The 144,179-nt window shown below is 36.5% G+C and overlaps 3 protein-coding genes across 4 annotated transcripts; 1 reads left to right on the forward strand and 2 right to left on the reverse strand.

The window, feature by feature from the left end:
- Positions 1–14,966: 14,966 nt before the first annotated feature.
- Positions 14,967–72,393, reverse strand: LOC146723737 (acyl-CoA Delta-9 desaturase-like). 2 transcript variants are annotated; one of them, XM_085481272.1, is made up of 6 exons: positions 72,122–72,393; positions 57,687–57,972; positions 39,332–39,462; positions 39,054–39,259; positions 36,973–37,158; positions 14,967–18,465 (listed from the first exon to the last, which is right to left on the reverse strand). In XM_085481272.1, the coding sequence occupies exons 2-6, from the start codon at positions 57,952–57,954 to the stop codon at positions 18,189–18,191; spliced, it is 1,068 nt and encodes a 355-aa protein (XP_085337398.1). In that variant the 5' UTR covers positions 57,955–57,972; positions 72,122–72,393; the 3' UTR covers positions 14,967–18,188. The 2 variants fall into 2 exon arrangements, with proteins under 2 accessions (XP_085337398.1, XP_085337399.1); XM_085481273.1 differs by lacking the exon at positions 57,687–57,972 and having other exon boundaries at positions 72,122–72,392.
- Positions 72,394–108,383: 35,990 nt separating this feature from the next.
- On the forward strand, positions 108,384–109,709 carry LOC146723738 (uncharacterized protein F54H12.2-like). The gene has a single exon (XM_085481274.1). The coding sequence runs from the start codon at positions 108,384–108,386 to the stop codon at positions 109,707–109,709; it is 1,326 nt and encodes a 441-aa protein (XP_085337400.1).
- Positions 109,710–126,547: 16,838 nt separating this feature from the next.
- Positions 126,548–127,675, reverse strand: LOC114943511 (uncharacterized). Its single transcript, XM_029319145.2, has one exon. The coding sequence runs from the start codon at positions 127,673–127,675 to the stop codon at positions 126,548–126,550; it is 1,128 nt and encodes a 375-aa protein (XP_029174978.2).
- Positions 127,676–144,179: the final 16,504 nt, after the last annotated feature.

A 144,179-nucleotide genomic window follows, 5' to 3' on the forward strand; every position in this document is an offset into this window, starting at 1 on the left:
TATCTATTTATTAAAATTTTATCAGACGTCTTTTAAATAGAAAATAGTGTCTTGCGATCATGAAGAATAGGTTTTGAATAGCAAGATTTCATTTGACTTACAATTTTCTTCAGAAACACAGAAGAAAAAGGTATTTGTATATAGTTTTGTATATTCACTTCGTTGTGTGTAGAGCTTTTAAAAATACGTTGAATCTTTATTCTAATCTAATCTTCTTCTAATGTAATACTTTTCGTACTTCAAATGTTGTAGTAATTATTCTGTAAGAGCTTCGACATTATTTCTAAATGGACATTGAAAAACATCATAGTTTTTTGAGAGCAGGCCGCCATGTTATTTTTCTGAGTCATTAACAAATTGGTACTCTGGAATTACGAGCAGTTATTTTTCATTGTACGGGCTAGTATGAATTTCAAATCAAATCTCTATAAACGACTATTATATTTTGTGCACTAAGAATAACATATCGCACTTATTTTCTAGAATCAAATTGTAATCAGTTTTACTTATATGTATGTATATTCAATGTGAACTTGCACCTTGAATAAAATATCACAGTTACTTTTCATGGTAATATATTATTACTAAATTTAGATAATATACACTTACGTATGTTCACTTTGAACTGGCACCTTGAATAACATATCAGTTACTTTTCGTGATAATTTATTATTAGATCTTTAAATTTTGAAAGGTTTAAATTTTTGAGTATCTTCTTTTGAACATGGCCTGACCTTTTCATTTTTATGATTTTTTAGGATAGAGTTATCGTCTCGTCTATTGATACACTTCTTTATAATTTAGGCAGTTTTTTTTACACAAGATATTAATAAAAAAGTATTCCAAAAACTGGTAGTTATACAGAAACACAGCTTTAAATTAGTGGAAAAATTTTCTACTTTACAGTTAGAAAATAATTCGAGTTTAATTTCATTGGAATGTTGTGTCACTCTTTACTAATATACCGGTAGACTTAGTATTGAAAGGTTTATCGGAGAGATGGCAATTTATCAGTGATAATTGCAGTCTTAGTAAATCGGAGTTTTTAAATGGCATTAGTCTAATATTAAACTCTTACATTTTTTACTTTTAATGATACTATATACAAACAAACTTATGGAACTTCGATGGGGTTCCCCTCTTTCTCTCCCATAGTCGCCGATGTAGTGCTACAGAGATTTGGAATCCAAAACTCTAAATTTACTTAACTATAAACCGGTTTTTTTCCATAGATATGTAGATGACCTTATTTTTGTCAGTACTTAATAAATATATTAAACATACGTTAAATACTTTTAATTCGTTACAACCCACGTATACAATTCACAATTGAAAAAGAAAAAACCATAGTTTTGAGTTTCTTGGACATCAAGTTAATATCAAAAGATAATAAAATTATATGTGATTGGTTTAGAAAGCCTACGTTTTCTGGAAGGTATTGAATTTTCTTTCGCAACACCCTATATGTCAAAAAAGAGGCACAATTATCGGTCTGATTGATAAGGTAATTTTATTATCACATCCTTTATTTCATCAGAAAAATATAGAAATGATTATTAACATCCTAATAAATAATAATTATCCTGTAAAATTCATATTTGACACAATTAACGATAGACTAAAAACTCTAATTATACTAGAAATAATATTAAAAACAACAGTCTAAATCAGTCAAATGACTCTTCTTTGTTTTTCACTGTATCTTACTTACCGAATATTACAGAACAATTGATAGGTATTACAAAAAAAAGCTGACATTAGACTCTCTTATGTAAGCATAAATAAATTAGGGAAATTTATAAAAACACATAAAGATAAAATACCTAAAGGAGCGAATACTAATGTAGTATATAAAATTAACTGTAAAAAATTGTGATGCCTCATATGTGGGTCAGACTAGCACAAAATTGAACACTAGGATAACGGAACATACAAAACACATCAACAGAAAGTGTTCTAATAAATCAGTTGTTATTGATTATAGATTAGAGTTTTCCCATGATTTTGACTGGGGTGAAGTAAAAATTTTAGATAAAGAACCGTATTATAATAAAAGACTAATATCGGAAATGTTATATATAAAAAGACAAGCTAATGGATTGAATCTACAAAATGATACTGAATTTTTTGCCTGATATACAAGGGCATTTTAGAGAAATGGAAAAAGAGCAATATCGGTCGGTGATTCGATTCTTGTTTTTGGAAGGGAAATCGTGCAGCGAAATCAAAGATTCTTCGTTTCGACATCTTTGATTTCGCTGCGCGATTTCCCTTCCAAAAACAAGAATCGAATCACCGACCGATATTGCTCTTTTTCCATTTTCTAAAATCCGCGGACACGCCCGCTTCCACACGCGGTCAAAACAAAACTACGAGTCCGATTCGGCTGAAATTTTAACAGTAGCCGTCTACGAGAATGTACTACACGATAGTAAAACTCTCTTGCGATACTGGCACCATCGGGTGATGAGGCTAAGTACTTATCGGACTGCCCTCGTATAATAACATTATAGAGTCTCTGCCAAAATTATCAGGGTTTATAAACAAACCTTGATATAAAAAGGGTGAAACGCTAAGTTACTGTCTCACTTGAGATCTGAGAGGTTTGACGGTTAAACGTTCTGTTTTGTCTTCAGTAAAAAACTTTGTTAAAAGGACGTCGGAACTGATACGCGAATCTTTTGTAAAATAATCACCAATTTGTTTGAGTGAGTGTGCAGTGCATTTTACTTGTCAGATTATAATGAATAATCGGATATTGTTTATTTAAATCTCAATTTAATGTTTAACAACATTTCATCATGATGATTCAATCAAGATATCTCCCTTGACCAGTAAATCAGGAAGTCTATACTCATAGGTGATTGCATGGTGCGTTCGCTCGAACAAAGTATGTATCAGAAATGGTGGTTGTCATACACGATGACTTGTTTAACAACATATGTAATGAGACGAAAAACTGACTTTATATATTTATTATCTTGACTTTGTTAATTACCGTCTATAATGTTTAATATTACAATTCAATTTATAATTAAAATATTTGTATTGCGCTGAAGAAGGCTTGAAATGTCAGCCGAAACGTTCGCATAAATGTTTATTTCTTATGTATTTATTTTCTCGTTTTAAATGAATTTTATTAATATCATTTGACAATTGCATTATGTTTAATAGCTTTTATAGCTCTTCTTTGTTTACAATCATTAATTTTATCATTTTGTTAATTATTTGTATAACGTTAAATTTGAATAAATAATTTTTAAGGGGGATTATAAAATTATATTAATTAATAAATATTGTAATTATTAATAATAATTTGTATATCCTTTTTTTTAATGAAAAATTAGAGAAATGTAATTACATTAAAATATAAAAATTACGTATGTGTATACAAAAATTTCTGTTATATTTTACACAATTTGACTTTATTATATTTAATTTAATAAAATTATCAAACTTAAATATTATAAAAAGAATTAAATATATTTGCAAAAAGTCTAGAAAAATAATAATGGAAATAAATATAAAAATATAAGAATTGAGAATATAAAAATTTATAATATATACATATATAAAAAAATTGTTTTACACAAAATTATAAAATACAATTTATAATGCAAAATATATTTAACTAATAAAAGCAGGATGTATAAAATTAACAGTAGAAAGTTATTATGATTTATCAGTAGTAAAAAAAACACGTTAATTGATTGACCAAACTGACAAAAAAGTCAAAATTGTGGCCAAGACGTGTTTATTAAATACTTTTGTCAATTTGGTTGATCAATTAATGTGTGTATAAAATTAATACTGGAAAAAATTAAAAATTTATACTTTATATTTTAATTGAAAAAAATTAAATCTTTTTCTAGTACTCACACAGTCGAGTTGAAAACTTATATGTTTTCAAGTACTTTATTAGGAGTCAAAATCTTCATAACATTTAATTCGTCATCAAAGGAGAGTGTTAAAAAAGTGTCGATTTCCGCCCTCAAGTGCAAAGTGAATAGACGTTGGAAAATCATTGTTTGGATCCTCAGGTAAGAGGAAATGATCATTATTTGTCCGAGGGATGGTGGGAACATTGCTAGAATGGCTTAAATGTAGTAAAAAATAATATTTTCATATAAACGGTTATCCAGGATGTACCACGTGAAGGTATAGTGCGGCTAGCATCCCTTGGCAAAGATCAGAAGCTCTCATAATCAATATGTACAAATTCTTTTGCGATTAGAAATTCAAAATCATGCGCGCACACACACACACACACACACACGCACACGCACGCCCACGCCCACGCCCACGCCCACGCACACGCACACAGACACACACACACACACACACACACACACATGGCAGAGAGGGTTTTGAGCCTCTAAATACCGCAGAAGTGACGAACTGTGGACTCCTGATCTTTGCCAAAGGATGCTAGGCGCACTATACTTTCACATAGTGCATCCTGGATAATGCTAAAGTAGTCCGTGATCTTTACATGCACAATGTACTCACAACTCTGATTAGAATCATGATTTTCCAATTATTAACTGTTTATATGTAAATATTATTTTTTACTACATTTAAGCCATTCTAGCAATGTTCCCATCATCCCTCGGACAAATAATGATCATTTCCTCTTACCTGAGGATCCAAACAATTATTTTTCAACGTCTATTCACTTTGCACTTGAGGGCGGAAATCGACACTTTTTTAACACCCTCCTTTGTCATTATCCTCATCATATATTTTTTTTGAAAATTCTCCTTTATCTAACATCGTTAAGAACTCGTCTTTTAATTTGTTATCTGTAAAATATCATAAAATTATTAAAATTTGAGAGAATTATATCTGAAATTAACGGATTCGCGATCGATAGCACCCTCGGATACATTTAAGGCACCGTTCGGCGGTATTTGCAATAACGACATGTTATCTTGATATTCGTTAGGATCAAAAATACTGCTATTGTAGGATGTTAACGAAAATTCTCCGCGTTGCGATACGTTACTGGGAGTTTGATTTACACATACTTTAGTTTTCTTTCCTTTTTTTTGATATCGGCGTCGATTTCTCTTTTTGCAAATAAACTTTCGTCGAAAGTATCAAACGGGTTTGGTAATTACGTCAGTAGTGTTTAAGATTGCGAGTATTTATTTGTTAGCACTCGCGGCGGAACAGCAGTCTATGCAAGCGGGCTCGGTGAAGAATGTGAAAGAAAAAAAAGAAAAAAAGTATTTCAGTTATCGTCTAAATTAACTTTCTTTATTACTAACTGTGGTTTAAATCTCTAGTGTCTCGCGTATCAGCTTAAGCGCGACTGACTCGAGAATCGGCGAAGGAATCGTCGTCTTGTCCCCTGATGTGAACCAAACAATATGTTTTTCTCACACGAATATGAAAATAAGATAAGTGTGTGAGGACGTACACAAATCGAAGGAACTCCTTATTTGGGCATTTCTGATTGTACAGCGGACGAATTTGTTCTCACACCAAGAGATAACACAAATCTGAAAGGAAAGGGAAATGAACTTGAAACTGTTGACGATTCTCGAAATAGCGGTCAAGACACTTAGCGCAAAACCTACGTTCAAAATTTTGAACGATAATTACAGTATAGATTTAAAGTAGAGTAAATAAAAACAGTAGGAAGAAGTTCCGAAACACTCCACCCGTCTCGTTCTTGCTAGAACGAAATTTATCGAAGGCTGACACGCACGCTTAGGGATGCGCAGACGATTCAACTGGCAGCTTGTATAATTGCGTAACTGGTCTTTTTAGAGTGGTACGCGCGGTCTTGATCGTAACAACTCGGACTAACTTATCCTCGTCTGGGTGACACTCAATTACTGTGCCCATTTCCAATTTAGTGGGGGGCAAGTTCGCGTTGCAAAGCAAAATCAAGTCGCCGTTTTTTAAATTCGGCTGAGCACTTTGGCACTTACCACGTTGCTGCAACGTGTTTAAATAATCGGCTGACCAGACTTTCCAGAACCTCTCGTGCATTTGTTGAATGGCCTGCCATTGCGATAACCTATTGGAAGCTAGATCCAACACGCTAGACGGAACAGATTTTAATTGAGAACCGGCTAAAAAATGACCTGGCGTTAAGGCGTCAAAACTTTCTACGTCGTCAAACAAGGAGCAATAGGCCTGGAGTTTAAACAACACTCGATTTTACAAAGTAACATAGAGAACTCTTCAAAAGTAGGAGTAAAGTCTTCAAGAATTCGTTTCAGGTGAAATTTAACGCTCTTAACTCCAGCCTCCCACAGTCCGCCGAAGTGCGGGGCGGCTGGGAGGATAAAGTGCCACACAATTTCGTCTATCGCAAATCTGTTTTGTAAGTCCGGATCGCGGATAACGGCGCAGAATTGATTCTTTAAATCTTTCTCGGCTCCCTTAAAATTTGTCCCGTTATTGCTATAGATCGCAGTGGGGAGATCTCTCCGAGCAGTGAATCGATCGAACGCGGCAAGAAAACTCTGCGTTGTATAGTCATCGACTACCTCCAAATGGATCACGCGCATTGAAAGACAAACAAATAATGAGCAATACGATTTATGAGTTTTTTGTCCTCGTCCTTTAGAGGATCGCACATTGAAAGGGCCCGCATAATCAAGTCCGCAGTGTTCGAACGGTGTAATGCGCTGCTCGGGGAGATCACCCATACGTTGAAAAGAGATAGACGCACGCTGACGGGCGCAAGTAACGCAGTTTCGAATGCAGTTTTTTACAGAGTTGCGCGCGTGTAAAACCCAGTAATTTTGCCGAAGTGTGCGCAAGGACAATTGTAAATCTCCGTGGAGGACGCTCATATGTATAAATTAAATAATTAAATCCGCGATTCGACCTTTCGGCAATAAAACTGGGTGTTTTCTCATTACCGAAAGATTAGAACGGCGTAGTCTGCCGCCCACTAGCAGAAGTCCATCCTCGTTGAGTCGAGGGTTTAAATGCAAAATAGAACTTTTGCTATTGAGGGGAAGTTCATTTCTTAATAGCGCAATGTTTTTAGCGAACTTTAAGTCTTGCGCTCTTTGTAGCCAAAACCACTTTGCGTGAGCGATTTCACTGGCCGTCAACCATTTGTCTTGCGAACGTTGTGTAAGTAAACGAGCATGATTAACAAATCTGCAAATAAAGGCAGTCACGCGTAGCAATTTCGACCAAGTTGATACTTTGTTAGGAAGAGACCAAATTACATTTGAAGTATCGTCTACAGAAAAATGAGCGTACTTAAACTTACGCTGCTCTAAATCGACGTTAGATTCGACGTAAGGTTTGCTCACAGGCCATTCGGAGGGAGAGCATCGCAACCAGGGCGGTCCCTGCCATCATAGACTATGTGAAATTAAATCAGGAGCGCTCATGCCACGAGAGGCACAATCCGCGGGATTGACCGCGGTGGGAACGTGTTTCCATGTGGCGTTCGGAAGGTTGAAGTGAATTTCAGAGACTCTGTTGGCTATAAACGTATGCCAGCGCGATGGAGTCGCGCACAACCATGCTAAAACGACAGACGAGTCTGCCCAACAATGAATGTGCACGTTTTCCAACTTCATCGCCCGCTGAACGAACACCATGGACCTAGCAAGTAAGACTGCAGAGCACAACTCTAAACGCGACACGCTTAACACTTTGAGGGGCGCAACCTTAGTCTTAGCGTACAGAAGAGACACGTGTCTGAGACCCAGAAGAGATTCTATTCTGATATAAATGACGGCGGCGTAAGCGGCATTCAACGCGTCCGAAAAGCCATGCAACTCAACGATTTGAGGCTCCCCACCAGGTTATTCCATCGGGGGATTGACACCTTACGTAATTCTACCAATTGAGAGAAGAACAAACGACACCGGGCTAATAACTCACCGGTGAGAGGCGTATCCCACTCCACCTTGTTGAGCCAAAGTAATTGAATAAGAATTTTAGCCGTTATGGTTAAAGAGAACACCCATCCCATAGGATCGAAGATCCGTGCGACTAGTGAAAGAAAGGATTGTTTGGTATAGGTCTTGGGATCCTCGTGCCGGAGCTCGATCCTAAAGGCATCTTCACAGAGATGCCAGGAGATACCAAGAATTTTTAAAGGAGTAGTGTCGAACGTCTTACTTATTGGCGCGGCTCGCTCTGATTCAGGGATGTCGTCTACTAGTCGAGGATCATTATCCGCCCATTTATGCGGTTTGAAACCACTCGCCATGAGCATCTGAGTAACTTGGTTGCGAGTTTGTTTTAAAAGAACGAGATCCTCCGCACCAAACATGATGTCGTCAACGTAGATATCGTTTTCCAGTACGGTAGCCGCGAGGGGAAATCTGTCTGACTCGTCTCGCGCGAGTTGTTTAATGACGCGATTGGCTAAATAGGGGGCCGGCGAGGTCCCATAGGTGACCGTGAGAAGACGGTATAAACTTAGTGTCGAGGTTGGCTTATCTCGCCAAAAAATACGTTGATACTCGACATCAGAGGGGTGTATCCGTATTTGTCTAAACATTTTTATAATATCTGTTGAGTATACGAACTTAGAGCAACGCCATCTTAGTAAGAGAGCGGGGATCTCCGCTCGGAGTTTCGGCCCTGTCAATAAGTAATCGTTAAGGGTGGAATGATTCGAAGAGGCTCGAGGAGCATTGAATACAATGCGAATCTTAGATCCTTGATCTGACCTTTTAAAAACTGGGTGGTGCGGCAAATAAACCTTTTGACGATTATTATTGTCCCCAGGTTTCACCTTTTCCATGTGATGGAGATCTTCATATTCAAACATGAAGTCAGCGTAAGCTTTTAATAAATCTAATTGATTCTGATGTCGCTTCTCATTAAATAAAAAAAATACGCTTGGCGATATTCTCTGTCTCACCGATTGGAATGGGCACCTCTGACTTGAAAGGTAATCTCACGACGTAACGGCCATCCGATAAACGATAGTGAGTAGAGAGGAAGTGAGCCTCGCACCGTGCATCCTCCTTCGAGAAGAAGGGGTGGCGCGGAATTTCCTCTACTTCCTAAAAATCGCGGAGGGATTCGTTCAAAGCCGCATCCGCTTAAATGTGGTGCACAGAAAGATTCGAAGCCTCGACAGTTGTGTACCGTGTTTGGCCGGATAAGATCCAGCCAAAAATCGTAAATTGTGCCAAGGGATTGCCGGATGGCCCGCGAACAAGTCCATCGCGCAAAATCTCACCGTAGTAATCTGCACCGATAATTAAATCAATCGGTCTCTTAGATAAAAGGTCCGATTTGGCTAACGGTAAAGTTTTTAAATAAGCGCGATCCTGATCAAATGAGACTGACCTTGGAATATAAGCAGAAAGCTTAGGCAAAACGAGTGCATGCATTGAAAGCGCGGGGCCCTCACTGTTACAAGGTTCGACGGAAAAGGATACAATACTTTTCGCGATTCCCGCTTTGGAGCCGGCGATGCCGGAGACATTGACTGTGACCAACTTCCGCTCGGCCTTGATTGCCTGAGCGACGGATTCACTAATAAACGACGCCTGTGATCCTTGATCTAATAACACTTGTACGCAAACGGAGTGTCCCAAGAAACTTTTAAGATTAACTAATGCTGTGGGCAATAAAACAATTTTCTCGTGGCTATTAGTTGTTTGACTCGCGTAATTATTCAAAACGTCTGCCAAAGCTGCTTTGTTTTGTTCAGAATTTTGCGTAAGAATCGTGGTCGCGTTAGCGACGGTTTCCGAAGAATTTGATTTACTATAGTTTTCGGCCACGAAATTCTCTCTGTGTATAAGTGAGTAATGTTTACGTTTGCACAGCGTACACACATGCTTGCTTCTACAGTCCCGCGGAAGGTGCCCTTTCCGCAGACAATTAAAGCAGCATTTATGAGACCGCACGAATTCGAGTCTTTGTTCGATATTTAAATTGAGAAACCTTTTACATTGGTTTAAGAAATGATCTTCTTCACAAAGTAAACAATGTAGTTTGTTAGCAGCCGCTTGATGAGATTTGACATTGGGAGGTTTATTATTATTTCCGATTGCACTATCTGAGTTAATCGCCTCTAACGCGCGAATTCTCGACGTGAGAAAAGAATTTAATTTCGCATAGCTCGGCAGCTCTACGTTTTCCCCGAGAGAAAGCTCCCAATCTTGACGTGTACTTTTGTCAAGTTTCGATACCGTAATAAAAACAAATAAATCTTTCCAGCTGTTTACAGGTCTTTGCAAATTAAGTAAAGCGGTACGGATTTCGCCTGTCCGATCGCGAATATTGTTTAAATCCTGTGCTGAGTGGGCTTTAGCGTGCGGAATATCAAGAAGCATTTGTAAATGAGCGTTAACAATCGCGCGAGAATTGTCGTAGCGCTCTTTGACTAATTCTTACGCGGCGAGATAATTGGCGTTGGTAACGTTCGTTGTCGATAAAATTCGACCCGCTTCTCCAATAAGATTGGCCTTGAGATAGTGCAGCTTTTGGACATTTGAAATCTTGGGCCTATTGGCGACGAGAGATTCAAACACATCGCAAAAATTTTCCCATTTCGTGAGCTCTCCCGAAAATTTAGGCAAATCAATCCGCAGTAATTTAATCGGTATTGGTTTAGCTTCGAAGCTAACATCAGAGTTGTCGGATACGGCGGGAGCAGAGCTCGGCTGCGCTTTATCAAGCCAATTGTTTAACGTAGTTATCGTAAATTGTTGCCTCTTCAACGAGGTCGTTAACCGTAAAAAATACATCAGCGGAAAAGTACTCAAGTACCTTGCGAGTATCCTTGTCCGACCCGGCGCAGATCCTAGCATGGTTTTCTTGGAAGTTGGACCAATAACCTTTGAGGATGCTGAGACGGCTTCGGGCAACAGTGATCGTCTTCTTCGGCTTCCCCAATTTGTTGAAGTTCGGGATGATCCTCTCTATTAATTGCCGCGTCGACGACTGGGCCTTCAGGAGTTCCTCCATGTTGAGCTCCTCCGCGGTAGTGACATCCATCATTGTCTTTAGAATATGACAAATAGCGGGAAGAACTTAAGCATGTGTGATCTCCTTCCCACTTTTCTAGCCTTAATTAGAAGAAGCAACGGCGTTGAGTAGTTGCAGGAGGCAACGCGTTGGCAAGTCGATACTTCTTCTTCACCCAGTAAGTCGGCAATCGAATTCAATCAAGAGTGAGCTTTCGATTAATTAGTCGCGCTTATAGTGATTATATGACACAATGAGCAGGGCGAGAACACGGCACGAATAACTCCGTTTTACTTGCGAAGCAAGGTTTTAATGTTATCTTATAGCCGCCACGAACACAGAACATGCTGACACCATGCAGTATCGCTCACACTCTCACCGCCCGTGGATCCGGCTCAAAGGACCAATGTTTAAGATTGCGAGTATTTATTTGTTAGCACTCGCGACGCGGAACAGCAGTCTATGCAAGCGGGCTCGGTGAGGAATGTTAAAGAAAAAAAGTATTTCAGTTATTGTCTAAATTAACTTTCTTTATTACTAACTGTGGTTCAAATCTCTAGTGTCTTGCGTACCAGCTTAAGCGCGACTGACTCGAGAATTGGCGAAGGAATCGTTGTCTTGTTCCCTGGTGTGAACCAAACAATATGTTTTTCTCACACGAAGATGAAAATAAGAGTGTGTGAGGACGTACACAAATCGAAGGAACTCCTTATTTGGGCATTTCTGATTGTACAGCGGACGAATTGGTTCTCACACCAAGAGACAACACAAATCTGAAAGGAAAGGGAAATGAACTTGAAACTGTTGACGATTCTCGAAATAGCGGTCAAGACACTTAGCGCAAAACCCACGTTCAAAATCTTGAACGATAATTGCAGTATAGATTTAAAGTAGAGTAAATAAAAACAGTAGGAAGAAGTTCCGAAACAAGTAAGTAATTCTAAATCGCTCTCGCTTGAGTAATACACCTCTTATTATATTCGTATTTAACAAGATTTTCTAACGTTAATGGTAACGCATTTATCGCTTGCTTGGCTGAGTCGCTAAGTAATCACGATTTATTCTTTGTCGGTTGTTGTGGGGTGTCTTTCTCTTTCGACATTCATGTAGAATTACAATAATAGTTTGGACTTACAGTAATACGGTGGCTCGCATTTTCGCTCGTAGCGTAACTCTACTGCTGATAGGCTGGCGTTATCTCTCGTTCGTGGTTGATGCGGCGGGATGTTACTTGGCGATGCGACGTTATCTGTGAGTTGTTTTAAGTCGGCGTTGGTCTTTGGACGCTAGACGCTTCTACTCAGATTTCAGCTGCTAGGCCTTGATTCTCCTACTGCTTGTCGTCCGTGTATTTTTTCTCGCTTGTGTTGTGCCTTCTCTTTTCCGTCAGTGTCACTGACGTGTCCGTTTAACACTTTCTAATTTTTTTTTTGTGTTTTTACAGGTCTTGAGAACTTCAAATGGAGCGAAATCGATACTAATCCTGCAGCCAATTTTACCGCTGCCATTAGAAATGTTGTGCCTCAGGAGGTACAAGGGATGTTTTTTGGATTTCGGCTGCCTGAGGGGGTTGGGACCCGGCGAATCACCAGTTTGATTTAACTCTTCGAAGATTTAAAGATTTTAATTTGTTAATAAATTTTGATACAGTTTAATCTTTAGCTCTCGACTCGGTTATTTGGCAGAGTCCTTTCCGACTTCCTATGTTGCATGTTCTTGCTGTCTATACGTGTAGCTTTAGTCGAGTTCCAGTTAGCTGCTTTTCTTGTCGGAAGATCTTCTTAGCGACTCCGTTTTTTTCTTGAACTTGTTTTACGCGATTCTGATTGTATTCTTGCTCTGTTCACTTTCGAGCTTTACGTAAACTCGATTTTTCGTTATTTCGTTCGGAAGGGGTGCCTGGCGACAGGCACCTGATTGGTGAATAGTTTTTCATACACGGTTGTTTTTGAGCGCGAGGCAGCTCGAAAGACGAAGCTCTTAGCTTGCGTCTCCGCGGTTTCCGGCCCGTCGTTGTATCAGCGGTCTCAACGCAGAGACTATCTCTTTTGAATCTAGTAATTCTATATTTTAAAATATGATTATAATCTTTTGAGCTATAACAAATTTTATCACAGTGGATTATAAAGTTCAAAGAGCCGTTGTCACGTGGAGCACTCTAGAATAATTAATTTTTCTGCACTCGTAATAAATCACGACGGCTTTGCAGACAGACTTTGCAAACGGAAACTGCATTAATGAATTTATACGATGAGTTACTAATGTTGATAGATGATGAATGGCCGAGCCATACGATATCAAACTTTGCACATGCACCGCTAATACGTCTTCGCTATTCAACGACAGAAAGGCGAACGCGCCAGTGCAGCGGCTTAAACTTTTCTGGAAATATCATCCTCGCGGAAGGAGATAAGCTAATCAATGGGTCGATAATGACACGTGAGCGAATCGTGGAGTGTCACGCGTGAACCCCCAAAAACGGCCTACATAGATGGTACGCATTAATATTGGGGGCGGTGGTTAATTCGACGCATCGCAGGTGTCACTATCGATCAGGCAATTGAAACGATCTGACAGCACGACGATTTTTCCCACACAGATATTTAACAAAAGACAATTAAAAAAAGATAATGAACATATTATGCAATGTAATATTAATTAATTATTATATTTATTGATAAAGTATACTAAAAGCAAAAATTATTTGTCTTTGTATTAGACCTATTTGATAAAAACTTTGAAGAAATTGTGCATTTTCTAAACAATTTAAACTTCAAGTTTGTTGAAAAATATAACAGAATTAATCATCTGTTTGATTGAATCAAAGATTTAAATATTTGAGTAGTTTGAATTTTAAGGAAAATTCTTGAATAAGTGTTGCAAATAGGAAAAATCAAACTTTTTATTTCCCAGTTATAATACATCATCTAACTTTACACTGTACGTATATTGTCTTGAAATCAGTTTGAACTGGCTCAACTATTCAAATACATTCTCACACTTGATCGAATAATATAAGACAAAAAAATTAAAAAATAGAAATAAAAGCCAGAATCTTAAATAGAATGTATACACTCTATTGTAAATAAAAAAATATAAGTTATAAATATAATTAACATACGTTTCAATTTTTAGTTCTGGGCCATTTTTATTACAATTTACAATTATAAAAATCATGAAAAAAATTTTTAAATAATACATTATACAAATAAATCTGTATTGCAGTTAAATAAAATAAACATTTCTCTCACATTTATTCAAAATTCAGCAGTAGATTAAAAACTTTCTTAAATGAATAATTTAAAATTTAAATTCTGTCTATTTGAATTGTTTAATTATCTTCAAAGTTTAAGTATTATTCTATATATAGTATAATCAATTTGATATAATTATTATTTTTTTAATCGTAACAATTTGATTAATAATAAACATATACATTTTTTAAATCTGAAAATTAAAATAATATAAATATAAATTTATATCATTAATAGATATTTCTCAATAAGATTTTCAGGATTAAAAATATTTAGTATTTTAAATTATTTAACTATATTGCGGATTTATTTGTGTAATTTTTCTAATTTTTACGGTTTTTATTACAACTGTATTGAAGATGGCTCAAAAATAAAGATTGAAACGTACGCTAGTGATTCTCAACGTTTGGGGCGCGACTTAAGGGCCGACAGAAGGGGGGGGGGGTGGCGAGATATTCAAAGAAGAGGCACGAAAAAGTGCAGTAAAGTGACGCACTCTTGTTGTGATAATCCACGTCGAAAGTCGTAAAAAATCATCGCACGAAAATGTTCACGATTCAGTTCCATTTTTTGCCGAGACGAAACTTTCAACTAAATATAAAATAAACAAATAGCGTCCGTATGACAAAATGTTCTGAGTACGTATATCGTCAAAAATGTCAAACTTTACGATGGAACCGTCAGATGGACTTACATGACATCAGTGTTGCCAATTCCCAAAATATAAATAGTGACCCTCGATATTACCTCGAATATACATATTGGTATTGTGTCTCAAATTATAAATTATAATTTTCAATAAGGTCAATTTTCTATTTCTATGGATTTAATGTTTTAATACAAGAATTGCAAAGTGGGCGCCACAAAAATATTATTAAAAAAGAGAGTATACATAAAAAAAAAGTTGAGAAACACTGACGTACATTAATAATAATTATAATATATTTTTGATTATATACCCAGCTAGCCAAGAGTGATAAAATCACGTTTCGTTAAAGCTTTTCGGCAAAGTTTGCTTTAATTTTAATAACAATTTTCTGGCAAACATTTGCCTTGCTTCGTCTTGTCTAAATATTTCGAACAAATTAACGGCAAAACTTTTCGTTATATGATGCTGCAATTAACAGAGAAAAGTTTGTTCGTAAATTTTACTTATAGAAGAGAGCAAATGATGGTATCATGGTGAAATACAAACTATACGTCAATAATAGCAAATCTTGTGATACACGATATAAAGCAAATTTGTGACAAAAACAGAGCAAATCTTGCCATGCACGGTATAACAAACAATTTACGAAAAAAATAGAGCAAAGTTAACTCTGATACGATAAGACGCAATATTCATGCAAATAACAGAGCAAACCTTGCTGTGCATGGCGTGATAGCAAATTTGTGGCAAAAATAGAGCAAAGATTTGTTCTGGCATGATGAGACGCAAAATTTACGCAAATAACAGAGCAAACCTTGCCGTGCATGGCGTAGTCATGTGTCACATACGTTTGCGCGCTTTTAATGCGCGCTACTACGTTTGCGCAAATTTTTGTCCTGTAACCTCCAGCACTGTTCCCGCGTTCTTCTAAATTCAACCACCGTGAGTGCTACCATACGTGCCGCAAGGTTATCACAGAGGTTATAATTCTAGAAGCTTCCCACATTTTTGAGACGAGCTTCCAAGTTCTAAGTGCCGCAAGGTATCGCAGAGGATTAGAAGATTTTTCAGGCAAGTATGAAATCAGTTAAATATTCTGTTTCGCGTAAATCTTTCCACCGGTTGTCTGCGAGACAACGAAGGCGAATTACTTTGGAAATTAAAAATACTTTACATTCAAATGTTTCACAAGATCCTGTTACGCACAAACAGTTGGATAATGCTGCTTCCTTTAACGTTGCTGATTCTTTTCGGACAGACAATAAAGTTTCTTTTACGGACAATATAGTATTAGATATATTCGTACTATTGTATATATTGTATATTTCAGGTGTTGCTGTTATTATTAGTTGAGAACTCCCAAGACGAAATTAATGGTGTTCAACTTGGCTCAGCGTCCAATAACATCGTCAAGAAATAAAAATCGTTTCCGTTATTCAATAATTAGATATATCACCGTTAAGGCCTGAAAAACTCAATCAATCAGATGTCGCAGATGAACTGACAGAACATCTTTTTTTTCGCTATTAGACAATAATGCGTTACTTCACGCGTATTTAGGCGGCGGGAAAATTGATACTATTTATTGCAGAATTATAATGGCTTTAATATAATTAACATATATAGTTAATTTAAAATCTTGATACTACAGTCATTTGTCATGTTTAAATTTTTAATCTCTTTTCAAATATAATAATTATAGACAAATATATATCTACAGACAGTATATTTATATTTATATAGATAATATATTTATATTTGTCTATAATTATTATATTTGAAAAGAGATTAAAAATCTAAACATGTTACGAATAATTCTAAGGCTCAAGATTTTAAATTAACTATGTTGATTATATTAAGGTGCGTACAGACTTGCAACAGAACATCGTAACGTAACGCCGTTGCGTGACATCGACGCAATGTATGGACAGTACCTCGCACCAAACATTTAAGCGTTACGGGGTATTGTCCATGCATTTCGTCGGTGTTACGCGACGGTGTTACGTTACGATGTTCTGTTGTAAGTCTGTACGCACCTTTAAGGTCATTATATAATTCTGCAATAGATGGTGTCAATCTTCCCGCCGTCTAAATACGCGTGAAGCAAAGCACAATTGTCTAAGACCGATATTACATTCATACTACAAAATGATGGTGGTCGGACGTAACGATTGAATATTAGATAGAAACTTTAGAAATTCTCTATTCGTTAACCAATTGCTACGTTCGACAAACTCGTCGTACGATATATGTAATATCATTATAATAGCGAAAGAAAAGGTAACTTCGGTCAGTTCCTTTCGTGACGCCGATTGATCGAGTTTTTCAGGATTGAGCAGTGATATATATATACTAATTAAATAGCGGTCTATATATACATATAAAACGCTTATGTCTTTATATATATGATTATAAATTATAGATATCCGATTTTTTAAAAATAAAAATTTGAAGATAAATATATGGAAATAAATATAAAACATTTTTGATAATAGAAACTTTAAAAAAATTGCTTAAGTATTATCCCTCTATTTAGAGAGATTAATATATAGTATTAATTAAATTTGATATAATCAAATATATAAGCAAATTTGTAGCAAGAACAGAGCAAAGGTTTTAACAGTGCGGATTGTAATTAATAATAAAATAATGAGCTCATTAGAAGGACTTTAATAGCATTAATTAAATTTTATATAAATAAATAAATATAAAAATAATTAAAATTCTATATATTTTTTATTAATATTAATAATAATAATAAAATATAAAGAAAATTTAATTATTTTTATCTATTTATATAAAATTTAATATACTATTAATTAAAATCTTTTTAATGAGCTCATTAATTCATTAAATTATTATATTAATTACAATCCGCACTGTTACGACAACCTTTGCTTTGTTCTTGCTATAATTTGCTATTAAAGTCATGCACAGCAAGGTTTGCTTTGTTATTTGCGTGAATTTTGCGTCTCATTGTGTCAGAGCAAACTTTGCCCTGTTCTTGCCACAAATTTGCTATCACATCGTGCACGGCAAGGTTTGCTTTGTTATTTGCGTGAATTTTGCGTCTTATAGTGCCAGATCAAACCTTGCCCTATTCTTGCCACAAATTTGCTATCATGACGCGCACGGCAAAGCTTGCTCTGTTATTTACGTGAATTTTGCGTCACGCTGTTGTGACAAACCTTGCCAGCAAAAGCTCAGCTTAATGCGGACACACCTTGTTGCAATTTTGCTACAAAGGCCTGCTCGAGTTTGCCGCAATCTTTGTGCAAAGTTTGTATCATTTTGCTAGCTGGGATATTGTGTACATATATGGATATGCATATATATATATATATATATATATATATGTGTGTTTGTTAATAAACTTTCTTGTCTGGATGTGCCACACTTTGCCATAGAGAATGGCTTCCATCACCTTTCTTTATTACAACAGCTCTTATGAGCTCTTCAGATGGTTCTTTGAGATCGTAAGCCCAATTAATTTTCGCAAACATATCAATAAACAGCCTAGTGAGGTTAGTTTTTCCTGCTTCACCCGCTTTATAATCCCACGGAAACACGTGATGATAATTGTGCCATCCTTCACCGAACCCTATAACGCCGAGGAATACGTTATCCGTCGGATTCATGTACCTGTCATTAAAATAAATTAAATAAAATTATTTGTGCAATATAAAGAAATGCTAAAATTTATTCTCAATTAAGTTTATATACATGTATATACTGGGTGTAACTAAACGAACGAATACAAAGCACATCATCAAGTGCAGGACAACAAATTAAATCAAAAAGTCCTGAGCTATTTTTTATCTGAGCTTTATTTTTTTACAAAAAAAGTAAAGAAAGGCAAATGAAAGCCGCAAGCACTGAGAGTAAAGTACGATAATGATTATTTATTTATTTAAAAATATATAAAATCTAGACATTTCGGTCCTTCCATGGGACCATCTTCAGTATCTATAACATTAATTGAATCGTACAAAGCGGTTAATAATCCAAACATTCAAGAATTTATCAATCGATTACATAAAATAGCATACAAGTTATACATGTATTTACATAAAATAGATGAAAAGGAGCAGCGTGTCAATAACCGAAGTTGTCAACGGTAAATAATAAAATAATAAAGTTAAAACCAAATTGAGACAAGACAAAAATATATCATATTTTTTCATGTTATTAATTATCAGTAAATATATTGTATATCATCTAGTTGTTCTGTGTCACTTTGTAAATTTAAATTTAATTTTTTTCTTACAAGGGAACGGTTGGAAGTGTCCTTCACCGATTTTAATGAATCTTGAATATGTTGTAGAGCATTAAAAAATATGAGACCCGTATTTTTTTTAGCGACGTATCTCGACATTTAGGGAGTAAACCACCCCCTTGAAAAAATCGTTTTTTTTCTGAATTAATACCGTCAAAACGGTAAAAGATATTAAAAAATGTTTCAAGTAAAAGTTTTATGGTTTTTAATGCTCTTTAAAACAGTACAAAAGAATTTTTCAAAAATTTCCAATTTTTCGAAATTCCTTCTCTCCTCCATAATTTAAAAAAATTTTTAATTTTTTTTATAAAAATTCTGAAAGCTTATTTAATTTAAAATTTAACCATATATAAGAAAGTTGTATTCCGACAACGCATTTTTTAGAAATAACTAAAAATACCACTATACACGCTCCATTCGTATTTGCCAGACACTCGCTACTCGTGATAACCGTCTTTCCTTTGTAATCTCATAGAAAAAATGAAATATCGATACAAAATTTATAGATATTGTATTGAATAATTAAATTTATAACAATTTATATATTTATAAATATAAAAATTATAAAAAGTAATTTAAAAATTTATATATTAAAATCTTTTATATATTATAATATTATAGAACAATTGTGTGGCAATAAATAATTTACATATATGTAAATTGACAATAAAAAATAATATTTCAAGTAAAATAAAAGTAGAGCCAATCGAGGAAAATCAACAAGAAAAGTCTCTTTAATTCGATGTTTAAAGATGAGGTTTAACTATAAGATCAGAGAACAAATAAACAGTTTACGCAGCTGCACTATCTATAATTTTTATAATATTGACGCATTAACATTAGTATATATAAATCATAGATTAATCATAGACGACAACCCGCACGATTTACGATCCCCCGCACTTGTTAGCTAATATACGAGTACTATTTAAATGAATAAATAATCATTATCGCACTTTACTCCTAGTGCTTGCGGTTTTCATTTGCTTTTCTTTATTTCTTTTGTTACAAATTTATTCAGAGCCTGAATTAACTTTCTTAATTTATTTTTTATGCTATAAATTATTAAAATTTGCCAATCAGCGCGTGGCTACAACGGCAGCGTAGGTGCCGCCTACTAATTGTGAGTGGGGAGCGCGGAATTGAAGAGTAACGAGACAAAGTGGGGCGAAGCGAATGTAGGATGTACATATGTATGTAATAATAACTACTTTTATTAAGATTTTTAGTCTTGATGTCTGAACATGATATAAAAATGAAGTCCTGAGAGTACAATGCAATATTGAAACTAAAATAATGATCTTCACAATTTTGATAGATTCTATTAAACTTCGTAATAAAGTAGTAATTATAAACATTTTTATAATAATAAAATAAAACGTAAATAATAATATAAATATAATAATAAAATATAACATTTATAATAATAGAATAAAGAGTAAATAATAATATAAATATAATAATGAAATGAAAATAAAGAGTTAAAAATAAATATTTAATTTGTAATAAATATAAATTTATAATAAAAAGAAAAGTAATAAAAATAAATATTTTCATAATTTATTAAAAATAATTCGTATATGTTAACAAAATAATTATTTAACTAAAATTAAAGAAATTGTTCGAAATGAGTTTTTCCCACTTTGATACATTTTCTGCTCTTTATGTATGTTTTGTGTAATTTTTTATATGATGATTTTCAATTCTTTAACAGTGGAATACCAATTCTTCCATTTCGTCTGCGGTTTTGATGTTGTTATTTATATACTTTTTCTTTAATCGCTCTCCAAAGATAAAAATCACATGGGTTGAAGTCCGGAGATCGAGCAGCCCACAAAGTTATTGAACCTTTTCCCAACCATTCTTGTGGGTGGGGGGAGAGGGGGGGATTTTTATTAAGGTAATGTCGGACGATACCTTTGAATAAGATTCATTGATATTGATATTAAAAGTAATTTATTATAAAAATAAATTATACACAATACACATATATGTAATAAATACTGTTATTAAAATTTTTAGTGTTAATAAAGCACGATATATAAAAAGTAGACTATAATATTGAATCTGAAATAGCAATCTGAACTAATTTTGATGGATTCTTCTGTATGCAATAAACATTTTTATAGTAAAACATTCTTACGTGCAGAATTGGCAGGTGCGCCATCATGAATATCATAGTTTGTCTATTTAATGCTACATCTTTCAAATTATTCTTTGCCGGAATTAATAAATCTGGCAGATTATTTTGCAAGAAATTGAGATATTCTTGAGCATTTAAACGTTCTGGTAATATAAAAGGTTCAATCTAAGCTCAATTAATAAAATTAAAAAATTATTCGTCGATCAATACTGACTTGTGTACCTCCATCTCTATTATTCGGTAAAACGTCAGTTTCTTGTAGTCGTCGAAGAGCACCAACTGTTACGTTTAAATTTGGATGATGTCAATTCGGATGTAAATTAACATTATGCGTTGTCCGGATAGATATAATGTAGTGCACTTCGTTACACTATCCTCAACAGGCTAATTTAACCTGTTTAAATGGCACGCGCCCCTGCTTGTGCTGCCGCAGCGCGTGCCGCTGTGCCTTATTGTTTTCCTGTTCGTGCGATTCCTCGACAGTGTTTTTATTCTTTGTAGTCATATAAATCTATTTTAGTGTGTTTAAGTCTTAAATTTGTGCCTCATGATAAAGAAATCGGAAAAGAGGAAGAGATTTTACTCTAGAGATCGTCTCGCAGTGCTAAAAAAAAAATGGCCAAAGATTGTTGACATACTTGCGAAGAGTGAGGTTAGGAAGTATGCAGGCCTTTCTTCATCCGCGTCTGTTACCCCGTTACGAATGCATACAGGAGACTAAGGGTCTCGGATCAGAGTCACACGACTTGACTTTAGAAGTAGTCTATGATCGTTCGTCTTTGAATATAGACGATCCAACGGGTCCAAGTTTTGATGTGTATGCGATTGCAGGATCTGTATTCGAGAAATACAGGCGCCATGGTCGACACAACCACCTTTATTCCGGAATGCAATCTTACGATCGACCTTGCTTTTTTCTGTTACAGTGAATATCCTCGCAGAGGATAATAAGGGCGCCCCATCCGCCCCGTTCCGCAAGAAATTGACGCGATCGAGGACCTCTCTACGTTAGAACCAGTCTCAGAGGTCATGGAAAAACTCCTGGCAAAGGAGTTATTTGGGTCGGATATTCAAGAAAGGGAGGTCTCTTCGTGGAACAATTTAATGATAAAAAATGGCAGGATCTGGTTAGTAACGGCCTCCCCAATGACAAAAGGGAAGTATAAGTAACAAAATACACTCCATTTGATGCAACAGCCTTTCTTCGGGCGCCTCGGTTGAACCCTGAGTGCATCGCAGGTTTGAAGAGCAACACTATTGTCAAGAGAAACAAATATTTTGTTTGCAATCAAGATCAACTGGGTGCCGCTTTATGTGCTTTAGGCGAGGCGGTTTCCGCCATTTTATTGGGCAGTTATTTCTGAACCAGGAGACTTGCTTGGGCGTCGCAAAAGCGAGTAACGGCGCTAAAATTTTTGCGGATCTTTTTCATTGCCTCTCGCTATCGCAAAGGGCTAAGATCACGCCGGTTCTTAACTTAACGGCTAAGAACGTGGATGCTATCCTGGCAGATGAGTTTTTTTTTAGCATCTCATTTGGAGAAGAGATGAAAAAAGCTTCAGCTATGTTAAAGTTTTCCCGAGAAATAGTCAAGGCTGCCAACAATTTCAAAGAAAATTCAGCAGCCAATAAAACAAGCGGCTCAAGCGGATCCATCCAAATCAGGATACGACCGAGCTTCTGCTCGTACCTTCAGGCCAACATTGAGGCGGCCAGGGGCATTGAGCAACAGCCGCCGTCATACCGTTACTCACTCGAAGAGGAGATAATCAGTGACGGGGTAAGAATCACCGGCAGACTTTCTTCGTTCTTTCCTGGGTGAAGACGTATTACCTCGGATCCAATGATTCTGCAAACCATCGTCGGTTACAGGCTTTCCTTTGTACACTATTCACCCCCTTAGGAGATCAAACCGTCTCCACATCTGTCGCTCAAGGAGGAGCACATTTGTGCTCAGGAGATGGTCAGGCTTCTGAATATAGAGGCAATTGAGCGGGCAGTGGCCTGTACGGATCAATTTCTTTCTTTGTATTTTGTGATCCGGAAATTTTTGGGAGGCTCGAGATTTATTCTGAACTTGAAGCGCCTTAACTATGCCCAGGTTCCTTATTTCAAGATGAAAGATTGGAAAACAATAGTCCGTCTGCTGTCTCCAGAAGACTTTCTGGTGTCGATTGATTTGGAGGATGCTTCTTCTCGTTCCAATTTATTAGAAATATAGGAAGTATCTCCGTTTTTGGTTTCAGGATCAGATTTATCAATTTATGGCCTTGCCGTTTGACTTTGCATTAGCTGCTTATGTTTTTACTAAAATTCTCAAGCCGATTCTCTCTTCTCTTAAAGAGAGAAGTTTACTCTCGGTGGCTTATCTAGACAATTCCTGCTCATTGCACCTTCGTATCATATTTGCCAAAAAAACATCAATGCAACGGTCAATCTTCTCAACTCTTTAGGTTTTTTCATCAACAGGAACAAGAGCAATCTTGTTTCATGAACATCATGTCGTTTCTTGAGTCTTATTTTCGATTTAGAAGAATTTGTAGTATTAATTTCAGCTGAGAAGAGAATTTTTTTAGAAAGAACGATCTTTATTTTGTCGCTGCGAGAGTGTAGTATTCGTTTTTTCGCAAGTTAGATCCGCTTTCTAATAGCTGTCTGCCCAGTTGTGCAATATGGACTTTGTGCGGTTTGCGGCAACAATCGAACGTACGAATTTTGGTCGTCAGAGGACAAGCAGAATCATATTAATTATCTCCTTGATGTTCCTCACGCCTTAAGATGTTTTGCATTGGATCGGAGAGATTGTGAGATTCTCTTGAGGATCGATAATTCCACTGCCTTATCCTATATTAATCTCATGAGTTTTATTAGATTCCCTTATCTATCAGATTTGACGTGTAGGATTTGGGATTGGTGCGTGGATCGGAATATCTCATATACGCAGCCTACATTCTCTCCGCCCTGAACTTCGAGGCGGACGCAGAATCTCGGGTTGTCTCTAGGAGGAAACTGAGTGAACCCTAGAAGAGAGCTATTTTTATAGGATCGAATTCCACTTTGTGCATTTTGATATTGACCTGTTTGCTTCATCCATTAACTCGAAATGTCAGTGCTTTATATCCTGGTTCCCACTAGCGTATGCAGTTGACGTGTTCTCCTTGAATTGAGGTAATCTACGATTTTATGCCTTTCCTTCTTTTATCTTAATCCTGAGGATTCTACGTAAAATTATTACGAACAAGGCAGAAGGGGTAGTAGTTGTTTTTTGGTATTCTAACCAGCTCTGGTTTCCATTATTTAATTGTATGATTGTCGGTAGTCCAATCATCTTTAAACCAAATATTAATATGCTGTCATCTTCCTGCAAGGACTTCCATCCGGCATAGAACAAAATTTCCCTGACAGCTACGAGGCCGTCAGACCTTTTTAAGATAAACGCCACCCTTAGCCTTGAAAGCGATTATAGCCTCGCTGTCGAACCACTATTGCCTTACGCTAGACCTCTTAAATTATAGTGGATCTACTGCGGGCGGCACCACATCAACTACTCTCCTCCAGTTTCTCACGTGCTTGAGTTCTTAGCGGAATCCCTGTAGATTCTTACTTTACTCTCAATTCTTACCACCCTTACCTTCAATACCCACAATCATTACTAGTGGAGCCATGGAAATTCATTTCTCACTAAGTCAAGTTCTTTTTAACACCGATATTCCGTAAATGTTTGGTGTGAATTGCTGGGAGATCAAATCGTAAGTATTTTAAGATAATTGAAATTTAAATTGAATTAAAATTATTTTTATTCAGTTTTTTAATCCACTTTTTTCAAGGGAACTTATTTTTTAATATTTCTCTATATAGAAAAGTCCGGTTATTCAATAATAGCTTAAAATTAGATCGAAGTCGAAACTACATGCACATGTGTTCTGCGCAAAGTTTAAACTTTGATCTAACAATAAGTTTAAACTATTATTGAAAAATTGGTCCTTAATGTCTCTCTCAATTTGACATATCTGTTTTATTTATAATCAATACAATAAACATTTCCTTTAGAGAATACCAATTTATAATCGTTAATTATACTACTGTTTTGTTACTAATATTGTTCCTATTATTAAAATAACTTTATTAATTAAAACACGATATACACCTCCTTTTTCTCAGCCACAGAGCCACACGCGATGTTATTGCAAAAATTAAGCAAGAAAATTAAGGAATCTGAGACTTTGTATCCTATGGTTGGGATCTCAAGAATTCTTCTTGTTTCTCTTTTAACTTCCCCTGTAAAGAAATAGGCAAGTAAAATATTGGTCCAAAAGTTGGCTAAATCGGGAAACGAACCCGAGACCTTCCGTTTGCCGGGCGAATGCTCTTTCAACTGAGCTATTCAGACATTTACGAAACAATACTTTTCTCAATGCTTTCACCTCCCAAAGCGTCGTAATTAGACCCAGACGCGAATAAACAATAATAAGAATATTAGATCGGATCTTTTAATATAAAACACGATATACACCTCCTTCTTCTCGACCACAGTACCACACGCGATGTTATTGCGAAAATTAAGCAAGAAAATTAAGGAATCTGAGAATTCCCGATTTAGCCAACTTTTGGACCAATATTTTTCTCGCCTATTTCTTTACAGGGGAAGTTAAAAGAGGAACAAGGAGAATTCTTGAGATCCCAACCATAGGATACAGATTCTCAGATTTTTTAATTGTCTTGCTTAATTTTCGTAATAACATTGCGTGTGGCTCTGTGGCCGAGAAGAAGAAGGTGTATATCGTGTTTTATATTAAAAGAACCGATCTAATATTCTTATTATTGTTTATTAATTAAACTTAGATATTGAAGCTTTTATATTACTAGAACGTTTAATGCTCAAGAATATCTGAATTTCTTGCAAAATAATCTGCCAGATTTATTAATTCCGGCAGAGAATAATTTGGAAGATGTAGCATTAAATAGATGAGCTATGATATTTATGCATGATGGCGTACCTGCCCATTCTGCATATAAAAATTTTTTTACTATAAAAATGTTTATTGCATACAGAAGAATCCATCAAAATTATTTAAAATTGCTATTTTAGATTCAATATTATAGTCTACCCTTAAAGGTTAATTTTTATATCGTGCTTCATAAACATTAAAATTTTTAATAACAGTATTTATTACATACATGTGTATTGTGTATAATTTATTTTTATAAAGAAAGTTTTATTAAATATGTTAAAAGTAAAAACATACACTTTGCATTTAGAAGAAATTAGCATTTAAATCTAATTATCTAATGAATTACTTTTAATATCAATATCAATGAATCTTATTCAAAGGTATCGTTCGCAGTTATCTACATAAAAATTTTCCACAAAGATGGTTTGGAAATAGTATATTAGCTAACAAGTGCGGGGGATCGTAAATCGGCCGATTTATGACCCGCATAACGATATTTTGTGTGATCGGTGCGTGGAAAGAGAGCCCTTTCTAAAATCTCATCATGTGCGTAAAGGGCGACTTTTCGCGCGCCGGTTGCACAAAGATTTAATAACTCCATGACCTACTCGATCTCCGGACTTCACTTATGCGATTTTATCTTTGGGGAGCAATTAAAGAGAAAGTGTATTTAAATAACAACATCGCAGACGAAATGGAAAAATTGATATTCCATACTGTTCAAAGAAAATTATCATAAAAAAAAAGCTATGCAAGGCGTACAAAAAAAGAGCAGAAATATATGTATCGAAGTGGGAGAAACTTATTTCAAACAATTTTTTAAATTTTAGTTAAATAATTATTTTGTTAACATATAAGAATTATTTTTATTATAAAAATATTTATTTTTATTATAAATTTATTTTTTATTATAAATTTATATTTATTATAAATTAAATATTTATTTTTAAATCTTTATTTTTATTTTATTTATCTTATTATTTACTCTATTCTATAATTATATAAATATGTTTTATTTTATTATAGTTATATTGTTATTTACGTTTCATTTTATTATTATAAAAATGTTTATAGTTACTACTCTATTGCGTAGTATAATAAAATCTATCGAAATTTTGAAGATAGCTATCTTAGTTTCAATATTGTATTCTACTCTCAGGGCTTAATTTTTATATCATGTTCACACATCAAAACTAAAAATCTTAATAAAAGTAGTCATTATTACATACATATATGTACATCCTACATTTGCTTCATCCCACTTTGTCTCGCTACTTTCCGATTCCGCGCTCCCCACTCACAATTAGTAGGTGGCACCTATGCTCCCTTCCGTTGTAATCACGCGCTGATTAGCAAACTTTAACAATTTAGCGTAAAAAATAAAGCTCAGGTAAAAAATGGCTCAGGACTTTTCGATTTAGTTAGTTGTCCTGCATCTGATGGTGTGTTTCGTATTCGTTCGTTTAGTTACGCCCTGTATATATACATATGTGTGTACAGGGTGTTTCCGATACATACACAGCATTATGTAAGGGTTGCCTATCTGCTTACCAACAGGAGCATGCTTTATGCTTTATAAAAAAAGCAAGACGTCGACTTTATCACTTTATACATACAGTAAACACTTGTGGAACTGAATAATATAGATAAAATATATATTTAATAATATAGACAAACATAAGTAAAATTTAATAATCAAATTTTACTAAAATTTTACTAAAAATAATACATGAATTTTTAAATCGGCCAATAGAGCCCAAGCGCGAAAAATTAATTCTTCGGAACTGTATCTCTTGGTTTGAGATTACTAAGTTCCATATATAAATTAATCTCGAACTTACATATGGAGAAAAATAGGCGAGAAAACACTCTAAACACTCTTTACTAACATTTACTAAAAGGCAAATGAAAAATATAGGATCGAAAGGGTCTGAATAGCTTAGTTGGTTTTCGGACCTATATTTTTCTCGCCTATTTTTCTCCATATGTAAGTTCGAGATTAATTTATATATAGAACTTAGTAATCTCAAACCAAGAGATACAGTTCCGAATTAATTTTTCGCGCTTGGGCTCTATTGGCCGATTTAAAAATTTATGCATTATTATTATTATTAATATTGAGAGCCGACATATATTTCTTATTTACTAAAAATATTTTTATACTTTTTTTACTTAAAATATTTTAATTTATCTTTAATATAATTTTTATCTATAAATATAATAAGTCATATTTTAAATATTTAAATATAAGTTATAATAAATGTTCGATGTTACCACCATTTTTCTCTAAACATAGAGCAATTCTATACATTAAATTTTCTCTCACTCGTTTTAGGATAAGAGGAGTGATCTCTGCACACGCGTTACAAATTCTATTTATAAGAATTTCCTTTTCACTCCTTTTATGCTAAAATAAGTAAGAGAAAATTTCATGTGTAGAATTGTTCTATGTTTAAAGGAAAATGGTGGTAACCTTGAACATTTATTATAACTTATTATATTTAAAAATAAAATCTCGACGGCAATCGGAGCCTGTGCGGATGACATGCACAAAATTAATAAATTAAAATGAGATCTCAAGTCAAACTCATTTATTAAATTCTAAACGTTTCGACCCACTTCGGGTCTTCTTCAGTAGCTGCAAAATACAAAGAAACAAAAAAAAAATAAAAGATAATCGGTACAATTAGAAAATTATAAAACTCGTATACATACAATCCGCAAATAAATTAAATATCATTCTCCTCCCTATTCGAACCGTCCGGCCGTCGGAGTGTCTCCCTAACGGTGACCATCGTCAGGAAGGAAGCAGAGCAGTGACTCCCTTACCAACACTAATCAACATAGTATAAATTAAACATGTAAGATCCCCAAGAATTATAAATTAAAAACCGGGAAGAACACTCACCCCGACAGCAAAAACAGAGAGAAGACGATGCTACACGTGACACATCACTCTAACGACTGTGCGGTATTCTACCTCGACACAGTGGATACATATATACGCAAAAAAAAAAAAAAAAAAAAAAAAAAAAATATAAAAATAAAATATGAAAATAAAAATAAAAACAACTAATACTTATCGGCACTCATGTCAAAGGTCTAACGAAAAAATCCGGTTATGTATAATCACAAAGCTAGATTTTGGTAAATTTTTCAATTAACAGATCAAAATTCTCGTTTAATTTGTCGGTGTCGCTATGTAAATTTAAACTATTCTTCTGACGCTTTATGTGGATCATTTCGGATATCAAACGTTTACCTAAAAAAGGCTCCTCGTCCAAGACTTTTACATCCTCCCAATTAAATTCATGGTTCAATAATCTATGTTCCGATATGACTGATAATTGTGACGCGTTTCTTTTTATGTTGCTGCGATGTTCTTTCATCCTAGTTTTCAACAATCTACCCGTCTGCCCTACATACGACGCATCACAATCCATACAATCAATTTTATAAACTACATTATTATGGAGTTCCCTTGGTAACTTATCCTTGTGTACTTTGATGAATTTACGGAGACTGTTAATTGCTGTATAGGATGGAATGACATCCAAATCACGTGTAATGTCCTCGATTCTCTTTGATACATTATTAATATACGGAATATTAAAGTACGAAACTTTTTTCTGCGTTGGAATCTTGTCATTGCATATATTTGTTCTATTGTTATGCAACTTATTATTGTACCGGAAGAACAACTTTTTTAACCGCGCTTGTAATGTTTGAAATATCAATTTGAGAGGATAATTATTAGACAAAAGAACTCCAATCATAGACTCAAAATTATCTTTATGGAATTTCGGATGAGATAGCCAAAAAACTCTATCTATGAGGCTGATAATGGTGCCCTTTTTATGGCAGAGAGGATGCTGCGACTCAAAATTTAAATATCTACCTGAATACGTCGGCTTATGAAATAAATCAAACTCAATGCTCCCATTATTTATAATAATAGTGACGTCTAAAAAATTCAATCGGTTGTCAACCCCCTCCTCCATGGTGAACTGCAATCTAGGATGGAAAGAATTGAAAGTGTTTAAAACAATTTTAAGCATAGAGGAAGGGGCCGCCAACGCGATATCGTCAACATATCTAAAATAAAATGGAAATGACATTGGAATCGCAGCAATCGCTCTATTCTCCAAATCTTGCAACGTGTATCCGCAATGATCGGTAAGAGGGGGGAACCCATAGGCGTGCCAAAGGTCTGTTGATAACATACATTATTAAACATAAAATAAGTCGAATTCATAATAAAACGAATTGCCAATAAAAATTCATCCCGTGGAATAATACACTCTTTTTCAATATACCCCCATCTGTTAATTAAACTATCGATAGCCATATCCAATGGTACGTTGGTGAACAATGATGCAACATCTAATGAAACTAACTTTACATCACTATCCACACATAAACCATTTAATTTGTTCACTAATTGGAAACTATCAGAAATAGCCGAATCAGGTTTCGGAATTGCCTTATATATTATCTTATGTAAAAATTTTGCCAAGTAATAAAGGGGTGTATTCCTAGATGACACGATGACACGTAAAGGGCAATTCGGTTTATGCACCTTCGGCAGACCATACGCTCTCGGTAAAACCCCGTCCGTGCAGTTCAGGGATTTATATGTTGTTGAAGAAATGTAATTCTTCATTTTCCATCTATTTAAAATCCCGTGTAATTGATTAATTAGGTTCCTAGTCGGATCTTTTTTAACAACAGTATAAGTATCCCGGTCAGCCAGCAAATCCCCCGATGGGTTCCCACCTTGACGAAGTCACGCGGCTGATGGGGTGGGGGGGGTCCGGGGCGGAAGGATATCACCCGTTCAGGGGTGTGACCGACTGGCCTGGGCCCCCTTGGCTCGTCCGGCTGCTGGGGCGGGTGGAGGGGCTTGAGGGGGCGCGCGGGGGCCGCTCGCTCAGGAGATGGCAACCGTGTGCGCCGGACAAAGAGAAACCTCCCCAAGCTAAAGTGTGTGCAACCGTGCTGAGGGCTGCATGGCGTAAGGGGAGTTACGTCACAAACGGTGCCTCTCGGATACCGGGCGACCTTCGAGAGTATCGAGCCAAGCCCTGGGCATTCGCGGCTCTGCCCAGGTGATACCGCGCGGCCGCGGTATTTGTGGGATCAAATATGAGTACAAGCCAAAATCAAAATGAAAACTTTTCGGAAGTCCTACAGGGCGTGGCCACCTTAGGTGACGAACGACCTGGAGGAGAAAGCCCGAGCAATTCGGGGGCGGAGCCAAATAAGGCCCAACCACCAATCGCTAGGGTTCGTTATAGCGGAGCGGCAAGGCGACGCTATAAAAAACAGAAGCAGATGGAGGCGAAGGGGGAAGCTGAAAAGCCCACCTCGGAACTGACATCTGTTTCGACAGTTACTCCCAGGACGGGGGAGCGAGCTTCTTCTGGGGCGGTAAAGCGACTCAGATCGGAGCATAGCACACCCAGTCCTGCCAGTAACACTCAGTTGGGCAAAAGGCCGAAAGTCATAACTGATCAAAGGACTTTTGCCCAATTGACCTCCGGTCTTGTGAGGGTTGCCCTGGTTCCCTTGGCTTACCCTGACAAAAGACTGGAAAAAGACGAGGCATTGCTTCTGAAAGAAACGGTCAGAAGGCGTATCCTTTGCTTAGCAAGGGGTACCAAAGCGCCTACTTTCAGAGGCACCTCGGATAGGGACGGGGCAGTTGTTTTTAACTGCACGAACAGGGAAACTGAGGAGTGGCTTAGAAGCCTAACCTCAGAAATCAAGATCAATGGGATCGAATTGCGTGCACTGCGAGTCGATGAGCTCCCTAAGAGACATCGAATCGTAGTGCATGTTGAGGATCCCACAATACCTGTCAAGGAAGCGTTGGAACTACTTGACAGGCAGAACGTAGGCATCCAGTCACCGGACTGGGTGATCGCGAAGGGTAGCGAAAGCAGGGACGCCACGAGCACCCACTTCGCTGCCCTTGTTGGGGATGGGGCTTTGAGGGCGCTAAGAGCTCTCAATTTTAAACCCTACTGTGGACTTGGGCAGGCAACGATCAGGTTGCCTGCTGGAGAAAGCAGTAAGGAAGGCGCAAAGGAGAAATTACCGGACCCGTCAGCATAAATATGGCGGACCGGATTCACTTTACGCAGATTAACTTGCATCACAGCAAAAGCGCCTCGGCTGTACTAGCCAGGTGCGCAGATGTGATGCACACAAGTAAATATATATTTTTAATACAGGAACCATGGATCATCAAGGGACACATAAGAGGACTTGGCAGCTGTGGAAAACTATTCTGGGCCGGAAACACGGACCGACCGAGAGCGTGCATTATAGCGAAAAGAATAGACGCCTGTTTACTGCCACAATTTAGCGATGGTGACTTTGTTGCCATCAGACTGAAGATAAAGACGACCGGTGGAATAGCCAGGGATCTAATTATAGGGTCAGTGTACATGCCCTACGATTTGGAAAACCTGCCCCCACACGAAAACATGATGAAACTCACGACTTATGCAAGGCAGAGAGGGCTAGAAATACTCCTGGGATGCGATGCCAACTCGCACCACCTGGTGTGGGGGAGCACCGACATAAATCCCAGGGGTGAGAGCCTATTCAACTTTGTGGTAGGTATGGAGCTACACATCCTGAATAGAGGAACAGAACCTACCTTCCTGGACTCTAGAAGACAGGAAGTGATAGATATAACCATATGCTCAGGCGGAATACTGGACCTGTTGAGGGGATGGAGGGTCTCTGATGAGCCCTCAGGATCAGACCACAGGCAGGTCCGTTTCACCATGGAGCAAGTACATAGCCAAGGGTTATGGAAGAGAAATCCTAGGAAAACAAATTGGAGGGGGTACGAGGAAGACCTTAGGAGTCGACTCAAGGAAGCACCCACTAGATTCCACACCAAAGAAAATTTGGAAACAGCGACAGACTACTTGAATGATGCCATTAAATACTCATACGAGATGAACTGCCCATTAGAGTCAAAGAATCCTTCAGCCAAAGCACCATGGTGGAATAAAGAGCTAGCTAAGCTAAGGGCTGAGGAGAGAAGACTCTTTAATAGGGCTAGAAATGTAAATACACCGAGATCCTGGGAGGAGTACAGGAAATCTCAGAGAATTTACAAAAAGGCCATAGTAAAAGCTAAAAGGAAAGGATGGAGAAGTTTTTGCTCAAGTATAGAGAGTGCTCCTGAAGCATCTAGACTGAGTAGAATACTCTGCAAGGAAAACCAAACACAATGGGGCTGCCTTAAGCGTCCCAATGGAGGGTACACAGAAACTGCGGAGGAGACCCTACGGCACCTTATGGAAATTCATTTCCCAGGCTTTAGGGAGGACTCAGCAGACAACAACAACAGGCAGAGACCCATTACCGTGCACAAATCAAGGGCATGGGGACTGGCAGCTAAGGTGGTCTATCCACAAGCAGTGGAATGGGCGGTCGGTTCCTTCGAGCCTTTAAAGGCTCCAGGACCTGATGGAATATACCCGATCCTGCTGCAGAAAGGGCTGAGCATCTTGCTAGGCCCAATGACAAAAATCTACAGGGCAAGTATTGCCCTTAGACATGTCCCCCAGAAGTGGAGAGAAACCAAGGTGGTTTTCATACCTAAACCTGGCAAGAACGGTCACGTCAGGGCAAAGGACTATAGACCAATTAGCCTTATGTCCTTTGTATTGAAGACCTTAGAGAGACTGGTGGACAGATTTCTCAAGTCCAACTCTCTAATACAACAACCTCTAGCCGACTCTCAGTATGCCTACAGGGAGGGCAGGTCTACCGAAACCGCCCTACATCACCTGATAGGCAAAGTTGAGAGTCAGCTGGAGGCAAAGGGCTATGCGATCGGAATCTTCCTGGACATCGAGGGCGCTTTCGATAGCATTTCACACGAGGTGGTAGGGGAGGCACTGATCAAACATGGAGTTCAAGAACCACTGGTGGACTGGATAGGAAATATGCTAGTGGACAGACGCTTGACGGTGGAGTGCCAAGACATCTCCATCAGAGGAAAACCAACGAGAGGCTGCCCACAGGGGGGAGTTTTATCTCCTCTGTTGTGGTGTCTAGTGATAGACGACCTGCTAAAGGAGCTACAGAGGAAAGGTTTCTCGACTTTTGGCTATGCTGATGACGTGGCCATAGTGGTTAGAGGACCATTTCTCAACACACTAAGGGACCAAGCAAAGGATACCTTAAGGATTGTGCAAAACTGGTGTGAGAACAGATGTCTAACGGTTAATCCGAGCAAGACAAATATTATGGTCTTCACCAGAAAATATAAACCTGAACCCATAGAGACGTTAAAACTCTGGGGAGAGGAAATACCGTTTACAGACTCGGTGAAATACTTGGGACTGTTTCTAGATCCTAAGCTTAGCTGGGGAAAACATCTCATAGAGCAAAGGAAAAAGTTCTATGCATCCATGTGGATGTGCAGAAGGGCAATGAGCAAGTCGTGGGGCATCAGCGCTGGTGCAGCTTTGTGGCTGTACAGGGCGGTCCTGCTACCGCGGCTGCTATACGCGTCAGTCGTCTGGTGGACGAGAATAAATAAAGGGGAGGTAGAGAAACTACTTAGAAGCCTGCAAGGTAACTACCTAAGGGCTGCAGTAGGGGCCATGAGAACCACACCCACAGAGGCGCTTGAAATAGCACTCAGTGTTACGCCAATAGGCTTGGCCGTGATAAAATCAGCCAATACCACGGCATACCGTCTGAAATGTCAGGGTGAATGGAGAAACACAGGACTGGGACACACCAGGCTTGGTCTTCTCCAAAAGTACCCTATTGAGGGAATACAAGACAGAACTACAAGAAAGTATCTACTGGTAAAACACTTTAAGATATGGATACCTGATAGAAACGAGTGGCTGAAACCGGGCGGAATCATGGACACAAAGGTGGATATGTGGTTCACGGACGGATCAGGCATAAACAACTGCTTTGGAGCAGGAGTATATGGACCTGGGGAAAACCATAGGGAGAGTATTCCAATGGGAGGCGACTGCACGGCTTTATGGCAGAGATGCTCGCCATCCTCAGATGTGCCGAACTGAACCTAACCAAAGGAACAAATTGCAGGAAAATATATATCTGCACAGACAGTAGGGCGGCCCTTCTGGCGTTGACGGGTGCGACCACCGAGTCTTGCTTGGTATGGGACTGCATGCTGGCGCTGGAGGAGCTGTGTGGAACAAATAAAGTAACGTTAGTCTGGGTGCCCGGGCATCAGGGCATACCGGGTAACAAAATAGCAGACTCACTGGCTAGAGAAGGGGCTAGCAAAGCACCAGATAGTCGGGAGATGGGAGTGCCCTTTACGATGGGTAAGAACTTCATCAGGGAAAGTATAGACAAACAACATAAGGCCAGGTGGGATAATCTGAAATCCTGCCGACAGGCCAAATTCCTGATGAAAGACATAAATGGTAACAGAACCAAGGAACTGCTCACATTGAATAGGCAGAAATTGAGGATGGGGATAGGACTGCTGACAGGACATTCACCAATACTCAAAGCCCACCTATTCAATATCAGACTCGCAGACAGGAAGGAGTGTCGACTATGCGGGGAGGGAAAAGAGGACAGCATACATATTCTGTGCCAATGTCCGGCTCTGGCTAGAAAGAGATTCAGGATCTGGGGACAAAGTTTTCTTAAATCCCAAGAATTAGACAAAACAAGGGTGGTGGAACTCATAAGCCTAGTGGAGAACTCTGGGCTGAGTACACATCACTCAGTTTAAAGACAAGAGTGAGGAGACACAATGGATCTCGCTGAATCTAGGTGTCGTCGGGGGCCAAGTTATGGAACCACTCACTACCAATCTACTACTACTACTACTATATTGTCATTATATCCCAAGATAGCACTGACTTATCAATACATCAATGTGCTATTTGGTATATAATTACAATATAACTACAATGTAATATATGTTATATTAAAAATGTTACATCTATGAGTGGGAAATTACAACTAACATGGTTGTTATATGTAACGTATACATTATATATTACCTGTTATATTCCGTTTTATTATAGCAATGTAACAATTATATATTGGTGTTTGCTGGGATGTATGTATATTTACGTGCGGAATCGATGTCGAGGCATAAAACAGCCAAAATTAGTTGTCGGATAGCGCTCCTCATTTATTTATTATCAGCATTTTCGTTGTGAAGGATTTTTCAATGTGTATATTCAATAAAATGTGAACCTAACCTAACTTAAAGTTAACACAGAACAACGGCAGCATAAAGATAAATTAAAGATATAAAGATAAATTAAAAAATATTATTTAGTAAAATTTTAGTAAAATTTGATTATTAAATTTTACTTATGTTATTTTATTTATATTATTAAACATATATTTTGTCTATATTATTCAATTTCATAAGTGTTTACTGTATGTATAAAGTAATAAATAATGATAAGAATATTAAGAATATTAGATCGGCTCTCTTTATTTAATATAAAACACGAAATTCCCAGATATCTCAATTTTCTTATTTAATTTCGCAATAACATCGCGTTCAGCTCTATGGCCGGAAAGAAGGAGATCTATATCGTGTTTTATATAAAGTAATAAAATCGAGTTCTTCCTTTTTTTGTAAACTTGCCCCTGTCGATAAGCAGATAGGCAACCCGACATAATGATGTGTATGTATCGGAAACACCCTGTACATACACATACGCACACGCACGTACGCATGCACTCGCGCACACGCACACAATTGAAGAATGCAATTATCTGCTTACGCATCGTATGGCTTTGAGCCCCACATGTGATTCACACTATTAATACACATGTTGATATGTAAAGCTGTAAGGTAACGCATAAACCATTGCGATATGATGGCTCGGGACCAAGTTTCATTCCAGCCATAAACAGGTATAATCACCGGTAGCAGAAAGCAAAAGATGAGTTTAAATATCGAAAAATATCTGCGAAGTAACATAAATTAATCAATAAATACAATTTCTCGTTATATAAAATCGTTCTCGCGAAAAACTTTTAATAGAAAAGAAGGTAAACAAAAAAGAAGTAAAAATGTCTAGGAGAAAGTTACTGAGAAATTAATTTTTCTTAGAGTAATATATATGTATATATATATATATATATATATATATATATATATATACACAGTAGCGTGCAAAAGTTTTGAGCCAAACTATTTTTTTGAGATACACTATAAAATTTATTTTTAGAGTAAATAAATGTTACATAAAATAGTTAATGTAACTATTAAACAAATAATAGTACAGTTAAAAAAATGTGTAAATTGCATATTTATTATTTACTTAGTTAAATAATATTTATCTGCGTTCAAAAATATTGAGCCACATTCTTATTGTGACCTTGCAAGCGCGCTTTGTTTACATTCCTTTGTATAAGTATTTGTTTCAACTAATATTCAGTCTCTTGCTTGTCGCAATGCCGAAACATATAAACATTCAGTTATGCGAAGCCGTAATTAACTTTTCTTTACAAGGAAAGCTTTCTCGCGAAATTGCTAAGTGTTTATTAATTAAAAGTACAGTAAATAGGATTATTGCAAAATATAAGTCGACGAACTCTTTAGTTGATAAACCACGAAGCGATAGACCTCGTAAAACTGCAAAGCGTGTCGATAAAATGATTAAAAGAAAGTCAGTAGCAGATGTTAGAAAAACTATGGATATTTCTCGAGAACTACGAGAAGAAAATCTTGCTGATGTTAGTCAGAGTACAATATCTCGACGTCTAAAGGAAGTGGGACTTGTAGGACGTGTTGGTTTTAAAAAACCATTAATTAGTTCAAGAAATAGAAAGGCCCGATTAAATTTTGCAAGAAAATATGAACATAGGACTGCAGCTGAATGGCGAAAAGTACTTTTTTCCGACGAATCAAAATTTCAGTTATTCGGAAGTAATGGTAGAAAATATGTACAACGTCCGACAGACACAAGATATAATTCAAGATATCAAATTTCTACTATAAAACATGGTGGTGGTAATGTGATGGTTTGGGGATCATTTTCTTATGATGGAGTTGGTCCATATGGACGCAATAATGTATCGTGATATATTGACACAGCATATGTTGGCATATGCAACTCAAAAAATGCCACGTGGATAGATTTTCCAACAAGATAATGATTCCAAACACTCATTAAAACTAATAAAATCATTTTTTACCACAAAGAAAATCAAAGTTCTTGACTGGCCATCACAATCACCGGACTTAAATCCTATTGAACATTTGTGGCAAGAACTCAAACTACTCAAGGAAAAAAGAAACATTCAAATAAGGCAGAATTATGGAAAAATTTGCAAACTCAAAATTGCATTTCTAACTTAATTGCATCAATGCCTCGCCGTTGTGCTGCAGTGATTGCGTCTAAAGGCATGGCAACAAAGTATTAAGTTTAAAAAAGATTTACTTTATACTTTTTGTTAGTTTTCAAAAATATTTTTTTGTTTTATGAAAATATTAAATATTTGGCGTAATACTATTGCACTGTTTGTAATAAAACATTGTGATAAAATAAAGTATTTAAAATCATTAAGAGTTTGTCAAGCTTATATAATTGAAGTACAAATAAATATATTTGTTTATATATATGAACTTTTGTTTAGCAATTATTGTATAACAAATACATATCTGAAAACCTTTTGGCTCAAAACTTTTGCACGCCACTGTATATAATTAATTTTTATTAGAATAATATATATGCATTGTCAAGATGAATTCTTTAAGTATAAATAAACTTTACATGTATATTCATTATAGTTATATTTCCATCCCAGATAATGACATAATTCGAAATAATTAACACTATTTAACACATAGACTTACTTGCACAAAAACGCGGTGATAGGATCTTCTAATATATCACTCATATCGATTTGACGACCTTTTTCGATAACATTTGGAAGTTTCTTCATCATTAACCAACCTATGTGGCAGAAGAAAAATCCCCTGTTGCTATTATGCGGATCCGCATCCGTATCCGTGTATTTATGATGCACTCTATGATCTCGTACCCAGTCATATAAGTTATTCTAAAAAAAGGATCATTGAAGAAAAGTTCTTCTTTGTCGTAATCTTACAAAATCAACTAAAAATTTATTTACTTGACCAGACATGGAGAACATAATTAATAATATAATTTTTAATGGCCATTTCGCTTTGTAAGCTTGATGAGTCCATAAACGATGAGCACCAGCAGTAATGCCAACTCCTTGCATTATACCGATGAGGAAAACTTGAGGAAAACGGACCAGACAAATTAATTAATATACTTACAACATAATGAATGATAATAGATAATAATAATAATAATAATTAATAATAATAATACTTATAATAATAATGTATTATAAATATATCTCGCAAATGTCATGTGTATCACCTGTGTAATACGTCTATATTCTTATATAACGCTATTTTAAAGTATAGCGATTTTTATTAAATATATTCACCCGCAAAAAAACCGGGTCATCAAACTTTAGCACAATTTTTTAATATCTTTTAATAACAAAAGGTCAGCAAAAATTATTGTATTGTGATGGAACAAAAAACTTAAATTAAAACTTTAATATTTTTCTTAATAACTAAAAATATCAAAATTGAGTTACACACACACACACACACACACACACACACACACAAAATGTGTTTTATAAAGTGACATTAAAATTAGACTTTCAAGAAGAAAAACCTTTTTTTTATATTTTTTTACTATATACAAAAATGTATTGCTCAAGAGAATGGGCTCTTCGATGTAAAAATAAGTTTTTTAAATTTATTTATTTCCTAACAAATTCGTTTCTATGACCTTTTGTAATACAATCCGTTTACGCCTTTAACTTGGATAACACCAACAGGACACATGCATACGTATGTACACGCACAAATTCACATGAGATTTAAACTTATCTTTGCATGGAACATCTTGAGTCCAGTAATTTGTATAGATATAATGATACATTATATAATAGACTAGATTTTAAATCTGCGCTACGCGCGGAAATATATCGGCATTTTTACAATAAAACGCAAATTTCACCGCACTTCCATATTTTAAACTATTTATATAAGTATTGTCGGTCTATTTGTCTGACTGCGAACTATTCATTTATTAATGGACCGATTTTCTCGAAATTTATATAAGTTAAAGGATATACAGACATTACTTAATGAGCAAAATAGAATAGTGAGGAAGCAATGTGCAAGTTGTCAATTTGCACTTTTTTCACATAAAATAACATTTTTGTACGTGTATGTGTGCATGTATATACTTACTTTATGTATGGTTCTTTCGTAAATTTTGAAAATTTATATTCTTTTTAAATTCAAAATTTTATAGAAAATAAATTCTTTTACCGATCAAGCTAAATTCAATACCAAATATCCTTTAATGGTACTTTATTTATGTAAAAACACTTAGCTTGATATCTATGAAAATTAAAAAATGCATATTATTTAAAAATTAAAATTGTATAAAAATTTAAATTTTTCACCGATTATCGCCAAATTCAATACCAAACATCCTTTAATGATAAATTATTTACGTAAAAACAATTTATTCAGATATCTTCAAATTTATGGAAATTAGAGCAACCGCAGACATTTCTTAAAAATTCCAAATTTAAAAAAAATGAATCTTTTTATCAATTCTCATCAAATTTAATACCAACCATCCTTTAATGATATAGTCTATTTATATACAAAAATTTATCCCGGTATCTCAAATTTACAAAAGCAACAGACATTTCAAAAAATTCAAAATTTTATTAAAAATAAAACAGTATAAATTGGTATAAAAATAATAGTAAATAAAAGTTGTACTAGTTTATTTGTATGCCAATTTAGAGTGCTGCAAGTCAAATAGTTCTTGAGATATTTAAATTTAAAAAAATGTGGGTGAGCTCATACATACATACACACGCACATGCGAACATAAAAAAAAGTTATTTTTTGATGTTTTGGAACATTCTAAACACATTGGCATAGAAATGTGAAATTTTTTTTTACAAAAAACAGAGCTTTTTTTAAAGTTTAAAGTTAAAATTAGTACAAACGCTTTTGAAGCCTGTATATTAATTTAGAGAACTTTGACCATATATTAATAAAATAATCGTAATCCAAATTTTTGAGTTTCGTGAAATTTTCCGAAGTCCGAGTAAGCTTCGCAGACATGGCAACGTCGAACATTTAAGAACAGGTCAGACTATGTCACATGGTGCGATATCGCCGTACGTGATATATATATATATATATATATATATATATATATATATATAACTATACATTTTTTAATGGAAAATAAAAAATTGCAAGTTAAATAATGAAATAAAAAAGTGAAATATAAAAGTAAAATAAAATAAAAAAAAGTTTAGAATAGAGTTTAGCTTCACTGTTTACATTGTGGGATTCTCCTGTATCAACTTAAGTCAACATATAACATTTCTCACATTGAATCTTTGATACTGAATATAAGTTTTTTTTTCTTATCAACGATTTTTTAAAAGAAATAATACTGTTACAGTTATTGCACTTCATGTTCTTTCCCAAAATACTTAAATCTACGATGCGCCTTCCAATGCACAGGTTAAGTATATCCCTTTTTCATTAAAAGTGAGGTTTCCTTTTTCTTTCCCTTATTGTTCAGTGTCAGTGTTCTAGACTCGCGACAGTATGGTGAATAGCGCGGGAGTGAACAACAAAAAAAGGTGAAACAATCAAATAAAACGGACAAAACAATATATTTAAACTTTATACAATTATACAAAGAGGCGGTGTTCGCGCAAACAGCAAGAAAAAAACTCGTATTCGACAAACGGTGAAGCGACGGTAAAATGTCCGACGGATGGGCGAACAGCTGAACCGAATTCAGTGACGATTTTTCTAGCACGAGAGACTGCGAAAAAGTGGCTATCCGGGAAATTGGGCGCGTCAATTTATGCCCTCGATTTTTCAGAGAGTTGCGCGAGATTCTATCGCCGTCTAAACACGCGACAATAAAGAAGCGAGAAATCCTTTTGAAAGTCGAAGGACAAACAGTTTGTTTGGATTTATTGACTCACGGGACGGTTGCCCGTGAGCGTTTAAACGACCGCAATTTCGGCAAGCGGCGCGCGCTAGGCTCTCATGATTCGCTGGCGGCCCGATCGCGTGCCGAGTTTGATTCGGTTTAGTCGCTTGTCTAATTACGCGCACACTCGCACTCTTACACACACACACACACACACATACGCGCGCGCGCGCGCACGCACTCCTTATCATCCAATCTGCAACACTTTTCTTTCTTATTAGCTTTCCTGCACTTTTCCTTCTGCAATAGCTGCTTTTATGTTATATATCTTTAAAAATATCAAGTAAAAAATTCCTATTTGCTTGTATATTGTATAAAACAATTAATGTATTAAAAAAAGACCAACTTATCGAGCAATTCGTGAGATGTTGTATCGAATTAAAATTTATTCCATATATATATTAAACAATAAAACATTATATAAAAAATACAAACAAAAATCATCTATATAAAAGAATAAACGTTTCAACCGCACGCGGTCTTCTTCAGCGTTACACAATGTTAAATTAGTTTTTTACAATTCTTACAAAAAGATAAATCATAATATTATTAAAAATTACTGTTAATTCGTTACTTCGAGTCGAGAATTTATAGGAAATTTTTGCGTGTTACAATTTGTCATATTTTATTTATCATAAGAGTGTTCGCCGTGATGTGATCTTTTGATGTTAATCGAATCTCGTAAAATTTCATCGTTTTTATGCGAGAAATTCTTAATATCCATAGGCGTTTGCGTCGTTTCTTTTAACAGTTTTTAAACAAGTTTTTAGAAAAGTTGAAGATATTATCAAAAGAAAACCAACGATCTAACACGACACCTCATTTCGAACTATATGATATATCTTTCTTTATATCATATTTGACATATATTTGACATTTCTCTTGCCGAAAAGCAACGTTCCCACGATTTCTCTTCTGCTTTTATTACGTAATACAAAGGTTAATTTATTTTTTATTTTTCTTATTATATATTTCATTATTTTTTGTCATTTTAACATCATAAAAATTCATTTTTTTATTGTTAATATTTTATATAGAAAAATTTTATGTATATTATGATATTTATTAAATAAACTTTGTTTGGACTCATGCAGTCAGGGTACAACATCAAAAGGCAATTCCTCCGGTTGCGGCTGAATCCTAACTCCGAAGGAAGCGGAGGGGGTTGCAATTGGGGGGGGGGGGGGGGGGCAAGGAGAGGCCACGCGGGTCTGGCGGGCGCACTTGTCCGGCCGTCCGGGGCGTCTGGCCTTTCCTCACGGACGTAGATGCAGCAGGTGAGGTCCTCTCACCGTAAGGCACCGGAGGAGGGCAACACCGCTGTAGAGAGGGTTCTTCTCCTTCAGAGAAGGACCCTCTAGTGAGGCTCTCCGGGGTGGACGCCAAATCCCCTATCCCTTGGGAAGAGGAGGAAGCACCACTCTGGAGGCGGGGGGTGACGGCTCGAGCGGTGACCTCGCCTCTCATACTTTGTAGGAGGGCGCGGCGTGGGGTCGGTGTCGCCCTGCGCTGCAACCGCGGTTGGTCCACACGATGAGTAGAGGGGGTGTTGTCCTCTTCAAGGGCGGCATTCCCCGAGAAGGAAAGGCGGGAGAACGGCAAGACGGCATGGGATATCAGCATCCTCACCGTTCCCCACCAAACGCCCGAGTATGGACACCCGTTGTGGTTTTAGTGCGGTAGGTCTTGGGCCCCCTGGCCAAACCATTCGTGGTTTGGTCAAGGGGAACAAGGAGTCCCACATAACTCACGTCCTCAACCCGGAGGGCGGGAGTACCATGAGGTTTTCACAACGTATAAAAAAAGAGTACAACTACATTGAAATTAAAGAAAAAATAAAAATAAAGAACAATAGTCTTCTCAAAAAAATTTGCAATATTTTGGTACTAATATTGAGAAAATCGGTCCATTAATGAATGAGTAGTTTGCGGTCAAACATTCAGAGACGGTACTTACATGTATATACAATATATAATGATAATGAAATAGATAATGATAGTCGCTTTTAGTGGTCATTTTAAATGAGACTTTTAAACAAAATAATTTTAAACTTGAAATAAATGGGCTATAAGAGTCTAACGCGGATCATGTTCGTGCATTGGATAACGAAAATTAATTTTTTGCTATGCCTTATAATTGTACACAGGACATGAAATGTGTTTAGCACGTGCCAAGACTTTATTTCGGGATAAATCTAAATTCAAGAATTTGATTTCTATGTCGTTTGCCAATAGGTTATTGTTAGTGGTAAAAGTAATCGCCCGGCAAGCGAAAGACTCGGGTCCGATTTCCATTTCAGTGACTTCGAATCAATATTTTTCTCGTCTACATCTCTTCAGAGAGATCAGAGGAAACCATAGGAATTAAAATTTCGAATTGAGATTTATTCCTAAATAATTTTAGCAATGTGTTAAGCAAATTTTGTGCCTTGTGCATAATTATAAGGCATAACGAAAAATTAATTAATATTCGTCATTATATTTTATATACTGTGACGTGACATTTTGTACTGTCCGTCACAAGGGCCGAAGGCCCGGCCGGGAAGGCGGGAAATTCGGGAACCTTTGCTTTCTCGCCAATCTTTGAGAGAGAGAGAGCACCCGAAAAATCATTTTTGCGTTTTCTACCGCGTCGGAGGATGCGCTTCGCGCATCCGTTTCGCGAATTACTTTTTGTATGATTTTTGTTTGAGCGATTTTTGGCGTTCTCGGCGAGCAATTTTGCATAGGGTACGTGTCTCAACCGAGGAAACCAATAGAGAGAAAGAGTGAGAGGACGGAGAAAACGAAGAGGACGATTGAGGACCGAGCAGAAGCCACCAAGTCCGGATCACGCCCGGTAAATATCATTTTCACCTAGATTTTCTGGATTGTTCCTCCCGTTAAGAACCTGGGTACCGCCGTAAAATGTTCCTTCTTCCGCAGAGATTCCGGCCAGAGACGGGGATGGCCACTCTCTCGCGAGAGGCGAGAGAGCCCCGGAAACGAAAGGCGCGGGAGATACCCTGCCTCGAGCCCCGCAGATCCGGATACACCGAAATCCCACCATCGATCAAACAATCGATCTGGCGGATTTTTGGGGAGGAATTGCAAAGAGGTGCACTCGTAGGAGTCTTCCCGACGGCCCCTAAAGAGGAATAACGGAACCCGAAGCGGAAACACAGAGGAACGGCGAGGGAAAATTTACATCAAGAAAATTCGCAGGGCCCCGCGGGGTACCCGGCGGCCCTGCCAGGATAAGGAGCGCCACGGGTGGAAAATGCCAAATTTATTATCGGCGTGATCCCGGCAGGCCTCTTGCTTGTCACTGTCTGGCGGAGCGTCGACGAGAGCGGAGGTTCCTGCGTTTGGATGCCGAAGCCTCGAAGGACCCACCGATACCGGTGAGACGAACGGCCCTATTTACTTTGTAAAGCCGCTAACTTTTTTCTTTTTTTTGTGAGTACCGTATACGGGAGAGAAGCGTGTCACGGCCGCGGCCGGTTAATAGATTCACCGGTAATTTCGTGATTTTGAGAGTTTGATTTAGAGTTTCGTTCCGCGTAGAGTTTATCCCGGCGCCCGGTCGACCGCGTGCTCTCTCCCGCGCGTATATTAAGAGAGGCTCTCTCTCCCGCGGGTACGCCGACAGTCGCCGCGATTTTTGTCACGTTAATGTAAAAATTAAGGTATCGTCTTGTAATTACTGTACCGTTCTCGTCTGTTAGAGTTTCTAGATCGGAGAATAGAGAATTATTTAGAGTCACGCATCCGAAATAGCGTATTCTCTCTCGCGCATATCCTTATCCGTGCCGTCTTCGGATTCTTTGTGAAATATTGCGAGGGACGACCGGCTTGAGCGATCTCAAAGGAAGTCGCGCGGGACCTACTACAGTTTACGGAAATTTCGTACTGTCTAGAATCCTCAGAATGAATTACGTCGCACGGACCTTATTAAGTCCCGTGCGTTAATAATTATTCGACACGTAGGCGTGCGAATTTACTTCCGGGTCCCGCGTGTCGTCCGATATCACCGCGTCGGGTCGTTTCAAAGGCGCGGAACAATAATAGGTATCTATCTCTGACGATTTTCCGATTTAGCTGACGATAGTCGACGCATAGTTTCCGTTCCGCATAGCAGGCTCTCCGTTCTTCTTTTCCACTAACACTATAGTACTGGCATATTTGGAGATGCTATGGCAAGCGATTCCTTTTCGATCCATTAATCAACAATTTGGCTCACCGTGTTTTGCTGCTTTGCCGACAATCTGCATAGATTTTGATAGATTGGGATTTCGTCTTTGAACGCCAGTTGCATCTTTACGCCAGTATCTTTCGTTTTTATGAGATAATTTTCAATTAATCTCTTGACACTCTGTTTCAGGTCCGGATCTGTCACGTGGTGCAAAGGAATCTTGTTCTTCGCATTCTCAACCTCGATGTTTTCCACGTTAATGCACACTATTCATTCCAGTTGGCGTCTTCGTCTTTTCCGTGGATACTCGTCTTTGACTTGTCGTTCTCTAGCTTACTCAGCGTCGCCTGCCGTTTTTGTATACGTAGTTTGGCGAGATCGGACAATTTGCCACCTAGGATGAGATCGTGTCCGGTATAATGGTCAGGGACCACGTCAATGTTCATCGGGAACGTCAAACCGTCTATCACTACGTTCGCTGTAAATCTTCCAAGTGTACACTGGTTCGTTGCTCCCACGCCGTTGAACTTCATCTACTCTGGTCGTATTGAAGGCGTACCCAATACACGTAGAGACTAGATCGGGCAAGGTGCAGATCGCTACCCGGATCAATCACGGCTGTGACAATCTTCTCCAGGATTCGTACAATTTTATACGTCTTCTTATCATTATGGGACTGGAGCGCATTAACTCTGGTCAGGGCTTTTTTCTTGCTTATCGCCTCCGATTCCTTGGGGCACTTTGCTGTAATGTGGCCGAATTCATTACACGAATAACATTTGGAGCCTTTTACCTTGTTTGGGCAATCCTTTTTCAGGTTCTTCGAATCGCCACAGTTAAAACACCGTTTTGCTGTAACCGTTGTCAACACCTGATTCGGATTATTCATCAATTTCTCCTTACCAGATGTCTGCTGCTTTGTTTTATTCTTACCAGTTGTTGCTGCTTTGCTTTATTCTTGTTAGCACGTTGTGTTTCATACAGCATAAACTTCTGTCGTAACTCTTTTATTGATGTCGCGCTATATAGAATGGCTTTGTTTGATTCGTGGTTCTATATGCCATCAATGATATATTGTATCTTAACCTCTATTTCGATTTTTGCGTGGTTTGCCAATTCTAAGACGCGATAAATGTACTCCTGACACGTTTTCTCTGGTTTCTTCGTTACTTTACTCAGCTTCTTATGTATTTAATGTCTTACCGAATTCTTCACAGAGCGTCTTCTTGAACTCGCGATACGACTGAGTATGCCACTCGAAATTCGCAAACAAAATTCGATTTTTGTCGATCCTTGCAACAATTTTTTAACGTAGATGATCTTCTGCACATCTGTTCACCCGCACAAATCAGCTGTTTCTTTGAATGATATAAACCATGTCTTCACATTTTACGTGCTATTGCCACTAAAGGTTAATAGAACATCCTCTACGTCTTTGTACATCAATGTTACTTGTCCCGTTCTTCGTCCGTCATGACGTTTGTTGTATATGTCACGAAAACGTATAGCTGCACGGGCGTCTTGATCGCGGGTCGGTGTCATCACTGCTCTCCCAGCGCCATCTTGATTGTCATCGTGAAATATATCGCGGGGCAACATGACCGCTCGGCCATTTCGACCGTGCGTCGGTGTCGTCACCATTTTGGCGCCATTTTTATCGTCGTCACTTTCATCTTCATCGCTTTTATCTTTGTCACACGTAATTTTGCGAGGCCGCTCGTAGCCTTTTGTGCACAGCACTGGTTTTAAGCTTACAGGCAATTCGAGCTCTTGTAACCTTTGTTTAAGCTGCACTTTTGTTAGATTCTTGAATCGTATTTTTGTTTTCATGCTCGTCGTTCGTCTCTTCTCGTTTATCTCGCTCATTCGTCGGTTGTGAAACCTCACCTTCCAAGGCCCTCCATAATCTTTCATACAAGCCCGCCTTAGTGTTTGTCGTCTGTAGTCCGAGCTGTTCGAGTCTTCTTACGAGCTCTTCCACCGTCAATTCTTCCAGTACGTCCGGTATGGTGGGCGCCATTTTTATCGTTTTCTAATTTTGCTGCCAATTTTGTACGTATAAGTCGACTCGAGTCTTGCATCGTTTGCCGTTTGCGCGTTTCACACCGTTTGCAATCACCACCGAAATGTGTTTCTTAGGCCGCTTTGCCCAATACGCTTATGATTATGATCAAGGCACGTCGTCGTGCCGTCTTCTCACTTTATCACCTTATCACGCCTTCCGATGACGATTCCGCTGTCATAATCCTTGCTCGCGATCCCGGACAAGTCCCCAAGTTTGTGGGAATAAGTGTTGAAAACTACGCGATGTGCGAAATCAATCGCTCGTTACAACTACAACTTGCTCGAAAATATCTCTCGCGACACGCGGCTTAACCAGTTACCGCCATACTGTTCTTCTCTCTTGGGAGGGTTCGTCTCAGGGATTTCTTCTCCATGCATGCTCCCTCGCTTTTCACCAATCTAAGGTTGGGAGCAGTCGGGAGTAATAAATATAACAAAAGGTTACGTATTTCGGTAATTGACTAAAAAGTGTACCACAAATTTTACATTGTAGCGGTATATGCCACAAGAAGCGGTGCTTAGTTTCACCGCTAGGCGGCTCGCGCCCGCTAGATAAACCTGCATGTGAAAAACAGCGTGCGCGCTACATATGCAAGCGGCGCGGAGTACTGGGCACCTCCGCTAGGCGTCGCAAGCCGACTTTTACTTTTCCGTGAGCTAAAAATAATTCACGAGAAATATAAGTAGGACCCCTGCAGAGCCAATTACACAATTATTGTTGTGGCTCTCGCATTAAGCCCATCGGTCAGAAAAAAACCCGGCCAACACCGCTGCATCTTTTCTCCAAGAGGAAAATCACCGGCGGCCCTCTACCTGATGCTAAGCACCTGGGCCACAGCGCTCTTCCTGCGATTACTAAGCGACAAGTGCTCCGAAGCAGGCGCACTACCGTCTCCGTCAGATGCTCTACCGCCGTCACCGAAAGTAAGCGCCCCGACTCTGGCTATGTTCCACCACTGCCAGGTGCTAAGCGCTCGATCTTCAGTGTTCTACCGTCATCATTGAGCGCCAAGCGCAAATCATCGTCCAGGTCATTCTCCCAACGCACAAACAAGCACCGAAAGCAACAATGAGCTCAAGAGAAGCAGCATACGCCTTCTTCGATTCCCGATACCACGCACTGAGAATCGGATACCTTGAAGCAAAGTTGCAGCTCGTCGATAGTGTTGTCGGACGACAGCCAAGAACCGCAAAAGCTACTCTAGAGAAGACGTCTCAGTACCTGGAGTGGAAGCTGACACCCTGGGGCACTCCAAAGTCGCGCTCTATAGGTACGCAGACGGATGCCGCAAAAGCCAAACCAAGCAGGTACCAGGTAATCAAGACGGTTGCCTACATCTCTACTAAGAAGATTTGTGACAGGTAGACTCAAATAAAAAAGCGCGGGGGTCAGAGAAAATATATTTCCGCGCTTTATACACTTACATCCAAAACAAATGGACAGATGTAAATACACTATTCAAAAAAAAAAAAAAAAATAGGGAACACTATTTAAACTTTAAAATTTAGGCAATTTTCAAACATTCACTGTTGAAACTCTGCGAAAAATCATCGTAGGACAAATATTAAAAAAGCGTTTTATAGCTCGAAGTTTCAACTTTAACGCACAGTTGATGGATTTTTAAATTTTGTTAATCTTTTTTATTGTATGCTTTAAAAACGAACATACCGTTTTGTTTCTTAAAATTATGTACCTTTAATAACTTGAAACTCGATAAAAAAATTTTCTTCCAAAAATTCATCTAACTTTTCAGAAAGTACATTTTTCCTATAAGACGTTTTTTTTTAAAGTTTTCTACGATTTTTTGTGACCGATTTACACGATTTTGAAGCAAACTCTATATTTTTTAGAGGTTATGTTATAACTCGGTGAAAAATTATCGTAGACAAAAGATTAAAAAAGCATTTTAAAGCTCAAAATGTCAACTTTAACGCAGTGATTATAAAAAATTTTTTTTATTTTCCTCATTTAGTGCTAAATCTAAAAATAATGATTTGTTTCTTAAAATTGCATGCTTGACACACCGTAGTTTAATAAAAAATTTTTTCGAAAAATTCAATTCACGTTTCAAAAACTACAACATTTTACCTACAAAACGTTTCTAAAATTTTCTTACAATTTTTTTTCACCGATTTACATAATTTCAAAGTCAATTTTTTTTTTTGAAAAAGGACGTATACCACCGACATTAGCGTTACTTAAAGTGCATCACGTGGAAGTTGCCGGATTTTGCACATTATGTGTATGTGCATGTAATGCTAATGTCGGTGATATACGTTATTTTTCAAGAAAAAAGGTTGACTTTGAAATCATGTAAATCGGTAAAAAAATTGTAAGAAAATTTGAAAAAAAGCATTTTGTAAGTAAAATGTAGTTTATGAACGTGAATTGAATTTTTTGAAAACATTTTTTATCAAACTGCGGTGTGTCAAACATATGCAATTTTAAGGAACAAATCATTATTTTTAGATAAGAAATATATGTCGGTTCTCAATATTATTAATAATAATAATACATGAATTTTAAATCGGCCAATAGAGCCCAAGCGCGAAAAATTAATTCTTCGGAACTGTATTTCTTGGTTTGAGATTACTAAATTCCATATATAAATTAATCTCGAACTTATATATGGAGAAAAATAGGCGAGAAAAATATAGGTCCGAAAAGTCGTTAGTTTGTAAGAGCAGTCGCCCGGAAAGTGAAAGACGCGGGTTCGATTCCCGCTTCAGCGACTTTTTGGACCTATATTTTTCTCGCCTATTTTTCTCCATATGTAAGTTCGAGATTAATTTATATATGGAATTTAGTCATCTCAAACCAAGAGATACAGTTCCGAAGAATTAATTTTTCGCGCTTGGGCTCTATTGGCCGATTTAAAATTCATGTATTATTATTATTAATAATATTGAAAGCCGACATATATTTCTTATTTATTTACGCCTGGGCCTAATCATGGCGTTATTTACTAACATCTACTAAAAGGCAAATGGAAAATATAGGATCGAAAGGGTCTGAATAGCTTAGTTGGTAAGAGCAGTCGCCCGGAAAGTGAAACGCGCGGGATCGATTCCCGCTTCAGCGACTTTTCGGACCTATATTTTTCTCGTCTATTTTTCTCCATATGTAAGTTCGAGATTAATTTATATATGGAACTTAGTAATCTCAAACCAAGAGATACAGTTCCGAAGAATGAATTTTTTGCGCTTGGGCTCTATTGGTCGATTTAAAATTCATGTATTATCATTATTTTTAGATTTTTTAGATTAGATTTAGCACCAAATAAAAAAAATAGAAAAATTTTTTATAATAACCGATAGCGCGTTAAAGTTGACATTTCGAGCTTTAAAATGCTTTCTTAATTTTTTGTCTACAGTATTTTTTCACAGAGTTACGACATAATCTCTAAAAAAATATAGGATTTGCTTCAAAATTGTGTAAATTAGTCAAAAAAAATTGTAGGAAACTTTAAAAAAAACGTCTTGTAGGAAAAATGTGTTTTCTGAAACGTTAGTTAAATTTTTGGAAAGAATTTTTTTATGGAGTTTCAAGTTGTCAAAAATACGTAATTTTAAGAAACAAAACAGTATGTTTGTTTTTAAAGCATACAATAGGGAAGATTAACAAAATTTAAAAATCTATCAACTGGGCGTTAAAGTTGAAATTTTGAGCTTTAAAATGCTTTCTTAATGTTTGTCCTACGATGATGTTTCGCATAGTTTCAACAGTTTAAAAATTGTCTAATTTTTAGGGTTTAAAAAGTGTTCCTTATTTTTTTTTACTAGTGTATATGTATATACAATGTATATGTCAAACATTGCGTATTTCATAAACTACCTTCTCTCTACTTATATCCTCTGCGTCCAACCAGCGAATACGCTACATTATAATTGAAAACAAGATTCAGACTTAAAATAAAATAATTACAGGAATGATTTGTTTTTGACTTGTTTGCTGAATCTTTCGAAATAATACTGACAGAGGTAGCAGCAGCAGTACAGTCTTCAACAGATATATCTGGATTTTTCCTTCTTATAATGTATTTTTCTATTATTCCATTATTACACTAGAAAACACGTAAAGGTTGGTAAAGTTTAAGTTTCATCTAGCTACACATAAAAACTATAAATCTCAAACTTGTTAAGTTTGAGTCAAAACACGCTGTTTACATATCACTAGTAAAGAACAGATGTACAAGCTATACTCTATGTGAAATAATTTGCTGCTGTTAGCTGTCAGCAGTGCCAGCGTATCAAACGAAAAGACACTAAACAAATGAGCACAACTTCATGCACGCGTGCCAACTATCGCACGAGTGCGTTCGATAATACTACTCGTAAAGTAGAATTAAGAAATTTATCCATTTACGATTTTAAGCCTGGATTTCCATATCTACTCATGAGTGAAATCTAGATTTATCCAGACTATCCCTAGCGGTAGTGGCGCCTCTGATTGTGAAAATAGCAAAATGGTAAACGATTTTTCGCGTCAGTTTAGTTCGTTCTATCTGCACACGAGTTTAGTCCCAAATATTTTGAGACACTCTGTGTATATTGTCAGAAAAAAATATATCAGAATGAAACATAAAACATCTTATAAACTTTATTCATTTTTTGACTATTCTATTTTAATAATTTTTTACGCCAAATATCGATTTAAATTGTTAAATAATGATCGTATATCAATGTGTACGTTTGAATTTTTTCTTTATTAGAAATGCCGTGTGCGCAAGCATCTTTATTAGTTACGTATTTCCGAAATATATATATATATATATATATATATATATGTATTTCTGTTCGATTCATTTCCGGATCACGGACAGTTACTTCTCGGCTGTCACGTATAGTACACCTGTTTGCACATCTTTATAAATTTTCTATTTTGTGTCGTACAATAAATTTTCTGTTTGATAAAAGTGCAAAAGTATTGATTTATTTATGAATCCAATAAATTCCCAACAAAAATTATAGTCAAAAGTGAGATATGTGATTGCCAGTCCAATTTTAAAAACCAAAGAAAAGTGAGCTTTATTGACTAACACTAGCTAGATCTTACAGACGACGTTTTGACCCTAAATTGGGTTCTTTTCAGGCTGCTATTCAAAAAACAAAAAACTAAATGCTCATAGTGTCAATTTTATAACTACGACATTTTAGTAAAAATTTTAACTGTTGTTCAGATTTTATGATTTTCCTGTTGGTGTTCATCCACATTTTTAAACACGCAGTATTAATCCTTTCATATTCTCTCGAGATACCGTCGAAAAAACCTTCTGTTCCAAGTATTACCATTATTAGATCCAGGTGTGTGAATAATCAAAAGTAAAATGTGATTGCCAGTACAATTTTAAAAACCAAGGAGAAGTGAGCTTTATTGACCAACACTGGCTAGGTGTAAGAATCTTTATCACAAAAGAGACGACGTTTCAACCCTGAATTGGGTCCTCTTCAGGCTCTTATTCAAAAAACAAAAAAAAGAGGACCCAATTTAGGATCAAAACGTCGTTTCTTTTGTAATAAAGATTCTTACATCTAACCAATGTTGGTCAATAAAGCTCACTTTTCCTTGGTTTTTAAAATTAGACTGGCAATCACATTTCACTTTTAGTCACACACCTGGACCTAATAATGGTTGTACTTGGAACAGAAGGTTTTTTCAACGGTATCTTGAGAGAATATGGAAGGATTAATACTGCGTGTTTAAAAATGTGGATGAACACCAACAGGAAAATCGTAGAATCTGAAGAACAGCTAAAATTTTTACTAAAATGTTGCAGATATAAGATAGACACTATAAGCGTTTAGTTTTTTTTTGTTTTTTGAATAAGAGCCTGAAGAGGACTCGATGTAGAGTCGAAACGTCGTCTCTTTTGTAATAAAGATTCTTACATCTAGCCAGTGTTGGTCAATAAAGCTCACTTTTCCTTGGTTTTTAAAAATTCTAGTGTTGTGTTTAAAAAAAATGACCTCAAAATTGCAAAAATGCTTTCTCTTAGAATAAAATTATGCTTACGACGTCTCCTTCGAAATCTTACAACTTTTGTATGAAACGTTTTTCCATACTTTTCATATTTTTTAACATATTTACTTGGGACAATTAAAACGGAACACTGTATATATAATATATAGACCAAATTATTTTTATTATGTGCTTTGTGGTAATTAAATTGTGTTTTGTTGCGATTGACACAACGTTTGCAATGAAATCAAAATTATATAATAAAAATGAAAGCTGCCCAGTTTTTATCGTGCTTCTATTTTATTATTTTTTATCATGTAAGTTTATTTGAATAGTAAAACATGAAAAGTAGGCCAAATATACGAGCCGAAATGATTTAGATGTAAGAATAATTAAAAATTTTTATTCATAATATAAAAGTAGACGTTTCGACCTTACTAGGTCTTTATCAATACAATCAACCGCAAGTATAAAATTATAAAATATAATAAAGAAATTTAAACATAATTTCGCAAGCTATGTAAAGACGAAACTTCGATTATCATTCGATTTAATTACAATGGTTGAAACAATTATTCTTAGATGTCTTATGTTTAAGACCCTCTCTCAATTAAATGCACGGAGTCCAAATTGGTCGTTGGACAGCGCGAACGATCTGTTCCGGCATCTTCACGAAATGAGTCCAATTAATTCAAGCCATATTGATGTTATGTGTTGGTTGTTGCGACTCAGCAATATCAAGGAATAATATGTGTCATTATTATGTCGTAGCCTGTTTATATAGTCAATAGTTAAAGGTTAATTTATTTATTTTTTATTAAAAAAGTGTGTCAGATAATTCTTCTAAAATGTCAAAATAACAGCTTTCAAGAGATTCGATGTCTTTCTTTAAATTTATACTGTTTTTATGTTCTTTTATGTATAACATTTCAGAAATAAGTCTTTTATAGTTGATTTCATGATCTAATATTTCAGTCCCTTCCCTTCAATGGTTGTTTCAACCATTGTAATTAAATCGAATGATAATCAAAGTTTCGTTTTTACATAGCTGGCGAGATTATGTTTAGGTTTTTTTATTATATTTTATAATTTTATACTTGCGGTTGATTGTATTGATAAAGACTAAGGTCGAAACGTCTACTTTTATATTATGAATAAAAATTTTTAATTATTCTTACATCTAAATCATTTCGGCTCGTATATTTGGCCTACTTTTCATGTTTTATTAATTTTAAATTTTACACGAGCGTTGATTTGTATTTTTATTGTTTTATTTAAATAGCTTTAATTAGTCATTCCCAATTTTCACAACTATGCCATCCTTAGTAAATGCACGACAATCTTTCAATTAAATTGTTGTATATGTAAAACATTTACACATATTTGTAAACATATTTCTAAATATGTAACACACAAAAAAATTTTTTTAAATTACATTGACCAACAAAATTTTATCATTTTCAAATTGTTTTTGAGGAATGGGTTTTTTTTTACAAATTAATAAAAAATAAAAAATTAGTAAATAAAAATTTACGGCTCGTAAAAAATTAAATAAAGTAGAACGTACATAAACAGGTCAACTTAAAAACGAGCAAATTATTTAGGTGTACAAATAATTAATTTATTGACATAAAATAAAATAAAACGTATACGTTTTGACTGTAACGACAGTCTTCCTCAATACATAATTTCGTAAAGAATGTCACTGTTCGAGATTTTTAATAATTGGAAAGACATGAAATTAAATCGACTAAAACGCATTTTTATGCAAAATTAAACAACACAATGACTATGATCTGGCTACCACAACATGTGACTTAAATACATTGCTGAATAATTCGGATCTCATTCCGTTCAAACGCAAAGATACGAATATCAGGATTCCTTAAGCTGTCAGTTATTACCACGTCACAAGTCTCTTTCTATGGTCCATATTTAATAGTGTTAATTTTGAGCTATTACAAAAAATTTTTATATTTATACATAATTATGCTTTATATAGTCCATTGTTAAAAAACCTTGACTATGCTAAGTATAAATTAATAGTGGCCCACTTACTTGTGTGTCAAACTGATGAAACTTAATTTTTAACATTGTTAACGAGTATTGAAGGAAGTTTTAACTGATAAACAAGTCAAATCAAACTATTGCTTAAATATTAATCCGCAAGGTTATAAGTTTATTATTATATTAGGATAACATCGACAACTTTTTTAATAAATCAAAATAGGCAATGTCAAGATGTTCCGTGTCTTTTTGTGGATTAATACTATCTTTTTACAATTTAATTACGTTAAATAAGAATCTGGTTTTGAAAATACTAAATAAACTCTGATTTTTTAAATAAACTGGGTCAAAAGGGTAAAACACATGTTTTTAGAACATCTATAGAAAAACAACGGAAGCTCCTGCAACCTTCTAATTAAGATGAAATGAAAGCTTAAACATTGCTCTTTTATGCTATTTTAACATCGCGTATAAATATCAGAATTATTTATAAATACGATTTAATGTTTATATAAATATGAGTTTGTTAAGAAACTCTTGTTTTAATCATAAAGATGTGCGCTTGCGAGCAACTTCAAGTTAATGACACCTAATATTTTGATCTGTAGCTTAAAAGGGCAAGGTTTAAGTTTACATTTTATCCTAATTAAAAGGTTCTAGAAGCTCCCGTTGTTTTTCTACAGATGTTCAAAAATGATCAAAAACACGTTTTTTTGTACATTTGTTTTGTTTAAAAATTAGAGCCAATTCATTATTTTCCTTTTCAGATTCGGATTCTATGGGAAAAAATCTATCAGAATTAGTTGCCATTGGCCCGACAAATCCGGGTTGGCTAGTGTATCAGCCTCATTAAAAAAACAACAAATTTAATATTTTTTACAGGGAGATTAAAGGAGTAACACAGGAATTAGAGATCCAAACCAAGGATACTATTCCTAATCAACAAAAAATTAATTTTCGTAAACGCGTTAGGCTCTACAGCCGATACACACACACACACACACATATTATATATACATATGTGTATATATATACTATATATATATATATATATATATACATATATATTGTAATTATATATAATATATATATATATATATATTTTGTGTGTTAATATTTTTTATTTAAATTTTTATTTATAAATAAATATTCAAAGTAATAAAATTACAATTTTGTAAAAAATACTCACACCAAAGGCTTGTTTTGATATCTTCGAACCAATTAAAAGTTAAAAATCCATATAACATGCCAGTATGAAAAATAATCATATATATGATATTGAACCACTTCAACTCAGTCCTGAACGTGAATAATCCTTCAGAATTTATATGTGTCTTCTTTTGATTCTGCATACCATTTTTATCATTTGTAATCTTTGTGATGATTGAAAATTCTTTCTTTTGAAAATTTTCCTTGACCTGTATTTCAGGATTCGCACTCGAAATATTAACTGCCATCTCCGTTTATGAAGATCACTAAATCAGTAAATATAGATTACCTTAATAGATTGTTACTTTTTTTCTAAAAGTCGATGAAAAATTAAACTTTGTTCTTGCAAAATATCAGATAATATATGTACTTTAACACTTTATTTAATGCAATGATAAGAATAATGTATCTTTCTGAATTCTGACCGTGTTTTTTTTGCTCGCTCACTCGCTCTCGCTCTCTATTATTTCAAATTATAAAAAAACTCGTACTTTATATATAATTAGTGTTCTTGCACATCATAGTTATATAAGTCATAAGTTATCGAAATTGTTATTTTATTGTTATTAGATATTAGATATATATATAACATTTCTGTACGCTTATATGGCAATTTGTGTGAAATATTTATATATGTTCCAAAAGTCTGGAAACGGTTGAATATTTTTTCTATAATACATATTAGAAAAAAATGTTTCAAACAAAAATTATAAGACTTATAAAAAATTTTAAATGTTGAACAAAACAGGAAAATTGGAATTGCTTGCGATGTGAGATTATATGTACATTGAGTTTGATTAATATCGGAAGTATTATAATTTTCACGGTCCATAACTCAAAAAATACTTTATAGAAAAATAATTTGTTATAATGTTTTGGAAAGCTCTCGATATAAGCTATAAGAATATGTAATACATATTAAGAGGTTCCAGATATAGGAAGATGGTGGCGTGTGGAAAGGACGGTTTGAAAAGTGCTCCGAGGAAAAGTTGAAGTTATGAATTATTTATGGAGGTGAAGAAGGTGGAGTGTTGGCATTAAGTGGCGGGTAATAGTGGAAAGTAAAAAGAGGGAAGAGAAAGTGGAGGAAAAGGCAAGTAGGTGAAGGAAAAGAAGATAAGTGAAGAGGTAAGATCAGTTGTGGAACAATCGACACGTGGCAGATGGCACGGGAAGATGCACGGCGAGAGAAGGAAGAGATTGCAGGACGGAAGAAATAAAGGAGAAGATGACGGAAGAAGAAAAAAATGAAGAAGGATGGCAAACGAGAAGAGGAAAGAAGGAAGGAAAGCGAATGTGGAAATAGGCTGTGGAACGGTCGGACACGCGGCAGAGAGCGGGAAAGACACACGGCCGAGGAAAGGAAGGAAAAGGAAAAAGAGAGAGAGACAGAAAAAGAGAGAAGAGAGAAGAAGAGAAAGAGGAAAAGATGGAATAATGTGGAGAGGTGAGAAGGGTATGAGATGGAGGAATGTAGTGAGGTGTACAAAAGTGTAGAAGACAGAAGTGCAGGAAGTCGATAAGAAAAGGAGAAAGATCGGTAAAAGAAAAGAAGATTAGTGTCCTTTTCCTCCACTTTCTCTTCCCTCTTTTTACTCTCCACTATTACCCGCCACTTAATGCCAACACTCCACCTTCTTCACCTCCATAAATAATTCATAACTTCAACTTTTCCTCGGAGCACTTTTCAAAGATGAACGAGAGAGGGGGACAGGTAAAACCGGCACACAAGAGGACGCTATGGATAGCACGTGGACAGGAGGGCGATAGCGCGTATGCATGAAACGCATTAAGCATTAAGCGGAATGTGAGAGAAAAGGGTATAAAGTGTAAAGAAGTAGAGAGTTTTAAAGGTATATAGAGGTGTTGGAAATCGGCGGAGGTAAGAGAAGTGGCAGAAGGAAAGGGAGAGGAGATAAGGAAGTGATAAAGAATGTGGCAAGGAGCGAGAAAAGAAAGAAAAGGAAAATGAGGTTAAAGAGTGATCTAAGGAGTGAAAGAAAGATGGCAAAAGACAAGAGGTGTGGATGCAAGGATGAGACGAAAGAAACAAACAGATTACTAAGAGGAATTACGGAGTTGATGGAAGAGATGAGAGAAATGAGAGAGGAGAAAGAATAGAGAAGAAAGGAGAGGGAAAAAAGGAGAACGGAAGATGGTAAGAAAGAAACGAGAGAGAGAGAGAGAGAGGGAAGAGGAGAGCATGGAAATGAAAAATAGGCAGGAAGAAAGTAAGATAGAAAGAAAAGAGCAGAGTATCGAGGAAATGAAAGAGAGAAAGGAAAGAAGAGATGGGCAAAAGATGGAGGAGGAGAAGGAACGTGGTCTGGAGAGGGGTGAACGGAGAGGACAGAGAAGAAAGAAGAGTACTAATAAAAATGTACATAGAAAGAGTGTTGGGAAGAGAAGTGGAAGTGAGAGAGTTAGCGGAGGTAAAAAGAGAGGATGGAAGGATGATTGTAATAGCGGAGATGGAGGACAAAGAGGAAAGAAAAGAGCTGTTGAAGATGGGTAGAGAGATATGGAGATGGAAAGTAAGAGTAGAGAAGACCTGACACTGGAAGAAAGAAGGATAAGATAGAGAATAATGGACAGAGCAAGGATAGTAAGAGGAAAAGGAAGGCACGCGGTGGTAAGCGGTAGGAGGATGTGGGTAAAAGGGAGGGAAATGGGTATGGAATGAGGGCATGGGTGAGTTAAGGGAAAAGGGAAAAAAGGAAGAGAGGGAGGACTAGAGAGGGAGAGTAAGGAGCTAAGAGAGCAGGGGGGAGAGAAAGAGGATAGGAAGTAAAGGAAGAGAATAGAGAAGGGTAGAAAGACTGGAGAAGGAAAGATGAGAGAAAGGGATGGAGAAGAGGGAAGGAGAAGGAGGAGAAAAAAGAGGGAAAAAGGACAGGAAAGAAGAAAGAGGGGAAAGGCGCTTTAGAGAAAATTTTAAGGTCGCAAAAAGGCCAGGAGAGAAGAGAAGAAGAAAGATTAAATTGTATGATGTAGGTAGAGAGGGGAAGGAGGGAAGGATGAGAGGAGGAGAGAAGACGAGAGAGAAGAGAATAAGAGGAGATGAGAGGACAGGTTAGGAGAAGAAGGAGGAGGTTATGGGATAATTGTTAGATGAATGAAGGACAGAGAGGAAAGAGGAGAGGAAAAGACAGAAGTGGAGGAGGTATGGAGAGATAGAAGGATGGAAAGGAGGAAGAGAAAGGGAGAAAGTAGTTTAGAAACTGTTAAAAGGGGGAGAGTAAGATGAATAAGTGGGAGGATAGAGAAAAATAGAGAGAAATGTTAGGAAGTTTTATGTTAAAGAAGAAGGAGAGGAAGGAGAGAAGGAGTGGTGAGAGAGCAGAGAACAGAGAAACGGTAGCAGGGATGAACGGAATCAAGGAGGAGAGTCCAGATGCTGGCGTAAAGTCCTGAGTGGAGGAAGGAAACAGACAAGGATAGAGAGAGAGAGGAACTTGGACAGAGAGAGACGAAGGAAAAGAAGAGAGAGAGGAATTTATATCGTATTGTGACATTGTATTATAATGTAAAGGAAGTTTGTATCATATGTAAAGGAATTGAGTGGGAGGATGTAAGGGGTTTGGTGGTCTCCGGAAAACACTCCGGTAGTCCAGAGAGAAACCGGAATAAACCTATCTATCTATTTATCTATGTATTAAGAGGTTCCATTTAAAAAAATTAAGTTGACTTTGACCTGACCTTAGCAATACCACCTATTGTCAAATTAACATTGTCATTAAATGCGTTTTTTTTTAAGTTTTACAACATTTGTTTGAAACATTTTTTCTAATATGGATTGTATAAAAAATATTCAACTGTTTTCAGATTTTTGGGATATCTCCCTGTACATCTATCAATATAATTCAGAAAGACGAGTCTTTTAAGAAAGTTTACTGATTTTTAACACATCTTAACTCATAAATATTTTGCTTGGCATCCAATAATACTATTCAATAATCAATGTATCTTTTTGTTGTAAATCTGATACATATTATATACATATTATACTCTTTTTTTTTCATCACATAAGTGAATAATATGTATTTCATTTTTTGTAAAAGTATTACTTTCTCTACATTTTTAAAATATTTTTTATTAACATTTTATTTGTTTTAATCTTTTTAAAGAAATTAGGAGACGCAGTAGCATCTCACTAAGGATATTTTTTTTTTAATTTAATTAAAAAATATCGAAAATATAGCGAAAACATTGAGAGATATCGAAAAAACCGAAAAAACGCTACTATATTCTTTACCGGAGGTAATACGATTTCGTGAATATATGAAAGAATGATTTGAAATATCTCTTAAACCGGAACATATTTTTCAAAAGATGGCCATATCAATCGAAAGCGCGAATTTTTCTGCGTCAAATGAAACCTTGATGAAGTTGATAGCTGCACTGCAAAGATACGAATTTTTTAATTAATTTTGCGGCTGAAAAGGTGTTCATTCAACTACGTCGTCGGACTTATCGAGCCGTCATCTTGTCCGAGATGGGTGACCGCCAAAACACTTGGTTGCTTAACCTCACGCTTTCTCACTCTTTCTCACCCTCTCCCATCCTCCCCATTCTCCCAATCCTCTCCCACCCCCCTTGGGAAAAAAATGTTAAAATGCTGAATTTTGATACAGATCTTCATTTTTAGATAAAATCGACGGCGAAAAAAGTTTACCATTATACAGTGGCCGTTAAGAAGAATAATTAAACAATTAGAACTCGAATTTCATCCTTTGCAAATATTTCGTTAAATATAAATTTTGCACAAAAAAAAACAAAAAAACAAAAGTATAAAAGTACAAAATTAAAAAATATAATAATTTTAGACAAAAATGTTCTATAAGTTTTTTTCATACGGGTAATACTTTTTATGTAAATAATTCTTGCAAGATGTACGTTGCACGGTGAATTGGCGGAGCGCGATGGTGCGTGACGACAGACGTTATGCGGATTGAAGCGTTACACGTGCGCACAAAAATGTATAAATAATTGAACGAATTATTATACAGAAATAAGCAAAGAATTATTGAAAAGCCGGATATTTTAACTTTTCAATGCAAATCTCTTTTATTATTTTATGCCAATTCTTTAAAATTTTACGACAGTTTAATAAAAATTTTACACGTAAGTTTTGCCTTTTCTCATAAAATTGGTAACAAATAGTCGTAAAATTTTTAGAAAAATTGTAAAATAACAAATCAAATTACATTAAAAAGCTGAAATCTCCAGCTTTTCAATGGTTTTTTGCTCATTTCTGTTTGATAATTTATTCAAAAGTTATGACACTTTTTGTTCGCGCGTGTGACACTTCAATCTACATATGTCGGCACACTTTATCGCGCTCCGTCAATTCACCGCACAACAAACAACTTGTAATTTTTTTACATAAAAAGTATTGCTTGTACGTAAAACGTTATACAACACTTGGAAAATTGTGCATTCTTTAACTTTCTATTTTTGTATTTTTTTATAAAATGGATATATAACGAGAGATTTGTAAAATAATAGAATTTGGGTACTAATTGTTTAATTTTATTTTTTAGCTATTACTGTACAATGGTAAATTTTTTTTCTTAAATCTTATGCAAAAACGAAAGTCTGTACCAAACTTCAGTTTGCTAACATTTTTTTCAAGGTTTCGCTCAATTTTTATCTAAAGTAACTGTAGCATAAAGTATATTGAGAGACATGATCAAAACTACACGCATGCACGTGCATACGTATGTACACAAGCATGTACGCACGTAACAAACACATATTTACATATACATATTTTTTAATATATCTTTTAATGAACTTTGCAAAAATATGTGAAATCCATACAAAAAACATCACAGATATTTAAAAAAAGCATTAAGTATCTTTTGTTAAAAAATTAGCACAAATAGTTCTTTACAAAAATGACCATTAAAAATAATATTATTTTGTCAAAAATTATATTTTAATAAATTATATTAGCCAAAATAGTACTTTATTATCATTAAAAATAGTCGAAAATTAGTTTTGAGACTTTCGCGGCCATTGGAATTATCAATGCAAAAGGTTTCCGGATGGATGCCGCGTGGTTTAACAGCGTAATGCCGACGTTTCGCAAACGTTGCAGTTTGCATCTTCAGGGCTGAGAGCTCCGATATTGAGCTTTCTTGGGTTGTGGTCCTTATATATATTATGGGAGGTTTTTCATCTATGGAAAAGTATTCCGTAATGACGCCGCCTAGTGGTGTGAATGTATATTAAGGGCAGTGTGCCAAATAGGGTTTGTTTGATTACCTTTGTCGCGGTTGAGGTTGTCGGGATGTTTCAGAATTTCTAGGGCTTCACGATGTTTTCTGGCAAAATAGCTTTGCGAGGGGCTAGTCTGGTTGCTTTGTCGTATTGTACCGAGTGTTCCGTCTCCATCCAATGTTCTGTCAAGGCTGATTGACTAAAATGGCAGTACCTGGCACTCCGTTGGTGTTTCTTAATTCGTGTACTGATCTTTCTTCCAGTTTCTCCTATGTACACTTTTCCGCAGGAGCAAGGAATCCTCTATACACCTGGTGTTTCTAAGTGTGGTCTCCGGCCTTTGGGATTAGGAAGTAGTTGCGCAATCTTATTTTGAGGTTTGGAAATTACTTTGATATTGTGTTTACCCAGGATCCTGCTAATGCGTTTTGTTGTACCCTGAAGATACGGAAGGATCGTCCCTTTTTTATCTTCTTTTTCTTCTTCCTCTTTTTCACTTGATGCACTCATATTTGTAGAACTGGAGATTTTATTTTTCAGCCTTTCAGTTGTTCGATGGATATCTTTGGTGTTATACCCATTCTTGGTCAAAACTTGGTTGAGATGTTCTAATTCTTCATTCAGGGAAGTTGGTTCAGAAATTGTTAAGGCTCTGTATATTAATGAACTGATGACAGAATTCTTCTGAGCCGGGTGATGATGAGAGGTAGCATGGAGGTAACGATCCGTATGTGTTGGTTTTCGATAAACCCGATGGCCTAAGGTGCCGTCTTCGTTCTTTTTAACTAACACGTTTAAAAAGGAAAGCTGATTATTCTATTCTATTTCCATTGTTAACTGAATACTGCGGTGCTGAGAATTTAAAAAGTCGAGAAATTGAGAAAGCGTTTATCTGCCATGACTCCAGATGACAAAGGTGTCATCAACATATGGAAACCAGTAGAGGGTTTGAGAGGTGCGTTTTTCAGGACTTCCCTGAATGAAGAATTAGAACATCTCAACCAAGTCTTGACCAAGAATGGGTATAACACCAAAGATATCCATCGAACAACTGAAAGGCTGAAAAATAAAATCTCCAGTTCTACAAATATGAGTGCATCAAGTGAAAAAGAAGAAGGAGAAAAAGAAGATAAAAAAGGGACGATCCTTCCGTATCTTCAGGGTACAACAAAACGCATTAGCAGGATCCTGGGTAAACACAATATCAAAGTAATTTCCAAACCTCAAAATAAGATTGCGCAACTACTTCCTAATCCCAAAGGCCGGAGACCACACTTAGAAACACCAGGTGTATACAGGATTCCTTGCTCCTGCGGAAAAGTGTACATAGGAGAAACTGGAAGAAAGATCAGTACACGAATTAAGGAACACCAACGGAGTGCCAGGTACTGCCATTTTAGGCAATCAGCCTTGACAGAACATTGGATGGAGACGGGACACTCGGTACAATACAACAAAGCAACCAGACTAGCCCTCTCGCAAAGCTATTTCGCCAAAAAACATCGTGATGCCCTAGAAATTCTGAAACATCCCGACAACCTCAACCGCGACAAAGATTATCAAACAAACCCTATTTGGCACATTGCCCTTAATATACACTCACACCACTAGGCGGCGTCATTACGGAATACTTTTAGATAAAAAACCTCCCATAATATATATAAGGACCACAACCCAAGAAAGCTCAATATCGGAGCTCTCAGCCCTGAAGATGCAAACTGCAACGTTTGCGAAACGTCAGCATTACCCTGTTAAACCACGCGGCATTCATCCGGAAACCTTTTGCATTGATAGTCGAAAATTATATTTTTAATTAAAATTATCCTTTACACTCTTTTTGTGTGATATAAAAAAAAATAACAGGATAGTATTTCTGTATGACAAAAAACGTTATTATAAAAGAAAGTCATATATATGTGTTATCGTAGATCATATATATGTAGCATAGTATTGTAAAATTTAAATTTATAATAATTTTTTAAAACATTATATCTTCTTAAATTTACTTAGTGTGACTTTTTTATTTCACTATTTTTTGATGCGAATATTTTAAGATTTAAAAAGTATTTAAAAAGCACAATATTTATGTGTCACCAGTGAAAAAGAAAATTAATAAATTATTGTGAACCCCCCAACTGGCTACAGTAATTTTTATTAATTCAATATTATACAAATTATTACAGATTATGTTTTAACTTTTGGGTTAGGTCTTTTTCAAATCTTAAATACAATATAGTAAAACTTCGACATATTAGAATATAAATAAAATATGTCAGATAAACATTTCACAAGGATAGTAAAGACAAATTTTAAGATTTTTTGTCTTATTAATAAAGATAAAATATAATTTATAAATATAATTTTTAAACAATTTTGTAAAAAATTATTTTGGTTACAGATGTAATTTTTGAAAAGATTAAATATCTTTTATGGCTATAAACTTCAAAAAGATAATTTTTTAATGATAATTTTTGTAGATTACTTTATTAACTAGAAGTTATAATTTATGAGAAAATAATAATTTTAATGGCGATTAATTTTTGAACAAGATTTAAACTAAGAACGATAGTAAGTATACTATGGGAGTTCTAACCCAGAGACAACCCAGAGAGAGGGAGTGCGGGGCGGGAGGGAGAGTTCGGTGGCGAGGGGGATGACGTCATGTGGGGCGGGGAGCTGATCAAATCAAGTTTCAAGCTAAGCTTATCTTATCAATTCAAATTTTAAAATAAGAAGCGCTTATCAGTTCATGTTACATGATATGTTTATAGACAAAAGATAAACAGATATCTATTACAACGATATCTATTACCCAAAACAAAAACAAGAATATCGGCTAAGATAAGATAAACATATACTTAGATAGTCAAACGTGTGCACAGACAAGGCACGTAGTGCTGTCACTACGTGCAATCCCTGTGCTGCCACCGTATTTTCACTGTTTGAAAGCGCACACGGTGACAGCACAGTAACGGTACCAAAACACACGCCGTGTAATGAAGAGGGCAGCACTATAGATGGATCACAACGTGCGTTCACGGTATTTTCACGCATGTATTTTGTCACGTGAGTATGTTTTAAATAAAAGGCGCCATTACTTGCATAACGGATATAGAGAATATATACGGATCACGGAATGTGTTTGTATAAATATAAAAATATATAATATTTTTAATATATAAAGAGAATTTCAAAGTTTTTTTTTCTTTGTTCACAACTGACTTTCTGGTAAGTATATATCTAATAATATCATACAATTTTTGTTTTTTGAAAGTATAACTACATATATATATATGTGTGTGTGCGTGTGTGTGTGTGTGTGTGTGTGTGTGTGTGTGTGTGTGTGACTATTTTTCACTCCGAAAAATTTTGTATATATTAAAAATTTTTATAATTATATATTTACGTATCATCAAATATATCTAATAATGTATAATATATATATATATATATATGTATATAAATATATAATTGCGTCCGTTTACGCATTGTCTCTTTGTTATAAATCCTTTTAATAATATATATATATTATATCTGGGGCATTATTTATGAAGTAATCCACCCTCAAAGTTTTTCCATCACGCTGAAATTTGCAGAAAGTATAGTCCTATCAAAAGTAAAATTATTCCTCAAGTTGTTTGGCCTACACCATACAGGCTCTGTGTTAACAGGGACTTGAATTTTTGTCATTTTGGTCGTTACATCTAACTTCAAATGTTGATAATTTTCAGAAGACTACTCCGATTTTAAAAAATAAGATGTGATTTTGAAAAGTCTTTTTACGTACTTTAATCTTGTAAAATTAGTTTTTTTTTCAATAATAATTTACATAAAATTTTTAGAAAACAAAGTAAAAATCAATTTTTTCTCAAATTTAGACATCTTTGATTTAAAAAAAAAAATCTTAAAAAAAGTAAAAATTTTCCCCTTTAAAACGCTTCTAGAGCCAAGATGGGCGGGCTTTTAGTTTTCAAGATGGGCAGGTTTTTACTTTTCAAGATATAGTCTATTTTAGAACCAGCGTGTCACCCATGATGCAGTTCGGACGTTGTTACAAATACAGAAAGATATCTGGCCAGTTCTATTGCTTGTGGCCAAACGTGGTGACTTTTCATATATTATATATATATATATATATATATATATATATATATATATATATATATATATATATAATGCCCCATATATGATATAAAAAGAAACAGAATAAGATTTAAAAAGCAGGAATGTTTGTTATATTGATTAACTTACGTTTGCTTTTAAATTTTATATTTTATAAAATCTTTTCTAATTCTCTTAATTTAAGAAAAATAACATTATTTATTGTTTAAGAATAAATGTTCCTGCTTTTTAAATCTTATTTTGTTTCTTTTTAACAATTTATTTTTACTCCTCCATGCTCTTTTTTGATTAACTTATCAGATATTTTGTAAGTATATATTATATATATATATATATATATATATAATAAATATATATATATATATATAATTTATATATGTGTATTTTATAATGTATATTTTATATACAATTTATATATGTATATGTACATTTATATATGTATATATATATATATATATATATATATATATATATATAATATATACTTACAAAATATTTGATAAGTTAATCGAAAAAGAGCATGGAGGAGTAAACATAAATTGTTAAAAAAAAACAAAATAAGATTTAAAAAGCAGGAACATTTATTCTTAAACAATAAATAATGTTATTTTTCTTAAATTAAGAGAATTAGAAAAGATTTTATAAAATATAAAATTTAAAAGCAAACGTAAGTTAATCAATATAACAAACATTCCTGTTTTTTAAATCTTATTCTGTTTCTTTTTAACAATTTGTTTTTATATCCTGCATCCTCTCTTTCCGGTTAACTTATCAGATACTTTGTCAGTATGTATATATACATAAGAGGTCACCATGTCTGGCCACAAGCAATAGAACTGGCCAGATATATTTCTGTATTTGTAACAGCGCCCAAACTACATCGTGGGTAACGCGCTTGGTTCTAAAATGAACTATATCTTGAAAACTAAAAACCTGCTTATCGTAGCCTTGGAAGCGTTTTAAAGCAGAAGATTTATACTTTTTTTCAGATTTTTTTGAAAAAAATCGAAGATGTCTAAATTTAAAAAAAAATTGATTTTTACATTGTTTTTTGAAAATCTTATATAAATTGTTATTGAAAGAAAAAACCAATTTTACTAGATTAAAGTACGTAAAAAAAGTTTCAAAATCACATCTTATTTTTAACATCGGAGTAATCTTCTGAAATTTATCAACGTTTGAAGTTGGACGTAACAGCCGAAATAATAAAAGTTTAAGTTAAGTCCTTGTTAACAAAGCACCTGTAAGACGTGGGCCAAATAACTTGGAGAATAAATTTACTTTTAATAGAACTACATATATATTATACATTATTAGATATATTTGATGATACGTAAATATATAATTATAAAAATTTTTGATATATGCAAATTTTTTGAAATGAAAAACAGTCACACACACACACACACATATATATACACATGCATGTACTTTCAAAAAACAAAAATTGTATTATATTATTAGAGAGAGAAAGAAAAAAGGAGAGAGAGAGAGGGAGAGAAAAAGAGAGGGAGGGAGAGAGAGAGAGAGAGGGGGGGAGAGGAAGAGAGTGAGCAAAAGAGGGAGAAAAGAGGAGAGGGAGAGGGAGAGATACGATCTTGCTTAATCATTTCGTGCACAGCATCGATGTTTTCTGGCACTACAGTCGATTTTGGACGACCTTCACGAAACTCGTCGGACAGCGAACTACGACCACGATTGAATTCACTATACCAGCGATACACAGTGGTTTTTGATGGAGCTTCATCGCCAAAAGTCAAATTAAGTTGATTGACGCACTCTTGTTGTGATAATCCACGTCGAAAGTCGTAAAAAATCATCGCACGAAAATGTTCACGATTCAGTTCCATTTTTTGCCGAGACGAAACTTTCAACTAAATATAAAATAAACAAATAGCGTCCGTATGACAAAATGTTCTCAGTATGTATATCGTCAAAAATGTCAAACTTTACGATGGAACCGTCAGATGGACTCACATGACATCAGTGTTGCCAATTCCCGAAATATAAATAGTGACCCTAGTGAGAGAGGGGGAGAGAGGAGGGACAAGAGAAGAAGAAAAAAGGCAATAGAGATAAAAGGGATTGTAATGGAGGAAATGGGAAGTATGGGGGAGAAGAGAAGGGAAGAAGAGGAAGCAGAAAAGAAGAAGATGTAGCAAAGGGTATAGAATAGAAAGAAAAAGAGGAATGTGATAAGAGATATGAGGAAAAGGATGAAGAAAAAACGTGGTCTGGAGGAGAATTAACAGAGAGGGCCAGGAAAAAAGGACGATCATGGTGGAGAGATACACGGAGGGAGCTCTAGGAAGGATAGTGAAGATTAGGAGAATGGAAGTAAGGAGGATGACGGGAGGATAATAGTGATAACGGAGATGAAGGAGGAGGAAGACAAGAAGAAGCTGTTAGAGATGGGGAGAATGTTATGAAGAAGATTGGGAGTGTCAATTCCTAAGTTAATGAGGACATGACGAGGGAGAAAAGGAGAATAAGATGGAAAATGGTAGAGAGAGAGAGCGAGGATAGAGGAGAAAAGGGAGAAACGTGGTGGTTAGTGGAAAAAGATGTGGGTGGACGGAAAGAAATGGGGGTGGAATGAAGAAAAGGAAGGTTTAAGGGAGAAGAGAAAATAAGTGAAGTAGAAAGTAGGAGAAGAGGGTGATGAAAGAAAGGAGATGAAATAAAAGTGGGAGGAGATGAGAGAAAGGAGTTGGAAAAAAGAATATGAGACTATTTTCATATTCTTCTTTCCAACTCCTTTCTCTCATTCTTTCCCACTTTTATTTCATTCCTATGAAAATGGGGGAAAAAGAGTAGATCTGGTTACTTTGTTAAAGGAAGAAAGGTGGAAGGAGAACGGAGGAAAGGACCAAAGGAATGTGAGATATAGTAGTATATCCGCCCTTGGTTATGACGCATAAGACTTGAGAATTTAAGGAAGGAAGGTAAAGGACGAGAAAAGGAGACGAGAAAAAAAGAGCGGATAAGAGGAAGAAGAGGGAAGGGGTTTTAGAGATTTATAAAGAGGTTGCATAAGGCCAGGATAAGAATGGAAAAGGAATATATAAATGTATATAGTATTTCTGTATTTTTGGAGGAGAGTTAGGAGGATGTAAGGAGTTTGGCGCACTCTTGAAAACGCCCCGACAAGGGGAGTCCGGAATATCTATCTATCTCTCTATCTGTCTATCTGTCTATTTATCTCTTTAGTATTTTCAGCCAAGGCGTAAACTAAGAATATTAAGAATATATAATTCGGCTCTCCAAGTACGGCGTTATTTAGTTAGAAAGGCAGAGAGAAGTATCGTTTTGTAAGTGTCTGAAGAGCTCATTGTCAGTTGGAAGAGCAGTCGCCCGACAAGCGAAAAGTCTCGAGTTCGATTCCCGATTCAGGCAACTTTTGGACCGATATTTTTCTTACCTATAGCTTTACATGGGGGTTAAAGGGGTAACAGGAATTAGAGATCCAAATCGAGGATGTTATTCCTATTCAACGAAAAGTTAATTTTTGTAGACGCAAAGACATCGCGGTAGGCTCTGCAGCCGATATAGATATAGATATAAATAATATTTTCCTTCAAAATTCGATGGCATATTTAATTTAATAATAATTAAGTTTTAATATGAGTTTGTTATGAGAATCTGGGCGCAGTTAATAAAGCGCATATTTATATTTGCTTCATTTTTCAATAGATATTTAATATAAAGGAAATTTACACATGTAGTGATAGCGATCGTTTTAGCTTTTTTTTTAGCCTTTTTCAGCGCATACAGTAAACAAAGATTTAGAAATTAAATAGATAAATGAATCACGTTCACGATGAGAAAGATTATCTCACTTTATAATACTATATAGCGAGGCAATGTTATTATTATATTTGGAACTTTTCTAAGCACAACGTTTTTTCTTCACTAGGTTGAAAAGTCCTAAAGTATTCGATTTATATGCATATTAATTTGCCGTTATTTATTGCATCGACAAAAAGTGCGATTACGATCATATCAAGGAGTTAAAAACCAGGCTATTACATAAGTATAACGAAGATAATATAGATTGTATCAACTTACCTTTTTCCTCATAAACTGTCGTAACTGATTTGGAATGCTGAAATAAATTATTTCTTTTGCCAAGACGACAGATAAGTAAATAGATAAGATATGGTTAGATATGGTTTTTTCTGACCAACGGGCGATAACTATTTTTTTCAGTGGTTGTTTTGTTGTTGCTTGTGCCGACTGTAGATATGTATATGGTAGAGATGGACAATCTACAATAACAAACGATAACAACCGACAACTATGAAATCGGTACCTAGCAAGAGTTAAATACTATTGATATTATTCATAGAGAGAGAGAAAAAAATTATTGACACTTCTCTAAACAAAACAAAGAATTATGAGTGAATTTTTTTGTAAAGTAAATTATAATAAATATTTATTCTAATGTAATATACAATTCAGATTTCTTTGAAATATATTCTTAAAGTCGTGACTCTCAATAACATTTAAAAGTTTTATTTGTTATTTTTATCATTCATTGCCTATTAAAAAATTATTAATAAATAAAAATGTATGAAAAGTGAGGTTCACAAGTAAATAGATAATAGAAACTTCAATATTACACGCTTCATCGTTATAGATATTGAGAGTGAGAAAGAAAAAGAGAAAACAATTATTGACACTTCTTCTCTAAACAAAACAAAGAGATATATGTGAATTTTTTGCAAAGTAAATTAAAATAAATATTCATTTTAATGTAATATACAATTCAAATTTCTTTGAAATATATTCTTAAAATCGTGACTCTCAATAATATTTAAAAGCTATTATTTTTATTGCTTATTGCCTATAAAAAATTATTAATAAATAAAGATGTATAAAAAGTGAGGTTCAAAAGTAAATAGATAATAAAAACTTTAATATTACACGCTTTATAGTTATAGATATTACTATGCATACACACGCGCAGTTAAAAAAATTTACAGAGTGTTCTATGACTCGAGGCCTATATGTTAATATGTATATATCATTGAAGTCATTTAGAATTAAAATTATCTAATAAACATGTCCAAAAGTGTTTTTTGATTATTCAAAATTATAAATGTATTACAAATTCTGTTCAAAATTATCTCCTATAAATGCAAAATCTTGCTCTGCATAAAAATAATGTAACAGCTCGCTTCATTATATCAGAAGAATTTCTTATTTTGACGCTATGTGTGTTTTAAGCCTTTTTCTCGTTATTATTAATAAAAATAAAATATAATTTATAAATATAATTTTTAAGAAAATATTTTTGATGATGATTAATTTTTGTAAAGGTTATATTTTTAATATTAAGAAAAACGAGCTAATTAAGAGCCAAGCGTGATTATTAATACGCGAAAATATGGAAACTTAACATTTCAAAGTTTATTTATTTACATATCGTATGTTTTAGTCCTCTATTTTCGACTATCTTCAGCATCTATTACAATAAAAAATCGCAAAATTAATGAAATTGAATACACAAGAAGGAAAAAGAAACGGAATCGCATATACATACGTAATACAGTTCTAATCGCTCACACAGAAACTCATGACAATGCCTGACATGGTCTAATTCCGGTAGTCGCCGCAAAGAACCATTTGGTTACATTGCTCAATACAGTACTGGGACGCAAACAAAATTAAAATATAATAGAGATATAATATAGAAATACAAAAGTTGTCAAGTAATGTCGCAAAGCACAAACAATAAACAAAAATCGAGTTATAAAAACGAAGCAATCCATTTTAATAAGTCAAACTGCTATATTTATTTATAATAGAAATCAAATTGCGACCAAACATATTTCCGCTAATATTTCAAAATCAAATAATCTAGCCATATTATTGTCAAATAAATCTAAATTTATAAATTCAAATTCTAGGTGAATTCTCCACCAAATTGACATACGCGTACAGACTCTTTGTATCATTTTGTAAGTTTATACCGTTACATTGTCTCTTGATGAAGATCATCTCGGACATCAAATGTTTGATACAGTCATAAAAACTTTTAATTCTTTTTACAACAGACTGCGTTTTACCATGGAGGAAGGTGCGGACAGTCGGTTGAATTTCCTTAATACAACCATCATTTTAGAAAATAACCACATCACTTCCGATTGATTTCATAAAATTACGTATTCAGATAGATACTTAAATTTTGAGTCTCATCCTCTCTGCCATAAAAAAGGCACGATTATAAGCCTCATAGACGTTTAGATTGTCTCATTCGGATTCCACCAGAAGAATCTTGAGCTCGTGGTTAATATTCTTTTGAAGAATGGTTATCCTCTGGACTTCATATTTTGCAAGAATGGCTTAAAAAGCTCATAGTCACGTCCAATAAGCAGATAATGTTGTGTAACGCAGCGTAGAGAAGCTGTCCCACGTTTAGACCGCGGAAAGATTGCCTCATGACCACGTGGTCGAGGAAGTAAAATGAATGGATATTTGTTCCTCTTGATTATACAGGGTGTACCAAAAGTCTCAATACGGTCGAATATTTTATAAACTATGCATGTTCGGAAAAATCTGTCAGACATAGGTTGTAGAGCTTTAAATTGCGCATTACATGGTAATATTAGTATGACCTTGAATAGCACCGTCAAGGTCACATAAAGATTACTTTGAACTTTTTAAATGTAACCCCCATTTTATATTTTATATTCTCGTAACTAACGTCGAAAGCTTTCCAAAACACTATAACAAAATATTTTTCTATTAAGTATTTTTTGAGTTATGGACCATGAAAGTCATAACACGAGGTATGTCTCGCGTAGAGGTTTTATGCACGTTATTATAATAATACCACGTTGACATAAACCCTTCAAAACATTAATTTTTTCCGGATACTGTGTATGAAGGTCACACATCCAATGAGAATTTTCATCAGTCCAGTATTTACAGTTATGTCGATTAACAGCTCCATTTAATTCAAATGTTGCTACATCTGAAAAAATTAAATAATTTAAAAAATAAAAAAAAAATTTAAATTAATCAATTAAGAATTCCATAAACTATTATCTCACTGATACAAGAACAAGATCGCGATTCACACTAAACACCGAGTCGTAGGAATACGAGCGCAATATTTACATGTATACTGCGTATGACCTCCGCGTAAGACCTAATGCAGTAACGTAAAAGTTATTGTTTTGATCGAGTGAAGTCCATGTAAATATCGTTCTTGTATCAGTGAGATAATAGTTTATGGAATTCTTAATTATTTAATTTTTAAAATTTTTTATTTTTTGAATTATTTAATTTTTTCAGATGTAGCAACATTTGAATTAAATAGAGCTGTTAATCGACATAACTGTAGATACTGGACTGATGAAAATTGGATGTGTGACCTTTATACACAGTATTCGGAAAAAATTAATGTTTAGAAGAGTCTATGTCAACGTGGTATCCCAGCAAACACCGATATATAATTGTTACATTGCTATAATAAAACGGAATATAACATGTAATATAACGCCAGTAATATATCCCAAGATAGCACTGACTTATCAATACATCAATGTGCTATTTGGTATATAATTACAATATAACTACAATGTAATATATGTTATATTAAAAATGTTACATCTATGAGTGGGAAATTACAACTAACATATACGTTACATGTAACATGCTTAAATATATAACATTTATATACTGTGTTTGCTGGGATTATTGTAATAACGTGCATAAAACCTCTACGCGAGACATATCTCGTGTTATGACTTTCATGGTCCATAATTCAAAAAATACTTGATAGAAAAATATTTTGTTATAGTGTTTTGGAAACGTCTGCCTAGCTAGCCTTCCCGAGTTACACACATGTATTAAAAATTTAACATTATTATGCGCTAATTATGCGCTCTTCAAATTTATTTTAAAAAAATTTTACGCTTATTTAGTTTACGCTTATTTTAGTTTAGCAAGAAAAAAAATTTTTTTTTGTGGGGGGCTGAGTAAATAGTCAGTGAGCCTCTCCATCCATTAATAACAAATAACCCAGCAAACACAGTATATAAATGTTATATACTCAAGCATGTTACATGTAACGTATATGTTAATTGTAATTTCCCACTCATAGATGTAACATTTTTAATATTATATATATTACATTGTAGTTATATTGTCATTATATCCCAAGATAGCACTGACTTATCAATACATCAATGTACTATTTGGTATCTAATTATAATATAACTACAATGTAATATATGTTATATTAAAATGTTACATCTATGAGTGGGAAATTACAACTAACATGGATGTTACATGTAACGTACACGTTATATTACCTGTTATATTTCGTTTTAATATAGCAATGTAACAATTATATATTGGTGTTTGCTGGGAAACTAAAAGAATTAACACACAGGATTTATGCGCTAATTATGCGCTAGTAAATCGAAATAATTTTGATTTGTGCGCTGCAACTCTTAAGGGACTTTTCTTAAAGCAAAGGGCGACATTCTAGTATAACTCATTTAAAATTGGAAAACAGAGAAAATAAATTATACACGGTAACTTATCGATTTATGCGCTATTATTTTGAGATGATTTTGACTTTTGCGCTGTAACCCTTAAGGGACTTCCCTCTTGAAGCGAAGGGCGGGATTCTAATATAACTCATTTAAAATTGAAAAGCAGAGAAAATAAACTATACACGATAACTTATCGATTTATGCGTTATTATTTCGAGATGATTTCGACTTTAGCGCTATAACCCTTAAGGGATTTTTCTCTTAAAGCAAAAGGAGAGATTCAAATGTAACTCATAGTAAATTGCAAATATAGAAAAATTATATATAAGCAATAAGTAAAAGACTTATAAAAATATTTATGTGCTATTATATGACAATGACTTTTGTATCATGATTGTTCAATCATGAGAGTTATATATGTATATATAAATAATAATATAAATATGATGTTTTTTAATTCGTCCAACAAAGCCAAAGCACGAAAAATTAATTATTCGGAACTGTATCTCTTAATTTGAGATTACTAAGTTCCATATATAAATTAATCTCGAAACTTACATATGGAGAAATAGGCGCGAAAAATATAGGTCCGAAAAGTCGCTGAAGCGGGAAACGAACGGGAAAGTTCCGAATAATTAATTTTTTGTGCTTTGGCTCTGTTGGCCGATTTAAAAAACATCATATTTATATTCTTAATATTGAGAACCGATAAAAATATTTCTTTCTGATTTTATTCACGCCTTGGCCTAATCACGGCGTTATTTATACTAACTATTATACTAACATCTACTAAAAGGCAAATAAAAAATATAGGATCAAAAGGGTGTGAATAGCTTAGTTGGTAAGAGCAGTCGCCCGGAAAGTGAAAGACGCGGGTTCGTTTCCCGCTTCAGCGACTTTTCGGACCTATATTTTTTGCATATTCCTCCAGACCTATTTCTCCATATGTAAGTTTCTAGATTAATTTATATATGAAAAATCAATTGATACAAAGTTTCGCTCGTATATTGTAAATACAACTAGTGATAGATGAAAAGGCCAACTTATCGAGCAATTATTAGAATTGTTCTGTCAAATAAAATTTATTCCATGTATAAACTAAACATAAAACATTATGTGAAAGCTACAAACATTCTATACTCAAACTTAAGCGAAAATTACAATCATTATAAAATAAACGTTTCAACCGCACGCGGTCTTCCTCACAGTATTATATTACAGTAATTATTAAAAAGTACAAAATTATACAAAAATTCCACATAATATCGAAAATTAATGTTAGTTCTTCAATAAGAGTCGAGAATTTATAAACAATTAAAGCGTGTTTCAATCCGTCATATCCAACAAATGTTCGCCTTGATATGATCTTTGATTTTAATCAAATCTCGAAAAGTTTCATCGTTAATATGCAAGAAATTAATACGTTTCGTAGGCGCTGCGATTAATAAAAAATTGACGATTAACGTATGTCAAAAATTAAAATATATATTCTTAACAATAATTAGCAATATGTTTACTTGACATCGTCCTTCTTGACAATTTCAACCACGTTTTTTTGAAAAGTTATTGAAGATGACACAAGACAGGACCAACAATATAAAAAGACACCTCATTTCAAACTCTACTTAATCGAAGAATGTGCGTGTTTATATATGATCTAATATCTATGTTTAAACCGTTAATGTCCTATTTGTCTTATTATTATTTATTGTTCGCTAATTTATCCAAAATATCAAAATACGACTCGCTGAGTAACTCAGTATCTTTGTTTAAATTTAGCCCATTTTTTTGTTCTTTAATATGTAGCATCTCAGAAATGAGTCTTTTATAATATAATAATTATTTTTGTTGTCCAGAATCTTTACGTTATCCCAATTAAATGTATGGTGTTCATTTCTTATGTGTTCAAAAATTACTGAATATTTTGTTGAGTCCAACCTGATATTATTTTTATGTTCTTTTAGTCTCGTCTGTAATTGCCTCCTCGTTTGGCCTACATAAGATGCATTACTATTATTGCAATTGATCTTATAAACAACATTCGAATTACATGGATGTTTAATTTTATCTTTCTATGCTTTAATAATGTTATCAAGTTTGTTTATTTCACGACGTTTCGACCATTTGGTTGTGGTCCTTTTCAAGTGAAATTTCTACAACATAATGTTACACAATATTTTTTAACATACGAAAACTCATTTAAGTGTTAAATTAATAAAATAAGTATAAATTTTATAAACATACCATCAATTAAACCGAGGTTAACATAACATCACACCGGTGTTATTTGAAATCGAAAGTTAAACATTAAAAGAGGAACACGTCCCATCGTTATGATGTTAAAAGTTAAAAATTAAAAGAGGAACACGTCCCATCGTTATGATGTTTCGTCAACGACTAAACTTGAAATGCGCCACTAAACAATCTTTATTATTTTGTCGTAAATGTTTGTCAAATTCTCGGTGTCTTTCTGTAGGTTAACTGTATTGTCATGCTTCTTTATGAAGAACATTTCAGCAATCTCTCTCTTTCTTACATGTTTCTCGTTATGTAAAATTGTCGGTGATTTCCAATGAAAGTTATGCCCAAAATCACATCTGTGTTTGCTCAAAACCGAATGATTAGACTCATGTAATTTAATATTGCTGGCATGTTCCCTCACTCTAGTGCATAAATGTCTTTTTGTTTGTCCAATGTATGATGCATTACAATTTTCACAGTTAATCTTGTAAACTACATTCGTTTTAATATCATTAGTTATTAAATCTTTACCTCGTTTTATCAGCCTATTCAACTTTTTTGGCAAACTATAAACGACATTTATGTTAGCACTATTACGTCTAGTTACGTCGTAGTCAAGTCGTTTAAGCTTATTTTCACCACTAGCGACAAATATTAATTTTGATTGATATTAATTTTAATTGATCGTTATCAAGTTTGTTGAGACATCTGTATCCTACTATACACTGTATTTTTTACCGAGGAGACAATCATTTCTGAGATCCTATTTATATACGGAATGACAAAGAATTTTTTATTAACTGATTCTTTTTCTGTTTTTTCTATGTTAGCTTGTCTTTTTATAATGCTTTTTTTAGATATGAGGTGTTCTATCCGATGATTAATTTTGTTAAAAATCAGATCAAGAAGGTAACCATTGCTTGTGAGTATATTAATGATTAACTTCAAATTTTTATTAAAAAATTGTGGGTGTGATAACAACAAACATCTGTCCACAAGGTTGTATATTATTCCAATTTTATGGCATAATGGGTGGTTAGAAAAAAATGATAAAGTCCTTCCTGAAAAGGTTTCTTTTTGATACCAATCAATGTATATTGTATTATTAATAATTTTTAGTGATAAATCTAAGAAATGCAAGCTACGGTTAACTTCTTGTTCTACCGTGAATTTAAGTCTATCATGATAGTTATTAAAATTATTAACTATCTGAGTCATATTAATCATAGAAGTGGCTAATATTATGTCATCTACATAACGGAAGTAAAACAAACATTTTAAATTTAACGCTTTAAGAACTGTATTATCAAGATTTTGCATAACCAAGTCAGCTATAAGTGGTGATAACGGAGACTCCATAGGGGTCCCAAAAATCTGTTTGTAAATTATATCATTAAATGTAAAATAAGTAGAAGTCAATATGAATTTTATACCACATATAAATTCGCTTTTCGGTATTCTAGTATTTGTTTCAATGTGATCCCATCTATCATTAATCCCATTTATAATAATTGTAATTTTTGCTTAAGTTTGAGTATAGAATGTTTGTAGCTTTCACATAATGTTTTATGTTTAGTTTATAAATGGAATAAATTTTATTTGACAGAACAATTCTAATAATTGCTCAAAAAGTTGGCCTTTTTATCTATTACTAGTTGTATTTATATATGGAACTTAGTGATCTCAAATCAAGAGATACAGTTCCGAATAATTAATTTTTCGTGCTTTGGCTCTGTTGGCCGATTTAAAAAACATCATATATTTATATTTTTAATATTGAGAGCCGATAAAAATATTTTTTTCTGATATAAATAATAACTTATTTATCAACTGTATAAAATAAAAAAAAACAATTAAGGATAATAGGATTATAAAGTTTAAAAGATTACAATTATATATCAGAAAAAGTAAACAAACTTAAAAGTTCTGTAATTATATATATCATTATATCTGATATATAATTATATATATATATATTTGTGTGTGTATATATATATATATATATATATATATATATATAAATTAAATAAACTATTTTAACATGCTTCTTGTATTTTTTTCTAATATATAATTATATATGTATACATATATAATTTGTGTGCGCGCGCGCGCGCGTGTGTGTGTGTGTAATGATCTAATAATAAAATAAAATAATAATTGATATTTTTCGGTTAGATATACTGTGTAGAAACTAAATAAAATATTTTAAGAATATAAATATGTTTTTTTTTTATTTTTTTTTAAATCAGCCAACAGAGCCAAAGCACGAAAAATTAATTATTCGAAACTGTATCTCTTGGTTTGAGATCACTAAGTTCGATATATAAATTAATCTTGAAACATACATATGGAGAAATAGGCGCGAAAAATATAGGTCCGAAAAATCGCTGAAGCGGGAATCGAACCCGCGTTTTTCACTTTCCGGGCGACTGCTCTTACCAACTAAGCTATTCACCCTTTGGATCCTATATTTTATAAAAACATCATATTCATATTCTTAATATTGAGAGCCGATAAAAATATTTTTTTCTAATTTTATTCACGCCTTGGCCTAATCACGGTGTTATTTACTAACATCTACTAAAAGGCAAATGAAAAATGTAGGATCGAAAGAGTTTGAATCGCTTAGTTGGTAAGAGCAGTTGCCCGGAAAGTGAAAGGCGCGGGTTCGATTCCCGCTTCAGCGACTTTTCGGATCTATATTTTTCGCGCCTATTTCTCCATATGTAAGTTTCGAGATTAATTTATATATGGAACTTAGTGATCTCAAACTAAGAGATACAATTCCGAATAATTAATTTTTCGTGCTTTGGCTCTGTTGGCCGATTAAAAAAAAACATCATATATATAGATTCTGAATATTGAGAGCCGATAAAAATATTTCTTTCTGAAAATAATTTAACATGCTTCTCGTTTTTAGAATATATTATTATATTATAATAATATTATATACTATATATTACGATTTGTACGTTGGCTTTGTAGGTCGCTGGTAATTTTTGTTGTTTATTTCTGCAGTCATCGTATTATGTCCATGCATTGTTTTATAACTAACAGCTGTAAAGTGCCCAACAATATTTTTCTCTGAATTTTGCGTATGTGCAGGTAATTTAAAAATAATCGCACCCCTTTACAATATGTTCTTTTGGCATAAATAATTGAAGTTTTTGGGGTATTTGATTCAACTCCACTCCAGTTTTCGTATAGTATGTATCATATATTTCTAATATTAGAAAAGAACCTGCAAAGAAATTATTAAATTGATGAGATGTTACAGAAGATAATTAATATTAATAATATATGTATATTGTAAAAAATTTAAATTTTTATTTACATTTTTATTTCTATTACGCTTTAATTGTTCTTTTAGTTGCATAAAAATTATATATTTAGTTAAGTATTAATAATGTCGTATTATTTTGAAAATAACAATATGTACCAATAAGAATTATGACAACAATATAAAACTAAAAAATATAATTTTAGTTACTTACCAACTTCTGAAATTTTTGTAATGTGTCTTCCTATGCATTTTGCATTAGTTTTCTTATTACAACTTTTCGGTTTTAATATAAAACTACATATTTACAATAACATTTGTAGATTCAACATTCAATAAGTTCTCCAGTACTTGTAATGTAGAAAATAATTTTTCTTGCATATTGTCACATACATCACATGATGTAATTTCTTTAAGATTAGAAATATCACTAAATATTTTTTTATAAAGAGATTCTACTACACCTCGCAATTCATAATGTAGCAATTATCAAATGTTTGTTTGGCTTCAAAAATTTAAGATAAAATAATTGCTCTTGAATAATATGTATTTTTTGATATATCATGTTTAAATGTGTCTACAATCATTTTGAAAAATGCAATGTTATTCCCTAAATCTGTTGCTATAGTTATGAATTCTTCGCTTTGAAATAATGTAAAAAAAATATTTAAAAAATATTATCAAAAACGCATGTTTGTATTAATGAACATTTTTTGCCTTTTATATTAATTGGCTTTAAAGTTATGTTATTGCCATTTTGTAAAATAGGAATATTTTTTAATTTTGTTTTCTCCAAATCAAGATATACATTACTCTTATCTAAATATCGTGATTCTTCTTTGTTGATTTTAACGTTACACCACAATTTTCTACTTCATTGCTATCAATAGGATTTACAATATCTTTTTTAGGCATGATATTTTGACATAAAGTGCAAATTCTTTGTATCTTCTTAGATTTCTTCTTTGTATCATCTTTATTAAAAATCTGTGAATATTCGTTGGACGTATGTACTGATTTATTGCATACAATGCACAAATAATCATTTGCTGATTTATCGCCGGATTCACAAGTTAAACATGCATTGGTATCTACATTGTGTAATGCTGTATTTTTATTCACAGATAAATTTTGTCCTTTACCTAAATTAGGTTCTGTAATCGGCTCCAGATTTGTGCCCTTCTCCGCTAAAATATTAGTAGTTTGTGCATCGATAAGTTTTATACGTCTATTAATATAATCTATATATCGGAATACAAATAAATTTGCTCTTGTTGGTAATGCATTTGCAAATAATCTACGCTTTATATTATTAAATTCTATAACTGCACTGGAAGCAGGAATTCTACCATATCCAAATTTGTTGCAACATATGCATGACCATAAAGAAAACCATTTAATATCACGCATTAAACTTTCAACCAAAGGTGGATAAAATGTGCATTTGTGCGATCTCCATTGTCGACTATCTGATTTAAAACTTTACAATGAATATAATTAGCCTATTTTCCATACGCGTTGCTTATATTAGATATATCTAAATCCATTTTTTTATTATCAGGAGGATCAAAATCATATTCAAAAGGTGATAATTTAGTCAGTATGTGCTTATATATTTCACTAAGTGTAGATGTTCCATCAGGAAGAAATCCTTCTGTTTCACTTTTAGCTATGACTATTATTGCGCTGAGAATTTCTTCTGCTTCTTGTAATGTCTGTGTGAGAATTAATTATCCCATACATTTAAGGAAAAATATTTTTATTCTGCGATGTACTCCCTTTAAAAAATTAGCATAATCTTTCATAAAATGTGCTACATCTATGCAAACGTAATATGTAGGCATATCGTCCCAATATTTTGCAACATATTTATCTATACTTTTATGATTAGTAAAAACTCGTATTATAGCTGTTAATAATGCTTTAGATGAATCGCACATAATTTCTTTTGATATTGGTATCTTCGCTCGCAACCATTCCATAAGCCAAAATGATATATCGTTTGTTGTCTGATTTTCAGAGATCATTTGCATTAGTGCAAAATTGCTGTGCTTTGTTGAATTTGAAACGCATGAATATAAAAAAATATGTTTTGATTTATTATTATTAGGTCTATTAAGTTTGATTATTATACTACCAGTTGCATCAATAACAATTAAAGAATAACTATAATTCTTTTTTTTGTTTCTTTTTTTTCCGAGTTATTAATTTGTGTTGGTTTATGTTTATATTTGTCCAACATAATTCCATTGGAAATGAGATACTTAAAGAATAATTAAAGAATAATCTCGTGCAGCATATTCTCTGTATATTGCAATCTGGTGATTAGACCAATAATGAACGAAAAAAGGATTCAGTCCTATACTGTGTATTATGTTTTTATACACAGTTTTTTGTGCCATTAACAATGATTGAAGAGGCTCTTTATCAAAAATTTTGACTATATTCTTGCTTTGCATTTCTCAACGTTTTCGCTGAATACAAATGCGATGGTTCCGGATCATTAACTGACATTAATTCTTCAGCTCGTTCAGCTCTGTATACTTCAGCAGTTAACTATCTATCCTATAATATTTTACTAATTTGTGCTCGTTCAGGATTTCTCAGAATTCTTTTTCCACATATACCTGTTTCTTTCGTACGCTCACATATAATATTATCATTTTCAAAATCTAAATTATCAATAACGCCATTAATAACTGAGCCACAATTGCATTTTCCATTTATTGTAATTGTGTTATTATAAATTTTATTCCGATTAAAATTATATGCACAGTTGATTTTATATGTGTTCATAGTTTCTCAGTTACAAGTTGTTGCCATACAACCGGTTGCAATATTTAATATTTTCGAAATCGTAAGTAGTATAGTGGGCACTATGGCCCGTCAAAGCAAACCCCCACCACCGACCCGTCTGGCGCCGTGTCTTATCTTATCTTTCCCCCACCACCGGTGTCTGGTTTTTCCGAGTGTGGGTGTAGGGGGAGAGGGTGTTGGGGAAAAAAAATGGCGACTGGCCCCGAAAGGTGGGGATGAGAATTTTTTTTATTTTTTTTTATTTTTTCTGATTTCCTCTGGATTTGAACCTGGGGCCTTCGTGTTTCCGAGCAGGGTCCTAGTATGTTGAGCTTACTAGATCTAAACGAGATCTTACTAGTCTAAGGATTAGATGAGGTATTTAAGCTAAAGTTGCGTAGGGTACGGTATGGGGGTTCGGGAATACGTATGGCAAGGATAGCTCGTTGAATCAAATGGTCGATATTGGACGGGGTGGGGTAAAACAGTTCGGGTATACGTATGGCAAAGATAGCTCGTCGAATCAAATGGTCGATATTAGACGGGGTGGGGTAAAAACATTTTGACCAAGAAAAGCGTCATGCGGTCGACCGGGGATCGGTGGCAGGTAGTAACTGACAATGCCGTAGGGTAATAAAAAAAAGAACACGCAAATATTTGTACTGGCGAGCATTCCGACTCGTGTCGCGATAAAAAAATAATGCATCATCGTAGATTAGAAAGAATGCTTATTGTTGAAAAGATGTCAGATAAAATTTTATTTTAAAATAACTCGCTGCTTAATGAAGGTAAACAGAAACATGGATGTTGAGGAAATTTCTGGAAAGAGGAAGTAAAAGAAAATTGAACAATGGTTTTAAAAGTACAAATATGATTTATATTTAAAATATTTTTACAGAACAAAATTATTCACAAACATTTCAAGAAAATATTCGTCGAATAATTATTAAAATTTACGTTTTGATATAATTGTATGTACAATTTGTTCGAAATAAAGTGAAATTATTTCTAAAAATGTTATCTCAAAGTATACATCGAGAAATGTTAAATCTTTCAGTTGGGTACGTACATTATGTTCTATTTCCTTACTGTTACCTCTGATCGTGAGTTTCACGATACTGTTATTAATGCTACCGTTGACAGGAAGATTTAACTGTATTTCGTTAATTAAATATCGAGCACATTCGTTGACATTAGTTGAAATAAAATTTAGACAATTTAAATTAGCGTTCACACAATCAACTATATTTTCTACACCTTGAAAAGTCGTTCTCTGCATGACTATCGCAATGTTGTAAGTTTTACGTTTCTTCGCCTTCGGTCCGTTTTCGTTCGTATCCTCCACAGTCTCGGAAGAAAGATCTTCTTGCTCGTTTTCACGATATGTTATTAGTATGGCTCTAGCACCATATGCGGTAGTGAAATTTACAATTATCTTGTTAAAGATGATCGAGCTCAAATTAATTTTATCACCATTTAAGTAGCTCGACATCGTTTCCATGTTTTCTTGAAATTTTTGCCACGATTCCATGTCGAAGCAAATCCCTACAGCTCCGTGAGATGTTAATTTAACAGCAGGCAGAAAATTCAGTTCGACGTTGTCTTCCGTCATAAGACCCACTTGAATTTTCTTCGTGTAGGATGAATTCAATCCGTATGTTGTTGACAGCAACATACGTGGTTGTTGCTCGATTTTCTTAAGATTGTTCATGGTAGTTGCTACCGTGTAGAAAATCAAAGATATAATAATCAAAGACACGGAAAAATCGAAAAATCGAGAACTTTTTACTAACAAACTTTTTTACTAACGAACTTGAAAGTCCGGACGATGAAAGACGAGTGAGCGAAGATTTTCAAGAAAATTTATAAGAAGGAAGATAAAATAGAAAAGTGGTAGGGAGAAAATGTATGCGTAGATAAATAAAAATTATGAGGAAGGGATTTTTTAAACAATATAAATAATATAATTTTTAATGTGGAAGGGGAATTTTTTAAACAATAAAGCGATAGGGAAAAAATGCATGCGTAGTATAATAAAAATTATGTGGGAGGGGAATTTTTTAAACAATATAAACAATATAATTATTAATGTGGAAGGGGAATTTTTTAAACAATATAAATGATATAATTTTAAATCTGACTTCAGAGAAAATATAAAATTCCTATCGCTATCGAGAAAAGATACTTGAAAATTCCTCATCTTGATTTCTATAAACTTTTTGTAACTAAGTAAATAACGTCCTAGATTAAATATTTTCTGTATCTAAGTAAATATTACCATATATACATATCCTAAAAAAATCATAAAAATGAAAAGGTCAGGCCATGTTCAAAAGAAGGTACTCAAAAATTTAAACGATCTAATAATAAATTATCACGAAAAGTAACTGATATGTTATTCAAGGTGCCAGTTCAAAGTGAACATACGTAAAATGTATATTATCTAAATTTAGTAATAATATATTACCATGAAAAGTAACTGTGATATTTTATTCAAGGTGCAAGTTCACATTGAATATACATACATATAAGTAAAACTGATTACAATTTGATTCTAGAAAATAAGTGCGATATGTTATTCTTAGTGCACAAAATATAATAGTCGTTTATAGAGATTTGATTTGAAATTCATACTAGCCCGTACAATGAAAAATAATTGCTCGTAATTCCAGAGTACCAATTTGTTAATGACTCAGAAAAATAACATGGCGGCCTGCTCTCAAAAAACTATGATGTTTCTCGATGTCCATTTAGAAATAATGTCAAAGCTCTTACAGAATAATTACTACAACATTTGAGATACGAAAAGTATTACATTAGAAGAAGATTAGATTAGAATAAGGATTCAACGTATTTTTAAAAGCTCTACACACAACAAAATGAATATACAAAACTATATACAAATACCTTTTTCTTCTGTGTTTTTGAAGAAAATTGTAAGTCAAATGAAACCTTGCACTTTGAGAACCATGTCACTTACTTTTCAGAGTCAAATTGATAAATTTTTTTTGTATATTTTAATGATATTTATTTCTCACTTGTATCTTGAATAATTAATATGTAATTTTTTATTGTATATTACGACAAATAATCAGTAAACTTTTTAAGCGTATAACTTTATTGTAGTTGACCTGAGAACTTTACATTTATAAATTTTACTTAATATACACCCGTTTACTACCGTTTTACTTACCGTTTTACTAAAGAAAGATTGGAGGTTTTTAATTTATACAATTTTCACAACTCTTATTTCAATTATTTATTCTACCCATCGAAAGTTTTTTGAGAGCAGGCCGCCATGTTATTTTTCTGAGTCATTAACAAATTGGTACTCTGGAATTACGAGCAATTATTTTTCATTGTACGGGCTAGTATGAATTTCAAATCAAATCTCTATAAACGACTATTATATTTTGTGCACTAAGAATAACATATCGCACTTATTTTCTAGAATCAAATTGTAATCAGTTTTACTTATATGTATGTATATTCAATGTAAACTTGCACCTTGAATAAAATATCACAGTTACTTTTCATGGTAATATATTATTACTAAATTTAGATAATATACACTTTACGTATGTTCACTTTGAACTGGCACCTTGAATAACATATCAGTTACTTTTCGTGATAATTTATTATTAGATCGTTTAAATTTTTGAGTACCTTCTTTTGAACATGGCCTGACCTTTTCATTTTTATGATTTTTTTAGGATATCACTTACTTTTTAAAGTACAGATATATAGAGCAGCTTTTTAGTAATTCAAGTATTACAAATATATGTATTTTCGATTCTTATCACATAACTTTGTATAAGTAACAATTTATGCAATACAGTTCAAAATAATTGAAATATATGGTATATATGTACATATATAAAATATATAATTATATTATAGTATACATATATATTTTATTTAATCATATATGTAAATGTTTGTATAATTGTAATAACTTTTAACGATACATTGCACATTTATTTCAATTGCAACAGAATGAATTTATATTCTTGTATGAATATTGAAAATAAAGAATGGGCCCCTCCATCGCCCATTCTCGTGAGAACGCAACCATATATTTTTCTTCGTCTCTCCGATTTTAACACGACATACATATTTCTGTCTGATAATTTTTTTCTTGATGATACTTTTTGAAATGTCATGAAGCCTAGGTCAAATTAGAAACTTATTGCACTCGTTTTAATGCAGCGCTTACAGCAGCTTTTATAAAGCGCCAGAGCAGCCGATATTTTATTTTGGCGCTTACGGCAACTTTTATACAGCGCTAGAACAGTTGATGTTTTAATGTAGCGTTTACGGCAGCCTATATACAGCGCCATTATTTAATCTGTTCTAAGAACAATATGTATGCCCCTTGTGCTCCTTTGGGCCATTTTTTCTTGAACACTTCCATATCATTAGAGTAATACCATTCCGATTTTGTGTCAGCTCTCAACATACACGTGTAGTGACAACGATTTATTTCTTCACCTTCGTGAAATATAGCGCTTATTAGCTTGTACTTTTTTTTATTAATCGTGATATTACTTGTCGGCACGGCGTTTATCCAATTGTTGATAATTTTTTTAGAAGCACCGTTTACAAAAGTATATAAATTGAGCTGTATTACTACGACGAATAAAGTTGATTCGATTACGGTTTTCTTTTTCAACACGGTGCCCTTACATTCGTTACAATTGCCGTTTATCGTTTCTCATTTAGAAAATTCTACATTAATCAAACTTTGTAGAGTGACACTTTTTTTCCTTTTTAATGTCGAATGTATAGGTAATATTAACAAACTACTGCTTTCCAGCTTAGTTACATTGTAATTACATTTGACATTCGAGCAACATGTTACGTGCTTTAATTCGAGTTTTAATACATCATTGATGTCGGAATACGTCGACATTAGAGCCGTAAAAAATTCCGAAACATCTTGTTGTGTTCGTTCTTCGAAGCGTTTTCCGACAGATCTTCTAACCGCTTGAATGTTGCAATATTTACGTTCACCATACGCGCAGATAGCATCAGTCAATGCATTCGATGCTTTATTTTTCAGTATTTGTTGCCTAATACGTACGCAATGAAACGCACATTGTAATATTACATTAGCGTAACACGAAACAGCATCGTTATTGCAAAGGCCATATATTTTCCACGTAACTATACTTTCTGGTTCCTCACAATCATAATTCTGCACATCATCAATGATATTAGGGATAGCCCATCGACGATCGTACATTTTCACAACCTTTTTCTCGGACGGATTGATTTGTGGCAGTTCAGATTTGAATATAGATCTCAGTCGATTATATTCTACAATGGCTCTCGAGTTTGCTTTAACTGATGCTGGATTGAAATTTATCAAATGTAGGCCTTCCAATTTACTTACTCGTGACAAACCTACATAGGCTTGACCATCACTGAATACAGTCGTTCCTAAATCCATCATTGCATTGTTACATGTAATTCCTTCGATTATAAATAATTCGACATTCTTTAATTTGTCTCTCAAAGTTTTCAAGACCATGTCTGACAATTGCGTATATTTTGGTGTAGATTCATGACTAACCGGTAGTTGAAACATTCTATGGATTGTCAAGCCATCAATATTGAATGCTGCGATACCCGTGGGAGCAGATATGGCAGTCGTTTTTTCCAAATTTATTCTGATCCAATGTTTAATCGTTTCAATTAGAAAACTTTTCCCTGTACCACCCTCGCCACTTACGTACAGTCGCAGAATCTGATTCTTATCTTGTAAAACTTGGCATACTCCATCAAAGACTCTTTTCTGGTCTTTGTTCAATTGCGACATCATTTGCGATAAATCAATCGGGTCGTCAATCTTACCAAAATCTTCCAGATCTTTCATCGCGTCGTCAGCTTCTATCGGATTACAATCCAGTTCATCGTCATCGGATTTGTCTCTGTCTGCTGTTTTCATTTTCGCGCTTCTCGATTAATTCAGCAACGTTCTCAAAAGCTTTCTGTATTTCTTCGAGCCTTTCGTGATATTTCATTACTTTCGTTAAAACAGACTCTGAATTCTTAAAGGCATCCGTGTAAGTCTTGAATGTACCTTTGAGTTTACTCAAATCTCTCCATGGTTTGAACAGAAGAAGCAGCGAGTAAAAGTATTTTTCGGGCTCAGTTTTTATATTAAATCGATAATGGTTAATTAAATAACCCTTTTTTCGTTTTTTTAAAAATAAACCCGATGCCAGTTTGTAACACTTGACTTCGTCATTATTTGACATCTGTTTCGTAATTTCCCAGAATCTGGCAAAATCGTACAAATTCAATGATTCTAATTCCTGAGGTCTATTTGGATAGTAATCATCGATGAGTGACGAACAGTAAATATTTGTAGAATTTTCATCAAGAGCTTAAATTTCATTAAATGTTTTAACTTTTCTATTTCTCACCTCATTAACATCGATCCATTTGACCATGGTATCATTATCCGTACCGTACAAGGGATTCCCTAATAGTGTATCCGCAGCTTCTAAAGCACCGCATTCTCTGTTATTTAATGAACGCATTGCAAAATTCCACAGTTTCGATGCCAAGGACTTATTCGAATCTATCACTTCAAAGTCTGTATTGCATTTTTCCGACTTTGTCGTGTATTTTGTTAAATATGAGTTTAAAAACTCTGATTTTTCTCTAATAAATTGTATGTCCATATTTCCCTTCCAGGCTAATTTGATAGACGGATTATAATCATTTATAAACCTTTCCGACTCCTTGCGAGGAAGATCGTACAATCTGCTCTTACTGCGTAAATTTTTTCTACCGACTATCGAAGTGATAACGTCTCTTAAAACGAAATTCTCAGTAACTGGCCGAGGAAAATCGAACCGACACTTTCTGTATATATTAGTTTCCGTTTTTTTCGTACGCATGCAATACGAGTTATGTTTATGATTCTGATCACTTATTACCGTATCGTACAACGTTGGCGAAACATTTTCATCTGGAATTTCACACGTTACGTACTTTTGAATAAACGTAGCAACTTCTTCATCCGGCGATTTTCCTAATACTGGAGCATCTTTTATCCAAATTATACAATGCATGTGCTGGATACTTCTACGTTGATATTCCAGTCGCCAGAAGTAATGAATAACCTTTCCTATAGGATTATCGGACGAACAAATAAAATCAATCATGGCTTTGAATTTTATGCACATGAATCTAGAAGTACTTACAGGATCGTATGCGATTAGTTCGTTGATGCCTAACTTCTCTTTATCGGGATTCATATCTCGTAAATATTCACCCAAATCGGACCATTTTCATTCACTAGGACTCAAAGTCAAAAACCACGTCGCTGGACCGTAATGCAAAGTCATGCATTTTACATTATTGGACGGTTGTCGCCAAAATTGATCCGTATTTCTCAATTTTGCGAAAATACTCATTAAATTGGATTCTAATTCGTAACCTTTCAATTCGTTCAAGTATCTACCAGCAGTGTATCTCTCTCGTGGGTTAGTAACCATCATCGTATAATAAATACCACTTTTCAACTGTCGGTAGTTAGCATCATTGAGAAGGAAGAACAGATACTGCAGATTCAACCTGAATCTACTATGTTTCGACATCAATCGTGTTCTAATAAATAAATATTCCGGCAATGCAAAGTTTCTATCTTCTCGTTGTCCATTGACACCATCAGGATATAAATCAGGGAAACACATGACATCCAGATATTTATAACGATTATCCATTGGAAAATCTTCAATTTTCACCATTTGATAAAGCTTCAATGCAGATTCGTTATCGATTCTTTTCGCGTGTATTGGGTATATTGTATACTGATCGTTAATATCCGAATGTTCAGTGATTTGTGTGAGAAAAGCCGTACGTTTTAAAACTGTTTGATCATCATTATTTTTGTTTTGCTGTACATTGTACAAATTCAATGCTGGTAATTCCTCAACCACCCCATTTATTTCGTCATTGTCGCTTTCCTCATCGACAATCCTATATTCTGTTTCCTGCAACTTATCCTTTAATAGATCATCAGATGACGCTGGAAGACGAATTTTTGAGTAATGAGGATTATTTTCTTTCAACCATTGTAAAGCCTTATACATTTTATTAATATCTACTAAATTTTCCCAAACCACTTTAGATTTCTTAGGTATACCTCGAACGAGAATGTGCAACTCGTGATTCAAATTTATAGGATCTTCCGGAGGACATACCTTATCCAATGTTTCTTGTAAAGGCAGAGGCAAATGAAATGTTCTACCTTTTCCTAAACAGAGTTCGATTATATAAGTTTCTTGATTTAAAATGTGCTATATTTAAATCATTTAATTATTTTTTTCGTTCAAGTACAATTAACAGCAAAAACTGCATATACGTAGGTATGTATTTGACTCTACTGCCATTACTTGAAACAAATACATTATTCGATATTAACAAATTGGAACTCTGGAATTACGAGTAATTATTTTTTATTGTACAGACTAGGTTTAAATTTTTGAGGACCTTCTTTTGAACATGGCTTGACCTTTTCATTTTTATGATTTTTTGAAGATAGGGTGAGAGAGGACGAATGAGGGTAAGAGAAGACGAGATAGGCGAAAGAAGGGTGAAAGAGAACGAAAGAGGGTGAGAAAGGACGTACGAGGGTGAAAGAGGTGAGAGAGGGTGAGAGAGGACGAAAGAGGGTGAAAGAGGACGAAAGAGGTGAAAGAGGGTGAGAGAGAACGAAAGAGGGTGAAAGAGGACGAAAGAGTGTGAGAGAGGACAAAAGAGTGCGAAAGAGGTCGAAAGAAGATGAGAGAGGGCAAAAGAAGGTGAGAAAGAATGAAAGAGGGTGAGAGAAGACGAAAGAGAGTGAAAAAGGTGAAAGAGGACGAAAGAGGGTTAAAAGAGGGTGAGAAAGAATGAAAGAGGGTGAGAGAGGACGAAAGAGAGTGAAAGAGGACGAAAGAGGGTGAAAGGAAGGGACGAAAGAGGGTGAGAGGGAATGAAAGAGGGTGAAAGAGGGTGAGAGAGAATAAAAGAGGGTGAGGAGAGGACGAAAGAGGGTGAGAGAGAATGAAAGAGGGTAAAAGAGGACGAAAGAGGGTGAAAGAGAACTAAAGAGGGTGAGAGGGAATGAAAGAGGGTGAAAGAGGACGAAAGAGGGTGAAAGAGGGTGAGAGAGGACGAAAGAGGGTGAAGTAGGACGAAAGAGGGTGAAAGAGGACAAAAGAGGGTGAGAGGACGAAAGAGGGTGAAAGAGGACGAAAGAGGGTGAAAGAGGACGAAAGGGGAGTGAGAGGGAATGAAAGAGGGTGAAAGAGGGTGAGAGAGAATGAAAGAGGGTGAGAGAGGACGAAAGAGGGTGAAAGAGGCGAAAGATGGTGAAAAAAGACAAAAAAGGGTGAAAGAGGGCGAAAGAGGACGAAAGAGGGCGAAAGAGGGTGAAAGAGGACGAAAGAGGGTGAGGTAGGACGAAAGAGGGTGAAAGAGGACGAGAGAGGGTGAAAAAGGACGAAAGAGGGTGAAAGAGGACGAAAGAGAGTGAAAGAGGACGAAAGGGGGTGAGAGGGAATGAAAGAAGGGTGAAAGAGGGTGAGAGGGAATGAAAGAGGGTGAGAGAGGACGAAAGAGGGTGAAAGAGGCGAAAGATGGTGAAAGAGGACGAAAGAGGGTGAAAGAGGGTGAAAGAGGACGAAGAGGGTGAGAGGGAATGAAAGAGGGTGAAAAAGGCGAAAGAGGGGTGGTGGTGGGGGTGGGAGTGGTGGTGGGAGTGGAGTGGGGGTGGGGGTGGGGGCGGGATATGGGAGGGAAAGGGGTGGGTGGGAGTTGAGGGAGGTGTGAGTGAAAGGTGAGAAGAGATTTATACGCGGACAGAGAAGAAGAAGAAGAAGAAGAAAAAGAATAAGAAGAAGAAGACGACGTTTCTTAATTTTTCATGAAAAACGTCACTTTTTGACCGCTTGTATCTCCGGAACGGCTTGACCGATTTTATTTTTTCTTGGCTCAAATTACTCGTGGCGATGCCGCCTTTCAGGTTATTATACGTGCAATTCAAAATTTTTTATATTATAGTAGTTCTACACCCCCAAAAAATGGACTTTGATGGTGCAGGATAAGGAGACTTGTAGTGTCTTTTAAGGTCTTTTAGGGTTTGAACATGGTCGGAGACACTACCGCGTCTCCTGATAAAAACATGGGTAAAAATACACGGCTATGAGAAAAAAGATAAAAAAAAGATAAAAAAAGATAAAATAAAATCGAGAAAAGATACCTGAAAATTCCTCATCTTGATTTCTATAAACTTTTCGTAATTAAGTAAATATCGCCCTAGATTAAATATTTTCTGTATCTAAGTAAAGATGACCATATATATATATAAAACATGGGTAAGAATACACGTCTATGAGAAAAAAGATAAAAAAGATAAAATAAATCGAAAAAGTTACCTGAAAATACCCCATTTTAATTTCCATAAACATGTGTAAATACGGCTCTCGGAGTTAAGTTAGCTAGTTACATTTTTTGAATTTCGTCTCTCGCGTACTCACGTATTCGACGCAAGTGTACTATTAAATTTCAAATAATGAGTTTGAAAAAAGTAATTGAAATTTGTCTATCACTAGCGCAGAGTTTATGCGGAAAAAATTTTTCCATGCATATATATGAATTAACATGCGCGAGTGAAGACAAATGCTTCATAATTTTTGGAAAATTCGCGGAGGAATGTCCCAACGCTGTGCTAGCGGTATTATTCCGACTAGGACATTTTAGTGTTTTTCGCGAATTAGTGATTATCGCGGGTGAGGTGATCGAGTCGCGATACTATTTTGGTGGTGAGAAAGAAAACGACGCAGCAGGTCACATAGAATATCTCCTCCTACATTTTCATCAAGTTCTCCGGGGAGAAGATAATGGTAAGTTTTTATTTTTTTTTACACTTAATTATAAATAAAAATTAATTAAAACTACCCCAATTATTTATTTAAATCGCTAAAACTTTAGCTTTCGTACGCCCTGTCGCACGCGTTACAGGAAACCGGTTGCGCGTACTAGAGAATCGCCCCGTATCACTTAGATTAAGGTTAAATAGAAGACGACGAGCAGATTCTTCGCCGGAGCCCGGACCTTCGCGTAAGTTTTTAACATCATAAATTATATTGCGCTGCTAGAAAACATTATATTAAACAGGAAATTTTTTAATAAAAATAATATACATTCCAGGCCGTGCACGCATCGTGTTAACGCCGGAGCTGGAACATCCGGTTATTGATTTAGCCGAAAGTGATAACGACGTGGAAGAGGTGCGGGTTCGCGAAGTAAGTCCGTTCGATGAGGCGGCCATATTTACTCCGCTTGAAAGTAAGTAAGAAAAATACTACAGTGCTATATATCAACACAAAAGATTTTTTAATTATGTGAAATACTAATAATATATGACTGATGAATATTAGATGACGCGGCGAATGAAAACATGGTCGTAGAGGAGCGAGAACGGGGGGAGGAAATCGATGAGGAAATAAACACGATTTCGGAAGATGAAGAGGAGCCGGAGGAGAAAGTGGAGGAGGAGGAGGAGGAGAAGGAAGAGGAAGATGAAGAGTTGGAAGAAGAAGAAATAGAGCAAACGGAAGATGAAGAAGAAGAGCCGGAAGATCGAGAAGAACAAACGGGAGATGAAGAAGAAGTGGAAGATGAAAATAACAACGCCACGTTTTCTGTAGAAGAAGAAGAAGAAGAAGAAGAAAATAGCGGGGCGATGGGCGAGGAAGGTAATAATTTCATATTTTATACTTAATCTTCTCCTACGTTTAAATTTTTTTTTTATTTTAATTAAAATAAAATTTTATTAGGAATTTCTTTCTCTCCTAACATCGCGCCCGAAATTTCATATTCACTGGAGTATTAACCCTCGCAGGGTGATACAAATGCCCCGGTAAAAGAATATTAAAACGTAAGTGAACTTAACATAATTATTATTAATAACAATATTTTCACATTATTAATAAAAATTCAAACGTAAGAGAGTAATGTTTTATTAAATATTTTATTTTGTTAATATAATTTTTATTTCTCACAGTACAGAGTGGTGGGGGAAGGAACGTCAGAATACAACAAGAAGATTCCCAAACCCGCTCCGCTGAGGAAACTTCCGACGAAGAGCGACATTTAGAGGCTGTTGGTGGACAAGAGGAAGAAGAAGAAGAAGCGGAGGAAGAAATAGCGAATCAAGAGCCTGATGGTAATTTTAGATATTTAATAATGTTGGCGGAAAACGTGCGTCGCTTTAGAACTTTTGGTGTAGAAGGACGGGAAATTAGTTTCCGTATTCGTCCGATACCCGAAGGAGCAAACGTGTATGAGTGGTTAGAAAATGCGTTTCGCGAACTTCACGAGTACGCGTTGCATTTGTGCGAACCGAGGGATTACGTCGGTATATCTTTCGATTCCGCAAGTTTAACCCGCGGCCCCGCAGGTATATCGTTCCGACCTTTGCGAGATTTGACTTACGAAAATATTTGGGAACTCGTAAGCTCGTTAGCGCAAAGTTGCGGAGGACACGATATAGCGCAAGAATTTAACATTCGGATTTTTAAAGTCACCCCTCCCATTGGTCGCGGCCGTAACAGGTTTACGCACGATGTTATTGCTAAACGCTCGATTTTAACAATTTCCAATACCGATAATTTATGTCTTCCTCGCGCGCTTGTATCGGCTCCAATTTTTAACGAGCGTGGAAATTTACGCACGGGAGAGTTACACGCAAAATGGAATGCGGTGAGAAGACAAAACTCGGTGTTACAGCGCGAGTTTGCGTTGCAACTTACGAGGAATGCCGGTGTCACGATTCCGGAGGAAGGGAGTGGAATTGATGAAATCGAGCGTTTTCAGCAATATCTCGCGAGCGAAAATGTCGCGATAATAATATATAACGACGATACTTTTGGTCGAGGGGGTAATCCGCTATTCGATGGAAACGCATTTCTAACCACTTTGCAGCGGGAAATAAAAACTCGTCTAAATCTATTATACAGTTTAAATAATAAACATTTCGATGTAATTTTAAATTTAAATGCAGCAGCAGGCGGGCGGGGATATTGTATCCCGTGTAATTTAAGTTACCGCTCCGATGTGAGAGAGCATCGATGCTCTAATAAATGTCCGCGATGTAACGGAGAGCCGCCGTGCGAGCAATCATTCGCGGATCGTATAAGGTGCGATAATTGTAGACGTGAATTTTTCAATCATGCCTGCTTGGAGCGTCATCGCGCGGTAAAATCATACGATGGTAAATCACGTCGGAGTGTTTGTGAAACTATACGATTTTGCGAAGATTGCGGACGTTTGATTCAAAGAAATAATCAACACGAATGCGACACGGCTTATTGCGCTACGTGTCGTTCTCTTCAGCCTTTGAATCATCTTTGTTACATGCTTCCCCTTTGTCGGCATGGCGATAATCGTCCCGATCCGAGCACTTCCGAACACGCGGATGGAAATAGCGAATAACAACAGCGGAGAAACGACGACGACGATGACGCCGAAGGTTCGATTAATCAGACTCGCAAACGCGTAAAAAGCTGGGTCGCATTCGTGTTTTATGACTTTGAGACGAGGCAAGACGAAACGCTCCAAGGTAGCACAAATGTAAAAATTCACGTACCTACGCTCTGCGTCGCTCAACAAATTTGCGAGGAGTGTGCAGAAATAGATGAAATGTCGGTGCGATGTCGCTGGTGCGGTATTCGCGAATTTATATTTTGTCGCAACCCTGTGCAGGAATTTGTAGATTTCGTAACGCGGCCGACAAAATATTTTAAACAAATAATTTGCATCGCGCATAACGCGAAATTATTTGACGCGCAATTTATTTTGAAATATATTGTGGAAAACCATGTCTTAGAGCCTCGAGTCATTTTAAACGGTACGAAAATAGTTGTATTAACGCTAGGTCATACGAAATTTATCGATAGTATCAATTACATGCCGATGCGTTTATCCGAATTACCTAAAGCTTTTGGACTGACAGAAGGTACGAATAAAGGCATTTTTCCACATTTATTCAATACTATCGATAATCAGTCTTATGTCGGAGCGTTACCCGGTGTTCAATATTATTCACCCGATTCTATGCAGATGAAAGAACGCGAAAAATTTCTCGCGTGGCACTCCGAGATAACGCGCGCGAACTATGTGTTTGATTTTCAACGTGAAATATTGCTTTATTGTCGTAACGATGTAGATATCCTTAGACGAGCGTGTATGGCTTTTAAAAAAATATTCTTAGAGCGTGGAAACGTGTGTCCATTCGAGGAATGCACAACCATCGCCTCAACGTGTATGCGAGTATTTAGAAAAAACTTTTTACGCGAAAGAGAGATCGGTATCATTCCAACGGGGGGATACAGACATGCGAATATTCACTCGCGTAAAGCCCTGCAATGGTTGATATGGAAAGAGTGGGAGCTCGCTCATCATATTATCCATGGCGGTCGCGCTCGAGAATATCGATTACGCGATGGTACGCTAGTCGATGGATACTACGAGTCGGTAGAAAATAACGTAACGCAATATTACGTATTACAGTTTCACGGTTGTTTTTGGCATGGTTGTCCAAGATGTTTTCGGGTAAATCGCGATAGACTGCTTTCGACAGATCGTACAGATACATGTGATTCACGCTACGAACACACCGTTGCAACGACATTTCGTCTTCGTAAGCGCGGATATAGGGTGATTGAGAAATGGGAATGCGACTTTAAACGCGAGATGAATGAAAATGTCGAGATGCGCGAATATCTACATCGACATCAAATGATAGACGTCAAACCGCTCGATCCCCGAGACTCATTTTACGGCGGACGCACAGGAAATATCGTAACGCGATACGAGATCACGGATACAGAAAAGATACGTTACGTGGATGTATGTTCTCTGTATCCGTTTGTGTTGAAGACCGGTGATTTTCCGATTGGTCACCCGACAATATACGTAGGTGAGGAATGCGAGGAATTAATCGGATTATCACCGGGATATAATTTCGATTCAGTCGAGGGGGTCGTGCGATGTAAAGTACTACCTCCCCGCGATCTCTTTCATCCTGTATTACCCTATCGCGTGCAGGGTAAATTATTATTTGCGTTATGTCGTAGTTGCTGCGAAACATTTTCTCAGATTGCGTGTACTCAGCTTACGAACGCGAATTCGAAGGTACATGGATATCGTGCGAATTACGAAAAGCAATCGAAAAAGGATATTTCGTGACAGGGGTTAGTGAGATTTGGCAATATAACATCACTCGTTACGAAACCGGTACGCGACAAGGGGGTCTATTTACGGAATACATCAATACATTTCTACAATTAAAGCAAGAAGCTAGCGGATGGCCGAGCAACTGTGTCGATAACGTTGCTAAAGAGCGTTACATCCGTGAGTATGAGGAAGTAGAAGGAATCGTTCTTGAAAAAGATAACATTGCACACAATTCCGGTTTACGCTCGGTGGCTAAATTATGCTTGAATTCTTTTTGGGGTAAATTTGGTCAACGTGGAAACTTACCGAATACCGTGATTGTCAAAACACAAGAACGATTAATGAGTTTGCTCACTAGCCCTCAACATGAAATAACCGATATATTGCCTGTAAACGATGAGGTGATATATGTTTCGTTTCGACTACGAGAAGAGGCGATCGTATCTTCGCCTCTTACTAATGTTATAATAGCGGCTTACACGACGGCTCAAGCGCGATTAAAATTGTATGATTATTTAGAAAAATTAGACAAGCGCGTTTTATATTACGACACGGATTCCTGTATTTATGTAAGTCGCGGAGATCCGCAGGAATACGAACCGCATACGGGTAATTTTTTAGGCGACATGACGGATGAACTCGCTAGCTACGGACAAGGTAGTTACATTGAGTCGTTCGTATCCGGTGGTCCGAAATTTTACGCATATGTGGTCCGTACACCCGAAGGACTCACACGCGAAGTTTGCAAAGTAAAGGGTATAACCTTGAATTTTGAAAACTCGCGTTTAGTTAATTTTAATAGTATTAAAGATTTATTGTTGCGTAAAGAAAGAGAAGAAGAAGAAGAGGAACGGGAAGAGGAAGCGCTCGGAGAACAGGTTAAAGAGGCGATTCCTGGGACATCGATAAATCTTCGTTTTAAAGCCATTTGGCGAACCGCATTTCACGTTTTAAAACGCGTGACGAAACAAAAATATGCAAGCCTGTGTTATTAAAACGAAGATTTATCAAAAATCGATATTCTCTTCCTTACGGTTATTTACCGGAACAATGACATTGCTCTCCTCTTCACACTCTTCTATCTTTGCGGAGATACGCGTGCGTTTTCCGCCACTTGCATAGAAATGCAAATATTATATAAAAGTGTAAATATTGTAAAAGTAAAATGTATTTCATCAAATATTATAAAATATTATACTTTATACTATATTTTATAAATCGGAGTTTTAAAATACCCGTAGTTTTAATTTTATTTTTATATTAGAAAGGATAAGGAATAGTTTAACTAAAGTTAGAAGATGTAGATATTAGTAATAAGAAAAAAATACTTTGTAAATATAAATACAAAAATTTATATTTTTAATAAAAAATATTGTTCAGTAATAAAATTTATATATTTTAATAAAAAATATTGTTTCCCCATCCTAGTTTTAATAATAATAATTAACCTTTTAAGCGAAATCATTTTTATTTAGTGAAATATTAAATTTTTAACAAAATTTTTAATATAATTTTTTTTTGTCTGAAAAACTTTAACATAAAAATATTTAATTTTTAAAAAATTCTTGTTACGTACAATTTTTATATATTCAAATATATTCATGCCGAACTCACATACGTCCGCTATTACAAGACATACACACCAACAAGAACATTTGATTAAAAGCTGATTGTGGGCTGCGCAACGTAGCGCTCGTCAGCTGATCGGTAGCGGTGCGCTAACCAGGCGCTCATCAGCTGATCGGTAGTTGCGAGCTAACCAGGCGCTCATCAGCTGATCGGCGCTCGTCAGCTGATCGGCGCTATTCGCTGTACGCTAGCACGAGCATGCGACCGCCGCGGGTTGGCCCCCGGTGCGCGAATAAGCTTTTTCCGCCGTACTCATTTCATACTATGAGTAATATTAAAATTTAAATACACGGACGCTCTTTACGCTAATTTTTTGTTTTTAAGAACGCCCCGGATTAGACTTTCATTTACGAGATTGTACGTAAACGGTGAATATCGCGTTCATTTTGGGGAAATGGATGTACGCTGGAAACATCCTTGGACGTCGATCGTCTGCGGGCCTACGGGATGTGGAAAAACGATTTTCGTGAAAACATTTCTTCGTTATTTGTCCGACGTGTCCGATACTCGATTCGAGAGAATTTTATTTTATTACGCCGAGTGGCAAGATGCCTATCAATGCCTGCAATGCGATGAAAATGAAAGAGAAGAGAAGAGTAGCGTAAGAAAAAAGAACGTATATGCAAATAGCGTTCCGATAAACTCGAAGAAAAATATAATCGAATTTCACGAGGGTTTACCGCGCCCGGAAGATTATTCTTACGATCCACTCACCCCGAAATTAGTGATAATCGACGATCTTATGAGAGAGTCGTCATCGTGCGATGTTATCGTAGATCTGTTTACTAAAGGAAGCCATCATAAAAATCTCAGTGTTATTCTCATTTCGCAAAATCTCTTCTATCAGGGACGCGGACAACGCGACATATCTCTCAATGCGAATTACATAGTAGTTTTCAAAAATCCACGCCATCGCGCGCAAATTCGGCATTTATCGCGTCAAGTATATCCGGACGATCCTAAGTTTATGGAAGAAGCGTACTACGACGCTACCTCGAAGCCTTACGGGTATTTATTGCTCGATTTAAAACAATCGACTCCAGATGAATATCGATTTCGGACGTGTATCTTTCCCAACGATAAGCTGCATTACGCGTACATTCCACGTAGATCGATCAAAAGAGGCAGAGGCGTATAAAAGACTCGTAGTCACACACGACTTGTCACTCGTGCAATTACACTGCGATGGTAAAAAAAAAAAAATCGCAACCGGCATCATCGTCGTCGTCGAAGAATTCATCCGACGGCGCGGTAAAAATCGCTAGACGATCTATCGGCGAAAGAAACACGAATCTTTTGAAAACTTTATGTTATCTGAAAAAAAATCAAAGAACAGCGTTTTTACGTTCCGTCGATAATAATCTCATTAAGTGTATTCAAGAGTGCGTTTTTAATACTCTTAAAGGTAACGTACCGCTTGCGAGTAGTGAAAAGAAACGCCTTGCTAGACATAAATCGATCCTACGTCGTATTGCTGCGGAAAAAGATAATTTGAAAGTTAAGAGAAAACTATTGGTGCAACGCGGCGGATTCTTACCCTATCTTATTGCTCCTATACTCGGAGCTATATTATCCCGGATCATTGGAGATTAAAAAAGGGACGCTATTCTGTGTATATTTGTTGCGTCAAATGTGAAAAAGATAAAATATTTACAATTCAATAATGGAAAGAGCAAAAAAATGGTTTTAATTTCGTCGGAAAATCTCGAAAGACTGCAGCGACAACCGGAAATTTCCTCTAACGCGTCGGCCGATAATTCATCGAATAAAATTACCGAGATATCGAATGTGGAAAATGATACTAATAATTCCGTACGGACCCCGGGAACTCCTTTGTCACGGCTCGATGCAGAGATGTGGCGTATTCTGAATCTCACACCTCAGGTCAGCGAGGACAAAAGATGGAAAATGTATAAGGAGGTACTTCAGCGTTATCTTCAATTTATTCGTGCTGCGAGAAAACGTTTACGCAAAAACGTGCACGCCAGCGATGAACGCGATGGAGAACAGGACGAAGACACGAAAGAACAAGAGGATGATAACTTCGATGATGACGATGAACTTATGGAAACGCAAACTTTAATTACCAGCGACGGTAACATTAGCGCTGCTAGTAGTAGTAGTTTCGAGAAAAAACGCGCTCAATCAGCGGAAATGATACAAAAAATACTTAATAGTGTTCCGAAAAGTTATCGTAGTAAAGCACGCTTGCTAATGAAGCAACTGCTCCTTACTCCGTCATCTAAGATTAACTGGAATAGACAAGGGCTCGTAACTATAGACGGCGACATTGTGGAGGGTTCGAATATCGCGGAACTTGTAACGGCGTGGCCGTTACTAACGCCTCGCGGGCCGATCACCCGCCCGCCACTTGAGGCTATGGCGCCTAAGGCGCCCCTAAACGCAGAAACATAAGCGATACACGGGTCACCCTACCCCAGGGGCGCCCCACTACAACCCCCAGAGGCGCCCCACTACGACGCCGGCGTTACCCCCACCACAACCTCGATGTAGAGTGGGGGAACTGCCGGCAGGGTATATAAGCCGGCTCGACGGATGAACCGGCACCAGTCCTGTTCCGGACCTCCTAACCAGGCAACGGGCTTCTCGTTGTTACGCCGGGTTTCCCGGTTTCCGGTCTCTTCCTGCTACACGCCGGGCAACAGGTTTCTCGTTGTTACGCCGGGTTTCCCGGTTTCCGGTCTCTTCCTGCTATACACCGGGTGACGGGTTTCTCGTCATTACGCCGGGTTTCCCGGTTTCCGGTCTCTTCCTGCTACACGCCGGGCAACGGGTTTCTCGTTGTTACGCCGGGTTTTTCCCGGTTTCCGGTCTCTTCCTGCTACACGCCGGGCAACGGGTTTCTCGTTGTTACGCCGGGTTTCCCGGTTTCCGGTCTCTTCCTGCTACACGCCGGGCAACGGGTTTCTCGTTGTTACGCCGGGTTTCCCGGTTTCCGGTCTCTTTCTGCTACACGCCGGGCAACGGGTTTCTCGTTGTTACGCCGGGTTTCCCGGTTTCCGGTCTCTTCCTGCTATACACCGGGTGACGGGTTTCTCGTCATTACGCCGGGTTTCCCGGTTTCCGGTTTCTTCCTGCTATAAGCTATACGCCTCCGTACACCATATCTTTAAGTTATACCGGGTAATTTGTAAATCTTTTCCGGACACCGCTACAGGCTACACGCCTCCGCATTTTGTTTATACCGGGTAGTCAATAAGTTTTTCTATTTAAGGCTTTATGCCAACAAACATTTTGTTTATACCGAGTAGTCAATAAGTTTCTCTATTTAAGGCTTTATGCCAACAAACATTTTGTTTATACCGAGTAGTCAATAAGTTTCTCTATTTAGGCTTTATGCCAACAAACATTTTGTTTATTTGTTTCTTTTTGAATAAACCAAAGCATTGTTAATAAGGAATAAGCGAGTCTGAATCTCCCCCTTCCTCCCGAATCCTGGAACCGGCGAGCCGATCCGCGGCGTCGGGAAAGGTGAACCGTTACAAACTTATAAACGATGCGGTACGCGAGAGAAAAACGGTAGAAGCAACCGGAAGAAATCAGTTTGCTCGATTACTACGTGACATAGGTACGTCACCGCGTCTCATAGGAAATCAAAAGTTATTAAAAGTAGGCGTGCGATCTCGCTATATTACTACCGCGTTACCTCGCGGATCCTCCACTCCGATCACACGTTCAAAATCGTACAGTCACAGGTTAGACAAAGCGAGTGAAACCGAAGGAGATACGCAATTTATATCCCCCGACAAGGAAGGTGACGACGACGGTGACGACGATAGAACATTACCACATAACGTAGTTTCTCCGTCAAAGAGAAGAAGAGGTTTACTCGATTGGATAAATTTCAATTGATGGAATTCGAAAAATTGTATTACGACCCCTCGCATTATGCAGGCTACTCTGCGGTGGACAATTTATCGCGAGCCGTTAAACCGAATTTTACGCGTAACAAAGTCGTCGAGTGGTTTAAATCACAGGATGCATACACGCTGCATCGGCCGGTACGACGAAAATTTCCTCGTTTACATTATAACGTAACAAATATCGATGATTTATGGGAAGCCGATTTAATCGATCTTTGTAATCTCAAGAGCTATAATGACGGCTATTCTTATCTATTAACGGTTATCGATGTGCTTAGTAAATTTGTTTGGGTAGTACCTTTACGTGACAAAACAGCTACCTGCGTAATAAAGGCCTTTCAACAAATATTTTCGAGAAACGAGGGTCGACTACCTGTATACTTACAGACCGACAAAGGCAAAGAATTTATCGCCCCGCCCTGTACAAAATTTCTTAAAAGAAAAAGACATCCGTTTTCGTGTAACGCGCAATCCCAATATTAAAGCGTCTATAGTGGAACGATTTAATAGAACACTCAAGGAGCGGATGTGGCGTTATTTTACGCATAAAAATACACGTCGTTACTTTGATGTTTTACAAGATATTGTTCACGCTTACAATCATACTCGTCATTCCACCATCAAAATGCAACCCGCTGTCGTTAAGCGAGAAAATGCTCATACCGCGTGTGAAAATATGAAACGACGATGGGATAACGATAAAGAAAAGAAAAAGAAGCGTGGGCGTAAACAAAAGGCTAAATACCGCGTGAACGATCTCGTACGCGTCAGTAGAGCAAAAGTAACCTTCGAGAAAGGATACGAGGCAAAGTGGAGCGAGGAGATATTTCGAATTCATCGAGTTCTCGAATGGAGAAAACCCCGCGTATATGAATTAAGTGATTTATCGGGTGAAATTATAGACGGAATTTTTTACGAACAAGAATTAGCACCGGTTATTAAAGACTTACGTGACGAGGAATTTATCGTCGATGTGATAAAAAGCAGAGGACGCGGTAACAATAAACAATTATTAGTTAGCTGGCAAGGGTATCCTTCTAAATTTAACTCCTGGATACCCGCTTCGAATTTAACTATTTTTCGAAATGAGGGTGGATCAATTTCTTCTGGTTCTTCCAAGCAATAGCAGTATACGCTATTCCCCCGACATAAAACCTCATCGTTCATTACGGAATTACTTCAATCGCTGCACTTACACGGTGACTGGGAAGTCGCGTTGAGCGAAATCCAATTCCCTAATACCTTTTTTCATGTAAAGCGCACGGAGAAAATGTACTCAGTTTCGTCGATATCGACCCTCAAGTTAAAGAGAAAAATAAAGAAGATGAGGTGTTAACTTCGAAGGAAGCCGTAATATCAAATGGCGTTTATAATAATATGGAAGAGCTCGTCTCCACGATTAATTCGTCGTGCAAAGAAGTCGGTTCCCATATTCGTTTGGAGCAAGAAAAATTTACAGGCGGTAGTATTTTTTTCTCCCTCGCGTGTCCCGCTGGTTGCAATCTGATTCATTATATGCATTCTTCCGATAGACTTTTGCAAATGATCGGTTTAGCTGATTTTATTTATAACGCTCCTAAGGGGAGAAGTCACTATTGTTCTATGCTCACGACATCTAAGCTTAATTCCAAAGAAAAATCTACTTCAATTTTTTTTAAACTCGGTTCTCTTGACGAAAATGGAGTACGTCGCGAAGGATTCTATAGTTACGAAGCGTGTAGTTTGGCGCGGAGTATTCTCGATAAACTGTTCGTTTATTGCGATATTTGCGAACCTTACATAACAGGCGATGTGCAAACTCCTCTTCTCCGAATAGTGCCTGTCACAGGGGTGGGGCGCGATTACGAATATGGAACGAATCAAGTGAAATATTTCTCACCTCCGCATTATATCCCGGTGCGCCTAACAAATTTCCGACGGATTGAAATCGATATAAAAGACGATACTGGAAAAAATATACCATTTGAATCCGGCACGTTAACGGTGACTTTACATTTTAAACGTCGATTAGATTTTTAAAAATATTCTGTAAAGATTTTTTTGATAAGAAAGAAGGGTTTTGTTCATTAATATGGATTATTATTCGGAGTATTATAACGGATTACAAAACGGTGGAACTCGCGGGGGTGGAATTCCACGAGTTTTTGTCGGTTCACCCTATCAACGAGGTCATGGAATAGGTAGTTTTCTCGGAGGAATGTTCAGACGCGTATTGCCTTATTTAACGAGAGGACTAGGGGCAGTGGGTAAAAAAGCTTTGCGCGCCGGGGTTAATATAATCGAGGATGTTGAAAATAAAATGCCGTTAAAGGTAGCTGTCAAGCATCGTTTTGAACAATCGCGTGACAATCTTAAGAGAAAAGCTAGGGAAAAAATAAGTAGTCTAATGAAAGGTAGGGGATATAAATCGGATGAAAAAATTCATGTAGCGCAGTTTCCTTTCGGCAGGCTTAAGACTCACGTCGCTAAATCCTCGGTAACCGCATCGCGTAAACGTCGTAAGACAAATAAGAAAAAAAGTTTATCGAAAATGAAGTCGCGTGGGAAAAAAAGAACAAATACAAAAAAAACTAAAAATAATACGAGGAAAAATCGCTCGACTGTAAAAAGACTTAAGTCGTCCGCGAAACGGCGTAAAGCTAATAGCGGTAAAAAGCGTACAGTATACGATATATTTTCATAATCGCCATTATTCTAAATACGCTTGTTCGTGACAATAACGTTGGTAGAGCAGAAGGTGAAAAAAAAAAATGTCATTTCTTCACACACACTCGAGCGAGTGTTTAAAGAGCGAGCTCGATCTCTTCTCTTTACCGCCCACGCAAACTAGCATCGAAAGTTCGCAATGGATTTATTACAAACCCGTGACCTCGCTTTCGGACGACTCCCCGCTAGAATTCGTCATCCCGGGTCACGGAGAAGAATATTTAGATCTCACACACACGTTACTAAGTCTTCGGGTACGTGTAGAAACCGAGCCGCTACCCGGTCTCGCCACCGGATCTGCCGTCAACGTGGGCCCCGTAAATCATTTTCTTCATTCCATCTTCAATCAAATCGACGTGTATTTCAATCAAAAGCTCGTGTCGCCTCCAAACAACGCTTATGCGTACCGCGCGTACATCGGAGCGTTGTTAAATTATTCATCACCCGCAAAAACTTCCCATCTAACCTCGTGCTTATGGGATGCGGATACACCCGGTCACATGGACGATACAGTAGGAGCGGAAGGCAATACCGCTATAGCGAGACGAGCTCGTTACATACGCGGAGGGCGCGCGCTAGATCTTATAGGTCACCTCCATTGCGACGTTTTCAATCAGGACAAATTCTTAATTAATGGCGTCGAGGTGCGGTTGAGACTCGTGCGCTCGAAAGATACGTTTTGTTTCATAGAAACTAATTGCACGTCGAAAATTCGTATACTCGATGCAAGCCTAATGGTGAGAAGAGCGAAAATAAGTTCCGGAGTATTACTAGCGCATGCTAGAATGCTGAGCAAAGTTACCGCCAAGTATCCGCTTACGAGAGTTGAAATTAAAACATTCACGATTCACAGTGGGGTTGTGGGTAAATCGTTAGATAATGTAATACTGGGACAATTACCGAAACGAATAATAGTAGGTTTCGTCGATAATAAAGCGTTTAACGGTGACAGAAAATTGAATCCGTTTAATTTCCAAAATTACGGAATAAACTTCTTCTCGCTATACGTCGACGGTACACAAATACCCAGTAGACCGTTACAACCGGTTTTCTCGTCTCGCGAACCGCTTTACATCGAAGCTTATCATACGCTCTTCTCAGGGACGGGTATCCATTTTTTGAACGAGGGAAATTCTATAAGTAGAGATGATTATTCTCAGGGATATACGTTATTCGCTTTTGATCTTACACCCGATCTATCCGCTAATTGCGCCGGTCATTGGAATCTCGTGAGACACGGAAGTCTTTGGTTAGAAGTGAGATTCGAGAAGGCACTCACCGAAACAATTAATTGTATCGTTTACGCCGAATTCGATAATGTCGTAGAAATCGACGCATCGCGTCAAGTTATCGTCGATTTTTCCGGTTAACTTTTAACGCTCGTTTACCAACATGTATTCATACACAGTAATGTAATACGCGATTAGAAAATTTTCCCCCTCCTCTTCCTTTGGAAATTTCGATGACGCTATTCACGAAGTGGAAACTATGTAACGCGCTAGAATGAATTCAGTTTTGTACGAGACACGAACAAACGCGCACGTTTCGCTAAGAGCTTGTACCTCACCAACGAAAATCTCACAATATGGACATAGTCGTCAACATACAAGGTTTCCGTCGAGCATTGGATTATGATGCCACCATACGCGTTTGGAAAATTACCCGCAAAAGCAAGACGAGAAAACAATTGGCTCTCACGAAATTATCACGGTATCGAGTGGTTCAATTAATCCTAAATATTTTACCTCGCATCTCCGCGAAATCGCAAGACACGCGCGCTGCGTTTACGTCAGAGGTAACGAAAAAGCAAACTACTTGAGGAATTTACTTTTCAGAGATATAAATAATTTGGAGGGTACCTCACCAGCATTTAAAAATCTACCGGATGAGGAGGATATCGTACAATATTACGGTCATCACGGGATTCGAAAATTTGGAACCTTTCATTGCGCGTTATACAATGCTTATAAATTAGAATGCTGGCTAAGTGTGCAAAATAATTGCGAGAACGTTTCGACCTCTACCGAAGCTACTTGTAGTTCTGACGAAAGTTGGGAAATTACCTTCGACGATAGCGACGATAAATACGACGCCGCCGTTTCTTGCGATGTAAATGAGAATATAACTAAAATATAAATAGAGGAGAAAAATCAGCAAAACAACAAACATCAGATTGAAAAAAAGAAGAGAGATTTGTGATTTCTGAACCGTCATCGACGTTGACGGATAGAAACAAGAACGAAACAATTTCCATCTCGACGCAAACTGACATTGAAAACCTCTCAAAACAACTCAAGATAGAAGAAGACGCATTGTCGTTTATTTTGTCGTTTACGAAAGAGGTAAAAACTGGTATTGTTCAAATAATACCGTACACTCGTTCGTATTCGGGACAAAAAAATGAACTCTCGCGAAATTCTACAAGCATTGCGTCATCTAGATGCCAGACATGTTGGAGTCTATGCAGCCGACAGAGTTCCGAGGGTGTGGACGAGGTCGACGGCTATCGTCGCTAACACCGACAATCACGATCGACCTGGAGAACATTGGATCGCCTTCTACCTCGATGAACACGGCACAGCCACTTACTTCGACAGCTACGGATTGCCCCTCTTGTATCCAGGATTTCTCATCCGACTTCGACGAAACTCCATCATCCATCGTTGGAATATTCAACAATTACAAGGAATTTTTTCTAAGACTTGCGGACAATACTGCTGTGTATTTTTATATTATATGTGTAGCGGCTATAATCTTAATCAGTTTCTCGCTCTTTTTTCCGAAGATTGTGAATATAACGATCGTTTAATCATACACTTATTTCGTAAAATTTTTACTCACAAAAAACAAGCGAATCATAACAATATATAATATAAATTTTAGTATTAATAAATAAATTTTGTTTTGTAAAAATATTTTAAATATAAATCATATTTGTACTTTTAAAACCATTGTTCAATTTTCTTTCACTTCCTCTTTCCAGAAATTTCCTCAACATCCATGTTTCTGTTTACCTTCATTAAGCAGCGAGTTATTTTAAAATAAAATTTTATTTGACATCTTTTCAACAATAAGCATTCTTTCTAATCTACGATGATGCATTATTTTTTATCGTGACACGAGTCGGAATGCTCGCCAGTACAAATATTTGCGTGTTCTTTTTTTATTACCCTACGGCATTGTCAGTTACTACCTGCCACCGATCCCCGGTCGACCGCATAACGCTTTTCTTGGTCAAAATGTTTTTACCCCACCCCGTCTAATATCGACCATTTGATTCGACGAGCTATCCTTGCCATACGTATACCCGAACTGTTTTTACCCCACCCCGTCCAATATCGACCATTTGATTCGACGAGCTATCCTTGCCATACGTATACCCGAACCCCCATACCGTACCCTACGCAACTTTAGCTTAAATACCTCATCTAATCCTTAGACTAGTAAGATCTCGTTTAGCTCAACATACTAGGACCCTGCTCGGAAACACGAAGGCCCCAGGTTCAAATCCAGAGGAAATCAGAAAAAATAAAAAAAATAAAATTCTCATCCCCACTTTTCGGGGCCAGTCGCCATTTTTTTTCCCCCAACACCCTCTCCCCCTACACCCACACTCGGAAAAACCAGACGCCGGTGGTGGGGGAAAGATAAGATAAGACACGGCGCCAGACGGGTCGGTGGTGGGGGTTTGTTTTGACGGGCCATAGTGCCCACTATACTACTATCGTATTTGCGGTCGACATTTCTCTGTGCGAACATATTGCTTCATAACAATTAAATTTTCTAATTCTTTTTTTTCAAAAACTATTTTAATAGTATGATTTTCATTACAATCGCTCTCATTTACTGTAGCAGTGACATTCAGACTGAAATCTATATCTCATGAATCATCTTTTAAATCATCTTTTGAATCATTTTTTGTAATATTTGTAATACTATTTGCAATAAGTATTGTATTTGTATTATTATTTGTATTGAGTATTTTGTCTTTTAATTCAAAACGATTCTGTATTACTAATGTATATAAACCATTTTCTGTTGTATTACAATTTAGTTCACGAGCTATATCCGTCCATATTTTGCTTAGTTTTGAAACAATTTTGTTATCAACATTTACTAGATTATCTTTATATTAGAGAATTGTAGATATAATTAACTTTTCGTCATATGAACGAGGTCTACCACGTTTTGATGTCATAATTACAAAATTTCTATTTTTCTTACTTGAATTCTTTGTAGTTCAAAATTAATGAGATCAAAAACTGTATACGTACAACTGATGTTATAAACAAGCTTCTTGCTATGTAACTGACTAACATCGAGAGTCTGCGACAAAAGATATATGCGCGATAAAACAAATGAACATCGAGTCTCAGAGAAGTCACTCTCAATTGTTTCGAATTTACTGGCCACCCAACCAAACCAATGCAAAATGCATTCACAGATTACAAAAATTTCAAAAGTTGATAAGTAACAAAAATTATATTTTCTAGTTTATATTATACTGTTGTACATAATTATTACTCATACATTTACATTTTCAAAATAATACATTATTAATACTCAACTAAATATATAATTTTTATGCAACTAAAAAAACAATTAAAGCGTAATAGAAATAAAAATTAAAATATTAATATAAATTTAAAGTGTAAGACAGGCAATAAGAGCCAATCGCGGAAGACGGTACGTTATCCCAACGAAACTAAATTTTTTCGTTAGAATTAAATATCTGTGCACAAGGCACCAAATTTTTACTTGGTCACTGCCAAGATTTTTAAAATATGAAATAATCTCATATTTTTTATTATAATAGATGCTGAGGATTGTCGAAAACAGAGAACAAAAACGTACGATATGTAAATAAAAAGACTTTGAAATGTAAAGTTTCCATATTTTCGCGTATTAATAACCACGCTTAGCTTTTAGTTAACCCGTCTTTCTTCATATTATAATTTTATTAAGAGAGCCTTATATCAATTAATATGTTATATATTTTTATTTACTTAGTGCAATTTTTTTTATTTTACTACTTTTTGACGTTATTTAAAATTTTTTTCTCATATTAATAATAAAAATAAAATATTATTTAAAAATATAATTTTTGAGAAAATATTTTTGATGGTAATTAATTTTTGTAAAAAATTATTTTGCTTATAAATATAACTGTTGAGAAGATAATATTTTTAATGGCGACTAATTTTTAAAGAACTACTTTTGCTGGCGAAAGATACATAGCGCTTTTTTTTACATCTGTTATTTTTTAGAGGGATAATAATTATTTAGTAACGCGGAGTTAATTAATGCCCGTTGCTTGTCGTGTTAATCTGTCGCCTTACAAAGTGGGTGGTCGCGTCACATAGCCATTAATATAGACAGAGTGGGGATAAAGTTCCAAATAGGTGAATTCTTCGATTTTTTGAAACTACACTAATTTTGTATTTTTGAACGCTGATTACGAATATGATAATTAAAATTTGCGACAAGGTCATTTTCAAGGTCAAAACTAAAAAAAAACTGAAAAAATATCTTTTTAGACATTATTTCGATAAATATTAATGTAACAAAAAAATGTTTCAAATAAAAGTTGTAGTTCCTATAAAAATATATTATTTATGTTCTATACATTTTTTGCATAAAACTGATAGTTTTTGAAAAAAATAGATAAGAAAAAATATCAAACATCAATATATTCTTTGTTTTCAGCCGAACCCGGAGTCAACGACAAGAACGTGACAAAGAATGACTCCATTTTTTGTATTTATAATTTTTATATTTTTTTGCAAACTGCGCGCACAGAAAATTTATATTTATTAAATCTTCGCCTTACTAAAAATATGATGAGTCTATAATAATAATACAAGATGGGGGAGAAGAGTCTCTTATAGAAGCCCTGCCCTAGGCACGCAGACCAAGTCCATTGTGCCGCCCCGACAAAAGCAGCCCTTAGTCGAGGCCCACCCTTCCCTAAAAGCGGAGGAGGTCGCCAACTAAAAGACTGTTTATCTGCTGTGGCCTCAAGAAGACCGATCTCAGCAGATCGACTCTTGCCCTCGCATACGCCGGGCAGTCACACAGCACGTGGAGGCTGGTTTCCTCCAGTGTATCGCATCCCCTGCAATTGGGTTTGTCGCTGAGTTCCAGCTTGTGCAGATGATAATTGAGGGTGCCGTGCCCGGTTAGCATGCGCGTCACCAGCCCGGCTTACTTTCTGTTTAGTCTCTTAATGTTCGCAGTAAGGCCCTCGCTCAGAAAGTCCCCGAGCAGCGCTCTCGACTGCCTACATCCGGTTGTGGTTTTCCAGTTGAGCAAATGCTGGGCCCGCAACCAGCGACTGATCCTCTCCCTGCCTAAGCAGTAGAAAACACCAGTCACCGGCTCCGGACCCACCAGCCCAGCTCCTGAGCCAGCCTTTGCCAGCTGGTTCGCCTTCTCGTTGCCTCTGATATCAAAGTGTCCAGGCACCCATACCAGCGCAAGCTTATTGCTTTTTGCCAGATCCTCTAGAACTGCTCTGCAGTTCCACATAAGTTTGGAGTTGAAGGTTGATGAGTCAAGATCCCTAAGAACCGCTTGACTATCTGACCAGATGCTGATGTGCTCTTCTCTGGTTCCGTTGGCAAGGAGGTTCTGAGCACAGCACATGATTGCCATCATTTCCGCTTAGAAAATAGTGGCAAACCTTCCGAGTGGGATCAAATCGCTAATCCCTTTTCCTCGACAATAGATGCCCGCCCCAGAGCCTGAGCCGGTCACGGAGCCGTCCGTAAAAAGGACGGCCCCACCGCCCAGCCTTGAACTCTGCGGTCTGAGCCAATCTTTCCGCTGCGGAAAACAAACCTTGTAGGTAGCCTTCGACGCGTGTTTGACCGACATCCTATCTTTCGGCATTCGTAAGATAGGGTCGGAGAGTATGCCGTCGAGGAATTTGGTGTGCCTGATACCAGTCTCCCATTTCCCCTTGCACCGGAGTCTATGCGCCGCTATCGAGGCGGCAGCTGTGATCGAGAGATAGAAGGGTTCCACATCAAGTAAAACCCTTATCGCAGCCACAGGAATGGTCCTGATTGCACCCAGGGCTCCTCTGAGAATGAGAACCATGACGTGCTCCAGTGCCACCCTGACTGCCATCTTTTGAGCTCTGGACTACCATACTACAGCAGCATATTGCAGCCAAGGCTTAATGATTGTAGAGTAGATCCAGTAGACCATCGTCGGTCTGAGACCTCAGGTCTGGCCAAAGGACCTTCTGCACATCCAGAAGTAAGAGATAACACTCTTACATCGGTTCTCCAGATGTTCCCTCCACATCAGCTTTCTATCCAGGATAACTCCCAGATATGTCACTGACTCAGCTGGAACAAGTTGATACTTCCCAAGATGGGCCCCCCAACGGTGCCTATCTTGTATTTCCGGGTGAATACAATAAGGTTTTCCGAGGATTAATTGAAAGATTCGAGCCCCTGCATCAACCCTCAACAGTCTCAAGAACACTTTGCGTGATTTCCATGAGCGTGTCAATAAAGGGACCTTGCACAAGTATAGCCAGATCGTCAGCATATTCTTGCGCGTATATACCTCTATCATTTAGATCTCTGAGCAGTCCATCGACCACCAGGCACCATAACAGTGGCGAGAGCACTTTGCCTTACGGGCACCCCCGCTCCACCCTGCCGCCAATCCTAGAAGAGCCAAGCGATGTTACAATGCATCACTTGAGCATACGCCGGATCTAGCCAACCAGCCTGTCCGGGAGACCCCGTCGTGACGTTTCTCTGCAAATCATCTCATGCGGTGTGTTATTGAAGGCACCCTTGACGTTGAGAAAGGTCCCCACAGCAAAGCCTCTTATCTTAAGCTGGCGCTCAATTTGACAAATAAGTGCGTGGAGCGCTCAGTAGAGTAATCCACCCAGTACGCGTGTTGGTTGACGTGCAGCAGGTGCCGCCCAAGAACCACGTCTCTTAGATAGACATTGATCAGCTTTTCCAGCGTTTTCAAAAGAAAATACGTCAAGCTGATTGATCTGAAATCCTTGGCTGACGAGCAATGTGTCCTTTCCATTTTAGGAATAAACACAACCCTTGCCAGTCTCCAGGCCCTGGGAATATAACTTAGAGCGAGGCAAGCTCTCAACGTCTGCGTCAAGGGCCCGACGATCAATTCGAGTTTCTTCTGAAAGAGCACCGGAAAGATTCCATCCGGACCTGCAAACTTGAAGGGTTTGAAGGTTCCAATCGCCCACTTAACTTTCTCGGGCCCGACGATATCGGCCGTCAAGCTCCAGTTTTCTCCGCGTGCTCTTAAATTAGACTCCGCAGGCCATATTTGAAGCTCTCCTACAGCCTCTCTGTCAAAGCCAGAAAAACTGGTCTTCAACAGATGTACCAGACAGCGCTCCCTAGAGACCATCTTTCCCTTCGGGAAGCACACAGCCTCTTAGGTTGAATCCAGATTTCTGGCTAGAATTCTGCATAGCCTTAAGGCTTCAGAGAAGCTCTCCATAGACTCGCAGAACCCTTTCCAGCTCTTGCTCTTGGCAGCTAGAATGGAGTCCCTATAGGTCTTCTGGGACTTTCCGTAAAGGTCCCAGTCGGACTGGCCGCCCGTGTTTCTGGCCCTGTTCCAAGCCCGGCGAGCCTCCATCCTAAGCCTTTGCTGGTTCACTCCCCACCATGATACTTTCCTATTCGAGCGAACTGTCCTTTTCGGACAGCTGGTCTTGAAGCCGCCGATAAGGGCATTCTGCAGGTGATCTACACATAGCTCTACTTCCTCTTTGGTTCCGTGTCTTTTAGGGAACCCCTCAAGATTTAGGGCCAGATGACTTTTGAAGGAGTTCCAGTCAGTTTTTCTGGGATTCCTTCCCGAGTAACTTCAGGTCTCACATTTGCGAGCCCAAAGACAATTTGCCTATGGTTGGACAAGGAGAGCTCCTGAGAGACCCTCCAGTCAGTCTGTTACGCTGTCCACAAAACTTCTTGAACAGAAAGTAAGGTCGAGCACTTCGCTCCTCACCGTAGTTTGGAACGTGAACTCATTACCTCTGTTTAGGATATCGAGGTCAGTGGCCATTAGGTACTCCAAGAGCCTTCTGCCTCTATCATTGATGTCCGTGCTTTCCCAGACCACGTGATGCGCATTAGAATCACACCCTACGATTAGCGGAAGCCCGCTTTCGCACCTGACAGTGCCTTATCAGCCTGTCCAATAGTTCTGGAGAACGTGATATCTCCTCTTCGTGTGAAAAGTAGGCCGAGCAAATAGCAGCACTCCTCATAGTTCCAGTGTTTGCCCTGATAAGCTCTACTGTGACAGCCACAACATCCCTAAAACAGAATTCAGGCATGAGTTGTGCATTGATACCTCTGACTGCAATTGCAGCCCTGGATCTGATTTCCGCTGGAGCCTTGAACAGCTTCCCGCAGGTCAAAATACCTCTGATGCAGTCTCTGAAAACTCAAGGTTGCATTAAAGAGATATGTGTGTGCATCATAGCTATGCGCTTGGCCAAAACAGCCGAGGCACCTATGCTATGGTGCAAGTTGATCTGGGTGAGAGTCACTCCCGCCATGCCCACTTTATTGAGGACACGGCTGGGGCCGAGTCTCACCCTGCCCCGCCTCTCCGCTACGGACACCGAGCAGGTTTATTGTTACCTGCTCGAGCCCATAGCTGATTCCGAAGTCCCCTGCCCTCAATTTGACGACACTGGAATCCGGATTGCCGAGAATGAGGCTTCTTTCCTCTGAAAAAACCCCGATATTCTCGGCAAAGACCTGCCAGCTTGCAGTGGCCCCAAGACCGCCGCCGCAGCCACCAAGAGGCCCGGTAGCCAGACAGCCGCTCTGTGCCGCCTTTGAAGCTCCTCCAAGCCCACCATCCTAAGCTTGGCTTTCTCCCAGGGCGAGATGTGCCCGATTCGCCCAGACAGCCAATCGAGCGCCATTTCGTCCTTGCCACAAATGATCACGGCCCCGTTCCTCAGGGCCGCAGTCCTCGTGAACCTAGGCAAGGGACCCTCACGGATCCCTCTTAGCTCGCTGACCACTGCACCCCTCAGCAGAGTCAGCTGCTCAAAGGACACCGCCTGTTCGAGGTAGCTCTCCAAAACAATCGCCCTCGCCAAGGAATCCGTTGCAGCAACATAGGATCCATTGTCATGAGCCCTAGGCTTTTTTTACCGTTCTTCGCACCAAGGGGGGAGTGTCATCGGAGCCCGGTCGGCTCCTTTTGCCGGTGTGCCCATTCTCTTTTTCCTTCGACGCTCCCTTCGGATTTAAGGATGGACAGGGAGTCTGCCCCATAAGAGCCTTCTCTCTGTCTCTCCTGGCCCTTCTCTTCTCAGCTCCACATCGATTCTTCCTGCGAGGCGCCGATGCTTTGCCAACCGAGGCACTGACGTCCGTCTCCTTCTCGTGCGCAGAACGATGCGTGTACTTTATTTGCGCGCCACCCGTTACATACATTACAAGAGAGAATTATCGTGCCAAGGACATATGCGAGAAAAAAATCAATATTTTTATCTTACAAGGTTAGATATAAGACAGGCCGCTTGATATTCATATCGCGACGCGCACGCGACGGTCTCATTAAGAGACAGAAATATCTAGAAGACGGGCCGCATTCCCCCCGTGAACCACCACCTTGTCGTGGTGGGGGGGCTCACCCCTCGCAAGGGAATAGCCTTGCGAGGGGTGCTAAAAGTGGTTCGTACCTCCAGTGGAGGTACATCTGGCCTGGTGGGGCCACAGGGCTTCGGCCCGCCACCCTTGGAAGGCCACCAAGTCAAAAAACCATCAAAACAACATCATGGGAGGACGAAAAAAGAAAAAGACTGTTACCGGCCCAGGTAGGTCGGATATGTCAGGGCCCGGCGGGGAGGGGGGTATTGTCCCGGCCCCCACCCCGTCGTCATCGTACGACGGGCATGGATTGGGAGGAAGGGATCCGACGACCCCGATGGAAGCGGGGCCACGGACCCCGATGCTCGAGGTTTTGGCACTACTGCCGGATCTCGACCCGGAAAGGATCACCCCGCTGTTGGAGATGGCTGAGGTTGAGGCCCCGGCAACGGGACCTTTCGGCCGTTCTCTGCTGGAGATTGGCGGAGTAGGGAAGGACACGGAGTCCTTTCTGGAGAGCCTCCGTCAATGTGGGGAAAAAGGGAGATTGGAGCAGATGATGGGCCATGCGGAGTGCTACGCCGAGACCATGGAGAGGCGGATACATGGTCTCGCGCGGGCAGTGGTGTGCCTTGCGATGCGGGAGCATGATCGGCGCAGGAGAGAGGCAGAGGAGGCTGAGGAGGAGGGGTCCCCCCCGGATCCTGGAAGGGAGGTCAGGGACCGGGGGACTCAGACGTCCCCTGACCCCGGAGGGAGGTTCCGGGATCAGGGGACACAGGTGGAGATCGCCGAGGCGATGGAGGTCGACCCTCCGTTGCCGGGGGCGGTGGAGGTCAGGTTGGGGGAAATATCCTCCGGACTGGCAGCCACCGCGGACCGGCTGAGGGCGATCGAGATGCGCCTCGGCGAGATCGAAGGAGGGAGGAGGGTCCAGAAGACCCTCGAGAGGGGAAGGGAGGGGAAGACCACCACCACCGCCACCGATGAGTGGGTGAAGGTGATCAAAGGGGGGAAAAGGAAGGGGAAAGGAGAAGGAGTAGGCGCCACCACCAGCAGTGGGGAAGGGAAGGCCACCGGTGATGGGGAAGAAAGAAGGAGGGGTGGGGTTGGCGACGGCGGCGCGACCGTCGCCAACGCCATGGGCGCAGCGAGGTGTTACCGGTGTCTTTTTCCAGGACATACCTGGCGCCGGTGTACCTCGCGGGTGGACAGGGGTAGCCGCTGCTACCGCTGCGGCTCCCCTGCCCACAAGGTGGCGGAGTGCCGGTCCGGCCCGAGGTGTCCGCTATGTGTGGACTTCCTCCGGCCGGCCCGGCAGAGACACAGGCTTGGAGAGCGGGGGTGTCTTGTGGCACCCCCTGCGGGGCCTAGGGGTGGGGGTCGTCCTCCCCCTTCCCCGCCGTCGGCGGTCGCGGCCAAGGCTGCGTCCGTTAGCGGCGGCGGGGATCGGGGGAGGGGGACCCAAAAAACCCCGACATCGTCAGATGCCGGATGAGGGTGTCGGCGGGGACATGGGTGCGCCTAGGCGTACCCTCTCCCCCCCCCACGCTCTCCGAGAGAATGGGGCCCCCCTGGCTGTGGGCGAACTCTGACCCCTAGGGGAAGGAGGGAGGCCGCGGTCGGGGGGACCTAGGGAGGGGGGGCCACGTATCCCCTGCAAGTGGACTTGTCCTTCCGTATGGGTGCCTGGCCCCCTCTCATGGACGAGACGTGACGTGTAGGGCCCTCTCACCGGGAGCCATGAGGCACCGGTGGGAAGGCAACACCGTCCACGGAAGGGGGTTTCTCTCCTTTTGAGAGAGGCCTTTTGATGAGGGCCCCTTCAGCGAGCCGCCGAACCGGACCACCCTTTTGGGGGTCTGGGGGTTGCGACGCTGGGGGGGCGTGGGGCGATGGCTCGAGCGGGAATTCTCGAGCCATGGCTCCGCCCCTCAAACTTTTTGGGAGGGCGCGGCATGGGGTTGGTGTTGCCCTGTGCCGCAACCGCGTAGGAAACCGCACAGTCATTGACTGTGCGGTCGGGGAGGTGTCTCGGCCGCAAGGTCGAGGCGGCTCCCCGGGACAATCGGCGGAGGGGTGCCAAGTCGGCAAGGGTATCCCAGCATCCTTGGTGCCCCTTACCAACGCCGCGAAAAGGAACACCCGTTGGGGTTTTAGTGAGGTAGGTCTTGGGCCCCCTGGTCGAACCACTCGTGGCTCGATCAAGGGGAACAAGGAGTCCCACATAACCCTCACCTCTACCCGGAGATGAGCGGTACCATGATGGTTTCCCCAACGTAAAGCTAAAAAAAAAAAAAAAAAAAGAAGACGGGCCGCATCAAGATCCACGCCTGGATTCTGCAGCAGTGGGAGAGAGAAGGTCCGCAGTGAGAGAGAGAGATAATGCAAAAGATATGAGCGCGAGAAAGAAAGAATACGGGCCGCAGCGTAAGAAGAGAGACATACGCGTTCGAGATAGAGACATACGCATTCGAGAGAGACGTAGCGTGAGAGTGAGAGAGAAGGCGAAATAAGACGCTACGTGAGAGAGACGGTGAAATAAGACGCAGCGTGAGAGTGAGAGAGACGGCGAAATAAGACGCAGCGTGAGAAGACGCTGCGCCAAGTAGCGGCGAGAGAAATTAGGCGGCTCGGGATCCACGCCTGGATTCAGCAGCGAAAGATACAGCGGCTCGAGATTAGCAGCGAGAGAGATTAGGCGGCTCGAAGTAGCGGCGCGACGAGAGATACGGCGAGAGAGGCCCACGCGGCGCGAAGGAGAGAAAGTCGGCGAGAGAGGCGCGAAGAAGAGAGAGACGCGAAGGAGAGAGACGCGAAGGAGAGACTAATTTATATGATTTTTGGTAGCAGGATGTCGCACGGGATGGGAAAACGAAAAGGTTGAATTGTACATTTTTTTATATAAAATATAATTTATTATAAATGTGTGTATATTTACATGTGCGCGTGCGTGCGTGCGTGCGTGCGTGCGCGCGCGCGTGCGTTTGTGTGTGTGTGTAAACATGTAATTATTATATTATAAAGTTATAAAAATGTATAAAATAAAATTGGTTTTAAACTCAACTTACTTTAGTTTTAACAACGTAATTTACAAACAAACTTATGGTACATCGATGGATTCCCCTTTCTCTCCAATAATTGCTGACATAGTTCTTCAAGATCTAGAAAACAAAGCATTGAGTGCCCTTATGTACACTCCTTTTTTCTTCAGATATGTGAACGATTTAGTTCTAACGGCTCCTTTCAGTTGTATTAACCACACGTTGGAAGTGTTCAATTCATTTCATCCTAGACTACAATTTACGATTGAAACAGAAGAAGACAATAAACTCAATTTCCTCGCTATTACTCTAATTTCTTGCAATAATAGGATTATAATTGATTGGTATCACAAACCTACTTTTTCAGGGAGATATTTGAATTTTATGTCTCAGCATCCCTTGTGTCAAAAAAGAGGAACAATTATTGGATTGATAGACAGAGTATTTGTTTTATCTCATCCCAGTTTCCATTTAAAAAATATTAAGTTAATTATCAATATTTTATTGGACAACAGCTATCTATTGGAATTAATTTTTGACACAATTAATAATAGACTAAAATTTTTGATTTATTTGAGGAATATAAATAATTTTAACAACAGTAATACACAAAGTAGTAACATTAACTTTTTTTTTACAATTCCATATTTGCCACATTTTACTGAAAAATCAAGAACATTATCAAAGACACTAATACCAGATTATCATACAAGAGTTCGAACAAACTTAATAAGTTCATTAAAACGCATAAAGATAAAATTCTTAAAGGTTCCAACACTCATTTGGTTTATAAAATTGAATGCAATAACTGCAACGCAACATACGTAGGCTAAACATGTAGAAAACTTAACACTAGGATAGAAGTAAATCACATGAAACAGAATACACATTAATAATATTGATCCTATTGAATTAAAAACAACAGAATTATCGACTAATACTGTTGATAACACTGTTTTTGCTAATAATTTTCGTGATGCTACACATAATCCTTTACAACAAACTAATTAGTTATTAATTAGTTAACTAATGGTTTATTAATTTAACTGATAAAAATATTTCTCCTAATGTAACTAATCTACTACAATTGGAAGGTGATTTTAGTCTTCCAGTTAATATAAATAAAAAAGTAGCCATACACGAGTTCATTAAAGATATAGAGAGTAATTCTAATGGGTAATTCAAAAATTTTACTTTGATTCGTAATGCTGCCATTCCACAATTTTCTTTATTTTTAAAAAATAATGACAAAAAACGTACACACAAGAAAAATTACTTCTCATGCACAAAGACACAATTAAATTCTGTAATCTAAACCCCAATATTTTATTTACTAGAGCAGATAAAGGCAGTATTACAATTGCATTAGATAAAGAATTCTATATAAAAAAAGTTGAGTCTTTTAAAAGATGATTCTACTTATACCATAGTTAAAAATAACCCGTCATCTAAAATAGAAAAAGAACTTAATAATTTAAAAAAAAATGGTTGAAAAAAGATATCATCAATAAGAAGGAATATTATTATTTATTTTCTAGCGATTCCCTTCTCCCCAAAGCCTATGGGCTTCCCAAAGTCCATAAGAAAAATATTCCTTTCAGATTAATAGTCTTCTCAATAAACTTCTTTATATAACATTGCTTCTTTTTAAAAAATAGCCTTCCTAGAGCTGACAGTTTTGTAAATAACAGTTTTGATTTATGCAACATTCTATCAGGAACAACGCTAAAATATTCCGACACAATAATTTCATTGGATGTCGTTTCATTGTTTACTAATGTCTCCGTAGATCTTGCATTGAACAGTATCAATAGTAGATGGCATTTTATAGAGTCACACACAAAGATTCCCAAAAATGACTTCATAAGTATGATAAAATTTATATTAACTTCTACATTTTTTACTTTCAATAACATAACTTATAAACAAATTTATGGGACTCCTATGGGCTCCCCACTTTCTCCGATCATTGCCGATATAGTCATGGAGGACTTGGAAACATTGGTAATTGGTAATTTAAATTGCGGAATAATTTGCTATTTCCGTTATGTAGATGATATTATTTTATGCACTTCCGTTGACAATATTACATACGTTTTGAATGAATTTAACAATTATAACAATAGACTAAAATTTACATTAGAAAAAGAGGATAATCAATGTATAAGCTTTTTAGACATAATGATCAAAGTAATAGATAATAAAATTTATTTAGATTGGTACCACAAAAAGACATTTTCAGATAGATTACTCTATTTTTTTTTAAATCATCCGACTTGTCATAAATTAGGAACAATTTATAGCTTGATAGATAGAGCTATATTGCTATCATATCCTCAATTTCACAAAAAAAATATAGAGAAAGCTATTAATATTTTGCTATTCAATGGTTATCCTCTTGACTTAATTTTCATAGAAATAAAACGCAGATTAAAACATCTTTCAACGAAGAAATTTAACAAGTCTAATACCAACAATATAATAGATACCAATACCACAAATACAAACATTAAATATTTTGTCATACCATATATAGAATCAATTTCTGATAAAGTCGCTTCAGCAATAAAAAGACTTGACATATTGGTGGGATATCGTTGCATTAAAAAATTGAATGACTTCATAAGGGTTCAAAAGGACAGAAACGATTGTCCCAAAAATTCTAATGTTATTTATAAATTGAATTGCAATGATTGTGACACTACATATGTCGGACAAACAGAAAGACAGTTAGGAACGAGACTTAAAGAACATAAAAATAATATTAAATTAGACTCTGCTAAGCATTTGGTTGTCACGGAACACATTCTAAATGAACAGCATACATTTGACTGGGATAACACTAAGATTATGGATCATGGGAAGAATTACCATAAAAGGCTAATATCTGAAATGATCCATATTAAAGAACAGAAAAATAGAATTAATTTAAACAAAGACACTGAATTGCTCGACAGTAGTTATTTTGACATACTTAAAAAATTAACTGAATCATAGTTTAGAAAAACATTGGTAATAAATATATGCATCACGCTCTCTACCTTGACATTTGTTATTTAGATTTCGCAACACACATTTAAAATTTCGAGAAGAAAAACTTGTTAAAACGATAATGTAAGTTGAAAGATTTTTCAATTTTTCTCTGATATTAATTAATTCGCGTAAAATCTCCACAGCATGATTAAATGTCGTAAAACTTGGAATCTCAGACCAATCGTCTTACTTATCCATTGTTCATCAGCAAAGAATCGTTAACTTTGTATTTTAATATTTGAGTTTTATGTATTGAAGAAGACTGTAGTGCAGTCGAAACGTTTACGTTGTATATTGTGTCTCTAATGGAATGAGAATTTGATTATTAATAAATTTTTATATCTTGTAATTTTGCTCGTTTAACTGGCCTACAATATTTATTTCTTTTAATTTCGTTAATTTATACGAGCCTTTCATCAATTAATTTTGACACAAGGATTTCAGGACATAAAAAAACATATCAATAAAAACTGTACTAACAAATCTGTCATTACTGAACATAGACTAAATCTTGATCATGAATTTAAATGGGAAGATGTAAAAATATTGGATAGGAAATCAAATTATAGTAAACGTCTTATATCTGAAATGATGCATATTAAGAGACAAAACAATAGTCTTAATCTACAAAGTGATACAGAAAATTTGCCTGACATATATAATAACATATTAAACAAACTCCCGAAATGTCAAAGTCACAAAATAGTAAACAGGTAAAGCATAACAGATTTTAATAACCAACGTTACAGTCGTATTCTAACCGTAGTGTCGTGAAGGAAACGTGCGTTTAAAAATTTTTGTTATCAAGTTTAACATCATTATAATTATGTAAGCATATCTCATATATTTTAAAGATTGTGTTAGTTATCGTTTACAATTAGATTATAAAATTTGATTAATTACAGAAATCACAAGATCATGTCTTTTATAAATTAGAGTTCATCTCAATCAGTTAATTAGAGGTGAAATAAGTATTCATGAGATGAGATACCTTTATAACTTCCATAACGCTTGCGGTTTACTTTTTCGTTTACTTTTTGAATAATTATTTACTTATAACTTCTTTTTAAACATAATTGACTGTCTATTGCTAACGTATTTAATATCTGGTTATTGTAAAATATTTTTATACACATCATGACTCCTGTAGGTTATTAGTTTTGATACAATGTTTTAGTTAATTTTTTTTTGTAATTATTTATATTTTGCGCTAAAGACGACTTAAAAAATCAAGTCGAATCTGTTCAATCTCGTTCAATCTGACTTTGTTCTAACTTTCCGCTATAGTCTATTTATTTAATTTATATTATTGTAATTGTTAAATTCTATATATGCGATTAACCATGTTTTATTTAATTTTTTGATTACCGTATAATTTCTTATTATATGCGTTGATTCTTAGTAAGTAGTAGTAGTAGTAGTAGATTGGTAGTGAGTGGTTCCATGACTTGGCCCCCGACGGCACCTAGATCCAGCGAGATCCATTGTGTCTCCTCACTTTTGTCTTTAAACTGAGTGATGTGTACTCAGCCCAGAGTTCTCCACTAGGCTTATGAGTTCCACCACCCTTGTTTTGTCTAATTCTTGGGATTTAAGAAAACTTTGTCCCCAGATCCTGAATCTCTTTCTAGCCAGAGCCGGACATTGGCACAGAATATGTATGCTGTCCTCTTTTTCCTCCCCGCATAGTCGACACTCCTTCCTGTCTGCGAGTCTGATATTGAATAGGTGGGCTTTGAGTATTGGTGAATGTCCTGTCAGCAGTCCTATCCCCATCCTCAATTTCTGCCTATTCAACGTGAGCAGTTCCTTGGTTCTGTTACCATTTATGTCTTTCATCAGGAATTTGGCCTGTCGGCAGGATTTCAGATTATCCCACCTGGCCTTATGTTGTTTGTCTATATTTTCCCTGATGAAGTTCTTACCCATCGTAAAGGGCACTCCCATCTCCCGACTATCTGGTGCTTTGCTAGCCCCTTCTCTAGCCAGTGAGTCTGCTATTTCGTTTCCCGGTATGCCCTGATGCCCGGGCACCCAGACTAACGTTACTTTATTTGTTCCACACAGCTCCTCTAGCGCCAGCATGCAGTCCCATACCAAGCAAGACTCGGTGGTCGCACCCGCCAACGCCAGAAGGGCCGCCCTACTGTCTGTGCAGATATATATTTTCCTGCAATTTGTTCCTTTGGTTAGGTTCAGTTCGGCACATCTGAGGATGGCGAGCATCTCTGCCATAAAGACCGTGCAGTCGCCTCCCATTGGAATACTCTCCCTATAGTTTTCCCCAGGTCCATATACTCCTGCTCCAAAGCAGTTGTTTATCCCTGATCCGTCCGTGAACCACATGTCCACCTTTGTGTCCATGATTCCGCCCGGTTTCAGCCACTCATTTCTATCAGGTATCCATATCTTAAAGTGTTTTACCAGTTGATACTTTCTTGTAGTTCTGTCTTGTATTCCCTCTATAGGGTACTTTTGGAGAAGACCAAGCCTGGTGTGTCCCAGTCCTGTGTTTCTCCATTCACCCTGACATTTTAGACGATATGCCGTGGTATTGGCTGATTTTATCACGGCCAAGCCTATTGGCGTAACACTGAGTGCTATTTCAAGCGCCTCTGTGGGTGTGGTTCTCATGGCCCCTACTGCAGCCCTTAGGTAGTTACCTTGCAGGCTTCTAAGTAGTTTCTCTACCTCCCCTTTATTTATTCTCGTCTACCAGACGACTGACGCGTATAGCAGCCGCGGTAGCAGGACCGCCCTGTACAGCCACAAAGCTGCACCAGCGCTGATGCCCCACGACTTGCTCATTGCCCTTCTGCACATCCACATGGATGCATAGAACTTTTTCCTTTGCTCTATGAGATGTTTTCCCCAGCTAAGCTTAGGATCTAGAAACAGTCCCAAGTATTTCACCGAGTCTGTAAACGGTATTTCCTCTCCCCAGAGTTTTAACGTCTCTATGGGTTCAGGTTTATATTTTCTGGTGAAGACCATAAAATTTGTCTTGCTCGGATTAACCGTTAGACATCTGTTCTCACACCAGTTTTGCACAATCCTTAAGGTATCCTTTGCTTGGTCCCTTAGTGTGTTGAGAAATGGTCCTCTAACCACTATGGCCACGTCATCAGCATAGCCAAAGGTCGAGAAACCTTTCCTCTGTAGCTCCTTTAGCAGGTCGTCTATCACTAGACACCACAACAGAGGAGATAAAACTCCCCCCTGTGGGCAGCCTCTCGTTGGTTTTCCTCTGATGGAGATGTCTTGGCACTCCACCGTTAAGCGTCTGTCCACTAGCATATTTCCTATCCAGTCCACCAGTGGTTCTTGAACTCCATGTTTGATCAGTGCCTCCCCTACCACCTCGTGTGAAGTGCTATCGAAAGCGCCCTCGATGTCCAGGAAGATTCCGATCGCATAGCCCTTTGCCTCCAGCTGACTCTCAACTTTGCCTATCAGGTGATGTAGGGCGGTTTCGGTAGACCTGCCCTCCCTGTAGGCATACTGAGAGTCGGCTAGAGGTTGTTGTATTAGAGAGTTGGACTTGAGAAATCTGTCCACCAGTCTCTCTAAGGTCTTCAATACAAAGGACATAAGGCTAATTGGTCTATAGTCCTTTGCCCTGACGTGACCGTTCTTGCCAGGTTTAGGTATGAAAACCACCTTGGTTTCTCTCCACTTCTGGGGGACATGTCTAAGGGCAATACTTGCCCTGTAGATTTTTGTCATTGGGCCTAGCAAGATGCTCAGCCCTTTCTGCAGCAGGATCGGGTATATTCCATCAGGTCCTGGAGCCTTTAGAGGCTCGAAGGAACCGACCGCCCATTCCACTGCTTGTGGATAGACCACCTTAGCTGACAGTCCCCATGCCCTTGATTTGTGCACGGTCATGGGTCTCTGCCTGTTGTTGTTGTCTGCTGAGTCCTCCCTAAAGCCTGGGAAATGAATTTCCATAAGGTGCCGTAGGGTCTCCTCCGCAGTTTCTGTGTACCCTCCATTGGGACGCTTAAGGCAGCCCCATTGTGTTTGGTTTTCCTTGCAGAGTATTCTACTCAGTCTAGATGCTTCAGGAGCACTCTCTATACTTGAGCAAAAACTTCTCCATCCTTTTCTTTTAGCTTTTACTATGGCCTTTTTGTAAATTCTCTGAGATTTCCTGTACTCCTCCCAGGATCTCGGTGTATTTACATTTCTAGCCCTATTAAAGAGTCTTCTCCCCTCAGCCCTTAGCTTAGCTAGCTCTTTATTCCACCATGGTGTTTTGGCTGAAGGGTTCTTTGACTCTAATGGGCAGTTCATCTCGTATGAGTATTTAATGGCATCATTCAAGTAGTCTGCCGCTGTTTCCAAATTTTCTTTGGTGTGGAATCTAGTGGGTGCTTCCTTGAGTCGACTCCTAAGGTCTTCCTCGTACCCTCTCCAATTTGTTTTCCTAGGATTTCTCTTCCATAACCCTTGGCTCTGTACTTGCTCCATGGTGAAACGGACCTGCCTGTGGTCTGATCCTGAGGGCTCATCAGAGACCCTCCATCCCCTCAACAGGTCCAGTATTCCGCCTGAGCATATGGTTATATCTATCACTTCCTGTCTTCTAGAGTCCAGGAAGGTAGGTTCTGTTCCTCTATTCAGGATGTGTAGCTCCATACCTACCACAAAGTTGAATAGGCTCTCACCCCTGGGATTTATGTCGGTGCTCCCCCACACCAGATGGTGCGAGTTGGCATCGCATCCCAGGAGTATTTCTAGCCCTTTCTGCCTTGCATAAGTCGTGAGTTTCATCATGTTTTCGTGTGGGGGCAGGTTTTCCAAATCGTAGGGCATGTACACTGACCCTATAATTAGATCCCTGGCTATTCCACCGGTCGTCTTTATCTTCAGTCTGATGGCAACAAAGTCACCATCGCTAAATTGTGGCAGTAGACAGGCGTCTATTCCTTTCGCTATAATGCACGCTCTCGGTCGGTCCGTGTTTCCGGCCCAGAATAGTTTTCCACAGCTGCCAAGTCCTCTTATGTGTCCCTTGATGATCCATGGTTCCTGTATTAAAAATATATATTTACTTGTGTGCATCACAGCTGCGCACCTGGCTAGTACAGCCGAGGCGCTTTTGCTGTGATGCAAGTTAATCTGCGTAAAGTGAATCCGGTCCGCCATATTTATGCTGACGGGTCCGGTGATTTCTCCTTTGCGCCTTCCTTACTGCTTTCTCCAGCAGGCAACCTGATCGTTGCCTGCCCAAGTCCACAGTAGGGTTTAAAATTGAGAGCTCTTAGCGCCCTCAAAGCCCCATCCCCAACAAGGGCAGCGAAGTGGGTGCTCGTGGCGTCCCTGCTTTCGCTACCCTTCGCGATCACCCAGTCCGGTGACTGGATGCCTACGTTCTGCCTGTCAAGTAGCTCCAACGCTTCCTTGACAGGTATTGTGGGATCCTCAACATGCACTACGATTCGATGTCTCTTAGGGAGCTCATCGACTCGCAGTGCACGCAGTTCGATCCCATTGATCTTGATTTCTGAGGTTAGGCTTCTAAGCCACTCCTCAGTTTCCCTGTTCGTGCAGTTAAAAACAACTGCCCCGTCCCTATCCGAGGTGCCTCTGAAAGTAGGCGCTTTGGTACCCCTTGCTAAGCAAAGGATACGCCTTCTGACCGTTTCTTTCAGAAGCGATGCCTCGTCTTTTTCCAGTCTTTTGTCAGGGTAAGCCAAGGGAACCAGGGCAACCCTCACAAGACCGGAGGTCAATTGGGCAAAAGTCCTTTGATCAGTTATGACTTTCGGCCTTTTGCCCAACTGAGTGTTACTGGCAGGACTGGGTGTGCTATGCTCCGATCTGAGTCGCTTAACCGCCCCAGAAGGAGCTCGCTCCCCCGTCCTGGGAGTAACTGTCGAAACAGATGTCAGTTCCGAGGTGGGCTTTTCAGCTTCCCCCTTCGCCTCCATCTGCTTCTGTTTTTTATAGCGTCGCCTTGCCGCTCCGCTATAACGAAACCTAGCGATTGGTGGCTGGGCCTTATTTGGCTCCGCCCCCGAATTGCTCGGGCTTTCTCCTCCAGGTCGTTCGTCACCTAAGGTGGCCACGCCCTGTAGGACTTCTGAAAAGTTTTCATTTTGATTTTGGCTTGTACTCATATTTGATCCCACGAGTACCGCGGCCGCGCGGTATCACCTGGGCAGAGCCGCGAATGACCAGGGCTTGGCTCGATACTCTCGAAGGTCGCCCGGTATCCGAGAGGCACCGTTTGTGACGTAACTCCCCTTACGCCATGCAGCCCTCAGCACGGTTGCACACACTTTAGCTTGGGGAGGTTCCTCTTTGTCCGGCGCACACGGTTGCCATCTCCTGAGCGAGCGGCCCCCGCGCGCCCCCTCAAGCCCCTCCACCCGCCCCAGCAGCCGGACGAGCCAAGGGGGCCCAGGCCAGTCGGTCACACCCCTGAACGGGTGATATCCTTCCACCCCGGACCCCCCCACCCTATCAGCCGCGGGACTTCGTCAAGGTGGGAACCCATCGGGGGGTGATTCTTAGTAAACTTAATTGCCTTTTACACAGCTCTTACAAGCCTTTTTATACTTCTTAATTTTTATAAAATAAAAATTTATATAAAAAATTATCAAAATTTAAAAAAGATATATAAAATAAACATATAAAAAATATATAAAATTATATAAAATAAAAATATATAAAAAATATAAAAATTATAATTACATAATAAAAATAAAAATATAAAAATTTATAAAATAAAAAATTATAAAGTATAAAAAATGTTCCCCGACGACGGTGGTAATGGGCCGCAGCGGTGGATCCATGCCTGGATTCGGCGACGGGCCCGATAGGGAGGGCTGCAGCGACGGAGATTTCGGCGATGGAGTATTATGACAGCCGGACGGGATTCCTGCATAATATAGAAAAAACAATATTGAAAATTTTTATGAATTTTGTTTTTAAATTAATAATTACAATCTCGGTTCTCTCATATCTGACTCCTCAATTTCTTGGCCCGAATCTGTATCATATTCCGATGATTGCGATTTACATGACGTCGATGGTGAAGGCATATCCATTCTACCAAAATAAAAGTTCTCTACATTGAAATAATCGACACAATTTTTGTAGCGACGCTGAAAACATGCAACTCGCTTGTGTCGTTTAGACGATTTGGTGCATTTAGATAAATCACCAGTCATTCTTAAAATGTCTTCGTGAATTTCCAGGAAATCGGCAATATCTCTTGTATGCAATTTTTTCACACCGAGTTTACGATTTTTTATATATTAAACAATCAAAATCACAGGAATGTCCTTCGATTTTTTCTTGCGTTGCCATTTTTACTGTACATTAAATATCCAACACATTTTTTAAAATTTTCACACTACTTACACAGATCACTACTTCTGATTACACTTTGCAGACCGAATTTAAGCATGCGCTCTTGTGGTCATTGTACTATGATCTGGCAGCAGCATCGGTCCTCATTATATATCCCGTTCAATCGTTTGTTCTTCAACGTGCGATGATGCAGTTTTTAATTCGCAAAAAATAATTGCGATATCTTCCCGCTCATATTTCTTAGAAATAAATAGATAAGGCCGCCGCTTGGCAGATCATCGTTACATCCCTGGTGTAAATTTCACCTCGTCGTAAGCGGCGACACGTTCGCCCCGGATGACGCAAAATATCCCCGCTGATATTTCTTAGAAATAAATAGATAACGTATAGATCAGCAGCAGCTGAACAGCCGCGCTCGCAGCCATGGGGAGAAGAAACGCAACTCCCCTTAGTAATAGATATCTGATTGTCGGCGCTCGACAAAGAAACGGCGGCAGCCCTTTTGTTCTTAATAATTCTTAGAATTTAGTTAACCAGAATTTTTACCTTATCTTATCTTGTAATAGATATACGTTTATTTTGTTTATAAACATATCAGGTAACATGAGCCGATTAGAGGCCCTTATCAGGTAACCTGAGCTGATAAGATAAGCTTATCAGCTGATAAGGCCCCGCTAACAAAAATCCGATAAGACAAGACGCTAATCAGAACCTAACCAAAGTACAACTCGCTAACAGAGATCATTAACTGTACTTTGAACCGTCGAGTGCTGAATTGTCTGGTTTAACTACCTAGTTGAGGTTTGACAGAATTAAAATAACGCAAGAATGACAAAAAATAAAAATTTATTAGAAAAAATTTCGGAAGGAACAAAATTATTGTGGAGATGCCCGCCAATCCTTGGATTCTCATCCTTAAGATTAACAGAGGAGTTAAAAGAGGAACAAGGGGAATTTCTGAGATCCCAACCATAGAATACAAATTCCTTAGTTTTCAAATTTTTTTTATTAATTGTCGCAATAACATCGCGTATGGCTCTATTGGCTGAGATGAATGAAGTGTATATTGTTTTTAAAAGTTGATTATATACAATATTATCAAATAAGAAATATTTTTGTCGGCTTTCAATATTAAATAATAATAACATAAATATGATGAATTCCCAAAATTATTAATAGCAGTCACTAGTGTTTAAATAAGAGTTGTAGAAATTAATCGACCAAACTAGCGATTTATTCAGTTTCACGACGTTTCGACCATGTGATTGTGATCCTTATCAAGTGAAACACTAAAATATTTTATTACATAAATAATTATTAAAGTATATCAAAAAAATTTTTTAGATAACATATCAATAAAAACTAAAAACCATACTTATAAAAGAATTCAATTAAAGTTAACACATTATTATATAAATTTTGTCAGTAACATTTCTTAAAACTATATAAATCAATCAATAGAACAAAACGAAACATTAAACATCATAACCCGTCGAAGGATCGTCAGATTCTAATATGTTTCTTAAAAGAATATTTACACGACCTTAATTATTTTGTTATAAATCTCGTTAAAATTCTCCGTATCCTTCTGTGAGTTTGTTGTTTTTAAGTTTTTTAATATAGAACATTTTGGTTAACTCTCTTCTTTAAGTGTTTTTCCGAAATATCATTGCTAAAATTGTCTACATATGGTATCGAAATATAAGGTGCTTTCACCTGTGATGTACCTAAATTTTCATCACTATTAGTAGAATTATTGTTATATTTCAAAAAATTAATTCTTTTATATAAAAGCGATTGATTATGTCAATGGAAAAACAGTTATTTCGTGAAATATTTTTAAGTGTCAGTATATTTTCTTCATGAAACTGTCTATCGGACAATAGTATTGCATGGTCCACTAAATTATAAATCGTGTTGATTTTTTATTTAAAAGAGTGGCTAGAATAAAAATTGATATATCTGCCTGACCACGTAGGCTTTCTAAACCAATTCGTTATTAATTTTTTATTATTAACATCTCGACAAACAGTAACATTTAAAAAATTAAGTGATGAATTGCATTCTATCTCACAAGTGAATTTCAAACGCTCATGGTAATTATTAAATGCAGATAAAACCGCATCTATTTTTTCGATAGGTATTATGGCAAAGATGTCATCAACATATCTATAGTACACGGGAACTAAAAAATCTAATGAACTCAAACAATATGACTCAAGATCGTCCATTATTATATCCGCTAAAATTGGAGACAACGGTGAGCCCATTAAACTACCATAAATTTGTTCATAACACTGTTCTTAAACCGAAAACTAGTTGAATCAAGGATGGTTTCAATGACATGTAAAAATTGTGCTAAATTTAATTTGGTATTTTTCGATATATCATCCCATCGTTTCTCAATACCCTTCATAACCAACTCCTTCAGGATGTTAGTAAAGAGCGAAATGACATTTAAAGAAATCATTATTTCTGAATTCTTAATCAATCTGTCTTGAATGTTTGTGGAGAATGATCAATTATCCTTGATGTATAAATCTGGTTTCTTAATAGAGCATTGTATAACGTTATGGATATAATTTGCTAAATTATAAAAAGGGCTGTCGAGTGAGGAAACAATAATACGCAACGGAAAACCGCTCTTATGGATTCTCTTAAGGAGTCAATAACAACGTGGTAAATTGCCGTTTGTACAATTTAAATGCTTATAAGTCATCTTATCAATAAGATCATTAGAACACCATGATTTTAGCAATGAAATCAATTTATTAGTTAAAGGTTTAATAGAATCTTTCTTAAGTTTCTGATAAGTGTAAGGATCATTAAGTAAAACATGCATTTTTTGTAAATATTCCATTCTATCCTATTAAAGGAGCATTGTAATAATATTAAAATGCATCATAGTTCACATTTAGTTATAAGCAAATACCGAACTGAATTTGAACATGATTTCGATTGGAATAAATTTAACATTTTACATACGGAAAAATACTTAAGGAAGAGAGAGTTAGCCGAAATGTTCTATATTAAAAAACTTAAAAACAACATAAACTCAAAGAAGAACACGGTTCTCCTTCCGAATCTTAACGAGGTTTATAACAAAATAATTAAGGTCGTGTAAATATTCTTTTTAAAAACATATTAGAATCTGACGATCCTTCGACGGGTTATGATGTTTAATGTTACGCTTTGTTCTATTGATTGATTTATATAGTTTTAAGAAATATTACTGACAAAATTTATATAATAATGTGTTAACTTTAATTGAATTCTTTTATAGGTATGGTTTTTAGTTTTTATTGATATGTTATCTGAAAAAAATTTTTTGATATACTTTAATAATTATTTATGTAATAAAATATTTTAGTGTTTTACTTGATAAGAACCACAATCACATGGTCGAAATGTCGTGAAGCTGAATAAATCATTTACTCGCTAGTTTGGTCGATTAATTTCTATAACTCCTATAAATATGCTGTTTTAAATCGGCTAATAGAGCCTAAAACACGAAAATTAATTTTTCGGAACTGTATCTCTTGGTACGAGATTACTAAAATATTTCCATATATTAATTAATTTTCGTGCTTTGAGCTCTATTGGCCGATTTAAAATATCATATTTATGTTATTATTATTTAATATTGAGAGCCGACAAAAATATTTCTTATTTGATTTTATTTACGCCTTGGTCTGATCGTGACGGTATTTACTAACATCTGTTATAAGGCTAATGAAAAATATAGGATCGAAAGGGTCTAAATAGCTTAGTGGTAAGAGCAGTCGCCCGGAAAGTGAAAGACGCGGGTTCGTTTTCCGCTTCAACTTTTTGGACCTATATTTTTCTAGCCTATTTTTCCATATGTAAATTCGAGGTTAATTAATATATGGAACTTTTAGTAATCTCGTACCAAAAGATACAGTTCCGAAAAATTAATTTTCACGCTTTGGGCTCTATTGGCCGATTTAAAATATTATATTTATATGACTATATATTATCTTTCTATTTAATCATAGTTTTATTATATTATTACGTGCATTAAATTTATGTCATAATTAATTAAAATACATTATCAGAAAAACATCAAACAAAATATTTCCAAATTCTAAAATTGAAAACATCTAAAGGTTGTACAAAACTATATATTTTTTTCTATTGTTAAAATATTTACTTCTTTGTCTGCCGGTATAAATCCTTTTAATTGTACCGGACAATGTCTTATCCATGAATTAAGCAATAAAGGCTCGTCTACAATAGCAGAGTAGTAATATATGGTCGTAGAGTCGTATGCAAAACTCGTCTACAATAGCAGTCGTAAAGTCGTATGATATGGTCGTAGAGTCGTATCAGTGATCGCTTTAAAATTTTTTCCGGTCGCGAGGCAGTCGTTGTCGCAGTTGTTCAAGTCGGTCAAATTCCTATTTTCTGTGATTGTTTTTATGATTAGCCAATCAGACAGACCAAACTTAACCTAAACTTATTTTGACGATCCGCGTCAAAATCTTTGCGTGTCGAAAACAATTTCATATTTACAAGGTAATTTTCATTATTTAAATCTTTTATGTATAATATAATGTATATAATCAAGTTATCTTTATAAAATTATCTAGTTATTATTTTTACAAAATTATATAATTACATTTATGAAATATATTTTATCTATATAGGATCTATATATATATATATATATATATATATATATATATATATATAGATCTTATAGATAAAATACAATTTTAAAATATAGATAATGATAATAATAAATATAACGAAAATTATGAGAATGATGAAATTTCTAATGAACTATATAAATATATATATATATATATATATATATATATATAATTTGGATGACAAAGTGCAAGATGATCTAGACTTAATTGCCTTGGTTGAGAGTAATGTACAATTATATGATAAAAGAAGAAATGATTATAAAAATATTAATGATAAAGATATGGCATGGGAAAACATAGGAAATGCTCTAAAAAAGCCAAGGAATGGTGAACTCTTATAAAATTGTTATTTTATTGTGCATAACTTATTCACAGTATATAATAATATTGGGCGAGTTTTTTAATTCATCAATTTATCAATCATATAATGCACAAATAGAACAAACTCGAAAAAAGTTTGCACCCATGAAAAAATTACCTTGAAATTTTTAATGAAATCAATCAATTTTTATTACATTGTTACGTTTTCGTTCGTCCGTTTTTGGGTCAGTATATTTAAATACTTTACCCGGGAGTTGGACGGGTTGTGTGTACTTAGTTTTCAGTCCCGAACAGGAATCTTAGTTTATAAACTTTATAACGCGGATCAGTTTTGTTAATGCGGCGGTAGTCGGGATAGTCAGGCTCGACGTTAATAGGAGTTGTTGGTAAGGAATAGCAGGAGGTTTCTCGATTTGGGTGTTTGCTTCTAAATCTTGGAGTTTTTGCGAGAGGCGAAAGAAATCTTGTTGCAAATCAATCGCTTGTTTTATCTGGTATCTGAGCCGTTTGAGCTGTACCCGTTTACCTGCCCTTTTCTTCATGAGAATGTTAAATACGACGGAAGCTCCCAAAATGAACTTAAGGTCGCTACGCAAGGCAGCGACCAGTCCGATTCGCTACGCTCTTCGGCAGCGAAAAGGGTAAACTCGATTTGAGAGTAATGGTAAATAATTTCATACACCAAGAGCAGTGTTCGTAGGCGCTACACTCTTCGGCAGCCCCGGTTACCAATTCGCTACACTCTTTGTCAGCGAAAAGGCCGTTCCCCACTCTCGGAGATGTCTTACGTTATATGTAAATTTTACTCGGATCAGATGCCAAATAACTGAGCTTATTGTGGTATTATCAATTACCTTTTATTCTATGAGTGGTTACAAAATTATAAGTCTAAAGTACTGGATTAGTCGTAACGTAAGAATAAGGAAACAAAGGATGACAGTCGAAGTTTGCGGAGAACTATAGTTACGACAAAGGTTTCGTTAAGATTTCAACTGCGATGCACAGCGTTTTTCTAGCCCTATTTATACTCGAAATTTTACCACCTCCATCTATGAATTTTGAAGGAGGGAGGCCCTTATCTCGGTTTGTTTATAAGATTTTGTTTATAAGGTTTGTTTATAAGGTTTATAAACAACTCTGGCGATCCTGCATATCGGATGTTAGTTTAGGATAGGTCCAGCTGAGAGCGATGAAAATTTGTCAATACGTGACGATAAGCAAATTCTAGCGATCCCGCGTATCGGATGTTAGTTTGAGGTAAGATAAATCTAACCGAGAGCGATGAAAATTTGTCGGTACGTGACAACACACATATTATTTGTGTAGCCCGCATAAAAAACTACAATAATCCGAAAAAATTACTAATATAATAATAGTTGATAATACGTACTTTTAATTACTTTTACTATAATACGTATTTTTTTATTCAGTTCTTTTCGAATTATAATTAAAGTTTATTTTGACATAAAATATGAAATACATTAAATGTTCAGTAATCTTACCTTATTACTTTTATGTGTAGAATAAATATAGTGGCTTGGTTGATGTGAAATAACTCATATATATTTGGATATGTGGTCTATTTTTTCTCGGGAATACAATACTTCGTTAAATAATTTTTAATCAAAAGGAATTTATATCTCTTTCGTTGGAGATTAATAAATTCCCGCAATTCCCCTCTAACCACCCATGGGCCACATAATACTTTATGTTTTTAGGATCAGATGCAAAACATAGATGGAAAATGTTACGAAATTTGTACAGAAGGGCTAGACGACAGCTTTTAAATACTGATAAAGAAAATTGTTTATCCCAATTGTTCAGGCCAAACTAATATTGTGATAGAACATATGCTAACTTTCCAATACAAAGCTATTCATAAATTTTTAGGAAAACTTTATGTTCCTCGAAAGTATGTCCCCAGATAACTTCCTATTTAAAGCATAAAACAAGAGAGAATTTAATTCTTATAAAGTATATCTTGAATTATATCATCAATTGCGGACACAGTGGACAGGAATCTGCTTTAAAGTCATGATTAGATTTGCTGTCGTACTGTCGACATTTTGTTAACGCTTTGCTATCTTTATGTATATCTATTCTAATCACTTTGTATGCCTCTAATATTATTCAATACAAAATATTATTTTGCATGACAAGAACTACGTCAAAAATATATATAAATTTTAAAATATATATAATTAAAAAATTTTTTTTTATATATAAAAATATTGAGGAGCGGGGGGAAGGTTTGAAAAATTTATTATTTTTTAAAAATCTAAACACATCAATTGTAAAGTACATTTACATAAAACTTTTATTTAAAGATTGAAATCTTTTATATTTTTGTTCCTTTCGAAGATATTCGCTTCAAAATGTAAAAACTAATTTTCTAACGGATGGTTGCATCCCTAAATCAATTTTTTAGCACTAACAAAAAATGGTTTCATTATTAGGATCTATTATCCTAAAATTATGTCGAGTTTCAGATTTTTTTTAATTTTCGACTTGCCGAACATTTCTTGTTTTTTTTTAGCGCATGTGCATAGGTATTTCTAATCACAAGTAATGTTTTATTTCTTTTACCGAATTAATAAAAGCCTCTTTTTTCCAAATTTAATTATATATAATAAAATTATATTTGGTTTCTTATTTTAAGAATAGTATACGTATGCGTATGTGTGTGTATCAAAATTTAACTATTGAGCTTCAAAAACGTATTGACTTTCAATCTCTCGAAATAAGATATACAATATAAAATAAATTATTTATTCAATTTAAATTAATATGTTGCAAGTGGTATCAAAGTTTACCGGATACAATACCAATTTTAGATATTTAATCAAAACAGATACGATGACACAAGAATATTTTAATGATGCAATGCGAAATAGAATATATAATATATAAATTAATAATGTATTTAATTTAAATTAACATGTTGCACGTGATGTCAAAGTTTATAAGAGACAATACGAATTTTGAATATTTGAGTAGATCAAAATAGATACAATGACGCAACAATATTTTAATCAACGCATTTTTATTGTTGCAAGGAAATATATTTAAAATTTAAAACTTATTTTTTGATTGAATTATAATATGTAAGATTACTATATTTTTATAATGTGTACTAAGAAATTATATACGTATATAATAAAATACATATCTTTTTATATTTAAATTTTACTCATCAAATTTTTAAAGAAGTGTAATGTCTTCTTGAAATTTAATGGCTAAAATTGTTTCTTGATATTTTTACTAAATATAAATTTAAAGTGTAAGACAGGCAATAAGAGCCAAATCGCGGATGACAGTGCGTTATCCCAACGAAACTACAATTTTTTCCGTTAGAATTAATTACCTGTGCACAAGGCACCCAATTTTACTTGGTCACGGTCAAAATTTAAAATTGGAATAATCTCTACAAGAAATTTAATTCTAACGGAAAAAATTTTAGTTTTGTTGGGATAACGCACTGTCATCCACGATTTGGCTCTCATTGCTTGTCTTACACTTTAAATTTATATTTATATTACAGAGCCTTGTTAAACTCTTAATTTTTACTAAACATTCTCTAACAATGAATATAATATTTTCATCTTTAATATTGAAATACAATAAAACTTTCATAAATCTAAAAACACTGTGTACACTGACCGGCAGGAATGGTGTCCGACGTCAGAAATGTACGACGGAGGAAACGAGACACCCATAGACAAGCGCGACCCGCGGTGTCCATATGTCCGTATAGCTGTCTCACTCGCACTCCTTCAATTCATAATCGAGTGAGTGAGACAGCTACTGGACACCACTAAATGACACCACGTCTTGTATTGCTTTCTCTCTCGATCATACGATGTTTGAGAGAGATGCAATATCGGAGTATCCCCTACTACTTTCTCCTTTGCTCCTTGATCTCCGCCGCGCTTCAAGCGACACATACAATGTCGCGCTACTAATGTGTGCATATGATTTTTGGCTGTCATACACGTATACACACATCTGAAATCTGACGTCGGACATCATTCCTGCTGGTCGGTGTACAACAGTATAAAACAGTATAAAACATTCAGCTATCGACAATTCCCACAAAACAATATTTGATATACATTGTAGATAGATAGTATATACATTTATGTATGTTGCATATACATACATGTATTACAGCATCCAATGTATAGTATTTGTAATGTAAATACAAATGTAACCCCGCGCAATTACATGAAACATTGTAAAAATATACATATGTATATGAGAAACACATATTCCATGTATACAGTCTGTTCAACAAGAAAGTGACCGTTGCTATTTGGTAAGGAGCCACCGCAGCGTTATCTTAATTCGTTTGAATCTCTAATTTGTCTTCTTTTGTGCAATATATAGTTTGCCGGCACTTTGTGTTGTTGGTATCAGTGAATTCGTTATCCTTACAATGAGTACAAAATTCTAGATGCGATACGAGGCAATCTTTTCAGTGAATTATGCAAAAGGACCAAAACTGTCCTATAAAGCGGCTGCAAAATATATGCGGAAGTCGGAGACATTCGTTAAGAAGTGAGTAAAGTAATATTTGAAAGTTGGGAATGTAGACTATTTGCCGGAAAGGGGACTGAACAGCGTGACAACAACAAAAGAGAATAAAACGATCTTGCGTCTCTTTCAAAGCCTAGCCTTTCGCTGCGCTGTGCCCAAATAAAACTTTGCAATAAAGGAATTTACGTCTGTCTAAATACGATTCAAAATCGCCTGCGTGAAAGAAACGTGTCTTTTCGATCAACTTTAAAGAAACCTAAATCGTAGCAAACTGTGTAGTGCGTGAAAACAACAAAATAAGGTCACTACAATGGAATGGCCGTCAATGTCACCAAATGCTAATCCCATTAAAAATGTGTGGTTATACATGAAAATGAAGCTCAGAGGAAAGCCAGTGTACACGGTGAAGCAGCTGTCATTTCAAATTAAGAAGATATGGTGATCTTTGCCAAATGAATATGCAGAAAACCTCGTCGAAAGCATATTAGGTGATTGCGCAATAACTAACAATGTGTACTTCAATTAAAAAAACCATAAAATTAAATAAAAATTTTTATTTCTTTTTTTTAAATTATGGCAGTCACTTTCTTATTAAACAGTCTGTACATTTCATGTATATATATTTAATTTTTATTCATTGCATGTACATAGGATATACAAAATGTGCATAGGATGTACACATAATACGTACAACCATAACATGTACAACATAATATGTACACAAAATATACATGATACATGTATAAGCTATACATAAAATCTACATAATACGTGCTAAGCACGTATACAGGATGTTTCTTAAGTGGTGGGCAAAATTTCAAGAATGGAATTGGCATGTTTAAAGATAAAAAAAATTATATCAACATTGGTCCGGAAAAGATTAGTATGTTTTATTAGTTTTTTGAGTTATTAAGATTCATGTAATACAAAATTTTTGTCTCATTTCTCATCTTACAATTAGAGGAAATGTTCAATATGTCCACCTCCTGTAAACATAGGCCGGCGAACTTAAAAAACATCGTTGATGTCTTTCAACGGACTTCTAAGACGAGAAATAAGACAAAAATTTTGTTTTACAAAAATCTTAATAAATCAAAAACTAAACATTTCCGGACCTATGTTAATATAACTTTTTTCTTCTGTAAGGAATCCATTCCTGAAATTTTGCCCACTACTTAAAAAACATCTTATATTTTTACATAATTTAGGGGCCAATTTATCGAGTAATATATAAGGTATTATAACAAACTAAAGTTTATTTAATTTATTGTACAATGCATAATATAGAAAACAAGAAAAGTGGACGTTTCGACTGCACGCAGTCTTTTTCAGTATTACAAATATTATTTTTAACAATTAGTACTATTACATTATTTCAGATCGATCATCTTAATGTTAGAAAATTTATGCGTATTACGTCTGATTTATCATCCGTGTATTTGCTATGATGAGATTGTTCTTGAGAAATAATTCTGTGAAATTTTATTGTTTGTTTGCAAGAAATTGTTACTATCAGTGTGCACTGTGAGTGGTTAATGCAATTATTAATTAGTCAAATATTAAAAAAAAATATTAAGAAAAGGTCTGAATAGCTTAGTTGGTAAGAGCAGTCGCCCGGAAAGTGAAAGACACGGGTTCGATTCCCGCTTCAGCGACTTTTCGGATATATTTTTTGCGCCTATTTCTCCATATGTAAGTTCGAGATTAATTTACTCATATGGAACTTAGTGATCTCAAACCAAGAAATACAGTTCGAGTAATTAATTTTTTGCGCTTTGGCTCTGTTGGCCGATTTAAAAACATCTTATTTATATTATTATTAATATTGAGAGCCGATAAAAAATATTTCTTATCTAAAAAAAGATATCCTTACGTAATTTTTCCGCTTACTTATATGTCGATCTTCACTGCACTTACGCAATAAACAATATGATAAGATATCTCATTTCCAACTGTATCAGTTCACAACCTTATGTGTGTTTATATATATTTAGTTAAGTATGTATAAATTATTGATGTCCTATTTGTCATGAATATTTTTATTTTATGTTTGCTAACTTATTTAGAATATCAAAATAAGACTTACTAAGCAACTCGGCATTTTTATTTAAGTTTAACCTATTTTTTTGTTCCTTGATGTGAAACATCTCAGAAATAAATCTCTTATAATAATTACATTCCCTATCTAAAATCTTTACATTATTCCAATTAAATGTGTGGTGCTCTTTTATTATGTGCTCAGAAATTACCGAGTGTCCCATAGAGTCTATCCTAATATTATTTCT

This window comes from Nylanderia fulva, unplaced genomic scaffold (genome assembly GCF_048542155.1).
Source record: "Nylanderia fulva isolate GAGA-0341 unplaced genomic scaffold, ASM4854215v1 Scaffold170, whole genome shotgun sequence".
Taxonomy (NCBI): Eukaryota; Metazoa; Arthropoda; class Insecta; order Hymenoptera; family Formicidae; genus Nylanderia; species Nylanderia fulva.

Bases quoted from the DNA above. Each gene is read 5' to 3' on its own strand.
- LOC114943511 (XM_029319145.2), bottom strand. From the start codon at position 127,675: ATGAGAACCACACCCACAGAGGCGCTTGAAATAGCACTCAGTGTTACG.
- LOC146723737 (XM_085481272.1), bottom strand. From the start codon at position 57,954: ATGGCAGTTAATATTTCGAGTGCGAATCCTGAAATACAGGTCAAGGAA. The intron at 37,159-39,053 runs GTAAGTCTATGT...GTTACTTCGCAG, and splicing joins ATCACCGCGTTTTTGTGCAA to ATATTTTTCGATATTTAAAC. The intron at 18,466-36,972 runs GTAAGCAGATAA...TTTTAATGACAG, and splicing joins GGCTCAAAGCCATACGATGC to GTACATGAATCCGACGGATA.
- LOC146723738 (XM_085481274.1), top strand. From the start codon at position 108,384: ATGTCATTTCTTCACACACACTCGAGCGAGTGTTTAAAGAGCGAGCTC.